Source organism: Tympanuchus pallidicinctus, unplaced genomic scaffold (assembly GCF_026119805.1).
Source record: "Tympanuchus pallidicinctus isolate F22 unplaced genomic scaffold, pur_lepc_1.0 scaffold3, whole genome shotgun sequence".
NCBI classification, from domain to species: Eukaryota; Metazoa; Chordata; class Aves; order Galliformes; family Phasianidae; genus Tympanuchus; species Tympanuchus pallidicinctus.
The window spans coordinates 86,877,925-87,021,283 of NW_026294747.1; the positions used below are offsets into that span (position 1 = coordinate 86,877,925).

A 143,359-nucleotide genomic window follows, 5' to 3' on the forward strand; every position below is an offset into this window, starting at 1 on the left:
GACATAAGAAGAGCAGCTGAGGTCCTTTGGTTTGTTCAGCCCAGAGAAGAGGATGCTGAGAAGAAACCTCATGGCATCTCCAGCTCCTTAAGAGGGGAGTGGAGGGGCAGTGCTGATCTCTGCTCTCTGGTGACAGCAACAGGGCCTGAGGAAACAGCATGGAGCTGCAATGGGGAGAGTGATGTTGGATATCGGAAAAGGTTTTTCACTGGGGGTGGTCAAGCACTGGAACAGGCTTCCAGGGCAGTGGTCATGGTGCCAAACTGCCAGAGTTCAAGAAACATCTGGACAGTGCTCTCAGACATATGGTCAGATTTTTGGATGGAGTTGGACTCAGTGATCTTTGTTGATCCCTTCCAACCTGGGATAATATCATGTTTCTGTTAACTTTTTAAATATAGCGTCAAGCTTTTAGTATTTATTGAAAAATAATTGTTCTCCCACAGTTCTGCTTCTGAAGTTATTAAGGTCACTAAGATATCATCAGTGCTATCAATAAGATTAATAGTGTGATTCAAATCATGCAAATGCCTGAATGCTTTAGTGTGGAGTATCTGAAACATCTGCACAGGGCTTGCAGCTACTGGGCTTGCGGGAGACCTGTGCTTTTCTGGAGCTATAGCTGGAATGCAGGTGGGATATCCTACTGATCTTTCCTCAGGCTTCCAGGTTTCACCTGATAAACACTGATAAAATATTTCCGGTAACAAGAAGAAAAAAGGAAATATGCACTAATCTACAATATATTGAATTTACTTCACACCTTTTCAAGTGAATTTTTTGTACAATGTCAAAAGCAATTTAATTGTATCAGTCTGTGCATAGCATTGCTGTAACATGGACAATTTAAAATAGTCCCAGTTACTAAACTGCAGATAATTTTCTTATTGTTTATGGATGTTCAGTTAACATGCAGAACTGTACAAACATGGAAGTGAAAGTAAATAGTGGGATCTGCTTTGACTGGGGCATTGGATTATATGAACTCAAGATCCCTTCCAACAAAAATTACTTGATTCTATAAAATGCAGATGCAATTTTTAAAAATATATTTTGTGAAAAAGCCATACACCATAGTACCTTTGATGATAAGTATTTAATTGTAGACAATAATAAATGAAAGAACCATGCAAGCACTGTTACTATAATGATGTATGTTGCACTGATTTCTTTTTAAAAGTGTGAGTGCAATCTCACTATTTTATTCTTCAGTATTTATTTTTACACTAAAATACATTGTAAAAAGGCAGCTTCATCAGGAAGATGTAATGTAACATAATTAAATCAGAGGTCAACAAGACTACAAAGACGAGACTAACATGCAAATATGTTAAATTACCTAAATGAAAACATAAATAATTTTACTTATAAACATTGCACGAAATTCTATTTAAAAAAAATAAATCTTGGTAGTATAATGAGTATAGGAATGTAGACTTTCACAACTGTATTTTTGTGAAATTATACAGAAATTGAAAATAAACCCTGAAAAAATACAGAGCATCATCTGATAATACAGTAGGCATAAAAAAATGAATTTTGAATATTTTATACTTTAGCAATTTAAAATGTTGTTTACCAGACACTGTTATTTGCATTTTGCATCTTTCATACCTACTGAACAATACGTTAAATTACAAAGTTGCATTGTGCTCTCAGCTTTTCATCAAAATCAGAACTAAAAAAACTGAATGGCTTAATCCATCATTTATTAAGTGTTTGAGTGTTACCTGCTAGATGAACCTCATGAAGAATTAAAGCTGAAACACATGAGGAGGTCATTCTAGTGACTACAGCCCATTAAAACAAACGATTTAGGGAAAAAAAAATAGGATGGCAGCATAGCTTGTTCTCTGATGGAATAATTAAGCTCAACCAAAGACATAAGAATCTTTTCTGTAATTCATGTAATATCTATCTCTACCAAACAGTAACTGCAGAATAGCTAGATTTAGATTAACTTCAGCTCCACAAAACTTACATCTTGGCTATGCAAATCACACCATGAAGAAGAATGTTTAGGGTTTTGGAGACAGAACTGTTACAGAGAGCCTGCTGTTTTATTGCTAGAAAAGACGAGTGTTTGGCATAAGATTCTCTCTTTGTTTGCTGTACATATTAACAATTCTCACTGGACTATAAGTTTTACAGGGACATAGCATAAGATCAAAAAAAAAACCCCACATTTTTTCAGTATATTCAACTCACATATAGTAGGATTTCCTTAAGAAGACATCATGCATAATTCTTGTTTTAACAGTTTTTCCAAGTACTTAGTTTTGTCAGAACCCAGATAAACCCAAAACTTGAGATTTAGACAACAGCACTACATTTGTATACACATACAAAACAGTAGCTTTTTCTTCTTGCTGTACTGAGAAGGAAAAAAAGGTGGGTGGTAAATTTGGTAGCTGAAATAGAATTCCTAAAGAAACTTACCAAGGTCACTTCCAGAAAGCATGTTGTCTTTTATTTATTTGGAGAATACCTGGAAAATTATAGATGCAAGCAGAATTAAGTAAATGCCATGAACTGAGAAAGAAAATCAAAATACTTCCATAGTTACTGTTAAAGTGAGAGTTTGGGACCATCTCTTGTGACTAATTAGGCTAAGCCTTACTACGCTTTGTAACCTACACCATCTCCAAAACCACTGAGGTTACTTGACACTGGTGCATATGCTGTCAGTCAAGGGTCTCAACTGGAAATCAGACTCACTCACTAAGGCTGAAGTTGGAGTACAGAGTTCCCCTCCCCACTGCTGAGCTTGAAAGCAGAGCAGTGATTGTTTGCATTTGCAGGAAGGAAGTAGTCTTGGAAACTGTCTGGGCTCTGGGAAGAAGTCTTTTCCCTTCCCAGCTCCTGGGATGAACGTCCTTATCATTTAATACTCTCTCCACTGCATCTTCCTCAGTCAGACAAGATGGAGAATGTGGGAAACTGGATTTGGGGACGTGAAAGCCCATATGCAGGGGTACAGCAATATATATAGAAATGGGTTTCGTTCTAAACCATGTTTAACCTGAACTTCATTATCCAAAGCAAATATGTTTCTGTAATGTGGTCTCTACAGCAATGCAATGGCAATCCCCCTTAGCCATGGCGTGGGCTTGAATCACAGTCATATTTATGTACCCAATAATGCCTCTGAGATACCTCAGGGAATACACAGTGTAACTCTGTGGGTCAGATGAACTGCAGTAGCTGCAGTTTGGGTGGTTCATAAAATGAACAATTTCCACAGCTGGCCTACCACCTTTGCCGGTGAAAACAAGATGTGTGCTTCCCCTCTTTTCATGTTCTGTTATCATATCTGTAAGATCACATTGTGTCTTGTTGTGACTCTACACCTGTGTATAAGCAAATAAAGTATTTTTAGCATAGAAATATAACGGGGATTTTTTTGCAAGATATGTATAGTAAGTTAGCCATTACTGTGAATATCCAGAAGAGTAAGCGATCATTTATTCATTTTATGCACAGCCATCCAGGAGTAAGATTAAATAGGTCATATGTTTTGGAAAAGGACAACATGTGGTAGAAGAAAGTATGCTGATAACTCAATGTGAATCCAAAAATTTTTCACCCAAATTTCTTTAAACTTAGTGGAAATTTTAGGTGCCAATAGGCAGCAGGAAAAATAAGAGAGGTTAACTTTAAACAACTTCATACATTTGGGTATACTTAGCTTTATACGTGTAGGTATCCAGACTAAGTATCAATCAGTTATTAATAATGAAAAGCATCTCAACAGAACCAATGAAAACAAACCTCAACCAATGGGATGTCACACAGGAATGCAACAAAATACCTTCTAGAGGTTCCCTTGCTCTTCATACTTAAACATGGTGTGACAAGCAAATTCAGATTTGGCTACTTGATAAAACAATTTTAATATTAAGGTTGACTTTTTCGTTAATAACCACCTCACCTTCCAAAATCCAAAGATTCCAGTGCAACATAAGAACTACAGATCTGTGTACAAGTTTCTACATCTCCAGCACATTTCCTCTTCTTTTTTTGTTAACACCCTAGGGATATTTATAGGAGTTAAAATAAGTGATTAAAGACATTTCTGTTGCCAGTTTTGTACCTTTAAGATGTCAAGCCTTTCGTATTTGAGGTTTCTACTTCTTAAATCTAACTAGCTGAAATGGAAGCCACCCACACCATTTTTCTATGAAAATGAGATATTTGCAATATAATACTTGCACTGCAGCTCCATTCCTCCATCATTCGCACTCCATCGATGTCATTTCAGCGGTCTGAACAAGCAAAGGCATGCACATAATTAATTCCATGAGGGACAGCTTATTCATATACTTGCAGCTCTTGTTCTTTGTCTATCAGTTGCACGTCATTTACAATGGCTGTTTCTGCTAATTCGAGTGTTCTCTGTAAATTATGTTCTAAATAAAGCTTCAAGTTTTCAGACTTTTTTATTTTGTAGTTCAATCAAACGTTTTCCATTGTCCTGCACACACATCAGCACACACACGCACCCTGCAAAAAGCTTTTTCTATTCTTCAGCTTTTGTGCCGTGTATAAAATGGTTTTAAAAATAACAACACGGCAACAATTGCTTGCACATGTGGATGTCATAAACATCGCTCCGGGCGCCCCTTCCCTCGCTCCGGTCGCCTAGGAACGCGACTCTAAAATGGCGGCGGCTGCCGACGCGGCCGGCAGGCAGGTGAGCGGAGCCGCGGCACTCCCGCCGACCAGTGGCGCCCGCAGCCGCAGCGGACGGCATCTCCGCTGTCGCCCCGGCGCGGCCCCTCGGAGCCGCCCGCCGCCGTAGCCCTCCCGCCTCGCCTCTCCGGCGGGCGGCGGGCTGGGGGCTGCGCTGGGACGGCGTGGCAGAGGGCCGGGGCCCGGTTGGGGGGAGGAGATGGGGAAAGCTCAGCTAGTGCTCGGGCACTTCGGGCACTACCCTTTCCCTTAAGCATGGCTGTTGAGCTCCATTTTGGAAGTAGGATTGTGCCCGTCTGCGTGCCTGGCAGCTGCTCCCCTTTGCTCCCCCCGGGTACAGCTGCCTTCCTCCAGGCAGTTTTCCTTTTCCATTGGCAGACTGTGTGGGCCGTTTGTCCAGGACTTTCCCTACCTGACGGCTGCAATCGGGCTGCAGCCATATCAAGTTGTGGACAAATGTCCGGCCACCGGCTGTTCTGAGTCAGTGTACACCAAACGCCCCATTGGATCCCCTGGGAAAGTACCGCAGGTTTCATGCACTTGTGTTTGCACCCAAATCTATCTTAAGCTCCAGAACACGCTACACAGACTCATCATGCAGCTAGTACAGGCTGCTCTAATCATACCATCAGTACTTGGAAGCTGCTTTGTATTTGCGAAAATATTTTATAGAGTCATAGAATCACAGAGTGGCTTGTGTTGGAAAGGACCTCAAAGCTCCAACCTTCTGCCATGGGCAGGATTGCCACTTACTAGATAGGCTGCCCAGGGCCCCATCCAACCCGACCTTGAACTCCTCCAGGGATAGGGCATCCACAACCTCGCTGAGCAGTCTCTGCCAAGACCTTCTCACTCTCTGAATAAAGAATTACCTCTAACCTAAACCTCCCCTCTTTTACTTTAAAGCCATTCCCCCTTGTCCTATCACTATTAGACCATGTAAAAAGCCACTCCCCTTCCTGATTGTAAGTTCCCCTCAAGTACTGGTAGGCTGCAAGGAGATCTCCCAGGGACCTTCTCTTATCCAAACTAAACAAGCTCAACAATTTGCTATTTTGTGTTGTAAGCAAAAATCTTACTGATGCTGGGCGTAGTATTACTAACCCCATGTTGTTCTGTGGAGACAACATTTATTAACTGCTGTCACTGAGATCTTAATACTCATGTTAAAAGAATTGCCTTTACAAATTATGGCATATCACTAACATGCTCTGAACATTTCATTTACTTCTATGTTTTTCAAAGTTAAGTATACAGTTTTCTGAATACATACTTTAAAAAAATCATGTGCATAAAATAAATCTGCAAATGTATTGCAAGTTAAGCTGTTCTCCTGGTGGTCAGCTGTACAGTTTGCCTGACATGAGCTGAGGAGCCCCTTCTTTGAACAGCCATCTCACATCTATGAACTATGATTCTCAACAGGAAAAAAAAACTAAAAAACAAAAATCTAGAGTGAGCGTAACATGATTGTTGGTGTCTTTTTTTTATCAATTTAAAGTAGAAACTATTAATTTAATATTTCTTTGTTTTATATTTTGCTATAGTTTGTGAGGGGCCATGATTCATAGGTTAACTTTGGTATGTGCATTAATTTAGAGCCTGAATATGTATGTGTGACAATGTAATGACTTATGCAGGATCTTGTACTTAAAAATGTACTGTGTACTGTCAGGCAGTAGAGAAACAGCTGAAGATCTGTGGCTTTAAGAGGAACGTGGATGTCTTGGTGTTGTATCTGGCTGGACAGTAAGTAGAATGTTTCTCTGACTTTTACTAGAAGTGGAACACACAGTACATGGTAACCACAGTGCTTTCTGTAACTGTCCCTGAACATCATTTATATGTGAAATACCAGCTTTACACCTAGTCTGTGCATGCTGTGCAAAAAGAAATGGCAAAGAAACATGGGGACACAGGGAGCAGAGCTGCATGAGCTGTGAAGTAGTTAAATGCCTCAGCCCTAGGCACGCGGTCCTTCTCTAGCAACCCAGCATTGCTTGAGGGTCTGTAAGTTCACAGAGTTTTGCATGAACTTCTACCACAGGGAACAGAGACATGAAGCTTAATGGGCTGATCTCTACCTGTTCTAACTGGCTTGTAAGTCTGGGTGGAAAGAGTATCAAAACAGCAAATGAAGAAACACAGGACCTGCCCAGTCTGAGATCTGCCAATTTTCTGACCTCCCTGAAGAAATCTGTTGTTGCAATAGCAGAACTAAATGGTAGCACCTTTGATATTACTTGCATCTTGGCTGTTAAGAACTGAAGGGAGGGCAGGGCAACATGAAGTGAGTACAAGAGCTGTTTGAGGTAGGCAGCACTGATCAGAGAACTGATCTCTGGGAGCTTTGTGAAGCAGCTGAAGAGATGGGGCAGATGAGAAGAAACCATGTGAAGGAAAGGAAGGCAAAGTTTTCATGAACCTGTGGGTGATCTGGGTTGATAGAGCTGTAGGATGAACATGCTGAGAGGCTACCAGAAAGATGGATACATGACAGGACATACTTCCAAGTTTTTGAAAAGCATACTTTGAATTTCTGGCCAGGGCACAATTCCAAGTGTTGCATACCTGTCTGCAGCCTCACAGCTCTGTCTAGTTCGTGCTGTTGATATCGTGTAAAGAGCTAACATAGTGTAATAATTCAGCCATGAGGCCTTCAAGGTCTCTAAATCCTATGAATGCAAAAAACAAACAAACAACAACAACAAAACAGGTGTTAGGGAATTTGAGAATTATTTCGTTTGCTTTTCGTGGAAGGTGGCCTTGAAAGTCTCTCCCCTTAGCACATCTCCTGATTAACACCAGGAAGGAATTCAAAACTCAACAGTGGAAGGAAAGTATGAAACATCTGGTTACTGTTAAATTATTATAACATTTATTTTAGAAAGAAGAAAGCATAGAAAATCTTAGTAAGGAAGATATATACATACTGAGATGGTGTGTAGAGTCTTAATAAGTGTATTTTCTGATGTTAAATACTTAAAAGTATATTCTTGCTGGCTTTGAAATACTCCTTGCTATGGAATAAAGAAGGAATAAAAGAATAGAAAGAAATAATCAGGAGACAGATATAGAAGTGATCTGTCTTCCCATGAAACCATTTTGAGAAAGATGATGCAAGCTTGTTTCTTTGATGATTGAAGAGAACGAATTGTCTTTTATTCTATCCCAAATTACCTTGAACCTCAGCCAATCTCAGTATCAGAATATGCTCTCTCAAGTGTTAATTTGACATAATTTTCTACTGGCTAAAGTAGGAAGAAAGTGAAAAAAAAAATAATTGAAGTCATTCAAATTTGAAGGAATCAAATTTTACTTTTAAACCACTACTGTTAAAGGCATGTCAAAAAGTTTACATTTGGTCACTGAAAGCTGTCATCCTAGGAAAACTGATTAACTTAGCAGTAGGTAGGATAAGAGGGCTGGAGGCCAGAAAGTATCAGTTTGTAAGAGACATGCAAAGGCTGGAAGGCATACAGAAAGGGACGTGCTCCTCTAAAATGTTAGAGAAATTAAGCTCTACCTGGGGCAAATTAAATGCCTTAATACTGCAAAGAAAAAAAAAACACAACAGATTAGAACTTGGAGATAGACAGCCTCATCTTGGCTGTTACAATGGAGTAAAGCCAATTAAAATGTAAACCTGTGTAGAATGGCAGTGACAAAAATATTGGGAAATTTTGGCTTTGCTATGTGAAACATAATTTGGCAATATACAGGTAAAAGTCTACTAAAAAAAAAAAGAAAAAAATAACTCTGGAAGAGCTCTGCATTTCCTGTCAGCTCTCATGCACTTATCTTTATTACCTGCAGAAATGTATTTGCTTGTGACAACAAAATAAACACATATATACAAAATAGTCTTGCAGACTTAGTTTTTAGAGGTGATTTGAGGAGACCAAATAGCCAGTTATACAGAGCAGCTGCTTGGGATAAGCTCGTGCTCAGAAAAATGCATGAATTAAAATACATCACATCAACTTTGTGGTGTTTGCTCCTGGTATTTTTTTTTTCCAAAGGCAAGATAGAAAAGGTGCTCACTCCTTCCTGGAAGGGTTCCTGGAGAAAAAACACAAAACTCCTGGGAAGAGGGACATAGCTTCACAGCTGGAACACAAGCAGAGCGGATTAGGCTGATGGTGTGAGATTAATTCCTACCAATCTGGTTAATTCTTTCTGGACCACTGGCCCTGGTCACCAGAATGTTCAAAACTGACATGGAAATTTTATTATATCAATTAAAATGGTAAAGATCGTCTACAATTATTTGAGAGGAAATCAAGAACATTTATTTAAAGCAGTGAAAAACAGCAACAATTAGTGAAAATTATTCAACAGCTCACCCATATTCTCTGGTTAGTAGGTAATTTGTTATTTAGAGCACACCAGCAAGCTCAGCTTCAAAGTGCAAGGTACACAAACTAAAATCCCTACAAGCACATGGGAGAGAGATCCAACCTCAGTCAAGGTATTCATTTAAAACAAGACTGCTAATGAATGTGAATACTAAGTTTATACGAGAAAAATGTTGAAGAAGGGCAGAAGATTTCACAACATGCATTAATAAAAAAGATAAGGAATTGACAACAATGTGCTTGTTGTCTACCTTCTCTTAGCACCATGGCCAAGGAATCCATATTGTCCTTTCACAACATTTTTCCTTTATGTTTGTGTCCCCCAGAATGCAAAAATCCTCCTTCTGTGTTCTCAGTAGAGTTTCCATCTGCAAAGTAGATGAACTATTGTATTCACTAAAAAATATATGCTTTTATGGAAGAAGAAATTAATGTATAACTGAGTTCCCATTTCTTTACCATTTGCTGCTTTGTTATGCTTTCACTTTTATCATGCATATGTTATCTCTCCCTTTTGTACTTTTTTTGTTTTCTACAGAATTGTTGCTTTTTAGTGCTTACATAATATTAGCTACCAGAAATCACACTGCTTACCAAGTGATTAAGCACCACTTTGTTTTTTTCCACTAGAGGACTAAGGAGTATTCCAAGTCTGTCACTGTTTCGTAGGTTGAGGTATTTGTGGATTAACAACAATAAGGTAATGTAATAAAGCTGTAGTGTCACCTACATATGTTTGAATTAAGGGACATTCCCAGGAGAGTGTTCAGTATGACAATGTCCACATTAAGTTCTGCAGTATGGTCCTAAGACAATTCCACAAGCCGTATGCTGCACATGCTCCGCCTGTGCAAGTCTAGATGATCATAATTACTGTGTCCTGTATGAGTTCTAACATGATGCTCTGTAAAAATAGCCGAACACTACAGTTTTCAACCAAGTCTCAGCATGTTGTATTTTAGAAAAAATCAGCTACTTAGCAGTAGGAGGATTGTGTGATTTAGAAATCTGCAAATATTTAGCCAACAATTACCAAGTGTCTGACTGAATCCAAACCTTACTAAAAAGGGGAAATTTATAAAAGATACTATTTTCTAACCTGCTTTTAAATTCCTTACTATACAGTAATTTACATGACTTTCACAAAGGACATGAATTCTTAAAACACCAGAAGTGCTTGCTCAGGTCAATAAGTAGCTCTGTGAGGAGAGAAAAAAATAAATTTACATTCCATGTAATTGAGGAGTATATGCGTATCTGCTGCCCCAGGCTAACATCAATTATATAGCATCTTATGTCAGCTTTGTTGAAAGACCTGTGGTTATCCAACTGTTCTTAAAGAAAAGCAAAACCATGGATATGCAAAGAGGTTGAACTAAAATCACAGTATAAGGCTTTCCATTTTACTTCTAAAAGGCACTAAAGAGTAAGGAGAAATAGCCTATTGACTGTGAATATGACAAAGATGGAGAAATGCCATGCTGTATTACAGGTGTGTGTGTACCCACACTACAAAAGGTACAGTAATCGCTGCAAAGAATGTGTCTGTTTTCAGATTGCTATTTTCACTCAGCCGTGTTTTTCTGAACCTTAAAGTAACTTTTAATTTCCAACAGGAAAACTTACTTTGTCTCTTCCTTTCAACTTTCAGAAGATACATAGAGCAAAACACGTTTGTCTTAAAGTCAGTGGTATAATTCAAGATCTAAAATCATTCCTGCACCAGCAAATTACATTACAGAAATCAAAATAGTGTTGGGAATCAAATTCTATTTGTTGTCTTTGTGTTTAAACTGTAAGGATAAGCAGCTGTGCAACATTAATGCTCTCAGCTGTTTCAAGGGCCAGATAGGCATCCCCTTCCACATATTAACCTTGCATTCATATCAAGACTGCAAGATTAAAAACTTCCTATAGTAAGACAGTTTTTAAAAGGCTATGTTCTCTAGCGTTAAATTTAGACTGTTACATAATAGTTTTTCTAACTCTAATTTCAGATTCAAGACTTAAGTTTCTTAAAAAAAAACTACTGTTTGACTGAGCTCTACCTCAACAACAATGAACTCACAGATATATCAGGTATCAATCTTCCCTTTTCAGGTTGCTGAGCTGTACTTTCTTTTTTGTGTATTGGCATTCAAATTTATAACAGTGAATGACAGCCAGTAAGTTAATGGTTGAAAGCTCACATATATGCATAAATGTTAATTATTTTCTTAGGAATTTGATTTATTCCAGCATACTTGAGTGGCAATAGACTACAAGTTCAGATCAAGTGCTGGTTTGAGGGCAGTGAAATATCATACACTTTAATATCAGGCAATTGTAAAATATTTTGGATCCAGCATGACCATATCTTATATTCTAAATGAATATTTGAAGTTGTTTTTCTATTGGATGATTTGCAGTTCTGTTGCTGACCAGGCATTGAAAAAGCAGATAGAAGAATCTCCTGGGAGCCATTCATATTTAGATGATGAAAAACTGTAGTGCTGATAGACTTAGCATGAAAATGAAAGAGACTTAATTAATAAGTTGTCTCATTTCCTGTAGTTTCATCATTGTGTAGTAACACTTATAATCAGAAGTGTTTTGCAGAAAAACATTTTTATCACAAAGTTCCATTTGTTACTTATAAATCTGTATATATTTCGCATGTTCTTGTAGATTTAACTAGCTGTGCCAGACCACTGAATTTCTGAATGAAGAGGCCAAAGCATATCAACACATTTGTGAATTTTAGATTTTTGAAATATTAATATTTGACTTTTATCAGTTCCTATAAATTATTAAAATGAGAAATTGTGTTGATTAGTTTCTGCGAGATCTTGTGGAAAAATGAATGTTTGAAAGAAAAATATTTAGGCAGAAGAGACATTACAGTAGATACCAACATAGGGGTTTAGCAAAGTGTGGGGGTCATTAGCAGAGAAATGTGGATGAGAAAAACTGTGTAGAAATTGGAAAACGATAACTTCTTCATACATTAATAATAGCTTGAAATGGAACTACTTTCTATAGGTATAATCTATGAATTGCTTGAGAGGCAAAGGCAATGTTAGGTCAGGATAAAAGGAAGTGGAATTAAAGATTACTGAGATATAGGAGTCTATGGGAACTGTTGAGTCGTGGCCTGAGCCACTGGTTGATCACCTGAGGGGAGCACGGAGCCAGCCACAGGTGAAGGCAATTCAGCTGTGTGACCGGAAGGGGTGGAGCCTGGCTGCACCTCTCCTAGACCTGTTTAAGGGCTGACTGCCCCTGGGAAAAGATCTCTTTCTGGAGGTTGTTCCTTTTGGAGTTTTCTACTGTGAGCAATTTTAACAAGAATGTAAAATTCAGCGTGCAATGTAACAAAATAATTATCTAGATAAATGTAATGATGTATAATGAGAATAATTATTTTTCATTTCAGGTGCTCTGAAAAACTTGCATTCGTTACAGATTCTGTTGCTTCACAACAACCAGTTGAAACAACTTGGTGAAACAGTGAAGGAATTAAAAGGAATGATAAGCTTGCGGACCCTAAGTAATACCTTATTTTTGTTTTGCAGAACAGTGAGCAGTAGCTTTTAAGAATATCTTACCAGGATATGTTTCTTGTCTGCTTGTGCATCACTTGCCAATAGCTTCTGAAGCTAATTATCAATTTCAACCAAATTTGATAGAAACAACCTGTAACACATGAAAATTTCGTAGAGACTACTGCTACTAAGCTTTTGGCTGATAGCTAACCAGCCTTTGGCTTAAGTAGCTTGGAGGCAGTCAAAGCCATGTGCTGCTCCCTGTTTGTATGGGGAAAATGGGAGAGTGCTGATATTATCATGGAGGTGACGGGAGATGAGAAACTGGTGTCACTGTTCTTGAGAGTGCAAGGAAGGTGATAGGTTATGGAACAGAAATTCCTGTCTTGTTAATCATATTCTTTGTAGAACTTAGAATCTGCTCAGAAAGATGCAGAAAATACAGGCTTTTAGAGTCTTGAGAATAAACATACTCTGATATAATAGTATCTAAGTGGCATGATTTTGATATACTAGATGGAAATGAAGTTTTAAATTACATTATACAAGATGGTGCTGGCACCACTAAGCTAGCAGCCTACAGGAAAGTAGAATTCAATGCTATTAAGCTATTGAAAGCATGGGAATTCTTTGTGCATGGTTCCTGAGAGAATATTGTTATAGATCATGCCAATCTCTCAGTACTTTGAGAACACAGGAAACAAGTTTCTTGTCTTGCTGTCGCAATCACTGAAGATGAATATCATCAAACCATACCTCCTTACACATTCAAAAATTGACTGCCTTGATCACAGGAAAGGAAAAAATGGCTTGCAGAGTACAATTTTAATTGAAATTGATGTTGGTCTGAAATTCACAAACAAACCAAGTCTTTAGGAAGACAACGTGCTGGCAAAATTATTCTTTTTCTTTTTTCATTATGTGCAGGAATGAAAAAGAGCTCACATAAGAATGCAGTTGTTTGAAGTGATTAGGCAAAGTCTGGACAGATTTAGACAGATTCAGACATCGTATGTATGAATGGTGCTGTCACTTGAATTGAATGTTATAGCTCTACCAATTAATATGGAGCTTCAGAAAGCACAGGGAGTCTGTGCTCATTGCAGTTAACTGTGGGAAATAGAGAGGAATAGCAGATAGTTACAGTGCTGCTGAGTCATTATGAGTGACGTTCACAAAGACTCTGTGAAAACTGAATGAATATTGGACTGGCCACCATTATGGAAAAGCAATTATTTAGAGTAACTTTTTAAAAAAAGGCTCTTCAGTTCAAAGAAATGACAATAAATCGGTAGAAGTGTAATACTCTACGGTATTCATTCCCTTCTAACCTTTACAATCATTAAAAAAAAAAAAAAAAAAAAAAAAAAAAACCTTAATGCCTTTATTTTAAAGAAATTTAATAGAAATGAGTTCCCAAATTGCCAGGAGTTATTAGTTTAATAAAATGCCTCATCATATTTGAAATAAAGGTCAGCAAGAAATGAACAAAATGTGTTTTAAAAGTGATTTATATCAAATTGTATTACTATAGCATCTGCTTGCAGTATTCAGGACTGGGAAGTGAGCACAGCATTTCAGCTGTGTAACTTCAAAAAGGCCTGTGCCCGTGATCCATCTTTATAAAATAAAAAGTGTTTTGGAAATGGGAAGCTTCTCACTGTTGTGAGGCAGTTTTTGTTTTTTTAATTTATTTATTTTATCACTGGAAAATTTGATTTTCAAAATATCTTGCAAAGCATCAACAGAATTTCTGGATATATAATAATGTTTTATTATTGTGTAGCTCCTGTGAGCTGTTACAATGAGGCAGTCTGGTACACTATTGTCGTTCACTTTGGGAGCAATATTCAGCTACCAGAATGTTGCATTTCTTTTTTCTTAAAGCTCTCCTGTGATTTTTGGCCACTGCACTGCTAAGGATTTGAAGCATAACACCATTTTTCATCATGCATTTACTGAAAACAGTCAGTTTCTAAAGATTTACTGGATGGGTTGCTCACAACTGCAGACTTTTGGGAGATACATAGGGTTTCTTTATAGGCTCACCTTGTTCTACATCTCTTGGAATCTAAGATTTCTGTGTACTCTGCACATTACCTCAACTGATTTATTGTCCACATCTGATAACATCTTCCTGCTCAAAAAAGTTATTTTGTTTTTCACTATGCTTCTGTCACAATAGTTCCTTTCTACCCCGCGTAGGGTAGGCGCGCTCTTTTCCTACATTCTGAACTGGGAAAAGAGACAAACCTGTGGAGGAAGAAAGCATTATCCCTAATTTGTAGAGGGAAAATTACGTTATCTTGACTAGAAAGCAGAGCCAAAAAGTGATTCCAGATGTTTTGTTAAATAAGACCATCTTGATCTATATGGTGGCTGGATTTACTTTAAGATCAAGCAGCAGAAAAATTTGTATACTGTTAAAAATCAGTGCTGGTAATGAGGAACATGCTCCAAGCAGCATCTAGATTCAGAAGAACTTAGTATCAGCTCCTCCCTTTGTCTTGGAAAAATCTCTCTTTGAGTCACCATTCTAGTACTGCTCAAACAACTAACCTACCTGCTTTTAGAGAAGTTTCTAAGAAGTTTTTCTCTGTGGAATGCTACAGTGTTTTTTTCTTGACTCGAAAGCATTCTCATGAGACAAACACATCATCTTACTTCTGATTAACGCTTCCTAGCAAAAATGGCTATATAGTCTTGGATGCAGTAAAAACACAGAACTTTCTTTTGCTGCCACCTTGTGGGCTGCTTACTACTCCTGAATATGGTGGTTTTGTTGAAAATTCATTACAACGTTAAAACATTTTCTGTTCTCTGAATACCTGAGCAGACATTTTCCACGTACAAGGTTCCACTTGCCCACTCCAGCCTTACTGAGCCTCCAAACAGTCAGGTAGTAGCACTGAACTCTGAGCACTCTGTGAAACTCAAATGTAGCCTGGTGAACAAAATATGAAATCCTGTGGTTCACAAGCCACTGTAGAATATTTCTCAATCTTTTTTGTCTTTTAGTATCTCTGAAATACAAGAGTTCTTATTTGCCATTCACCTTGCCCTCCTTACCTGTTAAGATTAGGTAAACCAGGGGATTTTTTGACCTACAAGGAATATTGGCCACAGGCTCTTTCTAAACAGATCAGTGTAGATCTTTGTAGAAGTTGTCAAAACTGTTAACTTTATTTTTTTTGCCTGCTGTGATCTTAAGGTATCCTGATCTTTTTTTTTTTTTCTGTACTGTTGAAGAAAAACAGTATTTCTTTAAAGAGAAAAATAGCTTTTTTTGTGTTGTTTTTAATTTAGAAAACAAACTTTTTTTTATTCTATTTTTGTTTTTTATCTGAGGTCAGTTTCTACTTTAATCAACTTTAGATGTCATTCGCGTGAACCAAACCAAGTCTGGCGTGTGAGTTGGGTGGATGTTCCACATTTGCCAAAGCAGTAACAGAAAACTGATGCTTGTCTGTGTTGCAAAGGTTTGGTTATTCAGGGAATGTGAACCTGAGCATAATAAGTATTTCAGTCAAGTTGCTAATGGGCTTTTAGAACTTAGGGTCTTATAACTTAATAAAAGTGTGTGGCACTTCATTTCCAGAAGCACAGGTCCTTTTATACATTTTAATCTTCAACTTTTTCACTTTTCAAACTCATAATCCATAGAGAAATCAGAAAATGCAGCATTTTTATTTTATATTGCATTTAAGGGATAAAACCTTTATATCGGCTCTGATAAAGCCTTAGGAGTCCTAAAGCTCATCTTTTTTTAATTAACTCTCTCCTGCTGCAAATTTTGTGTCTTATCATTAAGCCATCAGACAAAAAACAAAGAACCTGCTACAATTTAAAGTAGGCATCACCAAAAATACTCAAGGCAATCAAAGGCGAGTATTTAGCGGTTTTGTCTGTATGTCTTAAAAAATACAAAAAAACTTCAAAGGCGTCGAGTGCACAATGATGCCTTTCCTCAAATCTTGCCTGTGGTATTTTGCACGCTCTGCAATAAGCCAGTTCCTTGCAGTCTGTCTTCAATTGAGTGATTTTGTGAGTATAAGGGAACCAAGCTTTGTTTACCTGCTGTAAAAATAATTTGAAGTTAAAAACATTTTCTACAAAATCTTTGTCTACTAGTGCTCTTTAATTTTCCTGTCTTGCTGAGTTTGTTACTTTTCTTTGTAGTTTTGGTGATGGCATTGTTTTGTATATATTTTGCAGACCTGTTTCACAACCCTCTGGCATATGATGCAGGCTACCGTCTCTATGTGATACACAGTCTCCCTTCAGTGCAGCTCCTGGACAGGAAGCGTAAGGATTGATTTTTCTCTTTTCACAAAGTGTTGACTGTTGCTTTTGATTTTTAGTAAGTTTGGAAAGATATGTGCATTATTCTTGTCCGTTTCTTACGTACATTTGTTAATATCAGTTTGTTAGATCTTTTGCTATAACCATTTTTGAAAGTTTTGTTTGGCATAAACCCTTTGGTTCACCCAGCGCTGTTGATTTCCATCTTTTTCTATTTAAATTGTGTATGGTTATCTTGTAGTTGATCTATATGTTGTTGGGTAAGAGATATAAGCCTGCATTTAGAAACACGTGCCTCCATTTGGTGTGATGTTCTCAGATAACTGTGTGTTTCTGTGTGTTTCTAGAATGTATGCACATCCATGCTGACCAAGTTGTCAGATGGAAATCTTCATGAATCATCAGATCTTTCACTTGTTGTCTTAAAAAGAAAAGAATTATATTGAGAACAAATACATAGATATGTATCAGTAAATATATTGAAGACAAACCAATTTAATAAACAAGCCACAGTGGAGCCAGAAAATCAGCTTTGGTGGTTGTGTCTTTGATGTTTGGTGAGCTGTGATACACAAAAGGATTGAACGTTACTGTGAAGTGCTGAGAAAAGTATTGATTTGTACCTGACTTTCTCCTCATGGGAAAACAGTGAGGGGAAACTGTCATCTTGGAAGCCTGCTCTGAGCCTGTGGGAGAAACAGTGCAGGAATTGAGAAAGCAGCCTCAGGATGACTGTTTGGCTGCAGGTTACGCAGCCCTGCCATGAAGGAGAGCTGGCAGATGGGCATGGTCTGTGTTAGGGGTTATTGAGCTTCTGGGTTGACCACGTGGCCATCTGCCAATGGCTGTACGTTCATTTCCTATACTGGAAAGTGAAACACCTTTCCCGTGTACCTCCAGCCTCTTCAGTACTTGGTCTGGGGCACTTTCTTCAGACTGTTTTATTAACAGTCACTTTTGGCTGTCTGAAGCTAAATGTACTGGGAAGTACACGCTGCCTTTACAGTTCTAAAAACAATTCCACAAAACTTCCATGGACTCCTGTCTTCAGTACAGTTATACTGTATTCAGCTCTGGAGCAGGACTTGCAGCATTAATTTCTATCAAGCTGTACCCTGAGTGTTCTATTTAGTGAACTGTTTATTTAATGTTACAAAGACTGTAATGTGAAATTAAATATTTCCTCTTTCAATCTTGAATGGAAAATGTTCCATCTGTGGAACATTCCGACAGCTTCGGCCTGGCTGGCGTCTTTATGCAGGACACGTGCTCACACTTTGTTACCTCCAGACATGGATGCTGCAGCTCCTTTCTAATGAGTCCCCCAGATACCACAACTTAGAAACTCCCCGAATTCGAAATGTTCCTGCCAGAGTTAGGTTCTAAACCTACAGCTCTCTTCCTTTTTCCTATCTGAAGTTTTAGATTAGTATGCAGGTCATATCATTAGTTAAAATCCCTCATTTAACTTACAGTCTCAAACTCTTTCTTAAAAATGTGAAGTTATTTTTGAAATCAAGCACAAAACAAGAAAGTGTGAAGCTTTTCTTTTTACTGCACTCCTTCAGTTTCCTCCATAATTGAGCAATGGGAATTAAACTGACCTTGAAGTGGGATTTGTTCACACTGTTCATAAAGAAAGTTCCAAGTTTTCACTGACTTCTGCAGTAGATGTCATTTGTAGTAATGAAGAGCCTTGTCTGGTAGTTTCTTCATTTAAAATTCCTGATCCTACTGCATCCAAAATACTTCTATTTTATTAGAGGGGGCTGTGCCCCAGAGCTGTAGCAAGCATCACTCCGTGATCTTCTTCTGAATCTCTGAAATTATGCAGATTTACATCACTGTTGTTATAAACCTGCACAAAATGAAGTTTGCATGCAGTTAGTGCCAGCCTTTTTAGTTGATAGAGGAAATAGTTTTTTATATCTCTTTTAACAGCAGTTACACGAAGAGAAAGGGAGTTGGCATTTCCTGTCTGTAACTGTGAAAGGTCCAGCGCTGTGGAGTCGATTGCTTTTGGGAAGAGAGTGGACTCAGTGCCAGGCACTGCCATCAGGCACAGCAGGGGCCCTCGGCCAGCCAGGAGACTGGTGGTGCCCCCAGGTATCCATAACCATAAGAGCAAAAGCAACCATTTGGGGGTGCTTTCAGTTGAAGTTCTTTTCATTCATCCAATGCAGACTTGGTGTCCTAGTTAGTAAAATATCAATGCATTGGGAACTCAACCAAACTGCTCCGCAGAGCCAGGAGCAGCGCTCAGAACAGCAGATGAATGAATCCTCAGCTGTGTGCATTATGACAAATATGTTCATAGAGTCACAAAATTGTAAAGGTTGGAAAAGACCACCACAATCATCTAGTCCAACTGTAGTTCCTGCTACACCCTGTAGTTAAACAAGTATTTTAACAGCTGAACAAACAGCATTTTATTTTTTCAACATATATCATATTGTTATTTTTTAAATTTTATTGAAGAGCATCTCAGTACACCATAATGTTGTTTTGGTGATCAGCATCCTTGAGTTTTGATGCCCTCTAGTGCTTTTATAAAATGATCTCTTGAAGAAAATATTTTCTCCTACTGTTGTAAATTTTGCACATCTTGCCTAGTTTTGTAAGCAGATTCCTTTTTATCCTTTCCAAGCTGAGAATATTTTCATGATGTCTGATAATAGCATATAAAGTCATTTTCTAAAGAGTCCTTAAAACATTTACTGCTGTCAGACAGCACAGTGAGTACCCATAACCTTGTGACTGCTCTGTCATGAGGCAGTCCAGAGCAAAACACAATGATGTCTGCTTTTTGGATGTACTTCTATGAAAAACCTACAAACCAATGCGTGGAAAAGTTTGTCTAGGGAAAATTAAACATGAGTAACTGAATTTGAAAAGATTTTACATGTATCAAATCTGCTGATTTTTTGACTCATTTGAACAAGTAATTTGTGTTCAGGATGATAATCCTCAGTTCATCAAAGTGCTGCATGCGCATTGATGTCTAAATTTGAACTTTTTATTACAGGTTGGGAATTTGGAAATCACACAAATAAGTAAGTGTTTCTCTGAGCTTTCTGTTGTTGGTATTGTTGTGGTTTTGTTTTGTGTGTGTGTGTGTGTGCTTTTTTCAGAAAAAAAAAAAACCAGTAAAAATAATTTCTTGACAAATTTTCTGGTGTTCTGTTTCACACAGTTGAAAAGTTGAAGCTGTATCATTCTGATAAGATAGCCAACCCACTGCTGTATTAATTCTGATATGAAAAGGTATTCCAGGTGTATAAAAATGCTATTTATTTTATAAAAGTGCTGTTTATTTTATAAGATCAAATAGCAATACCTAGAAAAAGTGTGCTTGAAGCATTGGAGCATCAGAATAGCTGTTCTGTATTGTGGCACAGACAGCATTCTGCTTTCTGGTTGCTCAGAAGAACATACTCTCTGGAAAACATTACAGAGCTATAGAACAAAATGTTTTAAGCCTGTAGTTAACTTTATTCTGTTAAAATTTCGACATCAGAAATAAATGGAAAAGCTTATTTCTGTGATGTCTGCCTGGATTGAGGTGGTTTTTAATGGATTTTAATGTGTTGACACTTTTAGATGCCATCTTTATAAGATATTTAAAATCTTAAGGTATCAGACTTTTGAGTTTCACATATGAAAATAGTTGTCAGATTTATTAAAGGAAATAATAACAGCCTGTATATGATGATTTCCCTTAAAAATCTGATTTTTACAGTTATTCATTTTCAGTACAGCTCTTTACAGTCAGCTTAATTTGTGTTTATAAATGATTTTCCTGTTTTCAGTGGAGTTCATTCATTGATGCAATGGATGTGCAGCTTCCACTCCATCTGAATTGTGTAGGTACCTAGAGTTGGTGAGGTACCCAAGTGTTTGACAGTCTGTGTTATACTCAGAGGAGACAAGGAGACAGCACGTGGTTTCTGTTAGTTTCCTGGCACCGTGTGTCACATAGAGCTACACCTCTATGGAATAAGTTCTTACAAATTAGGGTTTTAATATTGTATCTGAGCTTAAAGTTTTGGTTGTTGATTTGGAACTGATATTGCAAGTCTGCCGCTTCTCTCTCACAAGTATCAGGACACATGAACAACATCAACTGAGATTTCTGGATTCAGTGTCCTGGATTCTTGCATGGTCACTATTTAAAAGACTCACACTGAAATAAATTTTGCGTTTGCGTTAATGGGCATCAAATCAGTATGAAATCATGCAGTGCACAGTTTTATGATTTCCACTGGATACTTGCAAGAATCAGAACATTAAAGTGGACAACAGTGCTTTAAATACATTTTAAATAATTTACTGCATGTTTTTTCCTTAGAATCTTGGAATGCTGACCTTTTCAGGTTTTGTTTTGCTTTCTAAAATTTGGTAACAGAAGAAAGCCTTCTAAAAATGTACAATTTACAATCCTCACTCCTGACTTCTAACTTCATTAACTATAGAAAGCACACTTAGTGAAATAACTCCAAAGTAGGTTGAGAGCATTCTGATAATGTTCATTTGTCTTGTTCTTTTTGCAGAGTTCCATTTGAGAACCCAGAAGACGCTGTTTTACTACGGGCAATGACAAGATCTATAATGGAATTTTCCTCTGTTGACTGGAACAAAGTACCCACCTGTCGAGACAGAGGGCTTAAACACAAAGCAGAGGAATCCCCTGAGAAGCTGACAATCCAATTTAGATGACTTCTTTCTTCCTTAAGAAAAACACTGCTCCCCTGTCTAAAGTAGATGGAAGCATCTTACGTAAGTTACTATCTCTATAATGTAACTGCACTCAAACATGCATCTAATTAAATGATCTTCCAGGAAAAGAAAAAAAAAAGTAGTATTATTATATAGTAGTATAGTAGTAGTATATATTATATAGTAGTATATATAGTAGTGTAACATTCCTTTTATCATCAAATGTATAATATCTAGGGTCAACAAATTAAGAAATCAAATGCTAAACAGTGGTGATGTTATAACAAAAAAATGTTTGAAATGCAATTTCTATCGTACTTTTTTTTAATCTCAAATCTTAATTTCTTAACAAGTACTTTATAGGATACATTATTTCATTCTTTATAGTTTCTACTGCATAATTAGACTTATGATGTTCACTACCAATAATATATCTTCTTCCTTCAAAATAAAGATACGAGATAAACAGCATTCTTATTTCTGAGAGCAGTTCCAATTTGGTAATTTGTGTGCTGCACTAATGTGCTGGAATCTCTTAGTTTTATGACACTACTGCACTGTGTCTCACTACCCACAGAAGCACAGGCAAGTAAGGGTGCTGCAGTGTGGTTCCTGTCCGAGGCTGCCTACACTCTCCATGACGTGTCTCTGCTTACTGGTGCTTTATGGGGAGACAAGATGTGCCATACAGAATGCACTGTGCCAGGACTGCTGACAGCACTGTGGCACTGCACCTGACACTTTTGGCTTCTAAAGCCAGTTATCACTAAAGGAGGTAGCAGACCTGTATGTAAATGGGAAGTAATACATTTCTTCACAACTTTCTCTCTCTATTCTGCCAAAGGCTTAGTTTCAGTCAGTGCTATTTGTTATATCAAAGTCCTTCAGCAGCCTGGGGCTTGTCTTCTGAGTTCTTTCTTTTTTCTCCTGTTAGCACTGAGTCATGAAATGGTCTAGGCTGGCAGGGATTCCTGGAGTTTATCTAGCCCAACTGCTGTTGAAAGCCTGAGATAAGGTTATCCAGCACTCTGTCAAGGCAAGTCAAATATTTCCAGTGAGGGAGAGACCACCACTTCTTGGCAACCTCCTTCACTGTTTAATTGCACTCCAGAGCAATTTTCTTATATCCAGGTGGAATTTTGCCTGCAACAACTGGGGCCTGTTGGCTCTTGTCCTGTCACTATGCATCTCTGTGAAGATAGCTCATCTGCTCTATAGCAACCTCTAGGTACTGTAAGTTTTGTGATTAGATCTGAGCTTTTCTGTGAGCTAATGAGCTCACTTCCTCCAACTCTCTGATCGTCATGGTGGCACCTCGGCTGGAACCTCTTTTGATATTTTTTTTTTTTTTGAGTCAGGTTGACCAAAACTGGATGCTGTATTCCAGGCATGGCCGAACAAGTGCCAAGCCAAATGAGATAATTACATCTTTGATCTGCTGATTATATTCCTGTCTTTACCATCAGTGCTGCCAGGGCATTCCTCTGGCTCAGGGTCAACTTGCTGCCCACCAACACTCTTGGGTCTGTTTCATCAGACCCAGACAGATCCCAGCCTGTACTGCTGCTTAAGATTGTTCCATCCCAGATATGTGACTTCATCTCTGCTAAACCTTGTAATTCCTTTCACCTTTTCAAAGTTAGATTCCTCCTTTTTTCTTTTTTTTCTTTTTTTTTTTTATAATTTCAGCTTTCCTAGTCTTCTTGCTTATGTTTACTTGTAAATGCCCTGAAGTCATTCTCATCAGCATGGTTTTAAGAGGGAGATCAACACCTTGGTAGGTTTCAAGACAAGCCAGATTAAATGAAACTCTGGCTAACATTTTTTCTTAACGCAGTCCTGTCTAAATTAAGACCCATTAGTATTCACTAAGTGTATGCAATCCCTAGTTTACCTAACTTTTTTGTGCTTTTACAGCTGACTGTTCTGGCAGAGGTAGTCTACGATGTAACAATCTCAGCTGAGGAAGGCTGAAGCGAAGCACTGAGACCCTCATTTAGATTGCACTTGTTCTCTTCTGAGATTCACTGCAAAAAGAAGCATGGCATCCTCTGTTCATGGTTCTGAAGCCTTCTGAAGTTAGAATGAGGACAAATGCAAGCACAATCTCCACTGGGTGGTAGCCTGTGCTTCACAATTACTTCCAATTTTCAAACTTTACCTTGTTGCTTAGGCTTTTCTCAACAAGAAAAGGTGTTGGCTAGTGGAATGAAATCAGAATTTGTGTGGTGGATTTTATGACACTTCTGGGAACCTGAATTGTTTGTCCCCAAAAAATGGCATTATCAGAAAAGCACTGAAGAGAAATATATCCCAGTCAGACCCTGCTATGCAGAGAATTAGGAACCAGCAGCACTTCTGCATTCCCAGTTCCAAATCATGACTCCATATCTATGTTCCAGACACCTCTCTTGCTTTCTGCCTTCTACTTGAACACTTGAGCTACAGGAAGCCCGTAGATCTCAAGTGGGAACATCACAACGGGTCCTGGTAGGCATTAAAGATGCAGCAAACAGAACTGCCACTCTGCTCTCGTCTTTGAAAACTTTCCCTTTATTATTCACATTTTATTCTTCTAATCCTTGAAATGAAAACACTCTTGATCATACCAAAGGTACATTCCCTGCATTTATACATCCTCTTAAAATTTTAAGAATAATAAACAAAAATGTTCAATATATTAAATAGTAAGAAATTAATAGCATTTTTCCTCTATGTGGAAGGTGGCTTATTTATTCCTCTATGTTGAAGGATATTGCTGTATTCCAAACACATTGTTCATCCAACAACTGGAGAATATAAAATTCTACCATCTTTATGCAGCAAGTAGTATTTCAGGTCATGACATTCCCTTCTTTCATGAGAAAATGTAAAACTGAGTAAAAACATAACATTTAAGGGATGCTGGTTTTTACAATATAGTATTTAGTTGAAAGCCAATGTGAAACATCAATAGCATAAATGGCATTGATACAATTTACCAATTGTAGTTTATAAATGGTCCCATTTAATTGTGATCAGGTTCAGCATGTAAAATATTAAACATCTCATGTTTACGAAATCATTCATATACATCCCAGTGTGCTCTAAGGCGTCTTGACCAGAAAGCAGAGATTTAGAAACCATTATTGGTATTGGTATTGGTAACATTCACAATAGTTAAAATCCTACTGATGTTCCCTTCATCAAACTTTAATAAGCTTGGAATATATTTGAGCAAATAAATAATGAAATCAATCTCTTGAAACACACACATTTCACAGTCAGTCTGAGACTTACAAAACAGCTGTATCACTTAATAAAATTGCCACCACACACTATTGTTGTGCACTTATAGTCAAAGTATTTACAGTAATTTCATGAAAATTTGAGAATTCAGATGAGTATCTTCAGAAGCTTAACTGCTACTGAATTCCTTTAAATAAAGCTTCATAAAGGGGTTCTGGCTTCCCAATACTTTTAGCTGTAGTTCTGTGTACTCTTGGGAAAAAAAAAGTCTTAAAAATTATATTTAATTTTCAGGTTCTGAAACCATGAATACTCCCAAACTTAAGTGGCTGTTTGACCAGATGCTCGTAGATTTTACTGTGCTTACAGCTGGTATACATACAGCTGGATCTATGTCACTCTAGTTTTCATCAGATAATAAATATCTATTTTTACAATCTACAACAGAACCTGAAGACAAACTAGCCAGTATTTCATCTCAAGATGAACAAAGCTATGCTGTCGTTTACAGGAAGCCTTGCAAATTCCATGCTGTAAAGAACTCATACGTGGTCAGCATAAAAATTTCTTTATGACTGCTGGGGTAGAGGGATTTTACCAGAACACTCAGTCCCTTCCCAGCTTTCCTATTCCTCAGAATCCTGAATTTTTTGAAGAGCAATGTCAGCTAAGCCAGTCTCCCTTTCCAGCGGGCTGTCAGGACGTGGGACTCGTGCTTCTGACTCTTTGGTAAGTTCAGTTTCTTCTGTCCGGGCAGTCTGGATCCATGGATTTGGATCTGCTTCTTTGGTAGCATCTGGGCCGGGAGCTGACTGTTCTTCGCTTGTAGAACCAGCCTCTTCTGGTTGTGCTTCTTCTAGACAAAAGAGAAAACTCATCACCAGTAAACATGGAACTCATTGGCAAGTAAACCATTTTTTCCTCTGGAAGAATAATAAACGCTAAGAAACTGCATCAGTTACAGAAGTGATTGCATCAGTTATAGAAGTGATTGCATCAGTTACAGAAGTGATTAGCTTCAGCAAGCTTCAACAAAAAAAGGCCGAAGACGTAAGAGTTCTGCTTAAGCTTCCATAAGATTATTTTGAAACTAACCCTACACAAAGCTCTCATTAATTTCTCCACAATTTCACCACAGTTCCTTTTAATACATAAAGGAGCAGAGTAGGACTCTATTTCAACTTCCAATTCAAATATGCTTTACTGACAGTATGGTTAGCCTTTCAAAGAATGGCTGCAGGCTACTTAAATGTAGAATACAGGTGTTCTGTAAGGAAAAAAAAAAAGCTATTTATGTGATTACGTAAGAAGTACTTATAACATACTGAAGAAATTCTTTGCTAATTAACAGTTGACCACAATGAACTTTAGCTTAAATGAGTCATCCCACATTTTCTAACCTGACTATACAGAAAAGAATCAGCAACTGCAACTTTATTTCTCAAATAACTTTTTTTAGAGGAAAAAAAAAAAAAGTGTTAAATGACTTCTTGCTCTGATTCCGCTGAGTAGGGTTGAGTTGTAGCAATTCTAGAAGGAAAGAGGCCTTGTTAAAAGCCAAATAAACCTTCAGAAATTATTAATTTTGGTTTCTCATTTTCTCTTATGACTGGTAGCCAGCTGTAAATACTATCATAACCAGCCACAGCCCTGCCAAAACCTACCATGGTCCCAGTTGGCTATGGAGTAACAACCTCCTTAGCGCAGACTTCCTTAACACCCATCCTTCAAAATACACAATGCAGTTAACTTTATACTGTGACTCTGAAGAAGAAACTATTAAGGGAGAATTAATCTTTCCATTAGCCTTCACAACTAGAAGGAAAAATCTGCTGTCATATTATCCAGTTTGCCTAATATCTCCAACAAAATTGATTAACGTGAAACTTACACATTACTTTGATTAAAAATTTGGATTTTGAAACAGTGCAGTGTAATTCAGCACCTCCAAAATGGAAGAGTAGAATTCCAGCAAATGCAAGTATGTTGTTATGTGACAACAAAAATATTTCAACTGTTACAGATTTTAAGGCTTGTTACTGTTGTTCCTTTTGATACATTAGTGTCAGCAAGGAAACTAAAAATTCTAACCTTTCTTTTGCTTTTTTTCTTGTTTCCTTTTCTCTTTGGCAGCTTCTAGTTCTTGTTTCTCATGAATTTCCTTCAAGGTCTTGCAGACTTTCTTGTGGGTAAACCAGTGTATTTTCTGGCAGTTCTGGTCACAGTACATCACCTGAAAGTTACCACAGCCATCAATTTGTCATGATGTACTAGAAAAATGTACACTACTCCTAAATTTTTAGTGCAACAAGTTAAATCTCTATGTATATTACTTAATGATATTTGTAAGCCATTTGTCAAATCATACAGGGATTCCAACCTATATAAAACTATAGAAGAACAGTTTGTTTTGCTTAACTCTGAACATACAGAAATTTTATTCTTTCTTCATCCTTAAACATACACACTTGGAAATGCAAGTACTCCCACTTGTGAACTGCAGCCATCTCTCCTAGAAGTAGGTGACACGCACATTTTCAGCGTAGGCATGTGTGAAATTCCTCATAAATCTACACAGTAAGTAGTCAAACATTCAAAATCCTCATCATCTCAATGCCAATAATTTTTGTGATCCATTAAACAATTTATGGCTCCTTACCATCTTACACACTGAACATCTTTTGTCTGCTCCCTTTTCCCCACATGTGGTACAGAATTCAGCATCCACAAAACCCACTTGGCCAGTGATAGCTTGTGTAAGTACAGAAAAAGCTGTAGGGTCAGAACCCTGAAAGACAAGAAGGGGTAAAGAGAATAATTTTGTAAAACACAGGAAATACCACAATTGTACAGTATGTTTCAGGTAAAAAAGAAGCACTATCACAAAGAGAACAACAAGAGAAAAACAACAAAAAGCAATTCAAGCTTCCATGTAGCCAGCTGTGCTCTCACTCAAGGTGCTGTAGAGCACAATATGAAACTACAACATACAACTTCAAGTAACATGCACAGCTTTGCAAGTACACATTTATATACATTCTGTATACAAAGTGAACTTAGAGCTTAGCTCCTGTAGAAAGGAAGAAAAAGATTTCATTTTTTTATTTATAAAATGAGTCTTATTTGAAGGTAACTAGCACTCAGCTTGTGAACACGTGCTTACATTTTGAAGAATCAGTGGCTGCACAGAATGGCTCCACAGTCTGTAGCTTTGTTCTGAATCAAAACCACGAGCACAGAGCAATGAAACTAAAATCTGAAGGCGAAGATACTAGTGATTTTTAATAACTGCATATTGTGGGATTAGCTGCAAAGTCCTTTATAAAGAATTTACCCCTTCCTTAACTGAACAAATACTGACATTTAAGAAAATGATTTTGGAAGAATGTGTTATTATTGCAGGACTAACAGCAGCACTACCTAAGACATAAGCGGTGATTCATTTAATGGATAGTCCCAAGTAACAGCTAAATGATACACTAACTGCTGCTTTCAGGTACAACAGACAGAAATTTAAATGCAACAAATATAATAGATGCAAAGTGCCTGTCTAAGTCTATATATTCAAAACCTGTTATTTTCCTGGACAGACAAACTAGATAATTTAAAGTGTAAATACTCCCCACTCATGTCACTGCATTTAGGCAGTAGATTTCCATTTAGTGAAGAGAACAGGCTCTACTTTTAATGCTCTGTCAAGTCCTGAAGATAATTGCATAAGTTACAAGCCTGGATCTCCAAATTAAGCATTTAGTCACATTAAAACATGGAAATAAAGCTCAGAAGCTTTGTACCTTCTGAGGTTAGCAAACATATTACTGATAGCTTTACTTCCCTCATTTTCATCTGAAATAACACCTGAAACATGCACATTTATTTCAGCTCTCACTTTCAACTCTCACTGTTGTGCTGTCTGTTCTTTGTGCCATTCTGCTATGGGAATATCCCACAGCCTTTGTTGTTGTATTTGAATGTCACTGTAATGTGTCTGTTGAGTGAATTAATGACCTGTTCTTAATGCTATAATTAATGCTATTAATGAATACTCAATCCCATTCAAGAACTCAGTGGTCTTTTCAAAGTCACCAACTTGTAGATCCTACACAGCAGGTTTTTGCAAATTAGTCTCTGTGTTGGCACACAGTTACATCTTTTTAAAAAGGTTTCATTTAGCACTGATACACTGTTGTACTCAGAGTACTCAGAATACAGACCAAATGGTCAGAACTTGGAATTTTCAAGACAATTATTTGCCTATTATTATTTAGATATTATATACAGTATCCTTCCCATACAACACAAGCAATAAGATTTACTATATTTTACTGGTAAACATAAACTACGGATTGTTTTGATGTAAACAACAAAGGAAGAAAATGTCAGGTTGCCTTGTCTCTAAATAAATCATTGAACAGTTAGACCAGCAGAAACATGCAGGGCTATAATGACTGCAGCAACTCTGAGATGCCCAGACTGAATCCAAGTAATTGTATGTGCTGAAGGTCAAGGGTTCCAGGAAATTCAATCTTTAATGCATCTCCTTTCTAGCATAATGGACAGAAATACAGTTTAACTAAAGGAAGAAAGCAGAAAAGACTGCAAGCTCTTCTAAGAAGAAACAGGAAGGAAAGCGTTTACTCTAAAGCAACTCTTAATGCATCATGAAAGTCTGTTTTCACACTGTGTTTATTTTTCTGGCTTAGACAAACAGGAGGGATTGCATTAAGCCTCAGGACATTTTCATTCACTGGAGCCACTTAAGATGGATGCTATTTTTAACTCACTCAGCATAATCCAAGTATGAGACAAAACTCTGCCTTTTTCCAAGTGTTAGAACATACAATATCTTGCTCTCAGAGACCAGAGAGAACATATGTTAAAAAAAAAAAAAATAGAACAAAACTTCTTGTGTAAGATTTATTATAAACTAATGAAAGCTATTGAAGAGGGAGTTGGCAAAGATGAAAAGCTGAAGTTAGCTATTTTACTTGTAATTAGGATCTCCTAATTCAGATACACACTGTACAGTAGATGGCATTCTCTCGTCTCTCCCTCTGATAAAGGGAGCTTCACAGAATGTTCTACTACCATGTATTACCACTTTCTCCATATACACTATAAATAATCAATGTATTAAATTAGGAAATGACTCAGCTCAGGCATTTAAGCATTCGGTATTAGAGAATTTTCCTGCAACACGTAAAATAAAATTCCAGCTTATCAGAAAGTTCAGGGACATCCAAAGCCTTTGCTTAATATAAGACACTGAAGAACCTGAGAGAAAGTAAGAAAGCTTATTTTAAGCTGAATTTACTATGCAAATTGTTAGAAAATATTATCTTGATAGAAAAAACTTACCAGTTCAACAGGAGCAATACTCCTCACGAGCTGCTGGAGCAATGTAGCTTCACAGTAAGGAAATTTTCGGATACTTTCTCGAATTAGCTTCTCTTGATATACAGGGAAACCATCTTTATCTCTCCCTTTCAAGAGACTAAATTTTTAAAAAAATTCAAAATAGAATAAGAAATCACACAGTAACTGCTCAGGGACAAGGACAAACACAGCATCCAGTACTTTGCCCTCCTCACTCTGTCCTATCCCACATTTAGCTAAAAAGTACGCTCTGAAAAGCCTGCTTACAGATTCCATTACCAGTGAAAGAGAACCAGCTATAGGTTGACAAGTAACAAAGCTCTTTGCTGTATTTAAAAATGAACATTGTGAAAGTAAAGAATAAACAGCAATACTTTAAAATAAAAATTCTGCTTTATTTACATTTAGTAACAAGCTATAGTCCTGATGCTTCTATATTTATTTGGTTGGCTCCTGCGGTTCAGTGATGAACAACTTGATTTCAGTATATGAAAACTGATTTATGATTAATTTTCAGTATCACCTAAAGATCCACTGGGCTCTGATATGACCTTTCTACAGGTCAGGCCACTTACTTTAAAATCAGGCAGCTAGTTTTGTAACTCTGACTGCATTCTGAGGTTCAGCCTACATGATTTAAGAGCCCAAGTCTCATCTAAAGCCAGTGGGATTTTGCAGCTCTCACTTGCTTCACTGTTTTGAAGAGAAATCTCACTGTCTCACTGCTAGAGAGCAAGACGGCAAACGAAGTGTTCCCAGATGATCCATACTGGACTCAGAAATACTTTTTTCCAAGTCTATCACTCCCTCTTTTTTTCCACCATGGAATTCTCTGTTACCTCACAGTGTATGTGGGATTGCCAAGTTCTAACCAGTTTTAGCACAGAGCTGAAACCCAAGGATTGTTTCCTTCGTACCCCAGCAGAGGACAATACCACTGGAAAAAAAAGAGTCAGTGCAACCCTGAAGTGACCGCTATTGGGATTATTTCAAAATCTACTTGGCAGAGCTTTTACTAGAGACAGTCCAACTGCTACGATTATTCCAGTGGCCTTTTTCTGCTATCTGTAAAGTTAGTTCATACATAGAGCTTCCTGCAGAAACACGTACCTTTTGATAAATCCATCTAGTTTATCCTCCCGCTCTTTTAAGAACGTGACGCATTTCTGGAAGATGCAACTGATGTAGTGCATTTTCATAGCAAGTACTTCATTCATATCTTTCTGCTTCATGCACTTCTCACAAATTAGATCCAAAACCCTGTAACATTTCTGCAGTGCTTCTACTTCGGCCAATAGAGGGTTCTCTTTTACCAGCAACACAATCTGTGAGAAAAAATGTAATCCAATTCAGAGCTAGTATTTTTAAACTTGTTAGATAAATCTTTGTAGCTAAATTTCAGTGGAGTTTTTACTATTTCTGTAATGCAGTCTTATGCTGTCTTCCCCTTCTTTTGTGAGTGTCATTATTTAGTATTTGTAGTTCCTATGCATGAAACGCTCAAAATTAAGACTGGTATTAAAATATATATCTAAGAAATAGAGATACCTGGAGAATTAAAAGCATTTTAGAAGAAACATTTAGAGAAACTACAATAGACTGTCCTAAAATCTATTTCCTTTTTGAAAACCTGAATAAACTGGATCTGCAAAATTTAAGTGGCTTCAAAGAACACGCCAACCTCTCATATACTTGGAATGCTTTAGGTAGACTGATAACACACTGAGCTACCATTTTCAAAAGAGCCCATACACCCACTAAATTAGCTGCCAGTTCGTACATGCTGCAGATACTTGGTTGGCAACCACTGACAGATTCCCAACTTTGGACAGCAAGCCCAAGGAACTTGTCTTTGAAATTAGGTGTATTAATTTCTCTGAACTACACAGGAGGAAAAATCCTTAAAAAAAAAAAAAAATTTAGCAGCAAATATACTTGGAAATAAAAATAAACATTTCTTGCACATACTGCCAGAAACAGCAACAGCTGTTACTATGGTGAAACAGTGATTAAGGTAGAAAGATGCATGCTGGGACAAGCATGGAGAGAACACTGACAACTTGTCAAGGTAGAGAATTGTCTTGTTTCCATTTGAAGTAAGGCTAGGAAAAAATAAATCCAGAAAAGCACACAATTTATGCTTTTCTATGTTAAAAATAATCTCTCTGATTAATTGCATTATTTTGGAATTCTGACCTATACGAACACCGAAATTGCTTCACTTTTGAATCATGTCTAGACGTTAGGCCTGATTCTACGTCATTCTCAGAAGTATCTGAGTTACAGGATAATGCTTTTCATCTTAACTGGACTCACTGAAGAACTGAGTGCCTTTTGGCATAAAAATGAAACCAGTTCCCACGCCAACAAACACGTTCAATTTACATATCACTCTACCTTAACAGGATGCATATTTGTGGTAGTAATAATTTTATGGAGCGGCCCAGCTAACTTTACTGGCAGTTTTGGTTCTTTATCCAAGCCTTGTGGCTTAGTATAGTAGTCCAGCCTTTCACGTGGAAAGAAGTTGTTGATGATGGTCACACAGTCATGCTGACCTAAAAGTACATAAGGAAAAAAAATAATCATGTAACCATAACATGAATGAGAAAAAAACAAGACCTGAGACACAAGCCAATATAAGCAACACAGGTGAGCTTTACACACAAGGAAGCTAAGCATCACATGATTTGCACTGGTAAGAAGCAGCTCTTGTTTTTCTTCTGTAAGGTGTGTGACTTTTTGGATTCTGGAAGGAAACAATTTAATGACATTTCATTTTAGAATTCCATCCCTTTTTCTCCCTGTTAAGCCAGAATTAAAATAAGTGTTTATCAAAGACATTCACTGTATTCAGAATCAAGCCATAAGAGATGTCAGTATTTTGACTCTGAAGTACAACTATCCTAATAGCATCTCACAGGTGTTAAAATTTCTCAAGAGCTTTGTCCACTTTGTAGTCTGAAAAAATTGTATTGTGACTTCTGATACATTTCAGACAGAGAGCAGTGTATTAACCAGAAGAACAGAACATGTGGAAAATGTCCTAGAAAAAAAAAAAACAGAAAAAAAGGACTGTGATGAAATAGGATGAGAAAAGTTACATCCTCTTCTTGTTTTCTGCATCTGACAAAATGATGGATTACTAGGCTGAAAGAAAATAGCATTTAGTTTCTGTACTTCAGGGCCACATTCTTTAAACTGACTGATTTATCTTGGCACTAACTCCCTTTATCAGCAGCAGAAGACAACCAACCAAATTCCAGCATTTAAAATCCTTAAGTGTTTTAGAAGAGATGTCCTAAGGTAACAGAGCACAGTGTCAAACAAATGATGGGGGAACATCCTCACTTCCCACACAAAGACAGATGACTTAAAGTTGACTGGACGGAGAATAAAAGAGAATGGACTCCAATGCTCAGCCTACCTCAGTATGTGTGGAAATACTTACAGAGGTGATCAATGAGTTTTTAAAGAATTCTCAAAAATTATGTTGGAGTCATCATTACCCATTCACCAATACAACAACACATTCAAAACCAATATCCATTCTCCAAATTCCAAGTATAGAAGTGGACTTCTACAGTACATTAAGTACATAGTTAAGGATTTGCTGCGAGTACTGGCAATCTTTTCCTCCAAAAAGGAATAAAAGCAGATATGATCTAAATTTAAACCCCAGAAACTCACTGTTACAGGATGTAAACGGAAATGTCAAGGTAAGCTTCTTCTGGAACAACTAACGGACTTCTGAGAGAGTTCTCAGATGAGAAGGCTGGGTTCAAATGAAAATAGATGTTCATTTTTAGTTGCTTGGGAGGTCATCTGGAAAGCAATAGTTGATTTTTGAAAAAGACACTGCTTTTTCAGGTTATATTTTATCACACAACTTTGCTGGAAATAAATAAGAAGCACTACATTTGGGTTGTATTTGGGAATATTAAGCCAGGAATCTCCAGCACTGTGCCACCGTTGGTAAAGAACTAAAAAGGAGTTTAGAAAAAAAGAAAAGAAAAATGAGCCACAACAACAGAAAGAAGCCTGGCTGCATGTTTTGCCCAGGATCACATAGCACGCTGCAGTGACAATGCTTTCTTTACTGCAACCAAGTTTCGATCAATCAGTGCCAACCTATCTCAGAACAGGTCCTGAGATTTCTCCCTCACACATGCAGAGGGAAAAGAGCAGGAGGTGACTAACTATAAATGTGACCAGTTTCCTCTGTTTGAAAAGTGATGACATTGCATACATTTGCACACTTGGAGAACAGCAGCATTTGTTCTTATAGATACCATCACTTGGGTATTTATAAAACACAAACTGACTCTGGTAAGGGGATGAGATGTGAAAAAGAAAATGATGAATAATGGTGTTAGTTCAAAACAGGTCATTAAACAATATTTCTCCAATAAAAAGCACCAAAATCTGACATTTTACTTTAAGGATTTAGGAAATGATGCCACACTTTGAGCTTACCCACAAAAGCAGCCATCTGAGCTGCTGTCCTTCCCACAGAATTGACAACATCAGTCTCAGCTCCAGCCTCTAACATCATCCAGGTGATTTCTTTGTTTCCTGTATTTGGGGGGGAGGATATGGAGAATTAGGCAGGACAAACCAGAACTTGTATTTCTTCATGTCAGAGCAAAATCAAACTTTAACCAAGACTTAATATGTGTAACAGTGAGAAAAAATAATAATTTTAAGTACATTAAGAATTAACTAAGAGAAATGCACATTGCTGCCGCCCTCTTTAAAGTCCCACAGGGTTACATCGAAGTAGAAACTAAATTCACACAGGTTAAAACTCTGCCCTCTAATATACATTCAGCTCCCTGTAGAGCTTATGGGAGTCACACACATACAGTTCCACTAACAATTGGTCCCCCTGGATGGCAGTACAGAAGCAAATTCTACTAATCTCGTTTGACAGTTCAACTAAACGTTTGCTATTCTAAGAATAAAAAACTCAGTACTGTTATGTAGCAGGAGCTTAGAGAAGGGAACAGATTGTTCCTTTCTCCTCAGCAGGAACTGGGTGTTCAGACTGGGCTAAATACCAAATAAAATGAAGCTAAAATTTGATGGGAAGATTATATGACATAATTGGTGCCCTTAGAGGCTATTTAGGACACTTGTCACCACTTGTGCTGGTTCTCTTTTCAAAGTTATTTTTGCTTTAACAGTTGCTGTGCACATGCTAACTGAAAAGAAAATTTGAATATAAAAAAAGAAGGGGCTGGTAGACAAAAATTAATATTTCTGGTTTTAAAAGAAAGGCTTTGTGTCAATAGTGCTCATGTACCTTTTGCACTCACAGGTAACAGATCTTAAAGTCAACATTAAGAAGCATTAAAACCCAGGATGGCAGATTAAAATCACAGCTGGGAGAAAATGGTAAAAATCCTGCAATTTCAATAAAGCTGCAGGCATTTAACAGCCCTGACAGTTTGTTCCTATTTACTTGCTGCACATTGGATATTGCTCAATGCCACAAAATGCTGAAATCTTTTTACCAAAGTTTGAGCAGCCTCGTGAACCAGTGAAGGCATCAAAGCCTTTTTTTTTCTTTTCTTCTGAATTTACAATGAAAGAAAGCAGAGTTTAAACTCTACCTGATAACAAATGTTACATCTTCCCAAACAGGAGGTTCTAGGGAAGTAAGTGGCCTATTAGAAAAGATACTTAAAGTAATATAGCATTTCCAATTCTAACTTTTATTCTGGAAGAAACATTGTCTTTATGTAATGCCTTTTCCTCACTTGAGAAAATTGTTGCTCTTTGCATCGGGAACACGAGAAAGGCAAGAGGAAAATTGCAAAGCTCCACCCAAACTGGGAGAAGATAGATATTACTATAAGCACTCTCATGAAAAAAGAAAAGAGAAAAAAGAAAAAAATAAATAAAAAAAAAAAGAAAAAAGAAAAAAAAAGGGATGAGAAATAGAAAGAAAAAAAAAGTAAAAAACCATATTTTTAAAACAAATAAATTTGCATAATCTCACAACATAGTTGCAAAAATAATGTAGAAGAGAGTAGAAGAGAGACAACGTTTGAAAAAATATTGGATTGATTGGATAAGCTTCATGTATCACTAAAAGCTACTGACACAAAGTCCTAAGGAAGGCAGCATGGTGCAGTATCCTTTTCAGTATAATAGAATATAATTAAACAATGTATCCTACTGTACACTAAAATGGTTACAGAGTGAATTTAGACATGTGACCGAACAGAACTAAGTACAGATATGCCATAGGCCTCAAAAAGCTGAACAAAGAAAAATTTTGTATGAAAAAAACAGCAACTCCTCTATTGCACTGTCCTGATGATTCTCAACACACTAACACGAGCCACGTAAGTAACAGTAAGCCTGAATCAAACCAAGGTGCCAACGCATTCCTTCGACTTATGAAGTCAAACTGTATACACCAATGTCTCAAAATTCCGTACTACGTTACCTGAAAGCCCAGCAAACATCAAGGCCGTGTATCCATGTTCGTGTTCATTGCAGTTAACATCAGCTCCATGTCGCAAGAGCAACCTGCACATGTCTACTTTCCCTTTGTAGGCCGCGTGCATTAGAGGAGTCATGCCATGCTAAAAACAGGAAGGAAGAAGCACGCAAAAAGAATTAGTTGTATCTCTTGTTTCTCATGCCATTGATAATTTTCACTTGCTCACACATACTGAAAGTTCCTGCCAAAGCACGTGTATCTTTAGGGAGTAAGAACAAAAAAGGTCACAAAATGTCGATGAAGAAATGGGGCTACTAACATGCAGCATTATTTCCATTTTCCATAGTGTCACTGTTTTCTGATGATACTGTTATACGTGTGAAAACAGACAAGTCTTAAAAAAATGAAAACCATTTCCCACAAACTAAACATTAGTCTTCTTTGTAAGACATGAGCATCATAGACAACTAGTGCTTGTCATAGCAGTAGAAGCCTGTTTTAGAAAATCTGTCACGCCCCTAAGCTGTTACTTTTCCCCCTGCATTAAATGATAAGTAAAATTAGGAATAGGGTCTTATTGTTTTTGCCATTAGAAAGATTTGTGGTTTCTAAAACGCACCTTGGTTAGTCATGTTGTTGGTAACTGTACTGTCCTGACTCCCACTTATCTTTCTGGTGGCACCGTGTTTGCAGTCCTACATCAGCCAGAGCCCTAAATGCCTTTTATAAAGCTGTGCCTAGCTCTAACCAGACCTTAACAACCACACGGCCTCAATTCTTGCCTTTTGATAAACCACACCAGAGCAAAAATGATTAGGTTGAGCAGGAAAGGCCATGAGTTATCATGTAATTACCAATGCAAAGGCAAGCAAGTCCTAAGGGAAATTTTCCAAACAGTGAAGAATGGTTAATACAGACTTACTCTCAAAGAGCAGGGAGCATCTTCTTGAGCTCTCTTTGAGAAAACTGAATTACATTCACGTTCTTCAACTTTGATAAACTTTTTTTTCCAATGTGCTGTTTATTTTCACTTAATGCCAAGTCAGGACGTAAGTTATCAGCCAAGACACAGTAACTGCCTAAAAACATTCTCCAGCACTGAACACACGGACGTGTGATTTGGTCTGTCCCATAAAGAAATCAAACTGACATTTTCTTCCCTGTTCTTGCAGGTCAGGGTAACGTGCACAGCTACACTCATATACACCATTACCACAGCTCCATAAAGGCAGGGTGATGTGATGTTCTGAAATAGTCAGTTTGAGCCTTAATGTATTTTTATTTCTGTAGAACAAAACCTAAAGTTAGATTTTTAATTAGCATTTCCAAAAAAATAAAAAATAAAAACTAAATCCTAGAGGTGAGAGAAATCAAGCAAGTTAAAATTATGACAACAATTTTCAGTATAATTTCATTACTCCCCGCTCTAAATGAAAACATTAAAAACAATTCTTGCAGCACTTTATTTTAGTAATCTGAAATATTTTCACACACTGCAATACAAACTGCTATTAGAGAAGCGAGAGGCATTCATGAAACAAATCTGTGACTGGTTTCGTTAGGTTTCATTTGTGGTCCTGTAACAGAAAGAAAAACATTCTATCTTACTGTGCATAATACATTACAAACAGAAACTTTGTAGAGGCCAGTTTGGTGACACCCAGTTCAGCTAGATACTTGAATTAAATTGTAAAAATGCCTCTGACTTAACAGAAATAGCACGAAAAGCTGCTTGTCCTGTGTCCTGGTTTTGGCAAGTACATGACTGGAACTTTCATTCAGTGAAAGCCTTTAGAATTTCCAGCCTTAAAGCTTTTGAGTAAGATCATCCTTATCCACTTAAATATGCTACAAGCTGGATCTGGAAAGCAGTCAATAGATATATGAATGAATCATTCTATCTACAGCTAAGTACAAACTAATTCTAACATGAAATACTGTTCACTGAGTGCAGATACCTCTCATAGTTACACTCTTCCTCCTCCTCCTCAGCCATCCTGCTGAGTTGTTGGTTTCACATGTGTAACACATTTCTGACTGTTTAACAGTAGTAATGAGAAATTAAATTCTATGCTAGTCAAAGTCCTACATTAAAATCACAGAATGCTTAATACATATTGAATTTTGTTCAGTTTGTGGATTTTAAAATACTACATAAAAAGATCAAAAGACACAACTTTTTCTCCTGAATGAAAGCCATGTATTTGAAAATTTTTCTGGTAATGTGGAAATTCACACTGGAGTAGCAAGACAGAGTGACTGCAAAGATAACTAATAGAAGATAACTAATAGGAGAGAATACACTAGCAGGCAAGCTGCCTTTGCAATTCCAATAAATTCTTCAGTTCTGTAGCTAGCACAGAGATGCAGACTGTTTGTAAAAGACACGTGTTACATTGTAGGAACAACAGCAGTATTATCAAACTAGAAAAAAAAAGTAATGCTGCCAACGTCACTGGCATACTCTGTATTACGATTCTGAACAACCTTAACATTATTTCAACAAGGAAAAAGCGTGAAGCCTTTCCAGGTCGAACCCCTCTGAAAACAGAGAGAGCTCAATTACTGGAGGATGCATAACTTCAGGTATGACACTTTGAAAGTCAGTGTACTAAAGGAACTGAAATCAGACTAAAGGTACTGAAATCTGACTTGGCTCTTGTCTAAAGATAAATAGAGAAAAGACTGGTGACTGCCAGTAATTTTAATCTAAAAGAAAGTAGACCTAAGCAGTTGGAATACAAAGCTAGAAACATTCAAACCAGAAGTTAACAGGACACTGTCTTATGTATTAATAAATATTTTTTAAATCAAAAAGTGAGTTATGAGCATGAAATTAATAAATTGTGTTTGCATGTTTGCTGTAAATGCAAACAGAAAATTGCTCATTCTGTGGACTCTCTCATGTAAAAAAGAACTGTGAGGAAGGAAATGAATTCCTAGCTCCCAACTAAATTATGCTTTCCTTTTAGTATCTAAGCATTTGATTGTCAAGGCTCCAATTCCTCACTTATTTAATTAATAAAATTGAATAAAAAATAACAGCAGTAATACAGTAATAATGTGAAGTTCAGGATAACAGCGAGGGCAGTGGAGGAAGCAAATAAGACCGATGCATTCAGAGCAGTCTCCAGTTGTGGCGACCTTGGATAAGAAAGCTAATGTTCAGTTGGTATTTCGTACACTATTTATGCACAGTTACTACAATAACACATTACAGGCAAAACAATTTGTAACAGAAAAAAATTTAAAGCTGACATGAGACAACTGCTGGATTGAAAATCCTAAATAAATCTGAACATGCATCATTACATTTATCACTGCTGGGGAGTCAGGGAGGAAGGAGACTGAAGGAAGTCCATGGCTTGAGCTGTTTAAATATACCCCAGGCACATACTGTTTCTTCTTTAACAATATCCTGAGGCATAACTCAGCTGTGGTGCCTATTAATAAACCATATCCTCTCAGCAGTAATCCTACATGTTGCACTAATAATGCATCATGGGTGCACTACTTCAGCTACTGCACAAAAATAAATGCTGTGTAAATTCATAAATTAAAAACACATTTACAAACATATTTATCTTGGATTCCTAAAATTTACTGTAAATCTGAGCATGATTAGTTTGTCAGAAGCTTTTGAAATTCATAAACATTTAAAATTTTATTTGTAAACTGTATTTAAAAACAATCAGAAAATGGATCTGACACTAGTACAAAAAATGCTAATAGCATCCCAGGAACATAACCAGTACATGATACTGGTAATCATTGTAATGAAGAGATCATTTCCCTCAGCACTCATGAAGCCCCATCCTGAATACTTTTTGTAGTTTCAGACCCTGCACTACAACAAAGGCAGGGATAACTGCAGCGAGTGCAGCAGTTACCACCTAGACATGGTAGGAGCTCCCAGGTTGGGGGCTGAAGCATTTGTGAAGAGAGGCTGAAAGAATTGGGTTAGGTCAGCTGGAGAGCAGATGGCTTTAAGGGGACCTAAAAGCAGCCTGAGTCTTCACTTATGGTGGTGGGAAGGCAAGAGACAATGAGATTAAGCTCTGAGGTCTTTTCTAGCCTAAACTCACTGGTGATCTCATCAAGTGGTAAGGCCAGGAAAAGCACAAAATGATATGAAGTACCTAATCAAGAACAGACACAAGCCATTGGATGTTTAAATTTAATAAACTACTCAGGGATCCAACATGCATACAGGACAATTACATTTCTGCTTTCATGTTACATTGTTCAGTCATGTTGTATGCTTTAGAACAACCCTGTAATAAGAAAGAAGAAATAGACATGAATCTGCCACAAGAGACTTTTCTTCAAGAATTTCCTCCCGTCTTTGTGTCACACTTTAGAATTATGTCTTTTATACAAACTATCACCTCTGTCTCTGCAAAAGACAGCATTTTCCACTTCTGACCTAGCTGCTTGCTCTTTCTGTTTATGGTTCTGCAAAGATGAGGTGCAAATGAGAGATGGGTAAAAAATAAGGACAGCTACTCTTTATTCACACTACCTGCTGTTGCACAAACAGATGGGTTGCACAGTTAGGCAGGGGTGACAAGAAGCTAGGCATGCCTCCATTTATCTTGCTGCAGTGTTGTTCAACTTACCTTATAGACACCAAAGCTCATGTAGTAACTTTAGAGAAAACACACAGCATGCAGTACACAAAGTAACATTAAACTTCCTTCAGAAAAAGCTTAGAGCTCTTCAAAGGTTCATTATTCAGCTGCAGGCTGGAAACTTCAGAGGAATTCTAACTTCCAAGAGTCTGCATTGCAAAGTTATTTAACACCAGACAGGCCTTTGGACCTAGTCTTGCAATTGCTAAAGCCAGTACAATGCTTGCACAGTTGTGTCATACCTCATCCAAGCAATTGACATGGACATTCTTGCTGCCCAGCAGCCTTCCAGCCTCTTCAACATTCCCTTTAATTAAAAAGAGAAAGAGAGAAAAGGGGATGAGAATAAGTAATCAAGAATTAGGGGACAAAGAACAGTCCCATTTGGGAATGTTAGGGAATAATTGGGATTAGAATAAAAACCTTTGTAACTAAGCATCAATAAATCCATCACACCTGGTGAAGAGGCATAGGAATGAACAGTATTATGTTCTAGAAGTTTAAAGGCCAAGGTCTCAATTTAAAAGAGTAGTCTGAAAGAGTGCACTATGTGAGTAAGCATTCATTTTTCTGAAGTAACTGATCTACACACACACACACAAGAACAGGACGTATCTCCTCATAAGCTGTATCAGAACAACTGAATAAAATAATACTGAGTATTTTAACACATTCTGTATTTCTGGAGGCCTTACATCTCCTACATCTAAAAGAAGGAAATTATCACATCTCACTTTTTTGGTCTGAATGAAATATGTTTTAAAGTTCAATCTCCCTTAGTGCTTAAACTCAGGGTTTGCAACTTCCCACCTCACAAGTCCATTAATGTAGATGAAATTTGCTTACAGTAACACAGAATAAAGGCAGGAAGTGAGTAGAAGGACCATTTAACTTGATCACTGACATTTCTAAAAAGGAAACAAAAACAAATCCATATGTAGATTGAAGTCTGAAAAATCTGTACAAGGAAAAAGAATGGGCTGTACCTTGTTTGATTTTTACAAATCAAACTTTACTACAAAAACCTTTTCAACTAAAGATGTAAGAACTTCAGTCAAAGCCCGCTGACATTGCTGAAGAGTCCTGCAATGTCTCTTCAATATGCATCAGCCATTCAAGCAAATAGAAATTAAGGAACGCTGAGTCTCAAACTGGGAAATTTAATTTATTGCCAATTGACAGACAATTCTGATCAGTAAGCTAAAACTATTTTAACAGTGGCCTGCTTAATAAAAATAAGCCCGATATCTCTCATTTAACAAAGGGCTTCACGTTTAACTTCACTACATCACAAGAAGGTGATCATTCAGCAACTTTTTGCAGTTTTTGCAATCTCAGTTTTACTCCTAGCTGAAAATTAATTATTTGAGGGAAAAGAGCCAGTAATCTGGGTCACCTCGATGACAATCCAGCAAAATACAATGCCTGAAGGTGAGGGCACTGCCAACTAGCCTGCTCCCCCAAACAATTTTTTCCTTAATGTACAAGAAGCTTCTTAGGGCCTGACGTGGTTTTAAGAAGAATATTTCAGCAGCAGGACAGGTGTTTGTTAGAGCAAATCCTCAAGAAATGATTGTCAAAGCATACTTTTGGGCAGATAATACAAAGCAAAATTGCATTTACAAATTCAGAGCTCTGTATGAAAAATCACCTGAGGATTTCCAAACAGGGCACTAAACTTTGGCAAATGTCAGAGTTCCAGGGTCGGCTAGCTCTGGAAGTTGGAGTTGAGCCATTCCTAATGCTGTGTGATAGGAGGACAAGAGACAATAGGCAGAATTTGAAAGAAAGAGAGGTTCCTTCTAGACATAAGGGTCTAGACCTTTAAGGGTCCCTTTCAACTCTAAGGATTCTATGATTTTACACAGCTGTAGGTGTCTCTGTTCATTGCAAGAAAGTTGGACTGGATAACCTTTAAGGGTTCCATCTAACTCAAACAACTGTATGATTCTGCAAGGAAAAACATTTAACTATAAGCCCAGGAGGAAGAGGTTGTTCAGACAGATGGTGCAGTCTCCATCCTTCAAGGTTTTCAAGGCCTGATCACATACAGCCCTGAGCAACCTATGGCAGACTCACAGCTGGACAGTTTTTAGCAGGAGATTGAACAGGAGACTCCTGATGTCCTTTCCAAGCTGAACTCCTCTATGACCTTAATTATAAGCATGTGGTAAGATAGAGCGTTTGCTAGACTTAAGGTTTCAAATTGGTTATTGATTGGTGAGTCAATCAGTTGATCCTGAACCACATTAGGACAGTCAGTGATGAACTTCAGTTTGTCTCTGACATAGAAGCACATGTTAACAAGACTGGCTCAGAACTACACACACAAGTGCATGTAACATGGGTGTCTTCAGTTTACCTCCAGCTAACAGCTCTCACAACTTCCAGAATAGCATTCTGAGTACGAATGTTCAAACAGGGCTGTAAATTATCTGTGCAGGCCCATGAAATCCAACATGAGAAAACCCCTCCCAGCAATAAGAATGTGAGCAGTGTGATGTGGGGAAACAGCAACTCACGTGTGAAGCACAAAATAAAACTACGTCAGTGATAAGAGCTGCTGGACACCCCGGCCAAGCGCAAGTTCTGTTAATCTTAGTAGGCTCTGCCTGTAGAGACATCCCGTATGCCAGCGTGACAGGCCAGAGGCTAGAGACGAGCAGATCTTCAAAGGACGCTTTCTCAGCACGCATCAGCCAGGCCGATGCACACGAGTCACGCCAACATACAAACCACGCGAGGTTCCCCACACAGCCGGGCCCGGCCCGAGCCCGCTCCGCGCAGGCGGGCACAGGGAGACGCGGCCCGCCCTTCGCCCGCCGGCGGGGAACAGCCGCACGGCGCCGCCGAGGCCCGCAGCAGCGCGGGGAGGCGCGCGGGCCGGGCTCACCTTTAGCGATCACTCCCAGCAAATCCTTCTCCTCCGGGCTCAATTCGCCTTTCCGCGGGGGAGCCATGGCGGTCCCCCAGCCCTTAGGGCAGGCTCGGGGCGGCGCCGCCCAGCCAGGCGAGCTCGGCACGGCCCGGCCGCACCTCAAACCCCGGCACGGCCGCCGCCGCCGCCCGCCCGCCGGGTTCCGGCCCCGGGCCGCACTACGCGTACCGCCGTGCGGGGGGAGCCGCTCCCGCTTTCCCGCTTTGCCCGCGTCCCGACTCGGCGCGGCCGAGAGAACAGACAGCGTTCCTCTCTGCTCCCGCTATAAAAGCCGAACGGCCGGCTTTCCTCCGCATTTCGCCCTTTCCTTCGGGTTTCCTCCCCGCTCCCTCTGCCCCGTCCCCCCGCGAGCAGCCGGCAGTGGCACGGCCGGGCGGAGGGGGCGGCCGCAGCGGCGCCGTGTGTCAATGTGTCCGTCCTTCACTCCTCCATTGTCTGACGCCGCCAGTGCCGCCGCCGCGCCTGCCCTCCCGGAGCGCGCACCCACCCGACAGGTGCGGGGGGCCCGCGGGCAGCGCTTCGCCCCGCGGCCGGGCGCGGTACTGGGCGGGGGGCGGGGGGCGGAGGAGGGGCGCGGGGACTGCGCGGCCGCCGTGGCAGGTGTGGGGAAGCGCGCCCGGGCGGCCTCGTGGCCTCGTCCCGCGGCCTCGTGCGGACGCCCCACGCGGGAGCGGCCCCTCGCCCCACTGCCGGAGCGGCGAGGGCGCGGAAAGGACGCGGGCTCGCGTGAATCTCGAAGGGAAATGGAGCGTCGGGAGCGCTCCGCGCCGCGCCTTTTGTTAGCGCCTTTCCGAAATCCCAGCCCCGAGCAGCGGCGCGCTTTGTTTCGGCTCCGACTTTCCGCTCCTCGGCCGGGGCGCGGCGTCCCGTGGGCTGCGGGCGGCCCTGCCCCGCTCCTCGCCCTGCTCTTCTGAGGGACCTCGTCTTCCCGGCAGTGGCTTTCGGAGGCGTGCGTCCTCGTCACCCACCTGACCGGCGCTTGCGGGTTATCTCCCGGCCGCTTATTTCGTGTTTATTTGTGGACTATCTCTGACATACTGCTCTTGTTCTGTATTTCGCGTTTGCCTGTGTGCCTCAGTGCGTGTCAGAAGCGGTGCTGACCGGTTCCTGACCCGGAGCCGAGCACGCTCTCTGCTCTGCCATATCTTCGCGGCTGTTCCGAGCAGTGCGATTTAACAAAGCGGCTGAGCTCCGCGTGCTTTAAAAATCGAGGGAAGACGGGACGGCGCTGTCAGCGAGCGGCGTTGAATCAACACGTGTCGCTGAGCAGGGGCTGCGTGCTTACACCGGTGCTCCGGGTTTTACAGGTTCCTTTGGCTTTTTGTGAGAGACCAAAAACACCCTGAAGGAAATGCCCTTGGCGCAGAAGTGCTTTTTATACTCTGGTCCAGAAAGATCTCCCTGTGCTGTGTAGACAGATGGCTGTCACCGGCTCACCGTGAGGGCTGAATTTGGGGTTTAAGTAGTCTTTTGTCGGTTTGCTGTAGGGTGTTGATGTAACCTTCCGTGAACAAATCTTGTGATATTGTGCTCTGATAATCTACTAATAAAAATAAGAGCGTGCTGGCTTCCTTTCATATACCATTAATGACGTATAGGAATATGTTCTCCTGGTGCTATAATGTTCTTACAGTCATAGCAACTTCGTTCACAGGGTGAACAGGCAAAAGTTTTTCTTCCCTGGAGCTCATTGGGTGGCTGAGGCTGGAAGTGCTCTTTCTGTAAGAGGAAAAGACATAATATGAGGGCTGCTCTGAAAATAATGCCTCCTATTTTGCTGTGTTGGCCTACAACGTCAGAGGTAAATAGTATGGTAGTGTGGCAGTAGATTGAACCTTCCTGCCAGTATTCCATCACATTGTATTGCTGTGTGACAGATGGCAGCAGAGGGACGGTCTGACAAAATGGCGTCAGATGTGGAAGCGTGTATGAAGCAAAGGTGTGGAATTGAATTCCTCCATGTGGAAACAGTTGCAGCTTTTGACACTCGTGGGCACTTGTTGAACATTTATAGAGACAAAAGAATGGATGTGAGCACAGTGAGTCAGTGGGTGGTGCTGTACAGTGAAACAGTGGGTCACCTCCACTGGATGCCAATTTCTAGGAATGTGGCATTCAGGCATTTGTTCATCACATCTGAAATTGCACAGCCAATGGTGGTGCTGTGTGGAAGAAGAGTGTTTTGTAGCTGAGAATTTGTTCTATCAAACAGTGCTATTTTGCTCTTTGTATCTTTTGTAGTTTCCATGGAAATAAATAGGAGGCATTATTTCCAGAGCAAGCGGAGTAACTTAGAATGTTTCTTTCTCTTACCTATTAAAGGTTTCTCTGTGACTTCCAGTCCAGTGGTAAGCAGATATTTCACAATCTTCTGTTTATTCTTGCAATATCCTGCTGAGGAAATGAAGTACTACTGCCTCCATTTTATGCACATTTTATTTGAAGTGTGTGGACATCAAATGACTGTTCCACAGCAGTACAGGATGTCTGTGTCAGGGCAGGGAACTGGAACCTGAAAATGTAAGCTCTGAATACTTGTTTTTTACTGCATAATGTATTTGTTTTTAGATACTTTGTCAGTTTTTTAAATAACATAGAAGTTGTAGGTAGGTATTGTGTAAATAATATAATAATTTCATGTTGAGAATTACAGAGAGGGAAGCAAATGTTTTCCTCAGTGCAATGCCCTGTTGTTTAGGTTTCAAGCATATATCATATATAGGAAATTCTGTATTCTCTTATCAGGTTATTTATATGTCTGATGCTTTTGGTTTGTGAAGCAGGCACAAATGGTGACATGTTTTCCCCCTCCACTTTGCTGCTTCTGATGTGTGCATTTCTGCTCTTGAGAGGTGTGTATGATGGTTATTGTGATGAATGCATAGATGATCCTAAGCATCTGATGCTTTCTGCAACTGTGAGGAGTGAGATTAGTGCAAGAAAATAGCAAGGATTTCTTTGGTTGAGTATTAGTAACATTCCGTTTTGATATACAGGAATTTTGGGGGAATCAAGGTAGGGCAGAAGAAGCTGTTCTGTTCTTTGGAGAGTATGCTGTGAAATGGCTGTAGGGTGTGAAAGAGAAAAAGGAGATGCTGAACTCGTTTCACTGGTTTCAAGCTTTCTTCTATTCTGTCCAGTAACTATCACTTGTGCCTTGGCTTGCTTGAATTCTGATGATTGTCCTCTCTTGCTCTCCTGCTGGCTCAGAGATCATGTACCCTCTCTCTGTGCCAGATGATCAGAAACTTGCTCTGGCCCACTGCATTTTATCTAGGGAAAAATACAATAACAAGTCAAACAAGTATTCCCACAGCTTATTCTCCTGGCTTCCATCCTGCAGGGTCGTAGCTAAGGACCTTCTTAACACAGGGTGGTATCTTTGTTTTTGCCTTTGTACTTGATAGCCTGCAGTGGTGTTGTGGGTTGTTGTGTTTTTGGGGTTTTTTTTGAATGTATGTAAACTCTGCATCTGCAGCATCCTTTTATAGTTGCATGGAAAAAAAAAAAAAAAAAAAAAAAAAAAAGGCAAAAAATTCCCTTTTATTTCTTTTTATACCTGTCACTTTATGGCTGCAATTTTTTTTTTTTTTTATCCCGCATCCTAGTTCCTCTTTTGAGAGTTTATGGAAAAAATTATTCCCTGTTCACCCTTGATGGGCAGTCATGGCTTGAAAGACATGTATCATCCCACACCACTGTGGGCTTTTTTCTTTCCCAACCTGAAGTATGAAGTCTGTGTAGTCATTCCTTTGTAATAACTGTTTCACGTGGCTCTCATGTCCGCTTTCATAAAATGGATCCTCTTTCTGCACAGCCTGTGCTGTGGGGAATCTCCTTAAAGTAGGGCTGATCCTGTGAGATGAATCTCTGCTGAGTTCTGGACCTACTGACTCCAATCCTGATAATGATATCCTGCCAAAGAGAACAGTATCTAACAGGATTATTCATTTAGATCGTTTCAAGCTGATGCAGGTTCAAGGCTTTGTTTTGTTTTGTTTTTGCTAGAAATATCCTCTGTTTTTTCCTCTCTAACTTTGGATATGTTATTTTTTTTTTTTTTTTCCTACTTGATTGGCACTGTTTAACTTCAATTTCCTTAAATATTTTTGATTGTAAATGCTTTTAATTTAGGTTTCTTCTGTATTTGTATCTCATGACAACTGCTGAATCTGCTTTGATCTGTCAATGCCACTAAGACTTATTTTATACCAAAGGTAGATTACAAAAATACCTCAAAAGTATTTGACTGAAAGCTGCTATGGGCTGGAATGCATGATATATACTCAAACAGAATAGCTAGATCTTTGAAGGGCAGTGCATTCCTATAGCTGGGGTGTACCCAGAGACGAGGACAGAGATGTCTGCCTGCTACCAATTCCCTGTGGCACCTTGCACAAAGTTGGATCTTCTGTGCACTTAGAAATTTAGGAGCAAATCCCAGCACTTAAATCTAGCTGTATCCAAAACATGCCAAGGTGAGACTGGCACTTGCTTAATCTTGTCTTGAGCACCAACTGTTGGGAAGCATTCTCAAGCATGCAGGACAGAAGGAAACCAAAATGTGCTAACAGACTTTCTGATCTGAACTACTGGATGTATTTTCCAGCTCTGGACAGAGCAGTATCAGGTTGAGACTTGAAGGTTCATGTACTGGTATAATCCCTTTTGACAGGGCACATTAGTGTGACTTGGAGAGTCTGGTGATGGTTTGCCCTTAGACCTGATATGGCCAAGCAGAGCCAGCTCTGGTGTTTTTGCTCCCATAATACAGGTAGCATAGGTACCATCTTTGTAGAGGTTTCTTTTGGAAAAACTTCTCACAAGTTTGCTTGTGTTGGCCATGAAATGCATATTTTTTTTTTAATATGTGCTTTTATTTCTAGGTGTATCTGTAATTGCAAATCATGCAAGGTCAGCCCATGTAGTCTTCCCTGGGAAGGGAGTGTACATAGAAAGGATTTTGAGATGCAGAAGTGAGGTGATGATGAGAGCAATGTGTGTGTCATGGATAGATACACACTTACTGCCTGGATAAAAGATTCTTACAAAAAAATAATCAAAATTGCTTTCAGTTATGTGTACCTCCTATTGCATTTATATAATCTACAATTATATAATGGACAATCAACAATTGTTTGGCATTATACCAAACTAATTTCTCTACTTTGGATTGACTCAATTGTTTCCTCTGGGTGGACCTGATATATCATCTGATCAAACTGTGTATATCACTTTTTAATTTTTATTATCCAACTTACAAGGTTGGTTTTTGTTGTGTTTTTTTTTTGTTTGTTTGTTTGTTTTTGTTTTTTGTTTTTTAAGAGAAAGTCAGCCTTTAAGTAATTTGTTTCATGTATATGTATATATATTTTTCCCCAGGTGGGTAGAGTCTTTAATTTTATTCCACACGTAATGAACGATATGCTGAAAAGCTCTGAATTACATACGAGGGTTATGTATATCAGACAGACAGCAAAGCATCTTTTGTAAAACTAAGTTCTTTCCCACTTAAGCTCTATACCTGATGCCTTGTGAAGCTATTATAGGATACCACAGCTTCTGTAGGAATAGATCTGTGATGCCTTTTCACATTGGTGCTGCTAAAATAAATTCAGAATTCTAGAGATTTAAAGTATGATTATGTAAAACTGAAATACATTTCTGTGTAGAAGAACAGTGAAGAACAAAGTCCTTGGAACCTCTGTGTGCACCCAGATGCAGGGTAAAGACTCCAAGTTATTTTCTCTCAGTCACCTTTTATGTGATGAAGAATGGTGATGATGGAGGCATCTATGTAAAAGAATCTAATTAGATGTAATCTAGAAATAAATTATTAGCTAAGATTATTTAAACTCTGCTTACATATTAGTTATCTCTAGAGGGCTGTACCTGGCAGGCCTGAGGTGACTGTTTAGGATAGAGGAGCAAAATTATTATTGAATAGGCATGTGCTATTAAGTACTGATTATTTTGAGAGAGACTTTCATTTCTCAGTTTTTCTGTTCTCGTTTGTAGTGGAATTGCTAAGTCACAGCTTGAACCACTGATTGAGCACCTCATGTGAAAGGGGGGCCAACCCAGGGCAGCTCAGGTGCATGCAATATTGCTTCTGAGTAACCAGCAGGGGTGGAGTCGGGATCCACCCCTTCCCCAACCTCACGTAAGGGCTGGTAGTGGAGGCAAGGGTATCTCACTGGTGATTGTTGTGTACCTGCGGCTTTCCAAGGGTAAGCAGATTCTTTCCCTTGTTTCTGTGGCTGCTGTACTGAGCATAACCTCACTTGTTGCAGCCTAGGATTTGCTATTCCTCTGTTGTGGCTGCGCTTACAGCCTGTGTTACTTTATTCTTCCCTTTCAGATTTAAGAATTCTTAGGTTTGTGTTGTGCATCTGGTAATAAGCTGCTGTTATGTCTGTCTCACTGCCCAACCCTGGAGGTAAAAAAAATTCCATTCTGATTATGTCATCTATAGTGAATTTCATCTGTGAACTGCCCTGGTTACCTATTAAAGATTGGATTTGATTACTTTTTCCACTTGATCCGTTGTGATTAAATAGGAGTTCTCCACTCAGCTGTTACGATATGCTCTTGTTAATTTAAAATAGCAATTATCTCTTCAAGGGTGACTAAAATACTCAAGGTTCACTCAGTGGTAATGCTGGTATGTCAAAAGAAAACTGACAAATGGGACAGTCTATTGCTTTTCCCTATAGAAAGCATTGTGTGGAGCGTGGTGCCTGAAAAGCCTTTTGGCCTCACTGTGCCATGCTTAAATCAAAGCATAGATCTTGTAGAAGGCTGCAGAGATCAAAGCTAGTCTAAAGTAAAACAAGAGTCAAGTGACCAGAGAATAAGAGCAGTGGTGTGGTGCTTGTACTTAAAGCAGCATAATGTATGTGGAGTCTCCTGTATGCCATAAAGCTGAGAGCAGAGTGAAATGTTCAGATTTCAAGGAAGAAGTATTAATTGACAAGAAATATTAACATTGACTGGTGTTAACAGCTCTGACGGTCTGTGAAGTGTGGCTGCATGCTGCAAAAATGGGGCAGTCCTGTTTGTAGGTAGCAGAAGAATCTATCTGGTCACAGTTTTGCCATGGGGTGGAGAAGGCAGGGAATCCCTGGTGCACCTCCTAGGCTGAGGGAAGCAGTTGGGAGGTGAGTGGGGCATGAGCAGGCATGGAAGCTGGAATGTTGGTAAGGGCTGGTGTATATGGTAGGTAGCAGCTTTGTTCCTGTTGTCTTACTCCCACTCAGTCTCTAGGAATGCCTTTATCACCAAGAATGTTTGAACATAACCAAAAAGCTTCCTCTGTATAAAATACATTATATCATTTATTTTTTTTTTAAAGTAATGTTTTGTTTTTCAAATTCCTGGAAAGCAGGAAAACATTTCCAAGAAACTTCTTAGTAGTAATTCCTACCATAACAGTGACTCTGTAACAGCTGCTTGTTTCTATGCTTCTTAGAGCTTTTAAATTAGAAATGTGGTTTAGGAGCAGTGTTTGCATTGAGGTTGTTCTATACAGTATTTTAAATTGATTATTTCATATGTAGGCGTGTTTTGGAGTCTTGTAGATGCATTTGCTCTGTGTTGAGTTACTCCTAATGTCAGTTGCAGACATTTTGTACAGCAATTGTTTGCAGTTATTGCAGACTCATAGTAGCAGACAAGATTATTGCTTTCAGCCAGCTGTAAGAAGGATGGATTATCTCTGGTGAGCATTAGAATTGAGAACAGACAGGACGTGCAAGGAAAAATGCTCAGTACAGTCTGGAACAGAAAGGTCAGTTGGGGGAAGAAGCAGGAGACCTCTGATGTCTCAAATCGCAGTGAGCTACACCCTTCTGCAACTCCTTCAGCTACTCCAGATGAAACAATTAAATACAGCTTTGGGGTTGCAGTTCCTTGTAATAACCACTTTTTCATGTGCTTTGGTGGATTTTGTTCTTTTTGAGGTATGTTTTCATGCAGAAAAAGAGGTTTAAGCACCTCAACAGTTTGTAATTTGCAGGCTTAAATGGTCCCTTCCTTTTAGCTTTTCTTTCTATGAATAAAGTCCTCTGCTTCTCTAGAAATGGTCCACTGAAGTTATTCTTCTGATAATGCATAGGATGTGAAATCTTAGCAGCATGTTATTGAGCAGTGGTAGGCAGAGGGTTACTCACTTGTTTGCCTTTAAAGTTAGATAAACAAAATATATTTGTTGTTTTAAATGGTTGAGAAGAGCCCTTTAGAAAAGAAGTGGAGATTACGAGATGCTGCTCGGTCTGCAGCCCTTAGCCAACACAGATAACATTAGTTTGGTCAGAAGATCAGCTTGGGAGTTTAATGCCCTCCATGGGTTACCTCTACCTCCTGGGTGCTGCTCCTTTCCCCATTTCCCTGTGTTTTGTGTTAAACAACTGCTGACAAGTTCTTTGATCAAAGTAGGTTTGCATTCTGATTTGGTATTTGTCAGGGGTACAAAGGTGGTGTTGTGGCGTGAGGAGACTGTCTCCATGACTGAACAGGTCTCCACTTTGGGGATTGTAGCAGCAGATCACTTTTTAAAATTAGAAAAGTCTCCTTTGTCTTTTTTCCTCTCCTTCGTAGTGTAATTGATGCAGTGGCTTTTAACTGTTTGGTTTGTTTTGGAGAAGCTTCTGTTTCTTTCATTAAGTCATGAGGTATAGCACTGAAATGTGGTGTGTGCTTGTTTTTCATTGAAAGTTAATGTAATTCATAGAAACTTTTCTAGATGTCTGAAATCCGTGTTAGAGGAGCCCTGGGTTAATTGGTCTGTCTTTATGAAGTCCTCAGAGAAACAAGCCAAGCCTTTCATCATCTTTTTTCAATTCAAGGCAAGAAATCCTTTAGCTATCTCATTAAGAAACCTTCTAAATTCTAAGCGTCATGCATTCCTGTAGGAAATCAGCTGTACAAATCTAGTGTAACCTTTTATTCACATTCACTTCCATGTGCGTTTCAGAGGGCTGGAGCGCCTCTCCTATGAAGAAAGGTTGAGGGAACTGGGATTGTTTAGCTTGGAGAAGAGAAGGCTCTGGGGAGACCTCATTGTGGCCTTCCAGTACTTGAAGGGAGCATGTAAACAGGAGGGCGGATGGCTGTTTATGAGGGTGGATACTGATAGGACAAGGTGGCATGGTTTTAAATTGAGACGGGGAGGGTTTAGATTAGATATTAGGAGGAATTTTTTCACCCAGAGGATGGTGACACACTGGAACAGGTTGCCCAAGGAGGTTGTGGATACTCCATCCCTGGAGGCATTCAAGGCTGGATGTGGCTCTGAGCAGCCTGGTCTGGTGGTTGGTGACACTGCACATAGTGGGGCATTGAAACTAGATGAGCGTTGTGGTCCTTTTCAACCTAGGCCATCCTGTGATTCATTTTCATGTATATGCCTACAGATATACACCCAGTGGAATATTCATTATGCCACCTGCAGAAGTAGGTTGCCGATGTTGGTCTTTCTACTGCATGAAGAGTGATGCTCCAAACAATAAAATAGATTTCCCTATTAATAGTGTCAAGTACCATTGTGCTGAACTGACACTGATACAGGTCAAACAACTGCAGACCGGGTGCACACTGCTGCTGGAGGAAGCAGTGCTGGCTAGCGTGGTTTTTGCTCATTCAGAAAGTTATTAAACCTGTTCCTGTGATTGTGATGCAGGGGTTAGAAATGAGTAACTCTTGTGCTAGCTGTTGGTGGCAGGAAAGTGAGCTGGGTGTGGGTGGGTGCTTGTGGTCTCACGCTGAGCCCATTCACTGGGAATGTTTGTGGTGAAGTGGTTGTGAAACTTCTTAGCACACAGTGGAAATTCTGTGAATCACTTGAGAAATACAAGCAATGAAGTTTGCTGATTTACCTATAGAAGTGAGAGTATGCTATTAGCAACTGCACTGTTGTTAACCTTGACTGTATACTGAAACTCCAGCTCTGAGATTCTTTTACCTGTCACTGAGCTATGGATTTTCTTGTGGACTGTAAATGGGCAGATGTGAACTTATGTAGAGCTGTAGAGGCGGATGAAGGAAGCTGGAAACTTATGGCCCAGTCCCTTTGATCCAGTTCAAAAAGCTGAAGCCTGTTTATGGAGGACTGCATTAGATCTTACCCAAAGGTTGACAAGCAAAATATTTTAGACAAACTGTTTTCTAGAAATGTTTACTTTTTTCTACTGATAGTGCAAAGAGCCAAGAGTTGCAAGGTCACACTCAAATGTTCATTCTTGGTTATTTTTTTATTTTTGAGGTCTTACTGTTGGCTGTTCAGTCAGGAAAGTGGGTATGGGTTTGGTGACTGCCTGGTGAGGTGATCAACAGTGAAGTAGGTGCTGGTCCTCACACATAATGGCATTGATTTCCTTGTGTTTTGCTCCAAGCAGAGCTGGCAGCTGTGGTGTGTGGACGTAAAGCAGCTTCAGGAGCAGCTGCAGTGTCATTGTTCCTGTCCTCAGCAGGGATTTTCTGTCTATATGGTGGAATGGGGTTTTATATCTGACAGCATGCTGGTTCATGGGTGGAAATCCCTAGCTGGCTCAGTGTGGTGTTTGTGTGATGCCAGGATGAGTAGAGTAGGATTGATTTGTAGAGTTCTATTTGATAGAGCAAAATTGATTATTTCTTCCCAATGCTTCAGGTGCAGTTTGGGAAGCTGTTCCACAGTCAGAACTCTCAATTCATACTACGTACAGCAGCCACTGCTTTGTGACTGCACTTAATTCTAAAGTTACTCTGAAGTAACTTTAAGACACTGCCTGCAGCTTTGAATCACCTGATTGTAATTACGGAATGTCTCATGAACGATTCTTTTTGAGGAGCAAAACTATCAATACATGTAGCATTCATAGTTGTCACTGTAGTGCTGTTGGGACAGTGTGATGCCCAGGCTGCCCAGAGAGGCTGTGGATGCCCTGTCCCTAGAGGTGTTCAAGGCCAGATTGGATGGGGCCCTGAGCAACCTGGTCTAGTGTTAAATGTGGAGGTTGGTGGACCTGCATGTGGCAGAGGGGTTGGAGATTCTGAGGGCCCTTCCAACCTTGGCCATTTTGTGATTGATGTTCAAGTCTCCTGAATATTGAAGGAATGGAAGATCAGATTACTAATACAGACACATTCTTGGTTTTATACATATGTATTGTCACATAAGCATAGTGACATTTATGTCCGATACAACGTGTGAAAAAAAATTTGAAAGGAGAATCTGAACTCTTGAAATGAGAGAAGATGAGGTGCCAAGACAGACCTCCATCTGTTCTGATGTGTGAGCAGTTGGTGTAGGTGTGTAGATTTGTGTTTTTAATGAAGGTAGAAACATAACTGAATTGCTCTGACTTCTCATTGTGTTGTTTTCTTCTTTAAAAAGGGCTCTTGCCATATATCTTCATCATTTGAATGCCCAATACCAGAGGTCTTCTGGGGGGAGAAAAAAATTCTGAAGCATGAGTAGGAAGCCTATCCATCTCTGTGTGTACTCTGCTTTTCTCTCTATTTTGAAAGCTTGAGAGGTTGCTTGAATTTGGTTTTCCTTTAGATTGGTTTGGCATATTTTTATTTTGTGAGTTTGTTTTTGCTCTTTAATCTTTATATATTCTTATGATGCTGACATCAATTCTGAAAATTCAGATGTCACAATGCTAAGACTGACATCACATGGAACAGTAGGAGAAAGAGGAACTAGAGTAAAGCTGCCTGCAAGTATGTATGTAACATTGGTGTGCTTCTGGTCTTTTCATAATGAAAACTATCAATTTAAATGTGTTCCTTCTTAAAAGAAACAAGTTTATATCCTCTTACAAAATTAGTAATACAACATGCTGACTCATGTCAGTTCTCAGCACTGGAGCATGTTGTCCAGCTTGGTGGTGCATGTCCCATCTCTGGAGACAGTCAAGCTCTGAGCAATCTGATCTAGTTGTAGGTGTTCCTGTTCTTTGCAGGGGAGTTGGACTAGATCACTTTTAAAGAACCCTTCCAACTCAAATGATTTTATGATTTGCTTGTAATTTTTGTTGTTTTCCTCTCTCTCTGGCCTTGTTGGTTTGTCACCTAGCTCACTGTGCTTCTGAAGTGTAGTATTCCCAAGCGGATTATTCTGCAGTGGTGGTTTAACTCTTGCCCTATGCTTTTATGGGTTTAAGGGACAGCCTTTCTTGGAATAATGTTATGAAGCTATGTGGGATAGATTATCCCTGTAACTTTCCTGACAATGCTTGATTTACAAACTGAGACAAGTTGGCCTTTGTTCCAGAGTCTGGTCCTTGAAAATGGCCCGTGGTAGGTGGATAGGGTGAGTTGTTTTGTTGTTTTCTGTTTTTTATATGTATTGTGTATAGAAATAAACGGATAGGAGTGCTGCTTGTTTTCAGTTAATACTATTTGTCACACTTGCAGCAATTTTCAGTGTAGGAGGTTGTATCATCCTTGTGCTTGATAGCCTATCTCTGGAATGGCCTCTTCCATGAATTCATCTTAAGAGCTTTAGAGTTTCTGCACACAGCAGAAGAAATTATGTTCTGAAGTAAGATTGAAAGCTCTCAGTTGGCTGCCAACTTTTGTAGGATAGCACCTGCTGTGACCCTCTCTACTTCAGTTTCTTCTGTCATTTTTCTGACCTGCCAAGGGTAACGGGGTTATGTAGGCGCTCTGTATCTCACTGTTGGCTGGGTGATGTTGCCATAGAATTAGCTTAGCTAAGACTGCAAAGATTGTATCAATCTGCCTGAAAGCCAGTTGTCTGTTTTCATATGGAAGGTGCCTGGATGTTTAGTGCTTGTGTCACCCATTTAGGAGTTCAGTGATCCCTGCAATAACTGTGTGCTGTGGGGTCAGTCAGCTGGGAGGAGGAAGTACCCCACGGAGCAGGAGGCTTTGGGGATGCAGTCATGCAAGTCCGTTACAGGCTTATTTGCTGTCCAAGTGAATGCTGCTAACAGCATTAGTTGCTGTGTTTGGAATAGCTGACATGGTGCAAAGCATTGTGCATTTCTCCTGCTGGCTCTTGGTGCCACCTCTTTTTAGCAAGAAATGCCTGAATTCATGTATCTGAAAGCTCATTCGCTCCCCAAAGTCTTGTGTTAACTTGGTGAACTACTTTTCTTCTAAAAACTTTGAAGAAATAATTAGGGAATTATATATTAAAACTTCAGTTGTTGCTGAAGCTGAGGCCTTTACCACTTGCAAGTCTGTAAGAGGTGCCGACTATTAATACATCCTTCCTCCGATTACTGTATTTAGTCCATGAAATACTATACTGTTAGCAGCTGGGAGGCATGGCTTTCTGCAGAATTGACACTTGGCATTTATTTATGTATTTAATTCCAGCCCTTATTGTGTTGACAACAGCTTTGGAGTTTTCAAATCTGCAGTGCTGTATGTTGCAGGTGTTGATGGGCTCCTGGGTTCTCACTGCTGCTCAAAACTGTAAGACAGCAAGAGAGAGAGAACCACCACGTCTCTGATTTGACCGTTGTGATTGTTGAGCTGTATGAGTAGGGTTGACATGGAAAATTCAGCTGCCACCATTCACTAAAAAAGAGAAACAGGGTGGACTTGAGTGGAGGACTGGCTCTGCATGTGACAAATCTGCTCTTCTTGGACTTGCCTTCATTACCAACCTGTTCTTACATTGTCTTGTGTCTGACGAGCCTCATGCTAGCAATGAAGCTTCTCTGATAACTTTTCAATGTGATTTCTGCTGTATACTTGTAGATTTTGGTTTGTCGCAAATTAGACTGTTGGTGCAAAGGAATGAAATAGTGTGGCTCCAGTGAATGGTTGTTTCTCAGTGTATTGTGAACAACAGTACAGCTTACTAGACATTGCTTGGAGAATTGAGCTAATTTGAGGCAGCAGTGCCTTTGTAGCTGTGTTTTTGCCGAACTTCAACTGGGCTATCTTTCCTTCAGCAAAGTCATTACAGTGACTATTGAGATGGTTCTATTTCTCCAAGACAAATAGCACGGCCAGTGCTTCTGTGAATTGATCAGTCCTGTTTTAACATCTACTCAGTCCACTGAAAATGGAATCTTGCATTAAAGCAAACAAACAAAATACTGGTTAACTTTGGAGAAGTATTACGTTCTGCTCATTTTCTATGTTAACCTGATTCTAATCTCTGCCAATCCTTTTTTATCCTCTATTTTTCTGCTGGCAGGCTTTGAGTTAGATGAATACCGTCACCTTAAAATTGATATTTAGATCCAAAGTGATCTGTAGCAATACATCATCTCTGTTTTCTTGGGAGTACTTGAGTTCAAGCACAGCAGTGGGAGGGAGCTCTCAACTCAAAAGCTCCCATAATACCTTACTCAGAACTGTATTTGACTCCTAGCTGCTGAAAGAAGCCTTGTTACTGAAAGATAACTTTTTGTGTGTGTCAACCCAAGTGTATGTTTCATTTGCTTGACTTGTATTTTTACCTGTCAGTGATTAAGAATCTTTTTCTGTTCTTTTTGACTGTACCATGACTTGTGCATATTACATGTGGCTGCTGATGTGACTCAAACCATTTCCTTAGTGGTTCAATTTGCAATTCTCTGACTTTGTGGAGTACTTTGGGGGTGCTTCACTGTGGGAGGTTTCTGCTTCGTTTTCCCCTCTTTATTCAACTGAGCAGCTTCTTTAGACATTCTTGGTTAGTGACCAAATAAAAGCCTGCAGTACATGCACTGGATACATGCACTGTGTTGTGTATTTAATTCAGTCTGTGATTGTGAGTTAATTAGCAGCTGTGGGGCTCCTTGGGTTTTTTTCTCTGAGAATATCTCTGTGTATCCCAGTTTAGCAGTTAGGTGATCTGATTTATGCAAATTCCAGTGAGCTTTGTCTTCTCTTTTTTTTTTTTTTTTTTGCCTGCACTTCTGTAGTTGTCAACTGGGTAACTAATCACAGATCACACAGAATTCTTGACTGGACTATTTTTTGCATGAGTGCAATTCTTTATTTTTTTCTTTTTAATGTGATTTCATTCTGTTCTGATACTTGTTTTCTACTAGTTGAGTACTTGCTACAGAATGAAACAAGTTCCAGTTGCTCTTTGTTAAGTCTAATGGAAGAGAGGAAACAAAGAAGAAACAAGTGCTTTTATGGCAGTGGGTGCTTACTCTGGTTGGAAAAACTCTGTCCTGTAATTTAAAATGAAAAAAACAAGGCAAGTCTTCAGAGCTTCTGGAAGGCTCTTTTGGGAAAGGCAGAGTGCACTCAGTGCTCTTGTAGAATACCTGCTACAACACTATATTAAGAATGCCAAACATGATATCTGCTGTTAACTATGGCATGCTTCCAAGTATGAGATTAAAGGTCAGAATCTGGTTGCTTCAACCTCTGTAATATCGTAAGCAAAAGTAATCCGTAACAGAAGATGTATTTTCCTGCAATAAACATGTGGATTAACAGTGTTGTTTTACAAATAAATACTGAAACAGGAGGTGGGTAAGCAGTCACACAACTGTAAGTTAATTATTAATCCCAGCCTGTAGCCATTAAGATCATACTTGGAGTAAAGCTGTGGGGGAATTTTGAACTGGCTGGGGCCTGGCTCCTGCTTTCCTGGTTCTTTGTGATGAGTGAGGTCCTTGGGATAAAGGCTTCCTCAATGCTGTAACTTTAGTGGTGGTCTTTGCAGGGAAAGTATCAAGATAAAGCCTGCAGCTCCCAGCATGGCTCTTTCACCTCATGGTTGAAGTTACAGCCCTTCAGGTATTTAGTCCTTTTGAAAAAGAGAATTATGTTGTAGGAGTGGAGGCAAGAGTAGGAAAATGATGATGAAGCAGTACAAGTCAGCCCAAATCAAGAGAACGTGTGGAAAGGCATGAAGTGCCCCTCCCTTAGGGCTGAGACACAGTTGTGATTAACAAGGGATAAGAGGCTGAGGAGATGCTTCTGTAGCCCATCTTCTTTCACATCCTCTGCACGTGGGACCTTGGAATCGGCAGGCAGAGCCTTTTATTTCCTTACTGTGTCAGTGTGAATTTCAGAAGAGTATTGCTGCTGCTGTGTTCCTGGCAAGCTGCCATCCGGGCTCAGGTGTAAGCTCAGTGCTTCTTCATGCTGACCACATCCAGGATACGTGGGCTCCCAGGGTGAATTTCTCACAAGGGTGACAACCATGTTAGAGCAGTGAAGGTGCTGTGGTCATGAGGTGAGCACGTGGGTTGTGGGGTTGGTGTTATGTGCTCCCACCCTCCTCTGCCACCTGCAACTGCTGTGAAACATTTGCAGAGAGATCTCATCAGGGACTGAGCATCGCAGTGGAAAGTGGGAAGCCTGACAAGGATTTGGCAAGACTTTGAGGCTGCGTTGTTTCCTTCTGTCCTAATGTCCCCTTACATGCTTTGTTCCTCTGCACTGCTGATGATTTAAGGGCTTTCTACCTTCAGGTTCTGTTAGCTCACCCCTGCTGCCTTCCCAGCAGTGAAGGGAGCTGCTTGTTTGGGCACGAGTGTCAGCCCTTCTTCCCTGCTGCTGGAGTGAGGTATTTAATTGGCTTTTAATGTATCTGTAGTCTTGTTGCTGAAAGAAAAGAAAAAAAAAAAATCTAAGCCTAAGACTTAATGATGAGAAGGTGAAAATGCGTAATTGCTTTCCTGGATGAAGAAGACCCAGTAAAACCTCTTAATGTATGGAAAGGCTTGACCTTAATTTTTTTTAAAAAACAAAAATATTACCTTTATGTGGTGCTGTTTTTTTTTTTTTTTTTTGTTTTTTTTTTTTTTTGCTGATGTGTGGCATCATGTCTGCCGGGGAAGTTTCACTGCTATGAAACAGCTGATTTTGAATTCATCATGAATGTGTTCACATTTGAAGAATCTCAAGTGATTCTGAAATTTTTGTTCAGGTGTGAAATGGTGATTAGAAAAATAGATTTAGTTGGATAAAAATTTGCAGTATTTATACGTTCAGTTTGAGGTATGTATTTCCAAGACCAAATGTTTTCAGTATTACAGATTGGTAGAAACATCAGCCCTATTGAGGCTTTAAATAATTGAGGAGTTAATCATCATAAGAATTTCCCTGTGGCATGCATAATTCTATTGCAAGGGTTGTTCAGTTATAAAAACTTCTGTATCACCAACTCTTGCAACTTGAGTGTTTCTTAAGTATGAATCTGCTTTGTAGGAGGCTCTCAAGGAAAGTGGGAGTGCAGTTTGAGAAACTGTTTAAAGTCAAATCATTTTTAATTTTTGATTGACTTTTATAGCTGCAAGTCTCAGACCCATTCTGACTGGTACCAGGCTGTGTGGTAGCAGTGCTATCTGTGTCCTGCTTCTTAAACACTGAGAAGCTGGATGTGCAGTTTGAACATGAATTTTCTGCTGGAGATTTTCTAGATACAAAAGAGAATGAACAGTGAAATGGCTTCTGCAGAGCTTCTCCCATCTGCTGTAGCAGAGTGGAGTCTGTAAGAAGTAGGGTAAGGAGCTGTCATTTCCACATCTGTTGCTCTATTTCCTGCTAACAACTGATACAAATCATAGAGGATGTTTGACTTCAGGAGAGCAGGATGAGTGTTTGAGGTTTTCTTTTTGGCAGTGTTTCTATCCTACCCTTATCCATCCTTATTGAATCTATGCCTCAGAAACCATTCTGACTTACCTAGCTGGCATTTCAAAACTTGCCTTTGCTTTGAGCTATCCTGTATCTTTCAAAAAGTAAAACATATGTAGAATTTCAAGGTTTCTGATTGCAAGGCTTGAGAACTATATGACATCAGATAGACATGCTTAATGTGGTACTATCAAATGCAATGCTCTGTGCAGATTTTACACTACCGTGCTGAACTTACAGCTTTCAGCCATCACTTCAAAGTTGGTTATCAGTGTATCCTTGGTTATTTGGTTTTGTTTTTTTTTTTATTTTTTATTTTTTTCCCCCATTGCATTCACTTCAAATTTTAAATGATCATTCCAGGCACCTGTTGTGGTGGCAGCAGCTCTTCAGAAGTTGCTCGCAGTACCTGGTGTCATTTGCACTGCAGATTGGTTCTGGGCTTGTAGAGATCACTGGGTTCATTTTGCTCAGGCTCATGTTCCTGCTGCCTCTTGGTGACTGTGCCTTTGCTCTTGCTGGGCCAGTGCCTTAGGGAGTGCCTTATAAAGCCTGACCCTCACTCAAACAGATTAAAGCGCAGTGTATTTAAAGCTAAATATAGAAGGCAGAGCTCTCATTCCTAGTAATTAACTGTTCAAGAGTCTCTTCTATTGCGCTGACCTCTAGTCATTTAGTCTGCCGCAAGTGGCAACTCTTACATTAACTGCTTTTTCCTTTTTCTCTCTTGTTCCCAGATGTCCTAAAGGTCGTAATTTTTTATTATTTTAATTATGAACAGTTTTAAAATCTGATAGCCTACCTTAAGCTGTGTACTACTCTTCAAGCAGTTTAAAAATACATCAGAAGTGGTCGAGAAGGCCAGTGGCGTCCTGGCTTGTCTCAGGAATAGTGTTACCAGCAGGAGCAGGGAGGTGATCCATCCCCCTGTGCTCAACCCTGGTGAGGCTACACGTTGAGTACTGCATTCAGGTTTGGGCCCTCACTGCAAGTAAGACACTGAGATCCTGAAGCATGTTCAGAGCAGGTGAATGATGCTGGTGAGTGGTCTGGAACACAGATCTTATGAGAAGGTGCTGAGGGTGCTAGGATTGTTTAGTCTGGAAAAGAGGAGGTTTAGGGAGACCTTACATCTCTCTACAACTACCTGAAAGGAGTCTGTAGTGAGGTGGGGGTTGGGCTCTTCTCCTGTGTAAGTAATGATGAGATGAAAGGGAATGGCCTTTAGTTGCACAAGGGGAGATTTGGGTTTGATATTAGGGAAAAATTTCTTCTTTGAAAGTGTGATAATGCATTGGAGCAGGCTGCCCAAAGGGGTGGTGGAGTCACTGTCCCTGGAGGTGTTGAAGAAATGTGGATGTGGCACTGAGGGGTGTGACTTAGCTGTGTGGTGATGAAGGGTCAGTGGTTGGACTTGATGGATCTTTCCAGTCTTAGCAGTGTTATAGAGGAACTCTAACAGTAGAAATTTAGCATATGCATTTCTGTCTTTTATAGTAAGTATTCCTAGGCTGAGGTCAGATGCCTTTGTTCCGTTCTTTGCTCTCAAAGCTGCAATTTTTTTCACTGAGGAAGTAGACAGTGCTGGTACCCGTCCAGTGGCTGCAAGAACTTGCTTAAAACTGTCTAAAACTCACAGGCAAGGGCTGAGGCATTGGGGGACAAAACACTCTCCCAGATGTTTCTCACTGGGTTTATTTTGTACTCCCATCTTCTATGAACAATGGTCACAGCAGGTAAGTGTCACATCTGGTTGGTCCATGGCTGAAGTTTGGCCTGTTGCTCAGGGCTATGGTGTATTTCGTGAGCACACCTCCTACTTCTTCTCAGCCTCTGAGACAGCTGCGTGGGGGGAAAGAGGTGTCTGAGCTCCCTTGTGAAGAGGGACTGGGATTTGACAGCACTTCAGAAGATCCTGTGGTATTGCAGTATGATGTTCTTTCTCTCCTTGCAGATGTGTGGGAGTGTTTTCCAGAAGGCAGTGTAGTGTGCTGGTTGTTCTGAAATACTCTCTGTTAAGACAGTAGCTTTAAATCACGGTTATGAATGTCAGCCTCTCAGTATAACTGGCTTGGTTGCTATTTTTCATATGACTTGCAGGAAAGCAAAACCAGTCTTGACTGTGGACTTGGCACATTCCAGTGCATGCTGGTGTTTTCTGACTGCTGATAAATCACAGGGCTACCCTAGAGAGCAGTGGTTTGCCAAGCTACACATCTGAAGAGCTACTGAAGTGGCTTGTTGGTGACACTGCAACTAGGAGAGAGTGGTGAATGGGAACAGTGTTTCTTAGAGCACTGCTAACTGCTGTGTAAGCTTTTGAGGAGGGGAGACCATTGCTTAGGTAATAATGTGTGGTTGATGGCATCTTTCTAGCCAGCGAGTTTCTCTTTTTACGTGGTAGCAAGTGCTTGCAAAAGGGACATACTTTTGAATGGGCCTGCAGCCCAGTTCACCTAGATTCCATGTTGAAATTTGTGTTAGAGAGTCCTTGATGGAGAAACAGAAATACAGATTTATGTAAAACCAAATTTCTTAAGAGAACACATCCAAAGGATGAAGCTTCTTGTATGGTAAAGCTCAGCTCTGGATGAGCAAACTGTCCATGCCAGCGACCTGAAGACCTGCAGGGTGTGCAGCAGTGACTGGCAGAGCCTAGCAGTGATACAGGGCCAGGACCATTGGGACACACCATAGGGCTTTGCAATATTTCTTTCTGTTTGGCTGTCAGTTTGGCTCCTTGCGCCAGTTGTGACTCCAGTGATGGGACCAGCTCTGTCCTGGTGCTCTGGGCTGGCAAGGTGCCTGCGCTAAAGGCAGAGGCTTCTTCCTTCCTGTTTTGAACCGTTTCCCGTTTTGAACCTGTCCTGATTTGAACCGTTTCTCATGTGGGGAGAGCTGGATTTGCTGACCATCTCTTTTGTTTGTTTGTTTGTTTTGTTTTTTTGGAAGACAGGGGATAGAAGCAGAGGAACAGGTGCAGTAGTATCTTTAATAATCTTTTGAATAATACTAATTATTCTTTATATGTTAAGAACTTGTTTTCTCTTTCACATACCAGGATTTTATAACATTGAATGTTTGTTGTGTTTTTTTTTTGTTGTTTTTTTTTTGCCTCTAGGTAAACTGTTGTCTGTAAATATCATTGTGAAAATATACTTTTTTTTTTTTTCTCCAGAAATTTTATGAATAAGAATCAGAAGCCGGTGCTAACAGGCCAGCGGTTCAAAACTAGGAAGAGGGGTATGTTATGTTGCATTTTATTACTTTCCTACATGTGGAAATGAATAAAAACAATAGATACAATGTCTGATATTTAATAGGATTAAGATTTTTCTCCTCTTCCCCTTGCTATGTTAAGAATATAGATGTTATTTGTAACTTATTTGTAAGGTTTTGGATATTTTGTTTATGTTTCAGGACTTCATTGATACTTTTAAGTTTGGATTTCTTTGCTGTTAAATCTTGCAGAGATTGTTTAAGAATTAGGTTTTGAGTTTACTGTAGGCTTATGTATTATGAAGAAAACTTACTGTTTGTCTTAGCTGTTTCTGAACGTGTTCCTTTTGATTAAGAAAGCAAACTGTGAGCTTTTATTTGAAGATTACATAAATTGCCTGTTCTTGTTTTTATGCATATTTCTTTGATTCAAACTTATTCCATCTCTGTAAATGAATCCTTCACTTCTGAAAAGGAAATTCTGTTCCATTATAACATCAAATAATCTCATTGGACTCATTTGCTTTAGCAGAAAGCTCTTTTCAAAGACAACAGAGAACAAAAGCAAACAAAAAACCAAATGTTTTTCTACTCTGTTAGTGTAGTTTGATTCTTATTGCTAAAACACTTAATTGCCATGACATGAACCCCGTTTTTGTAATACTGATTTTTCTTCAAAAATGGCTAGCAATCTGTATATATTCCATTTTTAAAGGAGACAGATAGTGCTGATTGTACTGATCATGCAAGTATCCTATATAGCAAGAATCACTGAATTGTGAGGGTTGGAAGGGACTTCTGGAAATGGAATATCTTTTCCCACCCCCACACTCCTTCCTCTAAAGCAAGGTCACTAGAGTAGGTTACACAGAAAAATGTGCAGGTGGCTTTTGAACATCTCCAGAGAGGGTGACTCCACCATTTCTCTGGACAACTTGTTCCAGTGCTCTGTCATACTTAAAGGAGGTTTTTCTCATGTTTCTATGGGATTTCCTGTGGTTTCAGTTTGCAGCCGTTGTCCTGTTGCTGGGCACTGTTGAAAAGAGTGGCCCCATCCTCTTAACCTTCCACTCTTTTCCTATTTATTACTGTTGATAAGATGCCCTCTCATTTTTCTCTTCTCTGGGCTGAGCAGTCCCAGGTCTCTCAGCCTCTCCTCAAAAGGGAGATGCTTCAGCCCCTAAACATCGTTGTGGCTCCCCACTGGGCTCTCTCTAAAAATCTGTCTTCATCTCGGGAGCCCAGGACTGCATGCAGTTTTCCAGATGTGGTCTCACCAGGGCACAGTGCAGGGGGGGGAGGGTAACCTCCCTTGACCTGCTGGCTACAATCTTTTTAATGCACCCCAAGATAACCATTGGCCTTTTTGGGCTTAAGGGCACACTGCTGGCTCCTGGCCAATCTTTTGTCCAGAAGGGTGCTCAGGTCCTTCTAACATGCTTGTTCATATCTTGGAGTTCATTTTCTGTGGTTGAGTGTCTGAGACAAATGAATGCCTGACACTTTGATGAGAGCAAAAAAAGAAAAAACAAAAAAAAAACGTATATGTATACACACACTCAAAATATTGATAATAAAATAAACTTTTTCAGAAGCTAATGTCTGGTTTGTGAAATGAAGATTTCAGTGTTTTGCCGTTGCAGTAGCTGATTATTTTGGTATGCACAGATGGAGTTCCTATCTGTCATGTAACAGACTTTTTCCATCTTGATTTTCCTGTTTCCCATTAAAAGCTGTCACCTGATCTGAGTTTGTTGTGACAGATAATGTGAATAAGAGCATTTTCTCATTGTGGATGGAAGAAACAAAGAGTTTGTAGCCTTCCTCAGAAAGCTGCTAATTCTACCATGAATCTGAGGAGTTGAGTGAATGTATTAAAATCTAGGAAAGTCATGAAGGTTGGGTTAGAATTGTGAAATAGCTATTTTTGCAGTTCTGTTAAAGAGCAGTTCCAGGTTTTTCAACTTTCCTCCCTTGCGCACATTGCTTCCTCTGTTGTCTTAGCTGGCACAGTTCATAGTAAGTAAGTGGAACCTCTTCAGTTGAAAATATCCTTTTTATTTATGCACATACAATGTCTACAGGTATAACTAATTTGAAGAAGAAATCTTTGGTGTTTGTAAATAAATGTCATAGCACTCCAGTAATTAGTGAGATTAACTTTTCTGTCAGTATGGTTCAAAACAGCATTAGCTAGCAACAGCAGAGGTGTAATTAGAGCAATGGAATTAACAGTTCCTAAAGAGTAATGCTGTCAAATCAACCAGGTATGTGTACCGTTGGATTGATTATATGTATTGTTAAGTCTAATTCAATCAGTTCTGGTAGTTATTTTACTTACTAAAATTGTCTCAGAACATTCTCTTTTTTGATAGGACATTCTTTTCAGTCCTTGTTTGGCATTGTATGTAGCACAATGAGGTCCTGACACTGATTTGGTACTCTGACTCTTATTATGCTACCACTAATAATTATAAGTAATATTTTTCTTAACTGTATGGAAGGAAAAGACTTGGAGCAGTGGTTGGAAGACTGAGGGAGGTGTTTGCTTTAGGAGATAACTTATATGGAATTTGGAATATTGAACTCTTAATATGCAGGCACTTAGAGCATCTTCTAATCTAAATCCTAATTGTTTCTGTTCTGACTTCCAATATACCAGAGACTCATTAAGTTTTACTCTGTGACTGAGTGCATTGAGTATGGTTTGACTCTGGCATTTCAGTCATTAGAGACTTTCTGGTGTATGCGACAGGCAGACCGTTAAGAGGGGCTGAAATATGCAAATGCTGAAGGAAACTGGTTGAATTATGGATAATGCTTCTTGCCAGTTGATTTTCAGAGGATGCACTTTTCTCCTTCTGCAGCTCCCAAGAATGCTGCTGTCTGAGTAGAAAGTGAGCTGTGGCATAGTGGTCAGACATTTAATAAAAAATACTTGTCACTATGAAGTCCATTGCTGCTCAGCTAGCTGCAACTAGTGTACAGATGTGAATGATTTCTGAGCTTTCAGAAGGCAAAAAAGGAAGACGACAATGTTTGTTTGTTTTTTTCCTTTAAATTTTGAAAAGGTGTTCAGAGACTAAAATGTTTCTAAAAGAGAGCAGTCTGAGATAGCAACTTTTAAATCCCCCTCCTTCCATTTCTATCAGTTGAACTAATAAGAGTTACAGAATCATAGAATATATATTATATATATTATAAATATATATAATACATATAATATAAAGCTTTTCTGAAGTGTATACAGTGGCACATATTGAAGTCACTTTCCAAGATGTGAAAGAAGAAAACTAACGTTGTAAAGGAAAAAACCTCTGAGGCAGATCCTTATTGTGTTTCTGTCAATCCGAATGAAGATGGTGGTATGCTTAGTTCCAGGGATAATCTGTATACCTGTCAGTTACAAGACTTTTGATGAGGCTCAGCAGTAGTTGTTGTCTGGCCACAGTTTGTGCTTGATATGCAGGTACATGGGAAATGTATTGACCTCACTGTACTTGCATGCATGCAAATTCATTACATCTTGTTTGTGTAGTCTGATGTAGAAAAGGAGGAAATATGAGTAACAAAAGTGGCAGTGGTTAGTGAGGAAAATGTAGGTATCCAGGCAGTTGACAAATACCTAAGGACAAAAAATGTCATTAAATGTTAATGGAAACAACCAGTGAGAATTGTTCGTAGTAAGCTGATAGACGTTACCTGGCAGCCATGTTTGTCCCCATGGTATAGATATCACAGAGCTATTAACAGCTGAAAAACTGTGCAAAAACATAAATGGTGGCATAAGAAGGAGCTGAGCTAAGCTGTGCATTTTAGTTTCTTTTGTGAAGGAGAAAAGGAGTAAAGTCAGTGTTACGGTGAAGTCGGAAAAGGGACTAAATAGGGCAGCTCATTTATCTTCCTTAGAAAAAAGGGCTGTGGGCTTTCTCTTGAGAAGCTGGAACAGATTCTTAAGGAGGGAGGTACAGATGTACTTTGTGATTTCCTTACAAGGAAATAAGAATCTGGGACCTGATGAAAGTGAAAAGCTATGTATAGCACTGCTGCCTTGAATATTGTATGCAGTGCATCTGCAACCTACACCTGCCTTTGCTAGCCCTGATTGAAACTGTGCTTGTTCAGTGATTATGTACTTGACAGCTCAGCATACTGTCACCACTTCTTGATGATGGCTTCTTACTCATTCTGTTGTACTACGTCAGCATATTCTTCAGTGCATTAGTTTGGTAGAAAAATGCTTCAGTAAAACTATAAACCATTTTTCATGCAGTGAATTCACCTCCTCTTCCCGTGTAAATTTTTAGATTATGATAGACAAGAAAATAGAAGGGTGCACCAAATGAGAGGAGTGTTTCTGGGGCAGTAGAGGGTTCTTTTTAAGTAGCAAGAAATATTAATCACAATGTTTGTTTTTACTGAGGACTGTGCACCCATGGTGCAAAACACACAACGTTTCAGTTTAAACATAAGCATCTTAAATATTTTGACAAAATATAGCGATTATTTAACTTAACTCTTAAGACAAAATTGTCATCTATCTTAAGAGTCATCAAGCTTTTTAACTATATAAATACTGCATATGTGGTAGCCTGTAAAAGAATTGTTTTCAGATACATATTTATAGGTGGAGCTGTGTTTCTAGTGTGCAGATAAAACTGCCTGAGGTACACATGCTGAAGTACTTACACTTAAATAAAAAGCTTGTTTGTGGGTGGCTGGTAGGTTGTTTTAGTATTTCACATTAGAAGAGAGCTGCAAGTATTTGGTAACTGTTCTGATAGCTCCAATTGGATTCCTGGGAGTGTTTACCTATGGACAGTTTCCCAGAGCAAAGACGTGTCCTTCAGTTTCCCTTCCTCTGTGGTTTATCTGCAATGGGCAGAACCAGCACTACAGTTATGTGACTATGGCAGACTCTAAGTCTTCATCACAGCTAGAACATGAGGCAACACAACGAAATACTCTGAAGATCTCAAAGTCTGGGGGGAAGTAAAAGCCACTTTCAGTCCAGTGGAGAGGTTTACTGTGTGGTAATGATGAGACTATGGTAGGAGAGAGGCTAGGATGGTACTGTGATGGTGTTCATTGCTACATGACAAGCTGGGGTTGGGAACAGGTAACCACTGTAGGTTTGAGTATCCATGGAGTTGAGAGAATCTCAGCTATTTCTGATTTCATTAGGACGTATTTAGGCAGAAACTTCACGTAGTTGTCTTAGTAACTAAAATCTCTATATTTGTATTTGTTTCAGGATACATTAAGTGTAGGTTTTTAAAGTTTTTAATCCATGCTTATTAGCAAGTGGTAGCAGAGTGTGTTCTTCATAGTATTTTCGAGTGTTATGGAGGAATTTCTGGCTGTGTTTTTGAAGTTCAAATTTATTTTAATGGTAATGAATGTTTCGTGTGTGCCCTTGTGTAAAGTCAGGACCTGTTTTACTCAGAAACTTCAGATGTATGTTGTAATTATTAGTCTGCAAGGAATAGTATCAGGAGATGTGTAACATCTGTAACATTTAGCTTTACTTGGAAGTTGTGGTTGCATCTGTTGGGAGTGGTGGCTTTGGCATTAGGAATGCTGTCTGGAGTTTCAGGATGTTCCTTAACTGAGTTCAACCAGGAATGACTGTAGAAAGTGTGGTGTTAGCACTGCATTTGTTTCCTTAGAGCTCAGGTCGGTGAATAAAAGATAAATTCTTGGTTAAACCATGTGGTAGAATACTAAATATTTACAGAAGAGCTGTTTTCATGAATAGCTTGTTGTCTTTCCCCAAAGGTTGTCCCTTTGAAATATGTAACTGTAATTATTTAAAGGAAAACATGAGAATTAAATAATATCACTATAGTTATGCTACTTACACAAAACTGACAGATAATTTATTCTGATACCAGATTTAACAACATATAGAGGCACACATGTTTAGTAATATCTCCAGTGAGAGTACAAAATTGGAAAGCAATTTCAGTATTTCCTTGTCCCCCACATATGTCTTGGTATTTTGAGGCTATGAATGAGAGAGGAAAGCGAGGGTAAACACAGCAAGACTTCCAAAGGCAATAAAAGCCAACTGAACACTCTTTTGTGTACTGCGCTGACCAGAACAGGAAGAACACATTTAGGTGCTGTGGTTATTTTGAGTCACTGGCTGATAAAGAATTTTGAAACTATCTCTCCTTTTCGTTCTCCTTCCTGTTCCAGATGAAAAAGAGAAATTTGAACCCACAGTCTTCAGGGATACTATTGTCCAAGGTCTCAATGAAGCTGGGAGTGACCTGGAGGCCATAGCCAAGTTCCTGGATTCAGCAGGCTCACGGCTTGATTATCGCCGCTATGCTGACACTCTCTTTGATATTTTGGTAGCTGGCAGCATGCTTGGTAAGTTGCAGTGTACCTGATGCAGAATTTTGAGGATTAGCCTTGTTTCTTTGAAGATGCTTTTTTCCTTTAGAAAGTGGAAATTATAAACTGCATTAGAATGGTACTTGTCTAAATACTTTTTGGATATAATGTCACAGACTATCCTATTGTTAGTCACCAAAATACCTGGGGACTTGATAATGTCAGGAGGCATCCTGCCTATATAACAAAAAATGTGTAGTGGTCTGTGAAGCCTTCAGGCTGAGCTGAAAGAGCACATAAAAGCAACAGCAAACAAAACGAGAGACGTTGACTATGGAAAACAAGAATGTATGAGCTTAAGGAGGTGTCATACAGCACTCTAGGTTATTAGCTGCTGCGAAGTTTGCTTTGTAGACCTAGGAACACAAGGTTGCTGAAGGATAACGAGAAGTGCTTTGTGGATGTTCATAGGGAATTTTCCCCAGGCATCAGTGGCAGCATGGGAAAATTCCCTAACTTGTGCCTTCCCCTGAATTTGGATAACTTGGCTCTTTTTACCGGTTGCACTGGTTTGATTGCTGCTTCCTGCTCTTTGTTTTGTTAGAAGGAAAGATATTTTTGAAAGTTTTAAGATAACGCAGGAAACAAAAGCTAATGGAAGTTTCATTTAAAATAAAAAAAAAAAAGCTCCAAACAAAATAACCCAGGAGGAGGCTTTTGTGGCACTGTTTGAATGTTTTCATGGAGTTAGGAAAATGTTCTAAATTCTTAACTTAGTAACAGAATTAATTCTTTTATCTTTGGAAGTTATTTAAATTATTATGGTGTTTAAAGTAGCACTTAAAGTAAATGCAAGAATTATGCTTCAACCTACACTTTCTTGATCCTGTTCATTGCTCTCAAAAGCAGCTGAGATTCTTTAGTGTGACCTGAATTTCTCAGTCCTTCAAAGTCTGATCTCAGTTGCAGTGTCAGTCAGCTGTCCTTTCTGTCAGGTGGCGTTACAGCTCCACAACACTTGTATGAGTTTCTCCCTCACTCATTCCTTTTAACTCAATTGTACTGATACTTTTTTGCCTTTGCTTTCTTTTAGCTCCTGGAGGCACACGCATAGATGACAATGACAAGACCAAGATGACCCGTCACTGTGTATTTTTTGCAGAAGAAGATCACGATGCCATCCGAAACTATGCTCAGGTCAGGATAAGAAAGGGCTGCTTGATTACTGTTTTCTGTTTATGAACCAAGAGAGATTATAGTGGAACATCTGCAGACTGCCTAGGCTGCACTTGGCTGGTTTCAGGATAATTGAAAGTTCAGTTAACCAGTAGTCTGCCCTACCATAACTATTTAGTAACAGAATAAGATGCCTGAGATTTTCTGATCATGCCTGTGAGCTCTTTCTTCTACAAAAAAGTCGTTTTTTCAGTTCACGCTTGGGTTCACATTATTTTAGACATCATTCTTACTAGTTTTGTTGGCCTTTTCTACATACAGCCTTAAAGATTTGCAGAAACATATTTTTAGAAACACATGAAGTGTGAATGACAAAAATGCACATCTCAAGCCTCCATCGTGTAGTTGTATGGCTAGTTAGAAATTGGGCAAATGTTGGAAAAAATACTGAGAACTTTAATTTCTCCTACATACGTGCTGTACAGTTTTTTCAAATTAAAACATGGCCTGCACAAATTGGTGTATATGAAATTAGCATAAATAATGTATTCTAAAGCATTATTGAAGGGAAATTAATGTTGTGTTACATTAGGAGATGTACATGAGAAAATGCAGTAAGAATTGAAAGTTTTAAGCCAATATGCAGTTCTGAATACAGGTAGGATTGCAAAAAAAAAAACCAGATTTTTTACCACTGAAAATCTGATATCAGAAGTACGTTCTTTTTAAATAACAAATTGCTATTGGGGTGTTGAAGATAGTAAGCAAAAGCATAAAGGCTGCTATCCCTGTAAAGGTATTGAGAGTGACAAGTGACTGAACGGCTGCATGGTTGTTCTAAAGGATGCTGGGATCAGAATCTCCATCAGCAACAAAGACTTGCTAAATAACAAAGTTCCTTTAAAAATACATCCTTGATAGTCTGGAGAAGTGAACTATGCAAACTTCTGGGACGGAAATCATTATGTTCATTGTATTACCTTTATCATCTCTTAAAAATAGGGTATTCTGCTCTAGGAAAGTCTGTTATTAATAAAAGCATTAATTCTGTTCTAGTGCTTTAACTACTTGATAATAAAAATTGGCAGTATGAGGTCTCTAGGGACAAACTTAATATTAAAAATTGGCTGTTGGCAAACAGAAGTTTCAGGATCTGAAGCACTAGAATTTTGAATGTGTTTTCTGTATTTTGAACCAAAGATCAGTACGTTGTAATTAATGCCTGAAAGGATGTTTCTTTTTATATACCTTGCCAGTTTTCATGCATATTGGAAAGAGAGCTTGTATTGCGTTATGAAAAAGTGAAGTTAGGCTAAAATGCTGTTCAGAGCTTCTTACTTTCTTAATCTGTCTTTCTAAGGGCTAGTAGAGTTGCTGCTTCTTGTGTTTCTAGTTGTGGAAACAAAGATAGAAAAGTCTTTAAGAGAAAAGCAAGGGATAGTGATGATGCATTAGCAGATTATTTGCTTATAACATGTACTTATGTCATTTTAGAAGGACTTACCAAAGTACATGTTATTGGAAAATATGAACAAAATCCTGGCTTACATTTGTCTTTTCTGTCTTATTTTGTTAGACTTCTGTTTGTCTTTACCTCTTAGTATGGTTGCAACTTGATATTTCAGTTTTCTTTGTTCAGAGCCAAAACAGTACCTGTTAGAATGTCTGAGTGTATTTTACATTCTCTGAAAAATGACTGAAAACTTCATTTCCCCTTTTACTTCTCCCATCCAGTTTAATGATATGTCATATTTTTCCTCATACAAATCTTTTTATATATGACAGTGAGTCATATTTTTGTGCCCTTTGTACAGTAGTGAGAGCAGTTACTTGTTTATTTAGTTTATCTCTCACTTCTTCCATCCTGCACCTGTGCTGCTTCTGCTTTCATAATCTGTGGTCACAAGATGAGGAACAAGTGGTGAAAACTGGAGAACAAGTATTTCCAAGAACATAGTAGTTGTAAAAGCTTTGTGGAAGCTTCTTCCTTCTTCCCTGGCAGTAGTGAGTTTTATTCTAAGTCTTCATGTTAGTGGATTTAATAGAGATCCTGTCTGCAATGAAGATGACCAGCATTACCGCCTCACTCCATTGATATACGTGTGACAGCTTCCTCAGAGAGCTGCATTGTCAGAAGAAGGGGACAAAGTACGAATTTTCTGTGTGTTAACCTCTTCCTCCTCCCACTTTCTTCTGCTTCTGATCTATGGATAAGGGCATAAAGGAGAGTGGCAATAATATCTTGAGAAGTAAGAAGAAGAAAAGTTTTTCAAGCTGTAGTAAATTCTGTGATTCAGGCATTTTTCTGTATATCAGAATTGCGGAATTCGTATTTTCCACTTTTGAGAATGTTTGGTGGTAAGTCATGCGATATATAGTGAGGTAGATGATGGCAGAAATACACTGCTGGCTACTTATTTCCTAGAAACAAAGTCTTTATTAATATCTAAAGGAACATTATAATGTAAGCTGCCTGTATTACTTGCTCCTCTCCTGTTGTGGAGACATAAAAATGAGAAGTCTTGTCATGGTTTGGCCATGCATTTTTCTTGGATTCAGCAGTGGTAGACTTGTTTCTTTTTGCTTTTTTGGGCTAAGCTTTTTTTGTTTGTTTTGTTTTGTTTTTTAAAAAAAAAAACACATTTAAATTATCTCATGTTTTTCCTTTAGGTCTTCAACAAGCTTATCAGGAGATACAAATATCTGGAGAAAGCATTTGAAGATGAAATCAAAAAGGTAATGTTGGTGACAGGTTTTTTTTTTTTTTTTTTTTGAGTTACTGTTTGTGTTTTGTTTTGGTTTTTTTACTCTAATATAATTGTGTATGTAAGTTCTGCTCTGTTGTGTATTTTATTTAGCTCTGCTGGAAAAGAGAGTGGAATCTACAGTTGGCAGGGGTGGCAGCTTTAATCTGCAACTTTAGCTTCGTGGGAATGCTGCTGGTGGTGCTTGATCTAGGGTAGTTTTGAATTAATGCTTCCTTTGGTTGCTTTGACTAAATTTACTTTATTCTAGGCTTTTCTATGCAGGATTTGGGTATAGTTCTTAATAAGAGTAAGTATTACTATCCTGCTAATAGGTAATGTGTCTATATTGGTTGTTTTTTTCCCCCTATAGAATAAATGCAGATGTGCTGTGCAAAATGGCACTTGATGTATGAGTATTGAATTGCTTCTATGTTACGGAATGTGTCCTAACCACTAGTTTCAGTATTTGAGGCCACAGATATGTACAAGAGAAGTCATCACTGCACTGGTAGAGTTCTTGGGATTTGCCTGTTATGGTCGAGTGGATGTAGTGGGTGTAGATTCTGTGTTGTATTGAATTGTAAGGAAACAGGAGAAACATATGTAGAAATATATTTCTTTTTTCAAATGTATCTAGAGTGCTTTAAATTCTTGGTAACAGAGGTAAATTCTTTCTTTATTCTATTTTTAATTTGGCCTGAGTAAATGATAAACTGTGCTGTGTTGTAAGTTAACGAGCCCACTGGTATTGCCAGAACCTGTCTTGTGAGTGAAATGCCCTGTTAAAAATATATTTTTCTACAATCTGAACATCAGTAGGATCGCTGCAGGGGTCAAATGAGGATAAGTCTGGAGTGTGATGCCTCACCACCACCTCCTGTGGCTGAATGAATTTGGCTGTTATTTATACATTCTTGCTCATGCAGGAAATTATTTTTGCACTTGTGACCAGCATGCCTTTTAACTGATTCTGGTTACTCAATACATCATTCTGAAGACCTAAATTTACCTCCATTCCCACACAAATCTGATGTTCTTGTTCTTAATTACTATAATCATTGACATGAGAAACGCTGACTCACAGCATTCAAGTTTCAGAGTGTTCTGCATATTAAACAAATGTCATGTCAATTCCGGCCGCCTCCTCGCTCTCCTGTAACCAGATTTTTGAATCCTTTGAGTTGCTGAGAATTCACTTTGCACAATACTGACAAGAGGAAACCATGCTCAATATATAATAATTCACCTCTTCAACCAAGGAATAAATGTCAATAATCTAAAGATTAACTGTATGCTAGTTTTAAGGCAAAGCAGTAATTTGAGGTACAATTTGGCTGGAGTCCTGAAATCTGATGTAAAGCTGATGGAAGGATCCTGGCCCTGACAGTGTGGGGCTCAGAGAGGGCTTGTTCAGCTTACAGGCTGCAAACTTCAGTGTTATATATGCACTTTGTATGTGATTTTGAGCATCAGATTACATCTTGTGCAGTAGACCACATGAGTGGGTTTGCACACTGGCCCTATTATAATGGGCTGAATTTTCCTGCCTGTCCCTCAGTTGCCATCCTTAGCTCTGTGCTCTTGTGCAAATCTCAGCTTGGCTTCTGAGCTCTTCGACTTTGGACACGGTGCTGTTTAGCTGCCGTTGCTGAGGATGGAGGGGGGAAGTGTCCCTTAATACTCCATGTTGCAGAATTAAAAACTGGGAAGGTTATAGAGTAGTTTTGGGCTTATGTAATACCCCTTCACTGTCACTGACTTAAAACTCATAGATGTTATTTGTAGCTGCTTTCTTATCTTCTTCCTCCCTCTGTTTTTGTGAACCCATACTTAAAGTGTCCATCTCCTGATGATGGTACTGGATTTTTACCTGGTTAGCGCTTTAATCAACATATGCACTAATGTGCATGAGTAGCTGCCCATAAAGAGGGTTATATGCTCATAGATGTAGATGTATTAATACTTCTGGAAGGGATTTCTACACCTTCAGAAGCTACTGCACCTTCACAGCTCTTAGAAAAGCGAAAGTGACTACTGGATGCTGTTCCCATGGTCACTGTCCCAGCAATGACTTGTTTTTTCTGGCAGATTCATTAGGCAGGTAGAGCACTTGGGGGGAAATGAGCTCTTCTCACAGAAAAAGTTGTGCTCAAAACAAGGCCATACCAGCAGTTTCAGTCTGAAGCAGGTGGTATCAGTGGGACTTCTTTTAGGAGGGATTGTCTTAGATGGCAGTATTTACTATATATCCTGTAGTTCATAATTTTATCTTTAGAGCAGCATTATTTCCCAGTACTTTTTGTGCCTGCTTCTAGCTTTCAGGTTTTTTTTTTCTGAATTCTCTTCCCTCACAACTGTTTATTGTTCCTTCTTCTAATGACATAAGCAAACTGTATATCCAAATGTTTATATCGTAATTACTTTATTATTGAAATTAAACATCACCTCCTTCTGTTGAAATTGCTTATGCTGCTGTTTATTCATGTAGCCATCTTAACTTCATGTGATTTCTGTCCAGTCTCTGTTCCTGCTTAGACCTCTGACAGTGTTTTACTGTAACTTAAGTAAAATTGTCAGTTCCAAATTTCTGTTCAGATGAGTAGATGAAGTCTGCAGTATTATTAGCTGTCTATTTAGGCATTTTCAAGAAGCATTCGGTGTAGTTCTTGCTTTTATGAAAATTGTGGTAAAGGTACAGGTAAGTATTTTTTGGTCTTAGTGCTGGCAAATACGTAGGCTGCTCTGAAAGTAACGCCTCCTGTTTATTTCCATGATAACTACAACAGATCCAAAGAGCACAGTTACACTGCTTGATGGAACAAATTCCTGGTTACAAAATGCTCTTTTCAACACAGGCAGCACCATTTGCAATAGCGATGAACAAGACCTTGAATGCCATGCTCCTATGAATCTGCACTAGTGAAGGTGACCTGTTCTAGTGCTTCACCACCTGCTGCCTTGCTACTCTGTCATCCACTGGTTGCTCTCCAAAAAGTGTTCAGCAGGCAGCAATGAATGTCACTGGGTGCAATTGTGCTCACATGGAGGATTTCAATTCCACACCTTTGCTTCATACATGCTTCCATGGCAGGTGCCATTCTGTCAGACTGTTCCTCTGCTGCCATCTGTCACGCAGCAAGAAAATGCAATGGGGTATTGGCAGGAAGGCTGAACCTCTACTGCCATACCACCAACATCAGCCTCTGATATTGTAGGCCAACATAATAAAATAGGAGGCATTACTCTTGCAGCAGCCCTTGTACTATTTGAGTCACATTGGGATATCCAAAGAACTGGGAGAGATGAGCTTCATTCTTTGTGTTCCTGTTTTCCTAATGAAAATAAGCATGAATTGATTTGGAAAAGGAAGATAACATTTTGACACCAAATGTGGAGTAAATATAGAGGCTTCTAGCCAGCAAAAAGTCAATCATCAGGTATGTACTATGATGTTAGATGCCTTCCCATTGCTGACAGTTGCTGTCAAGGCTGTCTACAGCTGCAACAAACTGTCAAACACAAAAGCAACAGACCACTTCAGATAATGATAATATAAAAAGCTATCTTGTTTGCTGTGTCTAGAATTCCTTAATTTTCACTAATAAGATTTTAATATTGCAAGAGAAGAGTAGGAACGCCATTTTTTTGTTATATGTGTACCTTTACTTGTGTGCTTGTGTGTAATTTTTATGCTTAGAATTTGTGACTAATAGACTTCTCTGTAAAAGAAAAAACAACACAGCAGCATAGTAGGTCTAGTCTTGTGCTTATTAGGTATTCTAAACTCCCACTAAAATAGGCAGGAGTTCTTATAACTATACTAGAAATTATAGAACTGTGGGCCAGAATTGCGCATTTCATGCTTAGAATCAGTGTAACAAAAGCAGTAATACCAGGGAATATAATGTGTAATAGCAGGGAAGTATCAGCCTGGAACATCTTGTGGGTGGCTTGCTACTGTTCTGAGGTAACTTGAATGCTCTGTGACTTTCCTGCACAGGTTTTAATAGTGATGGTACAAGAAGAGCTCTTAATCAGTAGTGAAAAACTGTAACAACTGCATTGAGTTAAGTGTTCTATTTTTTTGAGATGATTTCTGAGGGGGTCAGTTAAAGGCTTTGATTTATCTCATAACTCAGTTTTCCCCTGAATTACTTGAGAGTATGGAATAATATCCTTGAACAGCAGAAAATGGCATGTATTAGTTTAGTAGAGCTGCTTTTCAAAAATAGTAAAACAAATTACGTTGCTAGCACCAACAGTACTTAAAGCATTGAGGGACCTATGGAAGGCCTTGTTCCTGCTCAGAAGATATTGCCACTGGGTAGAGTTCAAAGAACATCATAATTTAAATTCATTTTAAGAAACTTGCTAGAAGCACATTTCAGTGAAAAGAGAAGTGGAGGCTGTGAATTTGTAAATAAATAAATGTGAATAACTTGTAAATAAATAAATGTGAAATTGTAAATAAATGTAAGATTTCATATCTTCCAGATCATTTGAACAGTTACAGATTTCTCAAAACTGGAGTGGATAAATTGTTCTTCTGTTGGGATATTCTTGTACCTTGTGTGGAGTATCTCACTTTGCAGTTGGATTTACTGGTGCTGCTGCTTTCATAATCTGACATAGATCGGTACAACTCCATTCGTGGTCTGCTTGTTACTGACACTGCCCAATGTAGGTTATGCAGCAGGAATTAATCAGGACCTGATTTGTGGCATTAAAGTAGTTCGTATGACCACTAATCCAAATCCTTATCTGTTGCTTGTATGGGAGCAGAAGGAGTAAGAGTTAAGCGGGCTATACAAAACAGCAAAGTTGTTCTCTCTTCCGTCAGTGTTGTTATCAGTGCTTACAGTAAAGATCAGAAGGTCTAATTAAACATTTTTTTCTCATGAAGTCATCTTTTTGGTACGGTGCTGCTGATTAAAGCTTGTGTAAAGAAAGCTTGAGTTCCTGAGCTTCCAGTCATCTTTTTTTTTTTTTTTTTTTTGGTTAGGTTTATTTTGAATTTCAGTGGAGATCATGTTGATTTTTTTTTTTTCCCATTCAGAGTAGCTCCCTTATTGTACACGGGAGTTGATTTCTACATTTGAAAATACAGCATAACACTTGTTTCTTATCTTTGTATTTAGAAATAACAATTCCATTTGTCTGCATCCCTTCTTTTGGTTGAGTTACAGTTTGTTGAAATAAAATTGCGCTTTAAGATTTTATCTTCTCATATTTCTTCTTTTGGACTGAAACCCTATTGCAATCATTTGGCTGCATCCCACTTAAAAAGCCAACTGACACGTCTGTGACTGAATCATTCAGCCTCGTGTAAGCTATAATTTAAATCTGATGTAAGCACTGCCACATGAGTAAGAGCTTTTCTGTTTTGTTTGCTGATGCAGAGCAGAGTTGTTCATACAACATCGTGTGTCTTTTTAGAACCCACTTCATTAGTTATGTGGATCTTTTAAAATATTGCACTCAAATCTTTACAGTGAATGATGGACTCTTTGGGTATCTTGGAGAAGAGCTGTCATTGTCTGTAGTAACAAACAAGTACAGGGACATATCTGATATTCTGTCTCTTGTATCCATAGATATTACTAATTAATTACAATTAACATGGGAATTGGGTACAATTTTCCCATCAAAATCAGCTCCTGTGCTTTGATTGCATCTTGCCTTCTGGATAAGGAAAAAAGGTGTGGTGACAAATGGAAGTGGCAGAGTAAATTCATCTTCAAGACCAGAAATGTGCTGTGTTCTCTTCTCTGAAGGAAGAAAGTGGAACTTTCTCGTGGTGTTATTTGCATGAGCAATAATGTAGTTCCTTCTGTTCCAAAATCTAATGATGTGAATGGGCAGGCTCCTGTCAGCCTGTTGAAATCAGCAAGCCTGTGTTTCTGAATAGGTCCTTTTAATTTCAGTGAGCATTAAGCCTTTAGCAAGCATTTTTATTTAACCACGTATGTAACGCTTACTTGCTGAAGACAGACCTTGTGTCATCGAGTAAGGCAGCATTCCATGTGCTTGTATCCTTATGGAAAATCTAATTAGTCAGTGGAATGGCACTGTAATGCTTCAGAACAGATGTTGATGTGGTTACTTGAAGTTACACTGGGACTTGTTAAGAAACAAAAAAATTAACTGTGCATGAATATTCATCTCTACCTGTTACTGTTGCCAGTGGCTCAAGTGTGTCTGTTTAATCTTATCTAACCCACAGCTCCTGCTGTTCCTCAAAGCCTTCTCTGAAACAGAACAGACAAAATTGGCAATGCTTTCTGGGATCCTTTTAGCCAATGGGACTCTTCCTGCTACCATTTTAACAAGCCTCTTCACTGACAACATAGTCAAAGAAGGTAATTTTCTAAATGACCTTTTATCTCATAGTAGTTTTAATTGGAGATGTATTCTGTTATGCCATATTTTGTATGTTGGAAGCCTGTTGCTGTTCAATAAAGCAGAAGCACATACGGACAGCAAAGGCCAGTGTACTTTCTGAGATCTAACTAGGGCAGTGAAAAGTAGGATGACAACAAAAAGCAAAACCAACACAAATACAAGAATGAAATTAATGTCGGTTCCTTACATAGGCTACTGCTGGTTTGTTGTTTTTGTTTTTTGTTTTTTTTTTTTTTTTTATAAATGCTGATGTTCTGTGAGTATGAAATGGAACAGAGAGCACATAAAGCCCAAATGGACATTGCAGAAAGGCAGAGTTCAAGCCCTCAGTCATGCTGAGTAATGGTTTCTTGATAGCTTCTCCCATGGACTCATCTTTACTATGTGATGAGTAACAAATCTTCCAATCTTAGGATACTAATGCCTTTTTGCAACAAGTTTTTTTGTTTTTTTGTTTTTTTTTTGGTGTTGAGAGCAAGGGGGATTGGGGACTGGGTGAGTTGTTTCGTTGCAGGCTTTTTTGAATAAGGGGATGGATGGTGTTTCCTTGCTTCAGAAGGTTTCTATATATCTATATTCTTCTACTTTGGAGTCTCTATCAGACAAACGTTTGAAAAATAATAATTCTTGTCAATTCCTGACTGCTTGGAATAATTGCAGATGCACTGACAACGTTGCACAATTTTCATGAAATCTTTTTTGAAAGTTACTTATTAGTTAAATCTAATCTAAAAAAGATTCTAACTTCCAATTCTTGCATGCAGTATGTGTTTGTTTTCTAAATGCTGCAGAAAGAAAAGCCACAGCTGCTGTTTTGCTCTGTCATCGCCCACAGCTTTTGGGAGCAGAATTAAAGTAGGAGAAAAATTCAAGTAAAAGTACTAATCACATCTTAGTGTTATGGGAGTGCCATGTTTTTAGATCAAATTCTGTTTATAGATATGGCAACACAATGCATCTGGAATCTCAAATTTTTAATGCTCAAGTAACTGGTTGTATTTTATACCTAATATTTCATGCAAAAATGCTAGAAAAACTGAACTCATATCGTGAAATGGTATTTTGGGAGAGCTCTAAACATTTGTCAGTATTTAGTTGTCTTTGTCTGTGTATCTAAGTGTACATTCACACTAATGCAAAAGTAAAAAAACACTGGGGATAAACAATAAAATGAATGGATAAAGTTGCTTTCTATCAGTGGGGGATAGATGATGGATTTAAAAAAAAAAAAAAAAAAGCCCTGGAAAAACAGTACAGCCGTTTTAAAGGAAAAGGTAGTGGCAACATGTGAATAGTTAGAAAATGACTTGGAAAAGGACATAAGGCACAGGTATTTGGTGGCAAAGACAGCTCCATTTGGTTTGGTCACCATCCCAGTGGTCTGAGAATGAGTGCTTTTCTGTTAGTGGTGTGCTCTTTTGCAGCTGGTTGGACTCTTCTGCTGTTCCATGCATCCTTTCGTAAGAAAGTAGTATGTGACCTAAAAAGCTGTAGTGTGGATATTACTGACATCTAATAAGTGTTTCAAGCCAAAGTTCAATATGTGTGCTACCAGGCACTGCTTGCTGAGAGGTGCTGCTGTGGGGGCATTTTGTTTGCATTATCTGTCCTCTGATATGAATAGGTTATATTATCACAGCTGTACAAGTACTGTGTAGTACATATAGGCTGTGGATAATGATTTCTAGCTACAAATGCCTTTGTCTTCATCAAGTTTGCCCACAGCTGTAGAATGCAGATGCTCATTTCAGATAGGCTGAATGGTGTTTGCAGGTTAGAATTACAGGTGAACATTATTCTTAGGTTCCCTCTTAGTCAAACAGGCTTTGTCAGTCTTTACTAGTTGCTCATAGCTTTTGCAGTCATGCTCATTTCATTTAGAACCTTCTGCACAATATGTGAATGAGCCAAAGTGGCATTTTCAGCTGTTCTTTAATGCCATCGCACGTCAGAGTTGCATTAGTACTTCTCCAAGGATCGTGCCTCACTACTGAGCTCTTGAAATAAGGTTGGCAAAACTGTCATAACAGTCAAGATCTGTAGTGAATGTTAACGAAGTTAGTGCTGCCTGGGGATTAATCAATTCCATTTTTGTTTGGTGACTCATTTAATCAGTGTATCCTAAGAATAAAAAGAATGGTTATCAGTTAAGTGGGTAAGAGTGACTAAGCTACTTTGCATCAGGAGGAGCTGTGCAGCTCGTAGAATTTCAGGACTTTTTGGAGGCAAAACAAAAAATGATCTGGGCTGCTCTCAGTAGTACTGTAAGTGTTGATGTGAATGTAGTATGGAGGAAGCATAACTGGCCTGCAGGAGACTACATCATTAAGGGAGAACTATGTCTCCAGCTCCCAGCACTGCAGCTCCCTCTCAACTGACTGAGAAGCTGGAGCACAGCTGTGGAGGTGCATGAGAAATGCACATTGAAAAGAAGCAAGAGGTGTAGGGCTGGTGCTTAGCTTAGGTTCCTCTGGCAAAAACAGGTTGTGGAAATGAAGATGTGGTGGTGGGTTTTCTTCTGACTTGATACAGAAAATGTTAAGGTGTGCCTTGAGGAAGGGATTTTTCTTTAAAATAGTATTTGTTACCTGGTCCTACCAGCTATTAAATACTGTGTGGGAAGATGTACAGATACAATCAGCTGCCTTGAAGTTGTGAAGTTGTTTCTTACTCTTGCCTGTCCTTTATTATTACATGCCTTCATTTCCTAGCTGATTTAATACAGAAAATTTTCTGGTTTTTTAGACATCGTTTGTAAGATGCAGAGGTAGAAAAATTAATTGTAGGCAAAGTCTTTCCACAGTTAAATGTGAATAGGTAAAAAAAAAGCTCTTAAGGCAGTGCAACATACTCAGAAAATTAGTATTGCATTAAAGAAAAAGTGCACTTCAGTTCCACATGTTTAGTCCTGTTGTCAGAAGTATATTTTCATTCCATAATGGATTGCTGTAACAATTTCTCATTTGTGTTGAAAGTTGCTGAAACATGTTTTGCACTTCTCAAACAGGGATTGCAGCTTCTTTTGCTGTGAAACTTTTTAAAGCGTGGATGGCAGAGAAAGATGCCAATTCTGTTACCTCTGCTTTAAGAAAAGCCAACCTTGATAAGAGATTGCTAGTAAGTATAATATCTTTTCATTCATCTTTCTCTCCTATTGAGGAAGGGAGGGAAATAAAATGCAGGTGATAGTTTGCAGTGTGCATGTTTACTCCCCTTAGACCACCTTCGCATTTTCAAAGTGTTTTGAATCGCGGCAATGTTGTTATGGCTGTGTTGCACTGAAACACCTTCAGGAGCATTAAATACTGCATATCCACCTTTTGTCTGTTTTTCCTGTAGTTAAATGCCTTCTGAAAGGCTGAGTGTGGGGGGCTTGGGAGTTGTTTCTTTCTAACCACTGCTAACAACACCACCAGAGACTGCATAAAGGTTTTTTCTTTTCTTTTTGTAATGTTTTTTCCACCATTGTAAATAGGAAACAATATGTAAGAAGCTTGTTTAACCAAAAAATGATTCATATATAGCTTTCTAAGGTGACGGTTTGAATAGTATAAAGACAGCAGAATAAGCCAGTCTTGCACAGCAGCAGCCCTCTGGGTAGCATAAATGGTCCTGCAGTGCTGACAGCAGAACTAGTGGAAGCAGCACAGGGAAAGCTTTCCAGCCTTCTGTCTCAAAACCTGCATTCTGGGCTTGTAGCAGCAGCCTGCGGTGTTTAGAGTGTAATATGGAGCAATGTCACGTGCCTTTCCCTGCTAGTGTGTTTCTGAAGATCAGTAGTTTTAATCTTCAAAAAGGTTGCTGTGATAATCCTATCAGACGTGCTGTATCCTGTGTAGCACTGTCTAGAGAATTTCAGCACTATTTCCTGCTTCTATGGCAGTACTGTATGATTAAGAAAGAAACTTTCAAAAGCAAAGCAGCCTCCCACACCCCTTCCTCTCTTCAGTTTGTATCTAATTTTCAGTCTAAATGATAAATAAATTGCAGCGAAGCTGGAAAATGAGCTAAATTACACCATTTATTAGAGAGGAAGGAGAAAAGCTAATTGTCTTATTTCTATTTTGAAATTTACTGAGTAAAGCATTCAGCTGTTGGCTCTCATTACACTGCTGTATTAAAGAACTGTCAAGTGTCAGTTGCTGTTGCCTAGCATAGATGCCTTGAGGAAGTTTCCTCTTAATCTGCTTTTCAGTAAACAAATAGATAGAGGGTCTCTAGTCCCCTGCAGGGGGAGAAAAACAGACTACTGTTCATTCCACAAGAGTTACAATGTAAGCAAATACGTTTGAATCCTTGTCAAGATAGGGGCGTGCCCTAGCAGTTTTTAAGCAACATTTTAATTTTTAAAAGTAGCTGGACTTAACAAATCATACATACGCAGTTTCTTTGAGCCAGAAATGTGTAGATGAGGTAATGTTAACAGTGTACCTAACAGAGATAGTGATGCATTAATGGTAATCATTGCTCAGCAGAATAGCAGTGTTTAGGCTAGCGTGCCTGGGCCTGTTAAGTATTTCTGAGAGTGAACGTGTGTAATCCCTGGGAGGACACAGTAAACGTGCTTAGCATATAATGGCTTTTTCATTATTCATTTGTGCTTCCCAAGACTCACAGAGTTTGGAAAATGCTCAATATCTTAAGCTGATGGCTCTTTGTAAGTAGGTGCCCTTAATGTAGAACAGGTATTGGGTTGTTGTGTTCTGTTGTTTTTTGTTGTTGTTGTTGTTGTTGTTGTTTTTGCATAACTGACCATAATTTCTTTCCTCTGCTATAACGATACAATCATGTGAATGGAGCGTTGACTTTTCTACTGCTGATAGAACAGTAACTGGTGATAGTGTTCACTCTTTGAAATCGTTCCTTCCATTTTGTCAAGAGCCCTCATTCGTGGTTTGTTTAACACAGAGTATTCCTGTCCTTCTAGGAACTATTTCCTGCCAACCGGCAGAATGTGGATCATTTTGCCAAGTATTTCACTGAAGCAGGTCTAAAAGAGCTCTCAGATTTTCTTAGAGTTCAGCAGTCACTGGGGACTCGTAAAGAACTTCAAAAAGAGCTACAAGAACGTCTCTCTCAGGAATGCCCAATTAAGGAGGTAAAGAGTGTTTTACAACTTCTATTCATATAAACATAGTCCAGGATGAAAATACACAGTAAGTAGAGAGGAACAGATGTGGATACCTCAAAGTCTACTTCTATTTTTCTTTATATTATTTTAATTTATTGATAAACTCAGTCAGTGGTTTCAACAGACAAAGGCAAGAAAACACCCTGTGGGTTTACCAATGCAATTAGCTATGTTTTTATGTTTAGTTCTGCTTGATGAGGAAGTAGTTCATGTAACTCTTAACTGTCAGTTTGGGCAGGAAGGAGAAAACTTATACTCCATAGTAATGTTGCTAAACATAGGCATTCTAAGTGCTTCATTTTTATTCTTGTTCTAAATTTGATTCTTGTTATTTCTATACCAATGTGCTGTCTGTAAATGGCTGCAAGTACTTAATAAGGCAGAGTTTCTACTGGTTGACTGGAAATGTTGCTAAACTGTATTTCATGCTTCAGATGGTGCTTTATGTAAAAGAGGAAATGAAAAGAAATGAGCTGCCTGAGCCAGCAGTGATTGGTCTCCTGTGGACCTGTGTAATGAATGCTGTGGAATGGAACAAGAAAGAAGAGCTGGTTGCAGAGCAAGCCCTCAAACATCTAAAGGTGCGTGCATGAATGAAGAGGGGAAAGGCTCACTGAGAAATAACAGAATACATTCTATAGCTGCCAAGTTTTAACTGTTTAGATCCAGGAAATTTGGTCCTCAGGGCTAACTGATACCACACAAGGGAGCGTCATGTCTCTTCTTCAGTCGCAGTAATGCAAAAATGAGGTTGTTCAAATTATGAGTTGCTGTACTCTGTCTCCTAAGTGTAGGGAACCAGGGCAAACTGAGGTGGTTGTAGCTCGAGTGCCTCTGCATTGTGTTCTCAGCGTGCTGAGACTCTTTGCCTAGGGCTTGGTTCTGAACAGTTGCTGAGACTCCGAGCTGCACTGACCTGATTAGTATGCCTACTGGAATTCTTTGCAATGTCTTTGCCGGAAGGAAAGATATTTTGGGAGCATGGTGAAGAGACACCTGTCTTTGCACAAAGCTGGTTAGATCCATGCAGGGCTGCTGAGTTCAGAACCTACAAAATGTGTCTTGCTGGTGTTGATCCTGGGAGCTGGGTAGCTACTTCTAATAAGACAGGAACTGACTTGGGAGTTTCTGCACTGTGTAGTATGGTTATTCTTTAAGTGAGACACTCTGGATAGAAGAACTGAATGCACAGAAAGCCAGATAACAGATTGCAATATCAGTTATTTATTGATATAAAAGCTTGTATTCCCAAGGGACGTGGGTGTGGAACTACAGCAGTGACTGATTACTCTGTATTCATGGTTCTTCAGTCAAATCTGAAAGAATTGCAGTGCAAGAGACTTGAAATCAGAACGAGGGAAGAGAAGATATTCAGCAGATTTAGCCCATTTAAGCTGTTAAGCTATGAGCGAAAGAATGCTCCTTCATATCCAGAACTGCAAATGTTTACCCAAAGACAGAAACAATCAGAGCAATCAGTACCTTTATTTTTATGGCAGCATGGATCTTAAGCTTAACAGAATTCCTCCTCTTTGTACTGATGGATTTCTACATCTGAACCATGTTCCCATGTTGGTTTGGCCCCTGCACTTAATGTCCTTTCATATGAATTTGGTTTTTCAAGAGCAACAGTCATGCTAGAAATGTAGTCACTTGAGATCTTGTGTAGTCTTTAATGGTAAAATTGAATGCCTTGTAGTCTTTTCCATCTACAGTGACTCAAGTAATAGTAGAAAGAATAAGAGTTTGCGGAAGGGAGATATTCTTTTGTTCTTTTGATTTAATGATGGATCTTGAGCTGTAAGAAGGTATCTGTTGATTGCTATCTAGTACTGCAGGGCAAATTACAAATGTCATTGGAATATTTGAATACTGGGAGGAGAAACATTGCTGGCCTTGTATAAATATTGTTAACCCCTAGGCCACTTCTGATTTGGAGAAAAGACGTTCTCATGGATGGAGGAGTTCTCTAGACAGTTTCAGACTACAGACACAATTGTAGTCTCAGCATTGTGACACTGAAGCTGCTGACCCATTGCAACATAACTTAGCCATTTGCCTCAAGGAAAGCTGCATTATCTTCCAATAATAAGGGAATATAATTTTATTTATTTTCACTTTAGTTATTTGGGTGCTACTGAGACTTTCAATTGCACATCTATACCAGTTACTGAGTTAGAAAGGAATGTGAAGCAAGTCAATCAAATGTGGCAATATGAAGAATTCTTCCTTCTAAACTAAAAAATTAGGAGTTTTTTTTAAATACATTTCTTAACAGTTACAGGCAGTTGCAGATCACAGATCTGTGGATGGAATTGGGCTCTGCTGCTGCTACTAAATGGACATAAACTGCAGTATGCATTGCCCTGCCTCCCTACAAGTTGATCAACTAACAGCTGGATGAGTAAAGAGCCAAAAGGGGAAAAGGAAGAGTGTTGCCTAAAGCCTCCAAGAATTTCATCATGTTTTTTCCAAAATATTAAATTGTTTCTGAAAATGAGCATATACCTGCCTGAAATGGAAGAACTGAATCTGTTGTATTAGCTATGTTGTAGTCACATCTGTTGGGAGCCCTAGTATCACAGGTCTGCCCCATTTTATCAAGCCATTGCAAATCCAGCTGAAAAATGCCCAACTTTCCTTCAGAAAACAAAGGACTAATCTGATCAGTGTAAGAACACTTTAAATAGTACTGTTAACATATATTTGGTCAGTGGATCTGAAGATAGGTAATTTATCTTCCCTTCAGTTCTGAAAAATGATTTTCATGTTGCCTTAAACATAACATGCATTTTGTCTTACCTTGTCCTCCTTTCAGCAATATGCCCCCCTGCTTGCTGTCTTCAGCACTCAAGGCCAGTCGGAGTTAATCCTTCTCCAGAAAGTGCAGGAGTACTGTTATGACAACATCCACTTCATGAAAGCCTTTCAGAAGATAGTGGTACTCTTTTATAAAGGTAAAAGTATATATCTGCTGCTATGTACGTTGCATGGACATTGGACCTGGCACTGACTTGACCACATTGAACTAAGTTATTAAGCACATTATGGACAGCATTACAGGCAGGACTGAACTGTTAGAAGCAGTTAGTCAGAAAGAGATCCCTTGAGTATCTCCTTTGTAGGTAGATCTTAATTTTGAACTCATAAGTTATTATCCAGTGGCATAGTTGCTCTTTATGCTGCTCACCTGTGATGTGAAAGGAAATGGTATGCTGTAGGTAACTGCATGCTCAATGATTATGTTGAACTCTGAAATACTGTAGGCTTTCTTAGTTTAAAGGCGCCTGTGGCAGCAGGAGAAGTCAAATCAAGCCTTTCTTTCTCTATTGCATTTTTCTTGCAGTCAAGTAGCATGAGCAGGATCTCAGCGGTGTCTGCAGTCTGAGTGGGCTTTTGTCCTAATAGAAAACCAGGACTATGAAAAAAATTCAATTTCTGGCAGCTGTAAAACTAATAATAAAATATAATAAGGCATAAAAATATTGAAGCTTAGTTTTAAGAAATTTAGGAGGAGTAAAATCCTCTTTGCAGGAAGATCTTTCAGATTTTTTTATTCCCTCTGCCAGAATATAGCTTTCCTTATGCTTTTACTTTTTTCCATTTTCTTCTTGCAGGTGTCATAGCGAGGGATTTATTTCTTTTAATTGTGAAATTGACTTTCTTAGCAACTCTATTCAGATCAGGTTGTCAGAGTCTAATGATCTTGTACTGTGTATAATGGGTGAGTGCTGAACAGTCTGTTCTGACATTCTTGCTATAAATAGTTGAAGGAGAAAAATCAGCAGGAGTAGCAGCCCAGTATTGATCTTAGTTCACTCTGTTGTATCCAGTATGCATTCAAGGCAAACAAGTTCAGACTGTTAAAATAATTTGATGGCTTCAGAAGGTGTAGCAAGTGAATGAGAGGTTTATTTCAATCCTTACGTCAATATCCTGTGGCCTCAGCAATCGAGTACAACTTGCTGCAAGTACTTAATATTGAGCTCTCTTTGGAAAAGAGAATTTACTTTGTGCTTGGCAAATGAGCACTGCAGCAGCTGTGCATTTGAACAGTGAGTGATGGTTGAAACAAATAATTTCGTATAGCACTCCTTTCAGAATTGTCTTGTAAGTTTTTTCAAGGCTGTTTTATCTGCTGATTGGTAGATATACTGTTGCCTACTAGCAATTGCAAGCTTGATGTTACAGCCAATAGCAGTGGGATCTCTCTGAGCCTGGATAGAGTAAGAAAGTCATCAGCTCTATCTGTTTTAGGTCAATTTTAGAATCAAGTAAGCTGTGTCCTTTAGGTCAGGACGTACTTCTGAATTAACCAGGAAAGATTCTGGGAACACTAGTTATCTCATTCTTATTTCTCCCCATTTATCATGCTTTAGCTGCTCGTGATTGGTTTGTTGAGAGCTGTAAGGAAGATATCAGTCAGAAATGGGGACTGAAGCCTGCCTCTGCTTCATTCTGATGCTGGTGATTCTCACCCTTTCCTTCTTCCAGGTCCAACCTACCGACTAGAAACAAGCCATCCGGATCCTTTAGAGACACATGCTTTACCATAGATTCTTTGCTGATGATAGCGTATCTTGTGTTTCATGTTAGCTTTTAGGGGCTTCCTTGACTATTAATAGTTATGTTGGCAGTGAGGGAACAGCAGATGCTTGTGTTGCCCTTCCTGTTCTGCTTCAGCGGTGACTTGTGTAGGATCTGGAGAGGTTTCAGAGTACCTTGTGACTTTTTTCTAGTAACAAATGGAGTCATCTGGAGAATCTGTGGATGGATAGCAGAAGTGCAGCTATTTACCAGCAAGCATGTGGACAGTTTATTGCCTATTTCTCATCACGAGTGAGTGTTTCTTGGGCATAAAGATCATCATCAGTGATGTTAGGCACTAAATGCCACCCATGTTTTGACAAATTTAGTTCTGTAACTATTCTTAAGAGTGCATTCAACATCTTCCATTTCAAACCTTCCAATTTTCCATCATAAAATACGTAGATTGTCGTCTTGAATAGTAGGAATCTTGCACTTAAAAGAGCTGAATATTCAAGTTCCACTTGACAGGCAGGCTTTGGTAGGTTTTTCTTTTTTGAATAAAATTATCTTTAATCTTCATTATTCAAATATCATTTTTTAATGCCAAGTACAAAATTTTCCCGGGGGGGAAAAAAAAAGACCATAACTGTACAGCGGGTGACATTTCTTGTACTGAAAGAGCTCTTGCTTTAAGACTGTCCTGCCAGCTGAGTTATCTGCGGTGGAGTTGAGCTGGAATTTGTGAATTGTGTTGGCAGCTGAAAGCATGCAGCTATATAGTTAAAAACAGAAGTGCATTCACGTTGGGTGATTTAGTCCAAAGTCATGACCTAAACTTTAAGTAACGTTCCACTTTACTTCTGGGCTCTCTTGAGTCTCTGCAACTGTGCCTTTCAAGATGGCTGTGCTTGAAGGCTTTGGCAATGGATGTGGCAGTTGGCTGCATGTGCAGGAGAACAAGTTCTTTGGAGCTGATATCACCTAGGACTGCAGTGAAACTGATGTGCGCATGCCCACAAACCACGGAGTTCAGGTTCAGCTGTTAAAAATCTATCTATATTTGAGTTTAGTAAGAAATAACAAATATAAAATCAGTCCCTTCCACCTTCCATACCCCTCCGTGTTCCTATTGCTTCATAGCAACCTAGAGGTATGATTAATTCACCTTGTTGCTTGATTGTTTAGTTGAGCATCTTAGTGCTGATGGGAGAATACCATCTATTTGAGCACTGGAGGCATGAATGTAGTTCAGGTAATAGTGCTCAATAATGAAAGGAGAGTTGCATTTGCCCTTTTTGTAATTGAAAGCTTTCTCCTCTGTTAGTGTAGGAGGCTCATTGCTATGGAGTTGTAATATACAGGCAAATTCTTCATCCACATGACTGAGATTGTTTTAATCCTCAAGGCACATTGGAAGGTTGTATGCTGCTATTATCAGATTGGGTTTGAGCAGGGGGAAGAGGTAAATTTTCCTCTTCCTCTTTGGCAACATACCCTTAAAGCTCATAGGCTGTAAATCAAGAAAAGGATTTACATAGAGGGATTAAGTTCCAGCTTCACAGGCGTCCTTGTGAAATGCATTCTAAGCTTGCTCAGTGAAAATCTGGCTTTCTTAAATGCCATAATGCTTTTGAGATGCTGTTAAAGATGGCTGGCAAGTATTCGATGCAAAGTAAAAACCTTTCGTAGTTCCTCTGTTTCTTTTAATGTTGAGGAAAACTTCATTGTGGCATGTCGGGATTTCAGAAAGATACAGCTTCGTGTCACTGGTAGAGTTCTCTAAGTGCACTGTTGATGTAGTGAAAAACAACACACAGCTGGTGCAGTCTTGCTTTCCCTGTATTTTCAGCTTACAGTCAATTACAGCAAACTGCAGAAGAGATTTTATTTTGGAGAAGTGTCTGAGAGATGAGGTAACTTAGAGTTCCATGCACTGACTGAAATCCAGATTTTCAGGGAGGTGTTTTGTATTCAGTTATTGTGGGATGTCTTAGGGTAGTTTTGATGAAATTCAAATGTATCCCAGGTTGCTTCCATCTGTTTGTTATTCAACAGCACATGTGCTATTGAATACTACTACTCTCAGTCCAATTCAGTCAGATGCTTTGGTGTTTTGGTGTTATTTATTTCAGTTTCCCACATTATCTTCACTGCAACATCTGTTGTAACCTGTAGGTTACAGAAAAAGTTGGTGGTCAGGGTCCACGTTGAAGCAAATGAATGCCACATTGGTGGGATGATACCAAAGAGTTTGAGGAAGCAGGAAAGTATTCAAAATAAATGTATTGATTTTGCAGAGCAAGGAAGGGTAATTTTCTTCAAAGACAAGAAGAATGGAAATTTTAATGAGATGCAGAAAGCTGTCTTTAGTCTTTTTATAGAATGCAGTTTGATTTTTTTTTTTTTTTGTTCTTTCCCCCCTGCATTATGTAACTGCCAAAATGCCATTGTGGATCCCAGATTTTGTCTCCACAGCCATAAATTACTGAGATATTTGGCTGCTTGGCTGGATCACAGAAGCTTTGTTCTTGAGGCTAGAGGTCTGTTGCTAGACCTAAATTTACATCTGTTGGAAACAATAAGTGTCCTTGCTGTCTGTTAGGATTTCTTTGTTTTGAATTTTATTCAGTCTCACGTTCCCTCATTGACAGTTATGTTGTTGATACTTGACAAAAATGTCAACTGTGCTGTCCATCTGAGCAGTTCCTCAAAATGGGCAGTCTGAATGAATGGTGGTCTGACTCTTTTTGATTAATGCGTTTTATAAAGCTTTAGGTGATAATGATGTCAGAAATCCCTATTAGTTCTCTAAATTTTGCAACCAAGTGGTGTCCATTACTTCAGATTTCTAAAACTGTGCACAATTCTGTGATCCAACAGCAAGAAAAAAGATTGTATTCTTGTGGTGACTTCTAATATGTGCAGGCTGATTTCTGGCATTTCCAATCAACTGTCTTCTGTTGTGCACTTAAAGCAGATGAGCACAGAATTTTCCTTTACGGAAGCATAATATCTGGTACTTGATTTTAAGTCTAACACATTTTGCTGCATTTGGAATCCCTAATGTCCATCAAATACTCCTGTAGTTGAAACCTAATGTAGTTAATGCAAAGCTTGTTCCATTGTGATCATACCAACTTATTTTTGTGCTGCCTTTGGAAAACAAAACCAAACAAAATCAACAAAAAAAAACCAAACCAACAGTCAGTATCGTTCTTTCACTGTCTTCTAAACTCCAAAATAGACATGAAATGACTGTACAAACACTTAATCTCTATTTCAGCTGATGTTCTGAGTGAAGAAGCAATTCTCAAGTGGTATAAAGAAGCACATGTTGCTAAAGGCAAAAGCGTCTTTCTTGACCAGATGAAGAAGTTTGTTGAGTGGCTGCAAAATGCTGAAGAAGGTATGGCTATGCCTAAAGAAATATGGTAGTCTCCTGGCAAATCAAATGTGAGCTTTTTTCCAGATTTTGAGTTGTGTTAGGATATGAAGTATGCAGACTTGGAATGGAAAGCAGCAGACATGTCTCCTCCATGTTGTTTGCAGTCATGCTGAAGCCTAACAACACTTGCTGCCTGTTAATTCAGGTTGTTCTTATAACTCCTTAAATCATCAGCACTGGTTGTCAGTAGATATATTCTTAAAGCTTCTACAGGAAGGAAAGAATATTTAGCCATATCTACGTAACCAAATGACCGTGCAAATGTGGAATGTGCTGATGTGTGTCACTATGGCTAGCACTCTTCTCTATCGATACCAGTCTTGCTGTTATCACTGACTGCACAAACAGAAGTTTGCCCATGCCTCTGCAGTTGAAATTGCTTCTGTCTTAAAGCTCAAGCTAAGATATATGATCTGTGTTTACTGCCTTAAAGCAGTTATTGGGAAGAGTAACTGCTTTCTCTGGTCCATAACTGTTTTTCTTTGTACTGTACAAATAGGCTATCATCTTGCCTTGAAAAGGAAATCTGCATCAGTTGGAATAATCCATCCATGAGTACTAGATGGATTATTAGTGTTCATTTGCATCCCTTTGATGTAGATTCTAGTAGAATCGTAGTGGAATACATAGTAATTGTAAGGGGCAGGTAAGACTAGTAATTCACATATACGTGTAGAAATACAAAAATAGTAGCTGCTTTCATAATTTGGACTACCAGTCTTGGTCAAATTAAGCATTTTTCCCCTTCTGTTTGTGTGTCTTTCTGTTCCTCTTTATTTTTACCTTTTTTTGCCTAGCTTATCTCACAGATGTACTTAATTGCAAAGCTCAGTACTACTAAAAGCAAAGTGTTGTACTTAAAATATGTAGATCATATTTGCTTTGAGAAATCTGATCTGACATATTATGTTTGTGTCTACAGGCCTTTTCCTGTCAGGTGAATGCACAGAAATACAATATGATACAATGATAGGTGACAAAAACAGTGTTCATACTTATAAGTTGCTTTTAATGCTGTATTACATAAGGAATCTGTACAGCAGGAAATCTGTATCTCCTGCTGTAGACTACTAATACGTTGTGTGATGATATTAGCAGAGCAAATAGTTAAAAGAGTAGCAGTACAGTTTACTTGCAGAGATTAAAAGAGTGAGAAAATGATGCTAATTCTTCATTACATTCTGCTCAGATAGTCATTGGCTGTGTCTCAGATGAGTTAGAATTGAAGAATCATGAAATAGGAATCCTGAATTGGAAGGAATGCATGAACATTAACCAATGAAACTCACAGTAACTGATAACTTGTAACAATCAAGAACTACCCTATAGAGTGTAACAGTGTAGAACCTGACTGTCTGAATCTTACTCTTCTTTGACTTATCCTGTGATCTGTTAACTTTCCCTATGAGGTACTAGATGTGATGAAAACTTTCATTTGAATTTTGGAAGGATATTTGGTTATTTTTTTTAATAGAACTGCATCAGTATTCTTGTGCAACCCACATGAAATACCTTTCTTCTCTTCTAGAATCAGAATCTGAAGGGGAGGAGAACTAAGACGGTTCAACAAGCACAGACTCAATCTAGGTTAATGCCAAATGCGCTTGGGAATGCCATAATGTTCAAGCAAAGAGGCTTTACTTCAGTGTCATACAGAAAATTTTAGGCTAGGCTTTCCTTTTGTTTAGAAGAATAAAGGTTTTTAATGGAGCCCTGAGGCATTAGATGCTTTTCTTGGGACTCTACCTCTGGCTCATTGTACTCTAACTTAGGCAAAGACATTCATCAAGGAGCCATATAAGAAAAGTGAAGCAAAATACTTATGGACTCCTTTTTATTAACGGTCTTTTTCAGGTACTATGGTAATGAACACTCCAATTTCTGTTTATAGAACTGTTTGGTCTGTGTTTGTAGCTCAATATTGGCTTGTGTATGTGATTTGACACCACCGCATTTTTTTGAATAAATGGCTTTTATATCTTAGTTCTGTGGTGTCGGTGTGTGTGTTACAAATTCACCAAACTCTTGCAATTCCTCAAGTGAAAATTATGAGTGTTAAGAAATGGTTTTCATACTTATTCACAAAATCAACATCAATAGTTAATTGGCATCGATGGACAGATGAGTGAGATTCCATAGCAATTGCTGATATTGCAATTAATTGCAGCAGTGCAAAGAAACAAATCTCTGCAGTCCTAATTTTGCTTGTAAAAACAAGTTATGCAAATAAGTAGAATAATATGGTGCTCTCAGTACAGACTGCACTCAGGTACTGATGATGGGTAAGTTTTATGAGAAAAAGCACCTGATTTTAGAAGCATTAATTTGAAAATGTGTGTGACTGGAAGACGCTGTAAAATCAGATGTACTTATACCTGTGTGATGTTACAGGTTATGAGATGTTTGACTGAAATATGCAAATGAATGTATAGACTTGTCAAGAGATCCATCCTGCTTTCTTTAATATTCCCTTACGCCTTGATGTGATGTAATTTACAACTCCAGTGCCTGGGACCTGGCTAGGATGTTTACACAAAGCCTGTGCACAGTGTTGTACACACATGCAAGCCTCAAGCCCAGAATTTGAGATCTGACACTGAGGGAATGCTCACCTGATGCTCCATCAGAGCTACTGGAGTTCAAAGATGCGAGCTGAGCAGTAAAGTAGCACAGTCTCCTAGTTTGCACTTTTTTTGTCATACAGCAGTCCACCAGATGGCAGATGCTGCCATTTCACTTTTCACAGGCCAAGTTATTCTGCGTCTTCTGCCTTGCTCCTCCCTCTGCTGTGCCCAGAATGACTGGGGCAGTGAATTTTGCCTGCATCACGGCATTCCACTTCATCTTCTCTTGAGGAACGTGTTATTTAAAATGCTCTGTGTCATTCCCTTTATGATAAATGAGCAGTGGATTGGTAAGGACTACAAAGAGGAGGTTTATGTACTTACGGGGGAGAGCATGAAAGCATAATTAATTAATGAAATGGTGTGTCTTGTAATTAGAAACCAATAAGATATCCAACAGTGTAGATTTTTCTGATGGGAAAAGTCAGCCTGTAGTAAGCCACAGATCATGTGGCTTTAAATAAGCATCTGGTTTTACAGGAAGCAGCATACATCAAGCAGAAATGAAGTACTGCTGAATGCCAGCTTTCCATCTAGAACAATATTTATTTTTGTACAGGTATTGATTTGGGAAAGAGGAAATACATTATGTGGATCTTTCCAGTAACTTGTAGCAGTGCTGGGCAGACAGTAGGGCAGACATATTAACAGTAGAATTGATGAATTAACTGGATGCTTTCCAGTTCAGTCTTTTTTATTGCAGAAAATAAATCTGCCAGGTGCTGCTGCCCTGGGATGATCTCTTCAGTGTATCTGCAATGTGATAGCATGGATTTGTTAATGACAGAGCTGCTATTGCTGGGAATGTTTTGCTTTCAGAAGTGTTCTTTTTCAGAGGTAGCATGAAGATTCACTTGGGTGTATGTAAAATTACATTTCCATGTAATTTGAAACTTAAGCTCAGTTCAAAGGAGCCAATCTAGACTAATGCACAAATGCACACAATAACATACACCTGTGGGTGAGATCACTATGGGCTGCTGCAACGTGCTTGGCTGTAGGCTGCCTGAGCCATCTGCTGGAAAGGAAAAACATTGCTAGCAAATGTTGCTTTCTGGCAGAGTTTGGCTAGTTGAGAATGCATCTGTGCCTCCAGTGTACAGCAGACACAGACAAAGTTCTCCACTGCACTCAGCAGGGTGTGCTTCACTGAAGCTTTGTTCCTAGAAGCCAGGCACCTATCACAGCTGTGGGATGTGATTGTTTCCATCTCTTTGTGATTGGGTCAGAGATAAATGGGTGCTTCCAGGATGGCACCACTGGTCATCTTGAGGCCTGTGTTTCAGACTGAGGGAGGAGCCATCTGCAGCACTACACTAGCAGTCAGCATAGACTTCACTGGGGTCAGAAAGGGCCTGTGTCAGATGGAGTTGTCAAGTTCTCAGCCATACGGGTCTCAGCACCCCTTATCTCCAGTGTTCATGTCTATGTCTAAAGCTAAGCTACTGGAAGCTCCTTTCAGTTGTCCACCCCCAACAAAGCATATGTTTCTGGGCTGTAATTTTTCTGGGCTGTATTTCTATTTTTCAGCGGTTTTCCCAACTTAATGTCTGAGATAAGTTTACCTGTGGACTTGCGTATTTTTAAATTGTGTTTAGAACATATGCTGGAAGATCAGCTAGGAAGGTGCAACTACAAACAGAACTACTACCATCGGGCTGAATTTCAGTACAAATACGTGTGATGATTGGGCTTTGCAAAAAGCCTGAAACAGGATCTGGGCAGAAGTGGTGCTGCAACTTCTCAGGTAAAGCATCCCTATATAAGAGCCTTCACAGAGTCCAAATCTCAATTTTAAAAATCCCAATGCTAAGCAGTTCTTCAACACAAACCTTAGGTAGTATTTCTCTGCTAGGGAGAAGTTGTCTAGTAATTCTAGAGAAGTCCTCATTAAATATATTATTCAAATCTGAAGTTAAAATGAAAATAACTTTATAGAAAATGTGTTTCACGTAACATACAGCATTTAATTTTGAAATGTCAGTGGAACCAGGATTGTAAGTACCTCTTTTACTCAGCAATAAATTGCAATAGAATGCTCTTTAAAATTGAGATTGTTGAGTTTAAAGGTGATTCCCCTCTTCTGGTCCTCTCTTCTGAGACCATACTGAGGTACCAAAGCAAAAAGCCATTGGTAGTGCTTTAAAACAATCTTCCAGCATACAAGTGCTCTTCAGGAGAGGGAATGTATTCTACCTGCACTCAATGAGTCAAGTTTTGTGGTCTTCTCAGTTAAAGCCCTTCTTAGAGATCTGGGAGTCATTGATACAGCATATCTGCTTCTGTGTAACTGCACCACAGCCTTACACAGAGTGGGCTCCTCCCCCACCTTGGTAGTATTGTTTAAAAAAAAAAAAGCGCAGCTTGCAATTGATGTAATGCATGTTAATCCACTGGCTATACATAGAAATAATGGCCTGCTACACTGTTAATATTTAACAGTTTATGAACCCAGGAGATATTTGTGAAGGGTCACATGTGTTCAGTCAATAGATAACTCTGAATTGTAACTTATTTCTGATTAATGCCCTGACCATTAATCGTCTGGTCGAAATACTTGAAAATGGGGAACTATTTTTGAACATTACTTTGAAAGATAAATAAAATACATAACTCTTAAAAATGCTTACTCCATATTCAGTATATGGGACGTGTCTGCACTTAGGCAGAAGCCCTGCTGTCTGCCCCAGATTCCTCCACCATCTCCCAGTCAACAGGAAGAAAGAGGCTGGCATTGCAGCCACTGATCTGACACACCGTAGGCTGACAGCAGCATTTTGGTATTTGAATCTGTCACTCACATGGCTTCTGGGTGCCAAAAGCTCATTCACCTTCACCTAAGTATCTCATTTAACAGTTCAACATTAACAACTGCCCCTGCATCCTGCACTCCGCACCTGCACTTCAATTGGTGGCATTACAGGACTTGAGAAATTGCTTTCATACCACCTGGCACAATTCAGCCTATGGGGCTGCAAAGAAACTGCAAACAGAGGATCTGCTGCGGGAAAAATAAACCTGGTTTATTTCTCTGACATTCTCTGATTTTTGAGCATATACAAAAATAAATAAAATTAAAACAACCCAGAACAAGTAAATGACAACACCATGCCTACTTTGTAGTGATAATATACATTTGTGTTGCACTCCTTCAGTATATCAGCTGCTTGAGATGTTTCTATTTATTTTTCCCTAATGAAGCTTTCTGACAGGCTAACATAATTTTCTCCATATCATTACTAATTATTGCTGAGATATTTGCATAATGCTGACAACCATACATTTTAGCAGAAAGAATTATAAAACAGTATTGTTGATGTATCCAAGGATACGGCCTCTGTCCCTTCAAACAAAGTAAAATAAGTTCAACCATAGAAGAACAAGTCAAATATGAAGCATCCTTTGCCCCCAGTCAGATCATTTCTCACCTATGGTAAGTCTTGTAACTCACTCTTACAGGTTGGCCCACATTTCCAAAAAGACTTGGAGCATGTTGTCCCTCAGCCCAGGTTCTGGCTCTGCCAGCTGCTGGGAGGACTGAGGCAGGAGCACTGCCTTGGCCTCCCCTTGGTGTCCCTGTAGCATGCACACAGCCCCTGGCAGGGCCCAGGGGAAGCTGAGCACACGGACCACATCTGTTGGCACACTTTGTCCCTTGCTTGGAAAATCTGTGTCAAACACAAAAATACCCTCAGTGATCAGATTTGTATGGATGCAGCCTCTAGAGATCCCAAATGGGGCTGTGTCTTCTCAAGGGAAAAGTCAACTCCGGGAAACGCTGCCAAGTGAGAGAGAGGAGCACCCAGCGTTACTCCTGAGAGCAGCATAGGACACAGAAAGAACAGAAATAATTTGAAATAGCTGTGTAAATCGAGGTCATGGGCTGTCCCTTCTTCACCACATAGGTTCACTCACATGCTGCTTTTATAGTCACGCCACAGAGTCCTGTTACAGTAACTTTATCTCTGTTTATTTCCTTTTGTTTCAGCTTTCAACTTCTTTTGTCCATATTGAGATTCAGTTTCCCTTACATGTTTCCTTAGCTTTGTTTGTGTGGGTAGTTCTATTATTTTTGTAAGTGATTTATGTAACATGTGTCATTGTATCTATATGATGACTTGGTGGCTGTCACTGTACCTGAAATCTTTTTTCTTTAGAGAATCCATCCTGAAACAGCAGCTGATGGTGCTCCTTTAGCTGAAGAGTTCTAAAGGCAAAATAGAGATCAAATGTTACTGGCACAAGCCTGAGTGATTCATTTAAGCCTAAATAACACAGTCCTCCCCTGAAAGCCTAGAAAAGCAAACAGCACTTGTTTACGCTCTGCCTGGGTTCAAAATCAGCTTTGTGCACTTCTAAATTTAAATAGAACAGAGGAAAGGCAAGAATCAGACATGGGCAAGAAAGATCAGCGTGGATAAATCAAAGGTGTGTGAATTTCTCTAATAAAGAAATGCTGCAGCAACTGGTTCTCGTGAGCCCAGAATGCAGATGGTTTCCACAGAGCCCAGAAGAGATCTGTATCCACTGACAGCTTTCAGGCTACTGACTGAAAAGGAACACAGGGTGGTGCTGATGCTGCAAAACAACTGACTTTGAACATGAAAAAGGCACAGAGGAAAAGCCTGGCCTTCTTGGGAATACTAATCCTCAGAGGGAAAAAAAAGTACAGCTTTGTCCAGTGTCAAGGGAAGAATCATGAAGGACAAATTCAGTTTCTCTAAAAGTAAACTCAGGGAAAGCACAGAAGCACCACAGACGTGAAGGACAGAGTGACAGCAGAGGAACAGCCTTCCAGTTGAAGTTCTCCAACAACGGGAGGGTCTGAACTGTGCTGTAGGTTACATTTAAATGTGATTTTGTTTGTATGATAAAATTCATGCTTGCTGCTCTCTCAAGAAATCACTTACAGTATCAGAAACATAGAGATATCCTGGAATTCTCAAGGATACTTATTCTACCCCATGAAATGGGAATGATGGGAAACCATGTATTCCTCCAGGATGCAGAAACTCCTTCCAGTTTGGGGGAAGTTACTGAACCTCTAATTATGCTGACTCACTGCTCAGCAGCTGTCTTTCCCTGCTATGTTAGCCTGTAATGTGCAGAGGTACATATTGTACACTACTGAGAAGCATCTCAACAGTGAAGAAGTGAGTATGAAGTAAGTGCAAGACCTTGAAGTTTCATCCACAAACTCTGGGTGTCAGCGGATGCTCCAAGTAGCAAATTGTAAGAGGTGTTTTCTTCTCTTTGGTAGTTTCTAGGCACTTAGCACACTATTAACCTCATCTGCTTGTGAGAAGACCACTGAAAGCTGTGCTAACAGATGACCATACTGAGCACTCTTACCGTGTGTTACCGTGTGTGTATAAGAGCCAGATACTCATTCAGTACTTTCAAGAGAGTAGGCCAGATGATGGAACTGCTTCCCAGCTTGCGCACAGATGATGGTGGATATTAAGCAGAACTGGCTGGCAGCAGCAGATTGTTTGGCTAACGAGAGGAAACAGCCGTTGCTTTTTTCTATATGCTCCTTATGCATACTTAAAAGTACTGTGTTCAGCTTATTAGCAGCTTCTCTTTGCAAGAAAAGAAGCTCAGTGGCTTTATTAAGGAGGTATTTTAAAGAAAGATGAACTGCAAGGGGCAGAGACCAAGTATTTATTACTGTACTAATTGCTTCAAAATGTACATCAGGTGTCTAAATGAGTAATGTCACTAGCTTAAGACTGATGTTATGAAGGAAATTGGATTCTTTAAATTTACCTTCTGAATTCTGAGCCATTTGCTGCTCATATTTTCAAGATTTTGTTCACAACTATGCTGTTTTTTTCCTGTTTCTGAGAGATTCTCACGTCATCACAGTGTGAGAGCAGTAACTTTAATGTAAGTAAGCCAAGGTAGTGGAGCCGGGTGAGCATGTTGACTGTGCCTTGCAGAAATAACAAAGAAAACAGAACACGGGTACACTATGATTTCTCATTCAGTCTTTCTACTCTCTCTGTGAATTTCTTTCATCTGGTGATTGCTGTTTGGGCCAAGCAACTCCATTCTCTCACAAGCGATGAGCAGAAAGTTAAAGAAAATATCAGCACATAAAGGCGTAGGGGGAAAAAAAAAAAAAAAAAGCTGCTCTGCCTTCTGAATGCATGATGTATACAGGGCTGCACATCTTCCTGTGCATTGCCTGCCTTCTCCCTTTCTATTATTTCTCAGCTTGTTTTGACCCTGAATAAAGAAAAACAAAACATATATTCACTGAATATTATTAAGCAAATGGCCTTGTGCTCGGGAAAAACACAGCATTCATTGGCAGCTTGTGCCCTTGAGAAATTAAAAATCAGTTGGGTGTGTTTTGGAATGAACTTGCTTATCTGGAGCATGACGCAGAGCAGCTGAAAGAATGAAGTGAAGCTGAAGTGCAGTGGCTGCTTTTTTTTCCCAAAACCAAATACATACATTTCTTAGACTAAGCATTCAATTTGTTTTTTTTTATTGTCTACACTTTTAAGTTGTGACCCTGGCCTAGAGAAGGCCTGTCATGGTGTTTCATCATAAGAGTTATCCCTGCTTTGAGCAGCAGTTTGAATGTGATGATCTATGGGGTCTTTTCCAACTGGTTTTTCTCATGGTTTTGTGGCAGGCACAGCAACAAGCATGGTCATGGACACAGCCAACAGACAGACCCAGTGACAAGCACTTACACAGCTTGCATCAAGTGTATATGCTGGAATTTTCATTTGAGATGCAAAGCTTTTCTCCCCATCCATCTGCTCATGTAGCACAAAGCCTTTTGCTCAGGCCTTCCTGCTTTTCCATTTCCCCAAAAACATTTTAGATTTCTGCTCCTTAGCGTATGATGTTTGATTACTTGAAGCTTTTTGGGAATGCTCCCTGGGAATCACCGGTGAAGGCACACAGTGCATGGTACTCATTTTCCTCTTCAAACCAAATCAAGTGGTGATGTTTTCCACATGAACCAGATAAAGTGGAAATCTTTAGGATGTGATGATTATGAGAACCTGCAGCAGACGCAACATAAAACCAATAAAAACTGCAATTAATTTGAAAACTGCTTATACTCCCCACTGCTTCCACCCTACTATTAGTCCTAGGCAATCACTTGTCTCATTAACCTTGGAGGTCTTGTCTTATGTTTATCACCGAAGTTTGCTGGTTTTAGCTCCAACCTGAAGAACAGAATGTCACAGGGATCTGGTGCCAGCACACCACGCTGTTCCCAATGATTCCCCCCACCTCCTGCTGGTGCTGAGCACAAAGAGCACTGTCTCCAAGAGGGAGCCTCTGCAGCAAGCCTGCACCTGCAGAGAGGCGCACAAATACCTTATGCTTAAGGGCATAAGAAATTTCTGATTTGGCTGCAGGAGGCATTAGAGCATTCAGCTGCCTGTGTGTAGAATTCTGCCTTTTTTCCTTCCCCACTAAACTGAGATCAGCCTGTTCTGGGATGTCCCTGAATTCTGACCTCAGACAGAAGGAATGAGCTTATTCATGCCTTTGAAGTGTTACTATTCCAAATGCGTTACACCTCTATTTTCAGCCTCTAGTTACTTGTTTCTTTAATACATTAGCAGTAACAAACTATACTTGTCCTAATCCTCTATCATCTTAATTCAGAAAGAATTTTAAATGTGCAGAAAATGGCAATTCTTACAATTAAGATAAGAGCTTCAGAAAATCCCAAGGACTGTTTATAAATCCATTAAATATTTGCCTCTTTTAATACTTTCAGAAGACTGACCTCTGAAACACACTTTCCCTTTAAAATCAGAGTCCTGGAGTTATTCCTTTCTTTCTTTTTTCCTTTCCTTCAAATCTCACCTATCTAGAAGCATAACAGGGACAAACTTCACCAAGTCCATCTTTTGTCTGGAAAGCACCATTCATGGGACAATTCAAAAGAAATGGGTATCAGCTGAATTAACAAGCAGATGTGCTATCATTGCACTCAAATGTTATTTTCACCCACTGCATGGCAGATCATGGAATTTTAAAGAAAGGCTTAGACAGCGAGGGGACACCCAGCGGCTCAGTCCCATACAATGGCTTCATGCCTGCCTGTCACTATTTCTCTTGCAAAAAGATTCCAGTCTAAGGAGCTTTCTAACAGTGATTTAACTGTCCAGGCTTAACTCAAGAGCTTTGTGCCATTGTGATTTTGGTCAGACAGTTTCTTGAAGAATACACCTAGCATCTGTCAGTCGAAGGAGACTGAACTGTTATTTCATTGTTTGTCATTTGTAACTGCTCGCCAGAATTACTAAACCCAGTACCTGCTACATCTTTGTGCTTTAGGAGGAGCTGATTTCTGACCTAGTTGTGGGTTGCTCTAACCACTGTACTACAGTGGCATATTTTCCTGTCCTAATTTCCCTTTCTCCGTCTACAGTGTTTCACTAAAAATAAATAAATAAGGGTCCCAAAGAGCTTTTTATCTTCAGAGAAGAATTTTCCATTCCAAAAAGCTATTTCATTTTTTTCATAGATTTGAGCTTCCCTTGCCTCTGGCTTGTAATGCCCATCACTGCCAGCACCTCTGCAACACCTTGTGTGCCTGTCCCTGGCATTCCCAGCCCAGCAAAGGTTCCTCCAACATGGAAGCCTTGCCTATGTGGTCCTTCCCTGCCTGGTGCCAGAAAGGGCTGCCTTGAGGTTGGGGTGGAATGGCATAAGTACTGTAGTTCTGCCAGGAAACTGGTTTTATTCCAGGAAGAAACTCACGACTGCATGCCAATGCCTATTGTGGTACAGTGAATTCCTTGCAAAACAATACAGTAAATATCTAGGATGTGGACACCGGACACTGGCTCTGGATTCAGCTCTTTAGAATTGTTTTGCTGCAGACAACATTTTAAGTGCATGCTTTATTGATTCCATATACTCTTCCTGGTGCTTTACTGGAAACCAAGGTGACTAATTGACGTGACTGAATAATTGAGGTGGTTCAGGTGACCAAGATGACTCAAATATCCTTTAACAGTGATGAGAAATGGCCAGGCACAGGGACATGCTGCTTACCATGGTGAGGCACAATTGAACTCACACAGATTATACACATCATTTTCCTTTGCAGGCTTTTGTTGACCATAGCACAGGCGCCACTTACCCACAAACTACAGTTATGTGCCAAGCACAGGGACGTGCTGTCATGGCCAGCTGCCAAGGCAGGATAAGCCCTTTGCATATCCCATGATAAGCTAGCTGGAAGCTCATCCCCTTGATCGTGTGTGCACCTTAAAACTAACAATTTAAGATACCAGCTGCATACAGTAAATATTAGGAATACAACTTAGACTGCAGATGCTTGGCTTCCTCTTAGGGCTGATGCAGAAAGCCTTAAAAACAATCCTATGGAGCCACTTTGTGTGTATGAAAGGAATATGGGAAATTTTCAAGATACTGCATCATCATGTTGACAAATGTGATATTACTGTTTGTAACATTATCAGCTGCAGTCATCCTGTAGTCCCTCAAAGGAACTCCAAAGACTGATGTTAGGCTGAACAAATAAAAATAAAACAAGAAGAAACCACACAACAAAGCAAACAGAAATACTTTGGCAAACACAGTGGAAAAAAAAAAAGAAAAAAATTGCTCAAGGGGCATTTCATGTTCCTTAAAAATCCCAATGGAATTAGCAATGGTTTTTAACAAGCCTGATTGTCTTGCAGCACGACTGATATCATTTAGACTCATTATGTGTTTTCTATGTGCTTTTTTCCTACTATCGCTGGCCCTTTGTTTACACATTTTAGAAGAGAAAGTCAAACTGAATGCTAACTGATACTAATTACGGTACAGATATCACATGTGACATTCCTACTCCAGCAAACACCTGGCTCACTTTACCCAGCTTTTCCCCTCCCTGGTTTTGATGTGCATGAGAGACTTTATACAAACAACAGGGGAAGAAAAATGACTGCAAGACAAAGAAAGAAAGGAACCAGTCAGTGCTGTCAAGTACTCATTGTAAACCTGGGGAAAATAAAGCGATAAAAATCAATTTCTGCAAACAATGTTTCACTTGTAATGTTTTAGGTGCTCCGTAATAGCAGTGAGCAAGAGAAAGGGTCACTGTGTTTTAAGTCAATGGTATGTACTTTAAGACACTCTTGTGCCTCTGCATTTCATATGTGTACCTCAGAAGTGACACAGATCTTAAGATTTCACGCACATAGTAAATAAAACAAAGCAGTAACAAGAACATGGGATTGCAGTAGAAACAGAAAAGGTTTTTCCCTAAGGGCTCAGTTCTCACTGAGTTTCCGCAGAAGGCCCCAAGCAGGAAGCCTCCCTGAAATTACCACAGTCTGTAATAGAAACAGACAGTGAACTACCAAAGCATCTCTGTTTGAAGCTCTGCTGAACTGCAAGAAGTGTGCTGGCATCGAGCCCTGGTAGCACTGCAGAATCCCTCCCCCCTCTCTCTGGGAGCACTACTTTTTGTCCCATCTGTGAGGACTGCAGCATCGCAAGTGTGTGGTGCACAATCCCCTATTGCAGTTTCCCATGAAAGAACAGCCAATTCACACTGCTTGTCGCTCCTCCTGTTGCCAGTGGCATTGAAAGGCAGCAAAGAAGGGCAGGAGAACAAAGAGAGTGCAAGGAAGTGGAGAATAGGCATCAGAAACGTGGGGGAAGAGCAGGAAAGGACAAACTCTGCTCTTGCTTGTTTCAGGCAGCTCTGGATTATTGTAGCATTGGAGTGCAATATTTGTCCCCTATAGAGAAAAAGGCTGGAGAGACAAATACTCGGAGTTCTCATTTGGAGCAGCTGTTTAAATACTAAGCTTTAAAAAGATAAAAATCAAGTAGAAGTTTTCTACAAAGGAAAGATTCTTCCCCAGCTGCAGAAGAGCCCTTTTGAAACTAACAATGTGAAATTATCCATTTAAAAAAAATTAAGACAGTCTAGTTCTGGCTAGAGCCAGAATGCGAACAAAGTTTCAGCCTAATAGGAGCAGCAGTACTGATGTACTTCTGACCACCACCAGAAGTGACAGCACTTAGCACCGCTCAGTGATGGAACAGCAAGTTGTATGCTAAATCTAAGCATGCTGTTCCAAGTTTGTTCTATAACTTGTGAACAGAACCAGAGAGGTGAAGGGAGGAAAAAACCCAGGCCTGGGCTACATTCATTTTCACAGCACTATTTACTTAATTGAAGCCTGTGATGACCTGTACCAGATGTGATATGCCCTGCAGATTTTATAACTGCCCCAAGTGGGTACAAAACAAGCTGCAGAGGATATGGCTGGATGCCTACTTGGATCTGAAGAAGTAATCTTGTATTAGGCAGTACTGTAAGAACTGTGTCCCTGAGTAAGAAATAATGGCATTAATTAACAACACGGAGGTGCATCTTTTAATAATTAATAGGGAAAGAGTTCTTCTTAGAAGAAGGGCAGTGGCTGATAGTATTGAATAATTCAGCCCGATAACAAAAGGAACAATGGTACAGTAACTTTATACCTGAGTATTTGCAACAAAACCCAACAAAAACATTTGATAGGCTGATGACTTCTTGTGTTTAGGAAAGGGTATACATTCGAGGTAGTGTTTCCTATTGAGAAGGCAACAAACCATTTCTGAAATTGGTCTTCGCAACAAAATTAAAAGGAAACTGCATCCAAGAAAATGATTTTCTACCTGCTTTGCCTTCTGCCGAGTTAGGGCCCAAAAGAACAGAATGGTAGCCCAATAAGGCCAGTAACTCAAGTCAGTAAATGTGCATCCTCAGTAAGCCCAATTGCCTTCAAAATCAAAGCAGCTTAATTAGCAAAGGAAAAAGAAAACACAAAGTATTTTTCACTTAACCCATCACCTTGCAAAGTTCCAGCAGCAGAGATGGGCTGTATCTGACAAGTTTAGAAACAGACAGAAAGCTTCAGCAGCTGTTGTGCATTCAGATTTAATTTGTGGTCACAAACATTGGAGAATTTTTAATTTGTTGCCTGGCTAGCAGCTGAGAGATAGATATACATCAGCAAAAGAGCCACCAGTCTTCATCATTGCATGAGGGGAAAAAAAAAAAAAAAAAGTGTTTTATTTAATTGCAGAAGTCTGGCAAAATATCAAAGAGCATGGGAAAAAAGATGTTTCCAAAAAAGATCTGAGTGACAGCCCAGGAAAGACAAAGGCTGCTGCTGTTCAGCTTCTCTGTCTCACTGCTGGCAGGGACCGATAGCTTGCTGTGGCTTTCCTTAGCAGACGGCTGCCAGCCAAATTACAAAGAACAAAATGTTTTTAGAATTTCCTTCTTAAATTGTTTTGATGACAAGTTCCTATTAAGAATTGCTGTGACTTCACCAGAAAGGAGATGCAGCTTCCACTGCTGACCAGGAACCAACCACCACCAGCAACTTCTCTAGAACCAAACCCTGATGGAGTAAGACTGCAGTGCTGTGTACCAGCACAAACATCAAAGGTGATCCTGGCTGGAGGAACCCTATGCTCCTTATGAAACCCAAAAAAGATAAGAATATGCCTTGGACCCTAATCTTGCAGTGGTATACACACCAAAGCAGTTCGTAATAATTGCTGAAAAGAGATCGAGATAAGGGTTGGTGTCTTCTCCCAGGTAACAGCAATAGAATGAGGGGTAATGGCTTTTAGTTGTGTCAGGAGAGGTTAAGGCTGAATATTAGGAAAAAATTATTATCTGGAAGAGCAGTGATGCATTGGAACAGGCTGCCTGATGGAGGTGGGGTGTCTCTTTTCCTAGGGATGTTCAAGAGCCATGTCGATGTGGCACTGAGGGACATGGTCACTGAGAATGGTGAGGATGGGCTGACTTTTGGACTAGATGACCTTGAAGATCTTTTCCAGCTCTAGTGATTCTATGATTTTACAGCAGGCACAAGCTTTTAGAGAGTGCCAGTGAGCAGTGGCAGTACTCCAGTCCACTGGAAAGAGCATTAGAACATTGGTAAAACTACTAGGGTGCAATAGAGACAGATCAGTCTCTATTCTATTCTATATCAGACTACCTGTAATAAAAAAGTATTTAATTGTCAAGGGAAGAAAATACACACAGGTTAACTTTTTTTTTTCTTTTTTTTTTTTTTTTAAAAAAAAGAAAAAAAAAAGAAAAAAAAGAGAAAAAAAAAAGTAAAGCACAGAAAAAAAAAATCAATAATAATTTTAATAAGAAACATACAGACAAACTGCTTGTAATGCTGAAACGCCCTGGAAAAACAAATCCCCGAGTAATTATTTTTGATTACACAAGGAATTAAGCCATCAAAGGTAGACATGGAAAAGGAAGGGAGGAATCTCCACAGTTTCCCAAACAACAAAATGGCTGAGGAGATGCCAGACCTCCCGCCATCGCCCTCAGGTACATGAGATCCTCGCTTCGCCCCCTCTGAGGGCGCTGCGAGGGCACGTCTCCCCACCACCTCCTCCCGGGTCCCGCGAGCCCCGTCAGCCCGACTGGAGGTGGGTGGGCGGGCGGCAGAGCCCAGCCCCGGAGGAGAGCGGCCGCCTCCCAGCCCGCTCCTCGCGTCATTTCCATCTCTTTACCTTTACCCGGGAGCGGCCAACCAGCGGGCGCGGCGCCGGGCCCCGCTCACCTGCTGCCGGCGGCGGGGGCGGAGCGGCGGCGGGCTCCCGCGGCGAGGCTCCCGGCGGCGGCACGATGGTGTGCGGCGGCTTCGCCTGCTCCAAGAACTGCCTCTGCGCCCTCAACCTGCTCTACACGGTGCGTGGGTCGGGGTAGGAAGGGAGGCGGCCGCCTCGGGTTTGTCGCCGCGGGGACGCGGCCCTCCGGGGTCGAAATCCAGAGCTCAGCCCGGGCCGGGCGGCCTCCAGCCTGCCAGGCCCCGTTTGGCTCTGCGGAGGGGAATCCCGGCGCGAGTGAGCGGGATTGGCTCCGTTGTTGCGAGGGTTTGAGACAAGTGCTTCTCTGCGGGGAGCCCCGTGTGGGCGCGCTGAGCCGCACAAAGGAGCTGAGCGGGGTCAGGGCGCGCCTTGCAGCGGGAGGTGAGCGCCGTGCCTGCCCGCCTTGCTGCCGCGAGCTGACAGAACGCATCTTCTGGGAAGCTCCTGCCCGAAGGTGGCAGATGCCTGCTTTCTTCTGGGCGAGTTTCGGGGTGTATTTTCAGTAGAAAGCTGTACAATCTCCAATTGCACTGTAGGCATTTTTTTTTTCTCCTTATCTATTTTCAAATGGCACAGAAATAGAAAGAAACAGGGCTACGTGTAATGGCTTCCTCTTGCAGCACTTCTGGAAAGGTAATATGTCCTCTGATGGTTCCTGTTGGCAGCCTGGTGTTGGACAACCGAGCTTGGAGGTGATGCACAGCACTGAAATTGCGTGAGCCGGGGCTGGCAGGCAGTGCCTGTGCTTTCCTGATAACAGCCTGATCCCTTCGTGAAAGTAAGGCAGGAGAGCAGGTCTTATCACTGCTCATCAGAACAAACAGTTCTCATAGACAGCAGTTACTGGACCTGATGGTAATCCTTAGGGCAGAGTGTGAGTGGATGTAGAAGCGCCTGTGTTGAAGGCAGAATTGCTTATTAATGAGCATCACCTTGTATTTTAAATACATTGCTTTGGAAAAGAGCAGAACAAAACCCTTTAGCGTTGGAGAGTCTGCTGTTGCGTGCGTTACTTAGAGGAGCTTGCAGAGCAGAGGATGTCCCTAAAAAAATCTCTGAAGCATGCATAGTGTGCCTGGTTTACCTGCTGGAAGTCACTGAGGATGTCTGTGACACTGTGCATTACCCATGCCAGCCCCCAGCAAAGCAGAGGGGACAGGTAGGCATGGCTTCATTTGCCATCCGTGGTTGCAGGTAAATGTAGCTATGTAGACTCCTCAAGGTGAAGGATTGCTCCACCCTGATTTTTCAAACAAACCAGAGATAATGCAAAAGGCTTCTTTTTTCTTTTCCTTTTTTTGGTAGGTCTTCTGAGCATATTTAGCCTCAAAAAGGGGTGATCTGATCCCTGAGACCTCCATACATCTCTTTGTAGTACCTGCACAGTGCACTAATGACCTGAATCTTGCCTGATGTCTGAGCAGAATTTACTTTATGGGTGTCACTTGATATTTTTCTATGCATATAACATATGCTTTTCCAAGAGGAAGGAATGACTTTGAAGCAGCGTAACTAGAACATCCACCTGTTATTTCTTGTGTCACCTATTAAGGATAGGCAAATTCAAGATGAACACTTTTCATTTCTGAGTTGCAGAAATAACATGAAATGTTTAGTAAGCCCGGAGGAATTCTCTGCTTCTGGGCTAAATAAAACCCTGACAATGCAACGATTGGGTTTTTCCGAACAGGCAAAACATGTGGAAGACCACCAGAACAAGAAGTTAATCTTTTTAAACAACAGTAATTCACAGCAATAGTTGGTGGGAGTACCAGTGAGGGAAATATAAGCTCAATTAGGTAATGCTTGAATGTTTTTCTGCTAGCATTGATTTGTGTCTGTGTCACGTGTTTGGAATAAATTATCCCTCAGAACTAATGTCAGGGATTGCAATTTATATTCTGCTTTTTTTTTTTTTAAAAAAAAAAAAAAAAAAGTAAATTGGATTTTAAAACAACAAATTAGGATATAGGAACCTGATCTTGTTGATGCTTTCTTGATCTACTTTTTATGATAGAGCACCAAGGAAAATACATGTTCTGGCAGTAATCAGTTACTGGTTTAAGGCAAGAAACCATAAACCAAGTAACCTAATTGCTCACTTACCTTTCCTTTCAGATGATATTTGCTGGCTGATGCCTTTTGGTTCTTCTCTGGTCTAAATATCCTTAGGCTCAGATTCCATTTTTAAATTTGTCTTGTATGAACACGTCTGGTATCTATGCTGAGTCTTGCTGACTTCATATGGTTCGTCATGTGTACAAGAAGAGTACAGAAAAATAACTGAGGCTCTTGACTTAGTATGCATAAAGTGAAATATATTTCTGGAATTAGGTTTGAAGTGGAAGAGCTGTTTGTCTACATACAAGTACTAGTTTTGGGTATATGACCAATTTTATCTTTATGTAGTTGATTATATTCTTGTTTCCCTTTGAGCAGCAGACTGGTGGAAACTGTTCAAAATATCTGCACACAGAGTCCAGCAGCTTTCAAGGATGCACACATAACTAAAGCCTTCTTATCTCTCTCCTATTTGTTGACACAGTAAAGGGGACAGATGCCATCCAGAGGGACCTGGACATAATCAAAAAGTGGACACACAAGAACCTAATGAGTTTTAACCAAGGCAGTGTGCAAGGTGTTACACTTGGGTTGAAGCAATCTGAGATAGAAAAACAGACTGGGAGAACTCGCTGAGAGCAGCCTTGCAGAGAAGGACTTGAGTGTCTTGATGACAAAAAGCTGGACTTGAGCCAGCAGTGTGTGCTTGCAGCCCGGAAGGCCAAACGTATCCTTGGCTGCATCAAAAGAGCAGTGACCAGCAGGGTGAGGGAGGTGAGCATCCCTCTCTACTCTGCCCTTCTCAGGCCTCACCTAGAGTACTGAGCCTGGGGCCCTCAGTACAGGAGGGATGTGGAACTGTTGTAGCAGGTCCAGAGGAAGGCTGTGAAGATGATCAGAGGACTGGAGCACCTCTCCTGTAAAGAAAGGTTGAGAGATTTGGGTTTGTTAAGCTTGGAAGAGAAGGCTCTGAGGAGGCGACATTGCAATCTTCCAGTACTTGAGAGGCACTTATAAGCAGGAGGGGGACTGACTTGCTACGTGGCCTGATAATGATAGGACAAGAGGGAATAATCTAAAAGATGGGTTTTATCTTAGGCGTTAGGAAGAAATCCTTTCCTCAGACAGTGGTGAGACCCTGGCACAGGCTCTCTGGAGAAGCTGTGGTGCCCCATCCCTGGTGGAGTTCAAGGCCAGGTTGGATGGAATCCTGGGCAGTCTGAGCTGGTGGATGGTAGCCCTATCCATGTCAGAGGGTTTGGAAGTAGATAGTCTTTAAGGTCTCCTCCAATCTAACCATTCTATGATTATCTTGCAGGTATAAAAGCCCTGGTGGTTGCTGGCCTCAGCAATATTTGCTCGCTTTATTAGGACCAGGATTTCCTTAAGCAGACAGTGTTCCTCCCAAGGAAGACTTGAGTAATTCTGTTCAAGTGTGAATAGTTGATATCTTATTTCAAATCAGATTCTCAGAAAGGAAAGGGAAATTCCCATGTCTTGGCAAGTGATGAAAGATGGAAACTTTAGCTGGGCAACAAGATTAAATGTATTCAAATTAAAGATAAAATACTGACAGTTCTTTTGGTTGGTAGGTGCTGCTTTTATCACCTGAGCAGCCACTTAATTCTTCCTGCAGCAGCAAACATCACACATTTTCCTTTGTTTTGATGAGCAGGCTTCCAGTTTTTCTTAAACCCGGAAGTGGCTATTTGATTTAAAGTAGAACATATAGACAGAATTTTAATGGTAAACCATTTTTAATACCACAGAGTTAATGCCGTAAGAGCAATTGTATTTCCTTATAACATTAGAAAGAACCTTGTTAAAGTCATTTATTTTTTAGAGTACTTTGCTCTCTGAACTAGTTTCTAGCCTGCCTATTCAGTGCACTATTCTTTGCATCATTTCAAACTATTTGAATTCAAGGTTTTTTCTTTCCCTCTCCCCCCCTCCTTCTATTGCTGTCTGTTTTCTCAGTGCAGAGTTACTGCTCTGTTCCTGCTATCTGTCACCTTTGTCAAGACTGCTTTCCTTGCATTATGTAAATATGCAAAGATGAGGAGAAAAAATCCCAGATTTGGGCAGCTGTGCCTGGTATCTCCAGTCTGCATTTCAGAGTGCAGAGCCAAGAGTTTGCCCCATTGCCAGCCCGTGTTGGGCTGGCTCCTTGTCCCCCCTGGATGCTCGGCTGCAGGGCAGCTCGCCTTGGAGCTGCCTTTGCCTTTTCCAAGGATATGGTGAAGGCAGCACTATGAGCTATGCCATCTATTCTTGATGTGTGAATCAGGCAGCGGTACAGAAGCTCCCAAGCACATGGCAGGGGAGGTCAGTGTTGCTCACGTGGACTTAGGCTGTTTGTTTTCATTGGCTTTTTGGGAAGTTTTCTGTGGTCGTGCTTCAGAATATAAAAGAGTGACTACAGCAAATAATAATAACGAAACATTTTGTCAGAAAACATGCTCAGATGTGCTGTGTGTCAGTTGGTATCCAAAATGACAGCCATTTGTGACATGGTTGGAAATCAGACGTGTTGGATTTCTAGATAAAGTGTGAGCAGGATTTGTATTTACACTTGCCTTGTACAGAGTGCTGCAGCTGGAACCAGGAAGGCTGAGCTTGCTTAATGACAGAACTGGAGAATCGCAGGCTGCAGGAGGAGGAGGTTACATGGAACATGGCATGGCTTGATATCACTGATATTTTTAGCTATTCTAGCAGTGCACGTAGACACTATTATAATTTAAAACAAGCATGGATTAGAGAAGCACTTGGACTGGTCAGAAGTAGCCTTAAATCATTAATAGTAGCCTAAATCATTGATTGTCTACTGCTATTTCCAGGTTGAGGGAGAGCCATGTTTGGAAGAAGGATCTGTGAGATCACCGGGCTTCCTGAAAATGTTTCCCATCTCAAAGTACATCAGTAAACATCGTGGCTGATAAGTGTTCCTGCCACACAGGAACATTTCAAGGCTCCAATTTCTAAAGCCTATAGGGTACAAAATGGGTTAAATCTCATTGCTATTTTAACACTAAAGAAGCTTGTTATGTGATCGACAATGATTTGATAATAATTATTGGCCAGTAGCATGAAGAACTGTGTACTCAGCCATCTGACAAAAGGAACTGGATTCTGAGATAAGAGACAGGAATGTTACCCTTCACATAAATGTCTTGCTCCTCATCACGTCCTTTCAGCTGTTCAGTAACCAGACTATTGATTGTTCCCCACTTAAATAAGTCTCAGAAAGGTGAAAGATTCTGCTTTCTGTTGGAAGTATTTTGGAAGATGCTCAGCCCCAGCTTTGCTTTTGATAAAGCTGAAGAAGTACTGTGAGGAGGTAAAGTTCAAAAAGTTCCAAAGAAATTCTTTGTGACAGAAGCTGAAGTCACCATGAGTTTGCTGGTCCTCTTCTCTAGTTAACTTACTGTTAACACAATCAAGCATTAGCCTTTATAATATTTGTAAGGGAAAAGGAGATCCAGACAACTCTATAAATTACTGTTTTAAAACCATCTAAAAGTAAAGAAAATGCCATTCTCATAACTTGCAATATCCTTTAAGTGTGACGTATATGTATATATGTGTACATATAACAAAAAAAAACCCATGTTAATATATAATGGAAGATGCTTAAAATGGAATCCGATTCTTTACACTGAACTTGAACTTACAGTCCTTAAAGCCTCTCCTGTGGAGATGCTGACATGAGAGTAACATTCGTCTGTAGGCAATACACTTTGTTCTCTTAATTATCATTTTCAGACTCTGTAGAAAAAGTATTTGGCCTCATAGTGAAAACTACTGCACTTCTTTTAGGACTCGTGCTGCTGGAGGGCTGCTCAGGGAAAGCATTTACTTAATTTCAAATGAATGAGTGATATACTGGATTGTGCTTAAGCCTGTGCTTGTGTGTGCATTTTTAAACAAGGTTGCTGGAGTTTGTATTGGTGAAGTTACTGTATAGCAAACGAGAGTTTGCAATTCAGAGTGCTGCTGTTAACTATCCACACATGCACACGCTTCCTCTGGCTCTGTTTTCTCCAGTTTGAGGACAGTATGTGCCTGTAGCATCTTTGCGAGACAGCTTTCACTACTTTGAGATTGTAATACATTCTTTTGCTCTTAATGCCTGTTTACTCCCTATGTAAACTTGCCTTAAGTGGATGAGACCATTTATATCTCTTTGTAAGTACTTCTGAAGAATCATTCATTTCTCTTTTATTGAGGACAGCTTCTAAGAAGAGAAAAGGAAAGAGGACAGAGTTCTAGGAGATGATTGCAATCTCTATTTAAGTGGTTCAGAGAAGTACTTGCTCAGTGCTAAATCTGGCCCCTATTCTTCTGGTAAGGCTTCAATTTCTAGTGAGGATAGTGGCAAGGTTCCTGCGGTGGAGCGGTGCGAGAGTGGCGGTGTGGGAGCGTTGGCTGGGGGCAACTTTGGAGCTTATCTGCTCTGGGCAGGACTGTGAGCAATGCTGGATTGACAGCCTTTATCTACCTGAGTCTTGAGAACCTTTGAGAACAACACCTTTGAGAAGCACCAAACCAACTTGCAGATGTTTGTGTTTTTTTTTTTCTGATGTCCAGAACCTTTCAAGCCATTACCTTGTGGCTGTTGCACTTGTTTTGTTGTCAGTAAGTCCCGAGAAGAGTTTGCCTCCATTGATTTTGCAATGGTCCTTCATTTTCAGCTGCTATTAGTTTACCCTTGAACTACTACATCTTTGTCAGACTGAACAAACCCAACTCCATCCCATGATTTTCAGACATCACTCTCAAGGCTCCAGGCCACTTGGTGACCCTTTCCAGGCTCTCCCATTCCTTTTCTACTTGGGAGGTTTGAAATAGAACTCAGTACTTAATGCTGGTGAAGCTGCAGTGTGAGTTTCCTTTGATCCCGCTCTTCTTGACTTTCCCTTCGTGGTGAGAGCAGACTCTTGGCTCCCATTCCACTTGGCAGTCTGTGATCTGCAGTTCTGTCTCAGCAAGGCTGCTCAGCCAGTCTGTTCCCAAGATGCACAGATGCAATCCTGGTGCAGAATTTTGCGCTTTGTGAGATTTCTCTTTGCTCACTCAAGTTCATCAGGTCTGTCTGAACTGAACCTCTGCTACTTGAAGAGTTGGTTGCTTTTTCTTTTTCAGTATCATCCACTGATTTTCTGAGGATTCACTCCATCTCATTGCTCAAGTTGTCCATAAAGATACTGCATGATATCAGCCCCTCTATGAACCCTCTTATCAGCTTCCAGCTGGATGCTGAGCCATCCAGTAGTTTTTTAACTCAGCAGTCCATCCAGTCTCTGTTCAGTTGTACAGTCCACTCCATTTTTCCAGTCTACATTCATTCAGCTTACTAATGAAATACTGTGGGAAAAATGGATTCTGGTTGTATTCAGTAGAAACTGGACTATTTTTACTAGATTGCATTGAATAGATGAAATTGCATTTCATCTACATTGGAAATATAGATCGGCAAACTTATTGGAAACTTATGTTTCTGATTTCCAAGGATGGCATCATTTTCTCTGGGAGTAAGCTCCCAAAGCTGCTGCTGTGAAACAGCACAATGAAACTACATATCTGTATTGTTCATTCTGTTATGCAATGAATAACAGGGAAAAAAACGCTTTTATTCTTCTGGGGTGGGCCTTGGGGACAAAAGAGCTGAAATGCTCAATTTACAAGATGGAGTTTATTTCATGAAGATCTGCATCTGAGCAGTTAATTACACCTGCAGCCCAAATTGGTAACTGCTGACCTGCATGTCTTATATTTCCTTGGCAGCCACCTGTTGACCAGGTAATAAGAAACCAGAAGGGATGATTCTGAGTGTCAAAATGAAAGAATAACAGCCATTTATTTAATCTATCTTTCAACATGCAGAAGGAGGCATGAGCTAAATCCTAAATCTGTTTTGAAAAATGGCTTTCTGTCTCTATTTCAGTTTTAAAATGCAAGGTCAATTTTGCGCATTTTCAAGTGACCAGAAGTAGAAGTAGTTGATAGTGGCTTTCATCCACATGATGTGTGACTGATGGGATGAAGTACTTTTACATTGCTTGCCAGCCAGAGCCCAGTGACACGGACCTGTGATCATAATGAATTTCCAGATGTTTTAAGGAACAATTAGCTTCCTATAGGAATAGAAAATTACTGTTCTCGAAGAGAAGGTAGAACCTTTTTTTTTTCTGCCTAATTCTTGAACATTTGAGGTCTGACAACGGATTTTAAGCCTGGAATATTTTCTCTATTGAAAACTGTGGCAGTTTTAGATTTAGTATGTAACTCTTAATACCAGAAAAGTTTTTTGGGCAAGATAGTCACAGTAATAACTTCTAGTGTCATACAGCTTAATTTCATGTACACGTCTTTTGAATAATGGAAAGTGAGAGAATTAACAGCAGCAAGAACTGGTACAGTGCTGCTCCAACACTCCCTGTATCTAACAGATGTTTTAGGCACAGATTTTGGTTTTGATTTTGATGCTTGTAGGAATAAAATTGATTTAATCATTTTCGACTTGACAAATAATTGAACAAAGATCTGAATAGATAAATATTTTGAAGCATAGCTGAGGCAGCAGAAGGAAGCCCTGATGAAAGTGATTAGGAGATGCTTTTCCTACTTTTTCTGCTTTTCTTTGTGAAATAAATTGAAAATTGACACATTTTGAGATTCTTCTTGAGACAGCACCTTCAAGAACTGTGTGGTGGTGGTGTGAGTTCAGTGCTTTGAAGTTGATGTGAAGTACAGGAATAGAATTATAGCAACATTTGGGATGGAAGGGACACATAGAGGTCATCTGGCCCAACCCTCCTGCAATGAATGCAATGAATGAATATCTGTAGCTAGATCTGGTTGCTCAGGGCCCCAACCAGCCTGACTCAGCCATTTCTGATTGGAAATTGAGTTATGTGATTTCTTTTGTTGTTCACTTCTGACGCTTATATAGTAAGATAACTCTTCCCAGTGGTATCAGACAATGCAATAAAGTGAATGGGCATAGATCAGGATGGATAGATCTTAACTGATTAGCAAAGCTAATTTTTAGCAGTAACATTATGTAGTTCATAGCCCTGTGCTGCATGCAATCAGAAAATCTGTATGTGTCGGAGCCAAGGCTTTTATGTTGTTTTCTTTCCTCTTCCCTGTAGTTTAGATTCATAACAACTTGGCACAGTGTTTTGTTTTTGACTTAATATGATGATTAAGGCTTTTTGTTTGAGAGAAACAAAACTAATGTGAATTAATCCTAAAACTATACTTATTATTGAAAAATTTCCTTGACTTTGATACCATTCTTTTGTCTCTTCATGTGGTGAAAGAAAGATGTCGGTATGGCAAATCCTTGTATTCTTTTGGCCTGTCTTAAATTTCTCCTGAGGGTTACTGGCTATTTGTAAAAACTTTTCTGAGGCATTGTCCTCTTTGAACACAAGTGGAAGAAAACACACACCATGTTTTGGTCTTGATGAGCATCACAACTCGTTTTACAACTTCCTTGATGTTCTCTAAGATTTCTGTTTCAAAAGCAGCATTACACAGACCAGACTTCTGAAAAGTACTGTAGCTGAAAAATACATCTTCACCTGTTTTGTGTTGAAACCAAGAAAAGTGCCCTGCTTTAGGGCAAACACACTGCAAAAATGGCTAAGCTGGAAATTTACAATTTTTTAAAAAAATCCCTCTGGATAAGCAGTAAAATGTCATAATACATCTTGTTTGGACAGAAACCAGCCAGCAAGCGTAAATGGTTGCTCTGTATTTGTTGTGGTGTAAAATCATGGAGTTGGACTAAACTGAGCGCATACTGGTTTTGATAATGATACATCTTCTGGGTATTTTCTGGTGAGGGCAAGCTTATGTAAATTTTAACCTCCCAGGTTGAGTTGATGCTATATAACAGAATGTAATAATGTTATGCACAAGTCTGACAGGTTTGGATGAGAGCATTAGGCATCTTGTGTACTGGTCATCTGGGTTGGCTTTGTCTGCTGCTTACCTCCTGCTGTAACTCACTGCAAGTTTCTCTGTAGCTTTTTATGTTGTTTTTTTTTTTTCTTTTTCTTTTTTCTTTTTTCTTTTTTTTTTTTTTTAATGTTCTGTGTTTTTGGCATGGAAACAGGAAAGGCTGGAGCTTCCTGCTTGCATAAACAATAAATTCCAGTAAAGTAACGGAGACAGATTCCACTTACCTTCCCTGAATACCATCTTTTAAAGGAAGGAAATAGCATAAGAGTGCTTTGGGCTTTGAAATAGGATTTACTTCATAGTAGAGCTGTTTTCCTGACTAATTATGTAGCAAAGACAGGACACCTTTATTGTTTCATGACATGCAGTCCTTGAGATACAGATCTGAAAAAAATATATTTGTGTGACCTTGTTAACTATTGTGTTATATCATATATATATGAACTATACATAATGTTCATATCATATATATATGAACTATACATAATCTTCAGTAATAAACTAATGCAAACATATTTCTGATTACAGTAAATCATGGCTGTGTGCTCTCTTCCATGTCCAGAGCTGTGCAGCCATGCTTTCTTTAACTACAGTATATTTCAGAAAACATCTGGGATTTTCATTCTTCTGTTCTATGAAGTAAAGCTGATGTTTTTTTTATCTTATTTGTCAGTCCTGTTATAATCCACACAAATTCAGTGTTTCTAGATAATCAGTGGCACACAGCACGGCTCGTCTTGTAGGTAGGCTAAGTTAGAACAATTCCACATTGACAGTGTTGAAGAATATGTGTGCCTTAAAACATCTGGTACTTAAATCACCTTTTGGATGAAGTGGGGAATTGGTTTGTTGAGAATTGTGCTGCTTCTCTTTGTGCTGGAAAGAAACATACCTTTCTGATGACAGCTTTAACATAAAGAATGTAGTTGTGTGTAGGTTGAGCCTCTTCTACATGCAGACTAACTCTTTGTTTTCTCTTCCCTCCAGCTGGTGAGTCTGCTGCTGATTGGAATTGCAGCATGGGGAATTGGCTTCGGCCTCATCTCTAGTTTCAGAGTTGTTGGAGTGGCAATTGCTGTAGGCATCTTCCTCTTCTTCATTGCCTTAGTTGGATTGATTGGTGCAGTGAAACATCACCAAGTGTTGCTGTTCTTTGTATCCTTCAGTGTATTACATGGTTTACAGCTTGGTTCAAGTTACGTGACCAATCTGCTCTGGTAGGCAAAGCCACTTGTGGAAGGCAGAAATTCCCAGCTTTACCCTTCTTTTTCACTCTGAGGACAGAAATATTCACTTCCCTTTATAAAAATTTTGAAATACTTTAATTTTTTCAGAGCTTTTAAGGTGAGGCACTGTATCATAAATCCTCACTGTGTGTTTAACCCTAAAGCAACCTAGAGTATGTGAACTACTAATGTGATTTAACATGGAGGACAATGATATAGATGGTGAAATGATTGGAGCTGGCAGAGGAATGCACAGTCATATGCTGCCAATAAGCACTTTCTTTTCATACCTACTTTTTAATTGTGAACTCAGATTAGAAATGAGCACAGGCCTTCTCAGCATGGTGCTTTGCTGTCCCTTTTTGTGTTACCAATACTGCATAAGCAGTCTGCCTTGCATAACAAACTTGTTCTATGCAGATGAGAGAAAAGATTAAATCAGATAATATTCTTATTTTTCTGGTTGTGGACTCCAAATAAATAACATCCTCTGCTTTGATACAGTTTAATCTTTTCCACATCTAGTCAGAATTTATCTGTAGATTTTTGTTTCTGATGACCTGATGTAATCCAATGATTATGTATTCTATAAGTAAAATTTTTGAGAATGCATCTTTAACTACTGCTTACAGTACATGATTATTCTCTTGCTAGTCTTCATTGTCCAGTTTTCTGTCTCCTGTGCCTGTTTGGCACTGAACAAGGAACAGCAGGTAAGAAATACTTCCTGATTTCTCAGTTAACCTATAGCATAACATTATTTCTTATTACATACACACACGTGCATGTGCATGCATGCATATATTTATATGTAGCTTTGCTCTAAATGAAGAGTATATTTTAAAAAAATCTGCCTTCAAAAAATATAGAGTCATCTAGTTTGGAAAAGATATTCAGGATCATCAAATTCAGCCATCAGCCTGACCCACTCAGTCCCATTACTAATCCACATCTAATAGTGGCTTGTTCACACATCTCTTAAGTCCCTGCCTTTCAGCTGTCCTTTAAAAATTTTAGTTTTAGTTTTAAAGTTTCTGTCTAGGTTTTTGGTCACAAGTGTAGCAGCATAGTATCTTGATTATATCATGTCTTCATGAGTTCCAAATAAGCTGATGAAATCTACAGTAATCATTGTAAAGTTTATAAAAACCACTGAATTGTTCTCATGTAATTGAAAAGGTGACAACTGTATTAGGTACAGAGCAGATCTGTGGGAAAGAAAGACAACTTCTGTGGGGTATGGAGAACAATCCTTAATCCATAAAGAAAGGACAAGACAAAATGATCTACTTCCTCTACATGTAACAGAGTGATTTGTTTAAAGTCTGAGCAGTCCCAGTTAGGTTAGTCACATGTCCCATTACTAGTGCTCTTGTCAGGTTTAGGAAGAAGACTGGAAGAAAATGAGTTATGACCATTTATGACCAAACTTGCTGCTGTTAGGTGTTGCAATCTCATTAGCTATCCAGACTGTTTGAAAGTTAAGGTCATTTTTTAATATATTATCCTGTTAGACATGGGTATCTGAAGGTTTTAACTGTAAAATGTTATGTAATTGGTGGAGCAAAACTGGGTGAGCACAGCAGTTTCTGTTTTGTGACTTCTTTCCATTGAATAGGTACACACAAATAAGGTTTGTGTTTGAGATATATTTGGAAAACTCCTGTTTTGACTCTTGTGAGGACAGCAAAAAGGGATCATCTACTTTGCCGAGAATATTTGTTTCCACTGAGATAGAAAGCCGTTCAATTAATATATGTTTTTGCTTATACCTTCCAGAGTCAACTTCTAGAGGTGGGATGGAATAACACTAAAAGTGCAAGAACAGATCTTGAGAGAAATCTGAATTGTTGTGGATTCAGATTTTTTGATCCCAATGAAACCTGCTCCTCTGTAAGTTCTTTCTCTCATCCTGTTTGTTCCAAAATTTATAATTTCTTTCCTGGTTGAAGGCAGAGGTTTTTAACAAATCTGTAAATTAGTTGTCACACTGATCCTAAGATCCTTCCTTAACTTACTGGAAATCTTATTGCAGAGCACTCTTTAAAGGTTGTATTCTATTGTCATTTCTGTGTTTGCTTTTCTGGAGTCTTAAAATTCCCAAAGTTTTGCCCATGGTTTGCAGTCTGCTACAGAGCCAACAAAATAGTGCCAGTCGGTGAAGCATCATCAGAAAACAGGATGCAATTTTCTGTTTATGTCTGTTACAGGATTGTTTTAGAAGTCACCAGTGTCAACCATGTGCGCCAATAATAGAAGAATATTCGGGAATGGTGCTCAGATTTGTTGGAGGCATAGGACTTTTCTTCAGTTTCACAGAGGTAAATGAATAGATTAGAAAACAGTGTGCTCTCATCTCACCATTTTTTTTTAAATAAAAAAAAAAAGCCTTAAAGTTTAGGGGCTTCATTACAGGAACTCCCAGTATTGTCTCATGTCTCAGGAGTCAAATCTAATAAGGTCAAAATTTTTCAGGCTGTCAGCTTGTTGAAGTCTGACAAAAACAGGGCTGGGGGTATTTACAGCTTTCCGTTATTTACACTACAAACCATTGACTAGATACCTCATTAAAATGTGATGCTGTAGATTTTGCAGAAAGCTAACTCATTAGGTTTACTGTTATCCAACAGTAATGGACATGCTGTTGCTTTTGGTTTATTTGCTTGGTCTTTAAGCTCCACATCCTGTCAACATGTTAGAATTCTGCTCCTGCTGTGTAGTGCAGTTTCAGACCACATTTATTACATCAGCAAGAGATATAGCTCTTAAAGCAGAACCCATCTCTTACCTCCTCCCACATTTATTTACTAAAAAATTGTGGCCTTTCTACCTGAGATGTGGAGCTGAAATGGGAAAAGGACAGAATTTGAAAATGTACTGGAAAAATAGCCTTATTCTTAAGCTGTAGCTTTAAAATGAAAGAAATTTGAAGGATATTACTTTATCCTAAAAAAAGGTTTACAAATATTTATCATTTAAAGAGGGGAAAGAATAGTAATAGATGCTCCTATTGTAAATACTCTTCTAGCATTTAGGATACAGATTTGTCCTTCCTTTTTGAGTTGTTAGATAGATCTTTCTGAGAAAGGTGCATTCTTTTTCTAATTAAGAAAGTTGTATGGGATTGTGCAATTTTAGCAATAGCAAAATACCCTACACTCGTGCTATAAATTCATTATCAGAATTTTACATTTAAAACAAGTTTTGTAAAACTGTTGAAAGATAAGGGAGAGACTGTCTGCTTAATAATATCTTTGTGTTTTTCTTTCAGATTCTGGGAGTCTGGCTGACCTATAGATACAGGAACCAAAAGGATCCCCGTGCAAACCCTAGTGCTTTTCTTTGATAAGTTTATAAAGGACTGAATCTTCTTTCTGCATCCTCTACTTCAGAATACTAGATCTCCATAGTTTAGTGTTTCTCTGTAGTAGGAATACTCTGTGTACCAGAAGGAAAATTTACCTTCTATAAGTTTGCAGTTTTCATCGTTAAATATTCACTGTTTTTCTTATAAGAATCACTATCTTGAAGTAGATTGGCATATCCAGTAGTTGGGCAGAATCAGAATGCTGTTCTGAGCTGATAATTTTTTGTTAAAGACTTTGGTAGTTGGTGTGGTGAACTCTATTCAGTGAGTTTTGAAGCACTACTAGCTTCTCTGGTGTCCAAAAAAAAAAAAAAAAAAAGTGTTTTCTGCTGTATTCATTAATTACAAAAATTCACCTAATTTCTCATTAAAATTACAAAAATAAATGGTGGGTGTTTAGTGCTTGTTTGATTGTATGATTTGATTAGGATTTAGGACGAATTCTAGTTGCATTCTGTGTCTAAATAATGGTCTCACTCTCTTGTTAAGGTTATAAAAAAGTTGAAGTTGTTTTGTTATTTTCTGTACTGCACATAAGTGACTACTGTAATCTTCACCCTTTCCCTTCCCCGTTTGCTGTGGCTATTTGGTAGATTTAGATTTCTTCTTGAAAATAAAAGTATTTTATTTTTTACTGGATATTTTCACTTTGAGAACAGTAATGAATGTAATCTGCAACTAATCAACTGGAACCTGTTTTTTTCTTTGACATCAAAATGAAGTTTGGTATTTGCACGACATCAGAGTCGGTAGTGGTCTGTCATCTTGTTCATGTAAGAAACTTGACTTGGTGTTTGGAAAATTGTACAAACATTTTCACAGATGGTGTAAAATTATTCTTGCAGTAATTTAGCAGTATTTATTCCTCTGTTGTCCACCTAAAAGTCTTGATTTGATGAGAGATTGAAAACCAGAGGTGGGGGGGAACCAATTGTGTTTTCCACTAATTTGTTTTAAAAAGAGAAAAGGATTAAAGTTAAAATGTGCATAATTCACGTGCTGAGTGCTGTCTGAGCAGAAAGAAAGTGTAGTCCTTGGTCCAGTCTCTAACAGAAGCGATAAATGAGCTGGAAGACGTCAACAGAGGTGTCAACACCAGAGGTGCACAATGTTCCAGTTATTTCTAATCACAATGAATCACAGGCCTGCACAGTACCTTTTCTTCCTTAAGTTGCTGCCTCTGGCACGGTAGGTAGCTGCTGTAGCCTGAAAAAGACAGCTCTGCAGGAGGAGAAAGTGAGGCTTATTAAATTAAACTGCCAAATAATACAGCATCTGAGTGTGGAGGAAAGAGGGAGGCAGTGGATGTTAATAGTGGTAGCTCTCAAAGGGCTCTCCCTTTGCTGGGAAGCTGCCTTCTTGGTTTGGGAAAGGAATCCGAAAGAAGATGAAATATATGCTCATCAGAACACTTTGAGACTGCTGTGTGCCTAGGGCTGCTCAAGAAGGAATTGTCATGAGGTTTCAAAGGGAAGTGTTGAACCTGAACAGATCGTCCCAAAGCTGTCCTTAGCAGCAGTTAATTTTCCTAGTCCCTGTATTTTGTGTGTTAATGTGATAAATTAGAGGAGAAGTATTAAGAAGTTGTAAGAAGGTTGAAATAATATTCTGTGGCTGCTTCAATTTTGATTCTTCTTTCTTTTTATTGATTTATTTACAGCTTGATTTGGGGTGGCTCTGGTTTCATTAGTATAGTAGGTGATACTGGAATGTAATTTTGCATTTCTGAGAAAATAGTGAAAATGTGACGATGTTAGAGCTGTCACATCTCAGAACATTTAGTCTGAGCTTCCTTTAGTGTTCAAAAGACAGGTAGTGGAGTGTAGAGTTTGATTAAAGCTTTTCTATTGTATGTGTAACAATTTGTCTTTTGAAGATTGTGATTTAAACAAACAAACAAACAAAAAACCGAACAACTGCAAACCTTGAAATTCACATCAGAGGTGGATTCACTTACTTAAGGTGGGGGAAGGGACACAATAAAACTGATTTATTCTGACTTTAGAACTGGGAAAGAGACTTTCTTTAGAAGCCTAACTTGCATATCAGTATACAAGAGATGCTGTACTCTTCTAATGTATTTAGATAGAACTTTTAATTAATTTATTATTTTTTGTGGCTTTATTTTTTTTTTTTTCCTGTCTTTCCTCTGAGAAAACAGTTTTGGACGTACAACATTTTTATTATTGCTGTTTTCTGGAGAGGTGCATTAATTTTTCTGACTGCTTTAGAGTTTGACTTAATTGTGACCAAATCTTCTAGGAGCTTATTAACAGAAGCAGAATATCAGAATAACAAGGCAGTTTGAGAGCATTCAGTGCTTATATTAAATGCTTTTTGACATTAATTATGTTGAAATGCTTTCATAAAGCCCGTTATTCTAGAGGAAGCAGAAATCCGTCTTCTTCTTTAAGATGTCCACAGATTAATAACTGCCTCAAAACAAAACCAAACAATTCTAAATTGTTCCTTAGTGTAGCAGAAATGCTCAGTCACAGCTTGAACCAGTGATTGAGCACCTGGTGTGAAGGCAGGGCCAACCCAGAGGCCCTCCTCCCAGAGGAGCTCAGGTGCATGCAATGCTTTCCAGGATCCGCCCCTTCTCAGACCTCATGTGAGGGTTGGCAGAGGAGGTGAGGGTGCCTGCTCTGGAGATTCCTGCCTGCCAGCGGCCTGCTAATGGTGAGTGCTTTCTCTCCCTTTGCTTCTGTGGCTGCTTGCGCTGGGGCTTGTTCTCATTTGCTGTATCCTGGGGTTGTGCCAACTTGCTACAGTCGCTGTACTTTCCATCACATTACGTCATAACGCTTAGACACTTCAACAAGTCTTTAAATAGGCCTAGCGGAAAGGCCTGGAGGACCTGCAGAAATCCCACGTGCAGGAAACCCTCTTCATCCTGTGTGCTTCAAGTTATTGAGCACATACGCGTCAGAAATAATTTCCCAGATTTTCTGAAGAGATTGAGTTTTATTTTAAGTAACTTGGATTGGAGCCTCTGTAAATAATTTCAATTTAGTGGAGGCCTGAGCCTTCGGGTGGTACCAACTTGCACAGCATTAACGGCAGGATTTATTTGTTTAGATCTGCTGTTCGTTTTGGGTTTCTAAATAAGCAAACTCAAGCGATCTGAAAGCTAACTGTGCACACCAAATGTAAGTTCTCATTATTAGTCTCAAGGCTTTACTGAACTCCAGTGTGATCCAAGATCTAAGAGAAGCAGTTTTAACCTTCTTTTTAAAAAGAGCTTTATGTAGAAATGATGATCCTCCAATCACTTCAGATGCAGCCAGTTTTAAAAACAATACCACACCTAAATGATCACATCCTCTTATCTCAGATGATTGAAAACGTTTTGAGAATGTTTGAGAACGTGTTCCTCTTCTTAAAGGCTCAGGCATTAGGCACGTTACCACACAATTAACTGTAAGCATAGAAAGGTCTGCACTTCTTATCTAGCTATAATGAAAGGACTGGTAATGAGAGCTGGGCATAGGGTCCTGTTACAAGAAAATGAATGAAGAGAAAGCCTGCTGAGGAATGGAGCTTTACCAGCTGCTAAAACTGCAAACAAAAGCTGCTTGGATAGAATGTAACAAGCTGTGGGAGTAAGTAAAGCTGATTTTACTCCACTAGTGATAGATAATAGGGAGGAATAAAAAACACAGCAACATTTTGTATGTAAACACTTGAAATGGATTTATTAAAAAAAAATCATTTGTACAATTGGGTCATACAGTGTTCCTCTGTATGTCTTAAATTAAAAGCCTCCAGCTTTTAAAAACGCTGCCCTGTACAGAAGTGCTAACATAAAACTAGTGTTTATGTTCATAAACCAGCACTATACATTACTAAATATCACTAAATAGTCTCTTCAGCAGTGTGAATGAGTGGAGAAGATGTGAAAACCAGACTTAGTGGTCTTTCAGGGCATCCTCCTTCGCTTTACAGCTCAGTCTTCAGCAGCTTCAGTGCTTTCTGCATATTTGAATACACTAGAAATGAAATATTCATGCATGTTATTTTTGTTGCAACTTCATTTGCCAGTGACCAGTTACTGTAAAGAAATGTCATTATTATTAAAGCTGTGTTCAAAAGCCAACAGCTATAATGAATCTGATGCACTATGCATCTTACGAATTCCGGTAACCTGGAGATGTAGGGCTTTATAATGGTTTAACACCTCATAAACTGAGTATAAAAACAGATCTATATTTTTCTGAACTTGAGCCACCTGCACTTGTCCTCAAAGTACTTGTAAAGCCAAGCATATAAGAGGGCAAACTGACGCAGTAAGTTGTGCAGTTACACCCTTCCCAAACCTACCCCTACTGGCAGATAATGGTCCTTCAGCAAGCACTAGGTGCACATGGGTAGTAATGCCTGGTGCTATCCAGGAAAAGATGTGACTGCTTTGAGAACACGTAACTTACACAGGGAAATGTCAGAGGGCTCATACGCATAGAGACGGTTTGAGTATCTTCCAGTAATATCAGCTCTCACAGTCAGGGAAGGATCTGGAAAAGAGGAGGAGAAAAGTTGCAGAGCACAAGAGTAACCTTGAAGCAGAAGAAATCTTCCTGCACTTCTGCTTGCTTCCTAAGTTTTCCTGCAAAGCAAGTCTGCTTCCACTAACAACCAACTCACCTTCATTCTATGATGTAACTGAACTTCTGTGTTGAACATTTTGTTTGCAGTTTTGTTAGGAAGTTTGGTTCTGATCTGTATTTATCAGCCTTAGACCCATGTCACTGCATAGTGCATGAGTTAACTCCATAAGCTGAGACTGTTTTCAGCCTACAGATCTTAAGAAGGAATCAAGGAAGGAATAAGATGGCAGTTGCTGTGGTCTACTGAAAATGATCCTTGTGACCTAGGCTTATAAGGATGTGTTGGTAATATGTGTACCTGAATACAGGGGGGCTGTCATTATGAGAGGTACTCACCAATGAACAAAATCCGAGGGACGTACTGGCCATCAGGTGCAAGGTTCTTGTCTGTGGTTTCGTACTGGAAGAAAGCAAATGAGATTCCAGGTCAAGATTGCAAGACAGCAATGTAACATGGACGTTTTCTTCTTTATGCTCAGCATAATGCAGGTTAAGCAGTACATTAACAATTTCAGAAATCTGCTGCCTAGGATACAGTCTTTAAACTGCTAGAGCTGAGAATTGATGATAACAGTTAATGACAGTATTACATTAAAATTTAAATTCCTTCATATTTAGTGGTTATGGAAGCTGAAGTTGAAAGAGCTTTGTTATGAAATCTATTATGCCCCAGCACTGAACATTTTTCCTAGCCAATCCCAGCTGTAAAAGAGCCTACTTAGAGCTAGAAGAGCCATAATCAAAAATAAAACTTTATTGCTTTCACCTGAAGTGTGAAAGGGACACTTACCACAAGGTTCAGGAGAATGAATTTTTCAGCCAATTTCTGTATTTCCTTATGTTCAGCAAAGACCTTCTTGAGTGCTAGAGTGAAAGCAATGAGGAATGATAATTTATTTATTTATTTATTTATTTTAAGACCGGTAATATTGCCCTAGAGAAGAAAACTCAAAGTGATAGAATGAATGTGAGAACATGTGGTTTACAGTTAGAGCAAATAACATTTTTACGTCCATTGCACTGACAGACGATTAACTCTGTTTTATTCTGTGGTAAAGAGTGAGTGTGGTGGTACAAAGCTTTTTTTTTTTTTTTTTTTTTTTTTTTTTTCCCGTGCCGAAATCTTACCTTGGCTGTGTGGGCAGTCATCCAGGTGGTGGATAATCATCAGTGGCTTATTGCTGGGGGAGAGGAAAGAGCCCGGTTAGCGGGGCGGTCGCGGGGCAGCCGGTAGGGGGCGCCGTAGCGCGGGGGCGCCCTACCTGTTCTTGGCGCGGAAGAGGGCTTCCTCGTACGTCTGCGTCCAGATGAGCTGGTCCCCCCAGCCTGCCCAGGGGAAAGGAGAGAGTAGGAAAAACTCACATACACACAAGTACGGTCTGTAGTATCTATGTGTTTTTACCTCTGGAGAGTGTTTGAGGCAGTTTTGGTTTAGTGCTAGTCTCCTTCGTCTCCTTCTTGCCTATATCTTTCGCCAGAACACAGGAGATGGCCATGAGCAGCAGGAACACGGATGCGTAGCTCTTCTCCATGGCTGCTCCTGGGATGAGGAAGAGAGCCTTCATTTTTCCTTGCCTCCCTGCTGCTGGTTCTGAGGTGCAGCCGGAGGCGCTGCCGTGGTCAGGTATGCAGCTGGGTGAGTCAGCCAACTGCTCCAGGGAGTGTAAGGGAAGGGAGAGGTTTGCTCTGCAAGGAGTCATGAAGGATTTGGCTGCTTTCTGCTGTTTGTGCCATTGACCTGTGGTCCTCTTAAAGTGCACCTGTGTTAAGTTTTTCTCTCTGTTCCTTTTTCATATATTTCACTGAGTTTGCTCAGTGAAACAACAGTTTTGTCTATTTCAAAAGTGCTCTCAAGTCCTAATGAACTCCTATTTCACTCTGGATCTCCAACTGATAAAGTAACTGGGCAGTTTAACAGCATGGGTGTTGACAAATTAACTCATGTTGGCTCTTCATTCCTTCTGCAGCAAGAGCAACTCAGATGAGATGTAGAAGTCTAAGCTGAGTTTAATAGTGATCCATTAGCATAAACACAGCCTAATGCTGCTGTTGAAACTGTAGACTGTCCTGTCTCTTCTAATTAGCATCACCTAATCCTGAAAAGCAGTAGAGTCTATAATAGAATGAGTGGGGAACAGTAAGAACTAAAGTGCATTTTGCCATTATAAGCAGCACAAAGCAGATTGCTTGCCCTGCACCTGTCTGAGACATGGGGGTGGAGACGAGGCATGACTGATGGAAGCTCCTCAGCATTTCAGCTGGGATGCTTTGAAGGGGGAAAACGCTTTAGCATGACCTTATGTTTTCTCATTAAACTTATTCCTAAAACTGAAATACCAGTATATTGGATACTGTAGAAAGACGTAAGGAATTCCAAAATCAATACAGAAAATTCAAAACATTCATGCAAAAATTTAAACAAGCATCTTTTAAAATTCAGACAATGAAAATGGGAAGTCTGGGAAAATAGAGTCTTTTCTCTGGGTAAGAACTGCAGAAGGAGGTATTAGCTGAATCCACATCAGTGATACAATGTCCTTAACTGCTGGGTGTCCAATAGACCTCTAAGCATCCACAGAATGGATTTCAAGAGCAAGAAATAGGATTTTGCAGGAGAATACCTGTCCCAAGGAAAGTTTCCTTCACAAGGAAGAAAACTGAGTAAATTTACATTAAATATAATGGATTTTCATGGCTGCCTTGAGTTGTTTTAGCTGTAGCTTTGTAGAGGAAGTAATGCTTACTGAAAGGAGAAAAAAAAAAAAAAAAAAAAGGTATTGTATGACAAGGAAGTCAAAGACCAGGCAAAGTTTACGCTGTTACTGGTGCAGAAAGCCAAGGCAGAAATATTAAACTTCCCCTTTGAAAGCTTCCCTTTGGAAGGCTGTGTGCAATTCTGCTTAGCTTTTTGCCCTGTAAAGCCCCTTCTCTCCTGCGTCTTGTAACTTGTAAACACAACATATCTGTGTGTCCTTATGGCTAGTAGCTGTGCTGTGCCCACTCTGCTGCCTCTCCCTCCCGTCGCTGCAGCCCCAGTTAGCCCAGTGTTACACAGGCAGTTCAGAAAAGTGAGCGCTGACTTACCGTGTGCTCAGCCAGGTGCCTGTCGGGGTGTGAAGGTGTTCCTGGTCACAGTGAGAGCACCCTCCCTCCTGCCTATTTATGCACCTTTGCACTCCCTGTCTCCACCCATGAGCTTTGAATTTGAATACTATTCCCAAAGAGCTACACTTGCCAATCTTTCCCATACCAAAGCATTCAGGGTTAATTTCGTTATGAATTAATACCAGAGTTTCCTGCTGTGCACCGACTGTAAAGCTCAAAGATGTTTCTGGGCTTTTTAGAACATTTAAGAAAGTGATTTAAAAATGCTGGCAAAGATCCAAGTCCAGGTAAGCTTAAGTTGAGACTCCTGATTTGCCTGAGGAGTGATTTGTCTTTTTTTGATTGGCTGGAAAACGCACATGGGTCACCGTTCCCTTATTCCTCTGAAAAAGTTAAATTGGTGACTCAGAGCTCCAGAAGCTAATTAGGTAATTAACTGTGCACATTATACATGTATGTATACATGTACAAATAACACCACACAATAAAAGCTTAATGAAATGTAAGGGAATGGTTATAAAGCTCTTGGCGGGAAGGTATTTTGTAGCTATAGGAACTGTGCTTATAAGCTGAGGCTTAAATAAGAGTTTAAATCAAGTTCCAAGTTTAATCAGTTGTGTGGACACTTATACACCATGAAAACCAGCCCTTTTAGATTTCAGGCTCTCATACAACGAGGCAGCTCTCTCCCATATGTCCATCTTGGTGCTACAGGGCCTACCCTAATCCTTCCTCAGCACAGCAAGAGGGTCTTTGGCACAAGTGGCTGAAACAAAAATGTGTTCTAGGTGCAGGCCTCTTGTGTTCTAGTGTAATTGAAACTGCAGGTTTACAGTGAGGGCTGAGTGTTACTTAGCTGGATGAGCAAAATCCATCCAATACGTGGGTTTATTCTCTGAGACCTACAGTGTTCCTCTGATGGCTGTTCAGGACATGCATGTTTTTCAAATATACTTAAGAGAAAATAGTGCTTTGGATCACTTAAAAAAAAAAAAAATCTTTTGTAAGGAGTGATTGGGAAAATGGGGTGAGAAGTGAGATGTTGAACTCAAGCAAGGAAGCAGCTGCTTTTGCTTTCACGTGTACAGCAGCACCATGCTTTGCTTAGGTGCTTGACATATGAAAAGGGTAAAATCCAATTCTCAGGGAGGTCAGTCACTGCCATGTCTGTTTTTCTATGGTTTATGTCATCTATAGTCTGTCAAGGAATAAAATGAGAAAGAGAGCATATGAGTTCATGTTTCTGCTCTAGTCCTTCTGTCTGAAGAACTGGAGATGTATTCTGTTAGCTTCAATGTCATGTATCCAAAGCACATCGATGCAATTTCTTCTAAAACACTCATTAAAATAATTTTATGGGGTCCACTTGTGGATGTGTGAGTACTTGCTTTGGACAGACAGGTTACATCCTTAATCTCAGTGCACATATAAGAGTCAAAGATTGGATACTCGTGTCAGAAATCTTGGTCTTAGACAATCAGAACCTAGTGCACTGTTACTGACTGCTGTCTCGGGCTGCACCTGGTACCATCTGGCAGTTTTAAGCTTGTAACAGAAGTTCTTGTTATTCCCTGGTTAAGTAAGCTAATGAGCAGGTAGGCTTCTACTCATGCCCTTGGAGTAAAAATGAATGCTGCCTGAAACTGCATTCTCAAGACTGAATGCATATGCACGCCTTGGCTCCAGCCTTAGGTGAATTTCTACTTTTTCTACTTTTTCTACTTTGCTTTCTTCCATTTTCAGAAGATGCACTTTTGCCTGCTTTTAAATATCTTTATGCTGATTTTTAAGAGGATCTGCCTACTGGAAGTTCAGTCATTCAAACATGGTTATGGCTTGTACTGTCATCTCAAGCATTGTGGTCTCAAAGGAGTTGGTTAAACATATCTCTAAACCAGCCTCGTGCTGAGTTAATAAAGAGAGAGGGGTCCTCATCCTTCTCCACAGCTCTCTGCCTGGGACTGAGGCACGCCAGGCTGCTTAATGTGTGTTGGTAACCAAGTCCTACCCTAAATATTCCAGCAGAACTTGAAACAAAGCAGGCCTAGAAGGCCCCGAAGGTTTTCCTCTTTTGCTATGAAGACCCCAATACTGCTGATGTTTAGCAGCTTTACAAAGCTAGTAAATGGATTTTTCATTTGGTTTTAATTCCTCTGGTCTGTAGGTTACCTTGCTCGTCATGTGACATAGAAATCATCACACTCAGCACTGGTTTTATAGTCCTTTTAATGTCATTTTATATAGCTGATTTTTTTTTTTTACTTATGTTCTGCAATAAGCTTTAGACTTCACACAGAAGCACAGGGAATTTGGTTCAGCTGTTTTTCCTAATTTCATGAAAAATACACGCTTTCAAGTCATGATCTATCGCTCAGAATAAAAGCAGATGCTTTACACAGGAGGAATGTAAGCAGAGAATGAAATGACAGTAACAAACTAGAAATGCTCCGAGTTGAAGCCAGAGAATGGTGTATCCAGGAATCAGTGAGCTTCCATTGCTGCCAGAGCAGTGGCACGTTGTTAGACACAGTGACTGAAAGTAGAATACATTGATTTCAGAACTGGTCAAACTTCTTTTGCCACTGCTTCAACCAAATTAATTCAATAGTGTGTGTGTGTGTATATATTTCACCACATTAACTGAATAGCATATATACATATTTCACTTGAAAACTACTTGAATGAAATTTGCCTTATAGTTTTTCTGGAAAACCTTTAACCCTACGTTTTAAAAGCTCTAACACCTCTGAATGAATTACTTTATTATCTTGGAGTGCTTATTGTTTATTAGTAATACTTATAAAATTGGATAGCAGAAGAAATGATTAGAATTTAAGATACTGTGTTCTTATAAGTGCCTGGTCTTTTGATCACTGCTTTCAAAACCAAATATCATTCTGCAAGAATTTTGATGACATTTTTGCTCATTTGCATGTGCAAGTTTATAATACAAGTAAGCCTCACTTGGTATAAATCAGTAGTCTGGAATAAGCCATCTTCAACATAACCTTGGATGAAGATGAGGATTTATCATATAACCAATTCTTACATTTTTACTCTGTTTTGAACTGTGAAATATTGGAATATCTGGAAGGCATTGATGAATGATGTGTTAAAATCCATATGTGGTTTGAACAGCCATAGCAAATACACCTGCTCTGATATTGTTCAGTGCCCTTTCTCACAACAGTAAGGAAGCTATCAAGGTCTGTGACCAGAGAGGCTCAAGATTTTCAGCATACGTGGAACTTAATTGTTCACCTTGTATTTAGTAAGAGAAACTCTTGGATTTGACTCTGAAATGAGATATTCAGTGAAGGATGAGGAAGGGTTCTTTGCCAGAAGGGATTGTGATGAGGAGGTACCTCAGCCTATTGGAGACTGTTTATCTAGTCTTCTTAGCTGGGCTAGTTAATTATAACTGAGAAGGCTTCATGCCTAAATTCCCATACTTGGTTTTAAGTAAATGCGTTTTAGGTAGTTTGAATAATTAGCTTTGTTTAAAACAAAAAATAAATTCTGTGCTTGGAGTTTAAAGCCAATGATTTCAGTCTGAGTAACTGATGTTTGGTTTTCCAGAATTGCTTGAATCTGTAAGCCAACAGTTTTCTACTTTTACTATACTGTAATGCATGTGGATGGAGGGGGGACTTTGGGGTATTGAACAGCTTAATTTTGCACCTGATATCACATGGAGGGTTTTTAATTAATGTTTTTCTGGTAGTCGAAATTGTTTTTAAAACCTGCCTTCCCTGCTCATTCACTGATAAGCTCTGTTACAAGGAAAGTAGCTGGAGCTGCCCCCTTACTGTGATTGCTGTTTGCCACCTTGTATTCAGTGCCCTTATTTTGAATTTGTTTGGTTATTTGTAACCCAGACATAGAGCATTCAGTTTTCCTAGTGGTTTACTTCAAAGATCAGGAGATCTTTTGACTTCTAGTAAGTACCAGTGCTCTGTGCATTGATAACAGTTTCTGTATTTTTTTTCCTCTGGAACACTTCAGGTGCCAAACCCATCTATAAATTAACTGAAAAAAAATAAGTGTTTCTTGCAACGAATGCAACCCTGTACCAGTGTGTGCTCTGCATTTCTATCAGTGCCTGACAGGTGGCCAGGTGCAATAAGAAACACATGGTGCTGGCTCTGACTCCCAGAATTGGTCCCCAAGTAGCAAGGGAGAGGAATTGCTCTATTCTTAAATGAAGCTTTCCCTCCTCATTTACTTTTTTTTTTTTTTAATGTATGTCCACACTGATTCATAAATTTGTCTGCTCCAGAGTGCTGTGTGCCAGTAGTGAAACTTCAGCTGATCCTGCTGATGTAAGGACACAATTTTCAGCCTCACTACTACTTGCATGCTAATCTCACATGATTAAATATTACTTTTGTGATCAAGCTAATATCCTAATCAGCATCCTCTCTGCAATGGAGCACAGTTCCTCTCTGTTGTTGGTGCTGCTGGTTGTTTTCTCCAAGCTCTGCAGGCTGTAGTGGTGTTGGCAACGGTGGCTGGCATGACGTGGTCCACAGCAGCCTCTGTCTTCTGCCAAACTTTTGACATTGCCTTGGCTTGTGCATCTAACACAGAATGTGAAGTTGCAATGAATGACTTGGATTGCTTTGTTTTAAGGGACTCCTTAAAACAAAGAGGTTCAGCAGGTAGCAGTGGATGATAAAGCAGTGTATGAACTGTGGCTTGGGAGATTCATAGTGGACATCAGAAAGATCATCTTCATGAGAAGGACTGTGTAGCAGTGGCACAGGTTATCCAGAGAGGTGGGAGGACAGCTTTGCTGTCAGATTTCCAAGAGCTGGCTCAATGAGTTTGGATCTTATCATTATTCAGTGATCGTACAGAGGGAGGGGATTGGAAACAGGATCTTCAACTTGTGTCTGACTTTCAACAGTTTAACAGTTTATAACGTGAACCTTGCAAGCAGTCAGTTCCATCTGGCTCGTGCTACTAGGCAGTTCCTATTGCTTCTGAAGGCTTCTTGCTACAGTATCAAATATTGACATAATATACTTTCTTTATACAGTATCTTAATGACATGTCATAGACCACTGGTTTGGCTTCTCATTGAGAAAAGTTGCACAATGCTTCAAACTTTTTTTTTTTTTCCCTCACCTAAATATATACTAAAAGTTACCTATATATCCATGCTGTTTTCTAAACGCTCACATTTGCCAATACAGCAGGAACATTAAGGACATACACTTCTTACATTTTAAAAAGGTCTTTAAAAAAATCCTTAGAAATCCTTGTAGAGCTACAAATCCCAACAACACCAAAGACAGAATTCTTCTCCTTTTTTGCATTCTCTGATTGTATGAATATCTTCCTCCCCCCCCGGATTTTCACTACTCTTCCTGCCTAACTGCCATTAAGTGGGTCACAGGGAAAAGAGTCGTCTTCTCTGTTCCTTTGCAGAGTAGCTTTTTATTGCCAGTAATCTGCTAGCACACTTTACCAGTGTTATTACCACGTGTTTTTGCTAAGGAAGGAGAATTCGTGCAGTATGCTGGCACAAAAGCAGGATCAGTGATGGTTTCTCAAAGATCATCAGTCATGAGGGAAGTTTGAGCCATTCCCTCAGTCAGAAACATCAGAATGCGGTTAACTTGGGTGAGAGATGTAGGATATGTCTGCAAACATCCCCACAGTAAAAGTGATAAAATAAGGACTGAGAAGAGAGTGATGTGGACCGGAACCTGGCTGAACTGGCTGTCTTAACGGTCTGTGATCATCACAAAGTCCACCTTTAGGCCTGTTGCTGATGGTGTACCTGAGAGGTCAATACCTAATGTAATTTAACATCTTCATTAATGGATGGAAAAAATGAACCTTAACAAGTCTGCAGGTGATATAAAGCTGGGAGTGATTGATAGACCAGATGGTTGTGCTACCCTGCAGAGGAACATTTGCAGGTTGGAGAAATGGGCTGATGGGAGCTTCATTAAGTTCAACATGGAGCACTGTAATGTCCTGCACCTGGGGATTTTAACCAGCTGGAGAGCAGCTTTGCCAAAAATGACTTTGAGTTCTTCGTGGGCAAAAGTTGGACAGCATCAGGCCCTTGCAGCAAGGGCTGCCAACAGCTGTGTTAGGCAGAGCATTGCCAGCATGTTGAGGAAGATGAGGCCACACCTAGAGCTCTGTCATGCTCCATGCTGCAGCAGAGATATGGACATACTGCAGGAAATCTAGAAAATGGCCTTAAATGTGGTGAATAAGCTGGAACTTTTCAACCTATAGAAGAGGAGGCTCAGAGGTCTCTTATTAATCAATGTTGATGGGTAGAAGTAAAGATGATTGAGAAGAATCTGGCTCTTTCAAATGACAGATTAAGAGGAAATGGGCCCAATTGAAATTTAGGAACTTCAATACAAATGTAAGAGAAATCTGTTTGTTTGTTAATTTTACTATTAAGATGATTAGACAATAGAACAGATAACCACAGAGGTTGTGGAGTCTCCAACCTTGGGCTGGAGGATCAGTCTAAAACTCAACCAGATATGGCCTGATCTGGCTTTGATCAGGTGGAATTGGGGTATTCCCAGGATTCCCAGAGATTCCTTTCAAATAAAAAAATTATGTGATTTTTATAATTGTATGTAACATGTATGAGAGAAAGGTTAAATAGTACTTCTAATTGAATAGAACTTCTAATTGAACCTGGACATATTCTACTTTCAGCTACTGCAAACCTATTGCCACATAAAAGCTAAATTAATAGAAGAATGCCATAGTGCAGTCACAGATTAGGATGCTATTGCTGGAACAGCAATGACTAGTTATTCAATTTTACACAAGAGATCCTCATGTTTCACTACTGTGTGGGTCATATATTAAAGAAATGCTGCTATATGATCCCTATCAGAATATTTAGCTGGCTAATTAAGCCAATTAGAATGACTTAAGGATACGTGTACTTAAAGTCTTGTTTAAATGTTTTTGCCTGGAAATGGCAAGCACACTCCCTCAGGTGGTGACACTAAACAAGCAGTATCAGTCACAGGGAACTGATAGGAGAATGGGTGTTACCACACTCCTGCTGCCCCATTCCAGCTGGTCTCATGAGGCTCTATCTTCATGTTTGAATGCTTTCATACCTTCAACTGAGTGGCTAAAATAGAAGTGAGCTTAAGCAATGTGGTCTTCTCCATCCACCTCTTTCCTGTATCCAGCTGCACCATTGAGAGATTCCATAAGAGACAGGATCAAGTCACAGGTGGTCACACCACAAGTGAAATTGAGTGGAAAAGATGGAGAAGGGAGCATGATCTGAAAGCAGAGCATTTAAAGACTCACGAGGAGCTATGTGTATGTAAAACAGTGCGTACTGTAGATGGCCTGATTTGGTCCACTTGTGCTTTTAACCTGTCTGAATAGAAAAGATGAAATATGGTGCCATTGTCGTTTTCTGGTGAAAAGCATGTAGCTATCCTACTTGAATTAGAGTAGAATGCAAGAGCCCTTTCGGAACAGCGGCAGGCTGGGACTTCAATTCCTGCTCTCCTGCTGCACGCTGTGCAGCTGCTGGAGCTTCAGAGCAAACAAGCAGGGGCTGGCTGGTACCGGCTTCCTGCTGTGCTCCACAGGTGGCACCAGTGGAAATAACCTGTAGCCTGCTTCCTGCCGTGGTGGGGGTGTGGAAATCAGCAGCGTGGGGGATGTACCTGTCAGTGGTTGATTGGTCTTTGCTTAGTGTGGTGCTGGTTTGATGGATTGGCTAGCAGGGCTGGGATACAAGATACTCATTTAATGCAGACTGTTGCTCCCTTTACTGATTGAGAGTGCTGAATATCTTGCTAAAAACAAAAACTTCAAACAAACTGAAGGCATTGAATGGCTGACTCTAGGACATGATGTCAGTTGTCCCAGAGAGTAGAGGGTACACTCTTCAACAATGCACAACAACATGAGTACCATGTGCTTCTGCCAACAGACCACAGGCACGGAGGCCTGTAATGGGCTACTCTTGTTTGCTCTCAGCATGCTGGTGTGTCTGTGTTTGTCAGTTCTCTCATCTGTAAGCCAAAATTGGTGAATATTAGTTGTTTTCATTAGAAGCTTATAGGACAGATATAGCTTTCACTTTTCTTCTGTGATTATCAAATAACCTGCATACAGTTGGTGGGCTCCACCACCTGTTCTAGCTCCTTACATGTTCTGTTTTAAAATAGACACAAAGATGTCACCCAGGAGCCCAAAATAACTTACAGCTTTAGATGAGCTTGATGTGAACGCTTGGGTGTTGCAAATGCCATCCCTGTGTACATGAGAGGCTGTGCCTATGGCTAGGAGTCACAGCCTCTGGTGTGTTCTATAAAACCTTCCTCTTCTCTTCTTTATATAGAAGATGACAGTCTGTTAAGACTGTGTGTCCAGCTAATGCCTTCACTGTTGTTTTGTTAAACAACAGTTCATTCCAGTCAGGTTTCTTCTTTCTATCGACCAATAGGATTGTAGCACCTGTACTTCTCTGTGAACTTCCTGGTTGCTGTGTGCAATGTATCAGCATCTGTGCAGGGAGCAGTCCCACTTTCTGCTCTTATTGGCCGAGCACCAGAAGTAAATAATACTAGTAATAAGAAAGTTATTTAAAGTAGAATCATCTGAAAAGCCTAAGAGCCTAGTGTGCAGCAGGAAGCAACGTCTTGAACTAGGACACCATCCTCCTGATGATTATCACTGTTCTGCCCATGAAACTTAGGTGCTAATGCACTGTAACAATAGCAATTTTCCAACTGTCTCTCTGAAGCGAGCCAGTTGATTTTGAAAGAAAACCAGCCCATTAGGAACATAAAGCAAACAGCTGTACCTTTTAACTATTTTCTTGCAGGCTGTAAGAATTTCTGAGAGTGTATGTGTATGTGCTAGCGCCTGTGCAGTGAAAATGTTTTGTGTTACATATGCTGTGGGGTGCTCAGATAACTCATCAGGACCAATTCCCACACGTGCATACACTTAACAAAGTAAAGGCCTAGCTATTCACAGGCTCTTTAGTTCCTTTTATTCTGGTAAATAAGAAAAAATGATTTAATTTAATAAATCTTTTCCAAATAACTAGCACGTGCCTTGGAATATACTTAAATTCTAGCTTCTGTATGCAACTCTCTTCAATCTATCTTAATGTAATCTCTAAAAATTATGATGTTAAAACCAACTTTTGTTATTGACCACGTATCAATTCCTTTTTATAAAGGAATCCTACTGTGATGGTCTGTTAGGGATCTCTGAGCCTAAAAACGTACAGGTAAACCAATGCCAAGTCAGTCTCAAACTGAACAACTCTTGCTTTTCCTGAGGGCATCCACAGGTCTAATAAAATAATTCACCTTCTTTTACAGCTGCTTTATATAGAAACTTTCCTTGGTGGAACATTTTGACGATGCATCATGGCAGAAACTGAATTCTGTAAATCCACCTAGTCAAGCACGTGAAAATGCTACTCCAGTTTTCTGTTTCACTGACTTCTACCTGGTGAATCTAGCCTACAATGACCTGCAGGGCTTGTGAGCAGGAATCTGGCACAGCAGAGCTCTGGGTGTTGGCTCTCTGCTCTGTAGCACCATAGCAATTTGGGAGTGGCTTTGTTTAATTAATAATCAAAATACACTTCCTGCTTTTAGTTTTATTAGGGAAGGCTAGAGAGAGCAGCTGTGGCTGGTAGTAGTAATGAGATTTAAGTATTATGAGAGATGAATGAAAGATCCATTTCTGTTCATGAAGGATGTTACTATTTTCTATTTGTGTGTATTTATGAAGGATGGTATTGCATTCTGAACATATTGGCCAACCATCCTCATGCAGTTCTCAGTAGCAAATCTTAGATGACTTCAAGTTAATGCTGGGTTTATTGTGCTAGTTAAACAGTAGCTCGCGGCTGAGTTATCCAAAGAATGTGGCTGGAGTTTTACTAACAAGATTTGAATTGGGTATAGCACTAAATGCAAATAAAAGCTCCACCTATTTTAGTGTTGCTGTATCTTTCTT

At 39.6% G+C, this 143,359-nt stretch overlaps 5 protein-coding genes across 6 annotated transcripts; 3 read left to right on the forward strand and 2 right to left on the reverse strand.

Moving 5' to 3' along the window:
* The first annotated feature begins 6,304 nt into the window (after positions 1-6,304).
* On the forward strand, positions 6,305-21,731 carry LRRC72 (leucine rich repeat containing 72). Its single transcript, XM_052695386.1, is given in 9 exon segments — positions 6,305-6,441; positions 9,681-9,750; positions 10,467-10,568; positions 11,048-11,129; positions 12,466-12,579; positions 16,790-16,879; positions 18,818-18,982; positions 19,902-19,929; positions 21,427-21,731. Coding segments are annotated over 9 exon segments (954 nt in total). The 3' UTR covers positions 21,593-21,731.
* Positions 21,732-24,124: 2,393 nt separating this feature from the next.
* On the reverse strand, positions 24,125-44,342 carry ANKMY2 (ankyrin repeat and MYND domain containing 2). Of its 2 annotated transcripts, XM_052692205.1 has the most exons (11): positions 44,175-44,257; positions 42,933-43,025; positions 41,524-41,588; positions 36,654-36,792; positions 34,673-34,771; positions 32,594-32,754; positions 31,307-31,521; positions 30,179-30,314; positions 27,480-27,608; positions 26,912-27,053; positions 24,125-25,676 (listed from the first exon to the last, which is right to left on the reverse strand). In XM_052692205.1, exons 4-11 carry the CDS (start codon positions 36,784-36,786, stop codon positions 25,447-25,449), a joined length of 1,245 nt encoding a protein of 414 aa, XP_052548165.1. In that variant the 5' UTR covers positions 36,787-36,792; positions 41,524-41,588; positions 42,933-43,025; positions 44,175-44,257; the 3' UTR covers positions 24,125-25,446. The 2 variants fall into 2 exon arrangements, with proteins under 2 accessions (XP_052548165.1, XP_052548164.1); XM_052692204.1 differs by lacking the exon at positions 42,933-43,025 and having other exon boundaries at positions 44,175-44,342.
* A 212-nt stretch (positions 44,343-44,554) lies between these two features.
* On the forward strand, positions 44,555-96,750 carry BZW2 (basic leucine zipper and W2 domains 2). The gene is made up of 12 exons (XM_052692207.1): positions 44,555-44,713; positions 64,954-65,018; positions 71,196-71,372; positions 72,430-72,533; positions 75,183-75,248; positions 81,483-81,618; positions 84,669-84,778; positions 86,589-86,759; positions 87,227-87,373; positions 89,611-89,749; positions 94,606-94,728; positions 96,296-96,750. The coding sequence occupies exons 2-12, from the start codon at positions 64,961-64,963 to the stop codon at positions 96,322-96,324; spliced, it is 1,260 nt and encodes a 419-aa protein (XP_052548167.1). The 5' UTR covers positions 44,555-44,713; positions 64,954-64,960; the 3' UTR covers positions 96,325-96,750.
* A 14,225-nt stretch (positions 96,751-110,975) lies between these two features.
* TSPAN13 (tetraspanin 13) lies at positions 110,976-126,383 on the forward strand. The gene is made up of 6 exons (XM_052692208.1): positions 110,976-111,117; positions 122,040-122,207; positions 122,911-122,991; positions 124,058-124,171; positions 124,489-124,599; positions 125,550-126,383. The coding sequence occupies exons 1-6, from the start codon at positions 111,055-111,057 to the stop codon at positions 125,622-125,624; spliced, it is 612 nt and encodes a 203-aa protein (XP_052548168.1). The 5' UTR covers positions 110,976-111,054; the 3' UTR covers positions 125,625-126,383.
* A 2,932-nt stretch (positions 126,384-129,315) lies between these two features.
* AGR2 (anterior gradient 2, protein disulphide isomerase family member) lies at positions 129,316-133,450 on the reverse strand. Its single transcript, XM_052695453.1, has 8 exons — positions 133,337-133,450; positions 131,655-131,792; positions 131,515-131,578; positions 131,381-131,433; positions 131,043-131,116; positions 130,589-130,652; positions 130,076-130,159; positions 129,316-129,637 (listed from the first exon to the last, which is right to left on the reverse strand). The coding sequence occupies exons 2-8, from the start codon at positions 131,782-131,784 to the stop codon at positions 129,588-129,590; spliced, it is 519 nt and encodes a 172-aa protein (XP_052551413.1). The 5' UTR covers positions 131,785-131,792; positions 133,337-133,450; the 3' UTR covers positions 129,316-129,587.
* Between the last annotated feature and the right edge of the window lie 9,909 nt (positions 133,451-143,359).

Excerpts from the sequence above, each read along its gene's own strand:
- BZW2 (XM_052692207.1), top strand. The coding sequence starts at position 64,961 with ATGAATAAGAATCAGAAGCCGGTGCTAACAGGCCAGCGGTTCAAAACT. Across the intron at positions 72,534-75,182 it reads CCATCCGAAACTATGCTCAG|GTCTTCAACAAGCTTATCAG; the intron begins GTCAGGATAAGA and ends TTTTTCCTTTAG. Across the intron at positions 81,619-84,668 it reads TGACAACATAGTCAAAGAAG|GGATTGCAGCTTCTTTTGCT; the intron begins GTAATTTTCTAA and ends CTTCTCAAACAG.
- ANKMY2 (XM_052692204.1), bottom strand. The coding sequence starts at position 44,241 with ATGGCTCCCCCGCGGAAAGGCGAATTGAGCCCGGAGGAGAAGGATTTG. Across the intron at positions 31,522-32,593 it reads CAAATATGCATCCTGTTAAG|ATTGTGTTGCTGGTAAAAGA; the intron begins GTAGAGTGATAT and ends TTTTTCTCACAG. Across the intron at positions 27,054-27,479 it reads GATGTTCAGTGTGTAAGATG|GTGATGTACTGTGACCAGAA; the intron begins GTAAGGAGCCAT and ends GGTAACTTTCAG.
- TSPAN13 (XM_052692208.1), top strand. The coding sequence starts at position 111,055 with ATGGTGTGCGGCGGCTTCGCCTGCTCCAAGAACTGCCTCTGCGCCCTC. Across the intron at positions 122,992-124,057 it reads CACTGAACAAGGAACAGCAG|AGTCAACTTCTAGAGGTGGG; the intron begins GTAAGAAATACT and ends TATACCTTCCAG. Across the intron at positions 124,172-124,488 it reads CCAATGAAACCTGCTCCTCT|GATTGTTTTAGAAGTCACCA; the intron begins GTAAGTTCTTTC and ends TGTCTGTTACAG.
- AGR2 (XM_052695453.1), bottom strand. The coding sequence starts at position 131,784 with ATGGAGAAGAGCTACGCATCCGTGTTCCTGCTGCTCATGGCCATCTCC. Across the intron at positions 130,653-131,042 it reads TCATTCTCCTGAACCTTGTG|TACGAAACCACAGACAAGAA; the intron begins GTAAGTGTCCCT and ends GCTTTCTTCCAG. Across the intron at positions 130,160-130,588 it reads CCCTCGGATTTTGTTCATTG|ATCCTTCCCTGACTGTGAGA; the intron begins GTGAGTACCTCT and ends CCTCTTTTCCAG.